The sequence below is a fragment of the Sorex araneus genome, chromosome 4, assembly GCF_027595985.1.
Source record: "Sorex araneus isolate mSorAra2 chromosome 4, mSorAra2.pri, whole genome shotgun sequence".
Lineage (NCBI taxonomy): Eukaryota > Metazoa > Chordata > Mammalia > Eulipotyphla > Soricidae > Sorex > Sorex araneus.
The window spans coordinates 48,119,417-48,235,059 of record NC_073305.1 but is presented as its reverse complement, the minus strand read 5'-3'; the positions used below and the strand labels follow the sequence as shown (position 1 = coordinate 48,235,059).

Below are 115,643 nucleotides of genomic sequence, written 5' to 3'. Positions count from 1 at the left end.
AAAAGATGAGCCCCCTAGAGTCAGGACTGAGAGGGGAGAGTGAATGGTTCTACAGATGCCCCTAATTCTTTTAGTACTTACTATCCCTCCACCGAGAGAGAGACAGAGACAGAGACAGAGACAGAGACAGAGAGACAGAGAGAGAAAGACAGAGTGCTAAAACTAGGTTTCTCACAAGGAGAGAGGAGAGAGGAGAAGGGCCCTGTATGGTTGTCCGCCCCCCCCCCCTCAATTACTTTCAGCCACAAGCAGCTGGGGAGCCCTGAGCTCAGCGTGGCCTCTGCCACCCTGGGGTGGGAGTCCTCGCGGAGACCTGAGAGGGACCTCTGGGTGCCTTCTTCTGTGGGCTCTGCTGGGACATACCCCCCTGCCAGCCCACTCAAAGGCAGCAGGTCCGCCCCATGCAGACACCCTTTGCCCGAACCAAAGTAGCTCTCCTTGGCATTCCACGGCTGCTCTCGCTGGTGAGGCGGCCAAACGTATCCTAGGCCATGTAAGGGGTGGAGACCGGAGGGAAGCTGGGGTGTCCCCTTGGAGCTGGGATTGGGACTCTCAAAGGCTTGCTCTCGGGTGATTTTGTTCACAGACACAGCAGAAGCCTGTGGGTTTGCAGCCACAACGAGCTGAGGCCCAGTGGGCCTGGGGCCCTGCAGGGAACTCTGGGAGGCGCTGGGGACAGGTCAGAACAGTGGACACTTTTCAGCACAGGTTCTTGGAGGCAGCCAGCCACAGGGGGTGCATCGGGGAGCAGAGTCTTCAGGTTAGAAGGAATCAAGCTGGTAGAAGCTGGCTGGCCTTTGGGCTGGGCTGGGGGCTTCTTGCCAGAACCCCATCTGCCCTTTGTGGTCCTTCAAGCAGTCGGGTCACTGGTCCCCCCTTTTCAGAAATGGGCTCGGCAGCCATAGGCTACTGCAGCATTGCTGGGGAACTTTGCTCCAGGCATCCCTGCCCCCATCCTCTCTTCCGGCCAGTACAGCAAGATGCCCAGAGGACCCCCACACCAGCAGCCCCACAGGGACGGCAACAGTGATAAGCACACCGTGCCCAGCCACAGTGACCAGTGCTGCAAGCGCCTGGCTGCGTGGTCCTGGCAGGGACGGGGAGGCGGTACTGCTTGGTCCAGGTCCTGATTTCCTTTTGTCAAGACACCCCCTTTCCAGCTGAAATGTTCAGTGATAGTTGTTGCCCCTCCCCATCACCTTTTTTGGTACCAGATTCATCTGAAAAGCTCTTCTTCCCCAGAACCTTGGTCAATTTCTTGTAATGCTTCCCTGACCCAAGATTTCCCTGGTGATTTATTTTGAGGTCGTCAAAAGCCACAGTGGCTTGGCCAGGGCTTGCTCATCCACAATAAAAAAAAGAAACACTCTGCAAATGGGGCTGGAGCCATAATACAGCGGGCAGAGCACTTGCTTTGCACGCAGTCGGCCCAGTTTTGATCCCCGGTCTCCCATAAGGTGCCCTGAGTGCTGCCAGAAATGATTCCTGGAAAGCCCTGAGCACCCACTGGGTGTGGCTCCAAAACAAAACAAAATAAACCAAAAAAGAAACTTTGCAAACTCTTGTCCTCAGAGAGGTGGGCAGTGTGCATACTGCCCACAGCCACAACTGCTGTTTCCCTGTGGGTCAGGAGGGTCCGTGCATACCTCACGACCTGGACTGACCCCAAGAATCAAGCGGAGAATATCATTCTGTAGCTGGAGATGGGATCTGTGGGCAAAGGGAGGTTTCAGGTCCCTCTGGGCAGTGTCTTTGGTTCTCTGGCTCCTGGGGCATGGTGAGGGGTGGGCACAGGGCAGGTGAGGCAGGGTCTGGCCCTGTGGCAGAGAGAGGCATCTGTCTTCTGTCCAAGCCCCTGGATGATGGTGAACTCTGTATCAGAATGAGTTTGGCTGACTAGAGAGACAATGTTTCCAATAGAATGTCTGCCAGTCACTCTGGGCACTCCCTTAAGGTGGGACTCAGGGGTGGGATTTGTATCAGATAGCAGGATGACCCTAGCAAGCACAGGGTGGGAAAGGGTGAGTGTTACTGGGAGCCGAAGTAAAGCTCAGGCATCGTAAAAGTAAAACTGCTTCTTGTTTTTGATTCCGGGTCCCACTCGGTGATGCTCAGGGTTCACTCCTGGCTCTGCACTCAGGAATGATTCCTGGTGATGCTTGGGAGACGATCTGAAATACCAGGGATCGAACCCAGGTTGGCCACATGAAAGGCAAAGGCCATACCCCCTGTACTATTGCTCTGGTCCACAGTAAAACCTTTGAGGTGGGAACTGAGCCTGTCCTCATTTCTCAAAGGCTGGGAAAATGGGGCTCGGAGAGGTTAAGTGACTTGCACAAGGTCAATAGATCAAGGAATTTGGACTCTAATTACTCCTTCTGCCCTGTCAGATCACCTAGGATTCCTGTTAACTTAAGCTAGAGGAAATTTCACATTGACACAGATGAAGAAAGGTGTTTGATCCTGATAACAGATACTATTATCACCAGCCCATAAATAAGAAAATTAAAATCCAAAGAAGTCAAGGGTTTTGTAAAAGATACACAGCCAAGAATTAGCAGAATCAGAACAGAAACAGAGGTCTTTACTGCTGGTCAACCCCAAATCCATGTCCCTAGCCTGTTATCATAGGTTCTCTGGCTGTGCCCTGAGATTCTGCCAAGCAAACACCGGTGGGGGAAGAGGTGCTAAGCAGGAGAATTCTAAGCCACTCATCCTGATCCAGCAGGATTCTGTGTGAGATCTTGTTTGACAAATGGATCTGTGGCTTAGGAACTAGGGAAGTCTCTGCTTTTGTAGTCTAACTTGCAAACTGTACTGTAAGTGGGTAATCACTCCTCCCCCACTGCAGTTCTTCCCATCATTTTAGAGTGCCCCTGAAAACACACACACACACACACACACACACACACACACACACACACACACACCATGTTCCCATATCTATCTGAGGTTTCTCTCGTCAGTAAATAGCTTTATTTTCAATTGGTCGCCCTTGCCAAGTGGGCATGAGGGCTGAAAAGGCTGGAAATTTCCAGAAACACTGATCTTTGGAGCACCAGCACTTAGGCCCTGGCTTAGCAGATAGCTGATACTCGGAAAGTGCAGATGACTGAGGTGAGTAAAGGCATTCATCTCTGTGACAGCAGCGTGCAGAGGACAGAGGGGACCCTGACGACTCTGTCCAGAGCAGGGCAGAATCTAAGCTCCTTCCTAAGACACAGCGGGGGGCGGGGTGGGGGGTGGACACAGCGACGCCCACGAGAGGAGGAGGAGCCACAATCTCAGCGCGGGCCCGGGGACCCCCAAGTCCGCCTGGTAAGTAAGGTCAGGCACTTAGGCCAACGTGTGTCCACTGCTTTCCCACCACCCTAAGCTCGGGCTCCAGACTCCTCTGGAAGCAGGAATACGGAGCCTGGGCTTGAGATAGTCCTCTTTCCTGTCCATTTGCTCTCTCAGTGTCATTGAGGGATCCTGACTGTCTTTGCCCCATCGTCCCTCTGTCCCAACGACCTACCTACCTGGCTCCGGGGAGTGGTGTGGGGTCAGGCGGCGTCTCTAAGCAGCGACGCTGGGCTCGTTGCTAAGGGGCGGGACTTTCCGCCCACGGGGCAGCAGCTTCCTCCCGCGCCCCTCCCGGGTCAGCACGCCGGCCCCGCCTCCCAATACACACACACACACACACACACACACACACACACACACACATACTCACGCGCACACACAAGCACACTCACACACACACACAGAAATACACACGCACACGTACACACACACACTCCTGCTCCTCTGCACGCCCCCCACCTAGCCCCCCCAACACACACGCGCTCACACACACACACACACACACACACACATACGCACACACACTCCACCCTGTGGATCCCTGGCCCTGGGTGCTCCTGGCGCCATCCCTCCCAACTCCCCACCCCCACCCCCCCTTCTTCCAGAGCAAGGGATGGAAGAGCCAAATGCTAAGAGAACTTGGACTGAATGAATGCATCCCAGCGCCCCGCATGGGCTCCAGCCAAGAGTGATCTCTGAGTACAGAGCCAGGAGTAATCACTGAGCATAGCAGAGTGAACGCCCAGCCCCTCCGCCCCCAAAACAAGAACATGAGGGTTGGGAGGGAGCTATATAGCACAGCGGGTAGAGTACTTGCCTTGCACTTGGTGGACCTGGATTTGATCCCCGGCATCCCATATGGTCCCCAGAGCACTGCCAGGAGTGATTCCTGAGTGCAAAGCCAGGAGTAACCCCTGAGCATTGCCAGGTGTGGGCCAGAAAAAAAGAACATGGGGCATCATTGGGGCAATCAGCTGCAAGAGGTGGCATGGTCACAGCGGGAAGGGTCACTTCTAGTACTTCCACAGCCAAACCCCTCACTGCTGCCAGCCGCCAGCCCCACGCCGGCCTCCTGCCCTCCAGCCTCCAGGTGTTGCCTGCTCCAGGCTCCTCCCTCCAGTCCTGGACAGGGTTCACTCTTTTCTTTTATTTTGTTCAGCAAGATTTTACTGAAACTTAGAATGCTGTGAGGGGAGAGAGGAGGAGAAGTACAAGTTCGACAGAGAACACAGGCTTCTCTAGAGTGGAAATAGGCAAGCAAGGAAACCTCGAGCCAAGCAAGCGAGAGGCATGTTCAAGGGGGAACACGGGCTGGAAGAGCAAGCCGGGGTCATTCTTTTCTTGATGTGATATCAGTGATAAGGTTCTGTCCTAGGACCTGGAGCCCCCCTGATGTGGCCCAGGAATCTCAGAAGCAATTTCACATGGCGTGACTGCTCTGTGATTTCCTCTGGAGCGATTCCACAAAATGTGTGTGTAGAGAAGTATCAGGAGTTGCAAAGCAGGGGAGAGCCAAGAGCCGGGGACGTGGCTCAGTGGTACAGTACATGCCTTGAACCTGAGGCCCTGGGTCTCTGCATTCCTCCCTCCAGCCCCCCAAAAAGGGGGTGTGAAATCAGGAGGGATTTTTTTATTCTCTTGTTTGGAGGGGCGTTCCCAGTAGTTCTCAGAGGCTACTCCCCGCTGCATGGACCACGTGGTGCCAGGGATGGAATGCGGGCCTCTTGCCTGCAAGCATGCGTTCAGCCCTTTGAGCTTTATCTCCAGCCTGGAATCGGAGGGTGTTTGTAGGGGAGAGAGCTGGGTTACAAACAGAACAAAAGTTAAAATCACCCCCACCTCCACCCGAGAACCCCTGTCTGGGTCCCTTTCCGTGACGGGCCCCATTTCATAGGAAGGAGAACTTGGCTTGGGGAGACGCGTCAGTGCTGGGGGATGGTCGCAGGACCTGATGCTCATTACACAGATACCCGGGTTCACTTAGTTCACTTGGCATCTGAATAATGCCGGCTTGGTGCCAGGTGTGTACTGGGCACTTAGCAGCCAGATCTGAGCTAGACCCCACCCCTGTTGTAAGGTGTAAAGGAGGAGGGTCAGCGAGGCCAGGCTATATGGTTCCCGGAGGTGGGGTGTCGGCTGAGACCTGACACTGAGTCAGCCTTTGCCCAGGGGTAGGCTTCCTCATCCAGAACATTTCCGTCCACCAACTCCTATTTCTGGCCAGCTGCCATTCATCCTTCAAGAACTGATGCCATGGAAGCGTTTCCACTCCCACCCTGGCATCACACAGCGGCTTGCAATGATCATGCAGAAGGAAGAGCAGAGGCGAGGCTGGCCCCAGGTTCGTAAGAGAGAAAAAGACCCCCCCCAACACCCGTGCAGGGCAGCCTGGCCCCTCTGTGGGCTCCAGGACAGGCTGTGTACCCCACTTGGCCTTTGAAGAAACACCTGCTTTCCGATTTTGCTTGGCACTTCCCACACTGGGTACAGCTGTCCAAAAAGCTGCTGTCCCTGTCCCGGTTGCCAGGGCAACATCAGCCCATGGTGGGGCGTCGGAAAGGAGAGGGGTAGTGCGCTCATCCTGGAAGGTTGCCAGGCAACACCGTGGTGGGGGACATCACGGGCGCCGATGGCTGGCCTGTCCGCTTGCAGGAGGCCCAGTCCACACAGCCTCGCTCCACCACTCCTGCTCGTGGCTGTGCGCCTCAGCTGGGGCCAGGGGGGTTTCTACCAGCTGCTCTGCCAGCTCCCCATGCCTCCATATGGTAGAGCAGCTATGGGCCGCTCCCACTCTCCCTGGCAGGGGCTGTTGGTCAGTGCCTGCACTCCTGGGGTCTCGGGTGCTTATCCCCCTGCCAATGTCCCCAGAGGCTGGAGGCCTGGGCATGGCTTTAGGTTCAGGTCCCCCTGCTTTACCCGGAGGCCGCTGGGCTACCCGCTCCTGAGAGAGATCCAGCAGCTAGCCGTGGGGAGCGGAGCTGCTCATCCCTTTTCCTAATCTTGTTTCCTTCCTGTGCCCCCCATCTACTGTTACCATTATCACTATTTTCACCTGTGGCCCCCTTGGGATATCCTGGGGACCCTGGAGGAATCGCTGCTATAGAGGCTGCAAGGGCAGCCAAGCACCCTTTTGTTTGAGACAGGAGAGACTGTGCGGTTCCTCACAGATTTGGGGGGAATCCCTGAGCGTATCAGTGACCTGGAAGCTTGGGCCTGGACAGACACGCTGCTGGGGGCTCTGCAGACACGGGGTCTCGCATCCGGAGGACTGTCCTCCTCCCCCCCCACCTCCTGCTTCCTGCTGCCAGCACTGAGGTCCAGAGCAATGCTTCTCTGGCTGCAGAAATGAAAGCCCATGTGAATGGGCCTTCACCGACTGCCCATCTGGAACGAGGAGCCACAGGCATCCAGAGGGGGTGTCTAGAGCTCCCCACTCCCCACCTGCACCTGGTCAGCCTCCTGAGACCCCAGGACCTTTCTCTGCTTTCCCAGGCTGGGGTTCTGGTGTGAGTGGCAGGCTAGGGGGAGGGGGAGTTGTCAGAGAGGTCTGGGCAGCACCTGGGTTTCACCCTCCTGGGTGTCCTTTACCTTCCCTTTTCTGCCACTGGCCAGCTGGCCTCCTCCTTTTGTTTTATTTACTGTTTGAGCCACTCCCAAGGGTTACTCCTGGCTCTGCACTCAATAACTACTCCTGGCAGTGCTCAAGGGGCCATATGGGATGACAGGGATCAAGCCCGGCTTGGCCAAGTGCAGGGCAAGTGCCCTACCTACTATACTATCTCTTCAGCCCCTCTCTTTTTTTTTCTTTTTTTTAACTTAGGTATCATAATTTACAATAATATTGACATCATTATCAGTGTTTCCTTTGTCATTTGTGTTCAGTTTGATTTGGGAACCACACCTGGCAGTGCCTAGGGCTGACGCCCAGCTCTGTGCTCAGGGATCAGTCCTAACCATGCTCAGGGGATTGTATATAATGCCAAGAATCGGCCATGTCCCAGGCAAGCACCTCTCCCACTGTATTATCTCTCTGTCCCTATCGGCATCTTCTCTAAACTTTATTTTCCTTTGACCCCTGTGTCAGCTCCACACACGAGACTCTGAGCACCTAGGGAGGGTGGGTGAGAGTTTCAGGGGGCCAGGCTGAGCCCACTCCCTCCTGCACTCCTGGTGCTTCCCAGCTGGCAGCTCTGGCCTCAATTGCTTCCCTCTGGTGTCAGGAAGCCCACTCTGACCACCTCCCTCCATAGCTCAGGGGACCACGGCCCGGGCCGCTTGACGGGCAGGACATGGAGTGAGCACCGTCTGGGTCCCCACCCCTGAACACGGTGGCCTCTTCCCCAGCCAGCATCAGAAGCAGGGATCCAGGAGCTCCAGGTGACAGGACAGACTGACAGCGCCCCCTCGGCTGCAGACACTGTACTCCCTGGCTCCCCTCAGGTGCCCTCCATGGCCCTTGGGCCCTAAGGTGGTCTGGGAGCGGCCGCTGAGCAAACCAAGTGAGTGAGTGGCTGAGTTCATCTTGAGACACATCCCATCCCCACCCTGTATCCTGTCCACCCCTTCAGGTCTATTAAATGGGACCAGGCTGCCCTCTGACCTTTGGTCCCTCCTGGAAATGTCTGTGAACCCTGGGCTCTGGACAGGCCTCCTCCCTGCCTCAGCACATTGGGGACCACAAACCTCGCCCGGAAACTTCAGAGGACACCCATGCCGAGTGGGTGGAATACCAGGGCTTCTCCTGCCCCCAAGCCTGTATCCTCAGTGGAAGAAAGCCCCTGCCAGGGGGCAGTCTGGCCTGTCAGAGCAAGACAACCTGTGGGGAGGGCTGGGTGATGCGCCCCCACATTCCAGGAGAGTAAGCTGAGGCAGCAAGGAGAAAAGGCCTCACTCGCAGAACAGCTACTGCAAGGTGTACCCCGAGACAGACCACAGCCCTGGGAATCTTCTTCCCTTTCCTGGAGGGGCCACTTGCTGCCCCCCCACTGATCCCTCTGGGCCATGACCACCTGCCACACACACACACACACACACACACACACACACACACACACACACACACCCATCAGTGACTCAGCAGCAGCCAGGATGTGCTCAGCCCTAGAGAGTACATGCATGCTGCATTCACATGTGGGGAGCCCTGGGTCCCGTGCCTGGCACCACCAACCAGATACTCCCCTGTGAAGGGGCCTTGCCTTCCTGGATACTCTAGACAGACCCCAAGAACCTAGTGCTGATGGTCACCCAAGAACCTAGTGCTGACGGCTCCAGGGACCCTAGAAAGGCCTCTGGGGTATCATTCTCTCCCCAGCCAGGCTCCTCAGTGTAAAGAGTAGCAAGGTTTAAGAGAGGTGGTCCAGGGGTGGGCTGCAGACAGTCCCTCCCTGCAACCCTTCCCCAACCTGCTGCCTGCCCTAATGCGGCTCTGGGGACAGTCTGGCCTCTGCTTTCCTCTGGAACAGAAGGAAACTGGTTCTTGGAGGCTCCACAGGCAGGAGAGGCTGCCCCCATTCTACAGGTGAGAAGGCCCTGACGTGAAGCCTTGTCGGGTCAGGCAGAGCCAGCGCAGCAGCTGAACCCTGGCTCAAGACCTCTCTGCCTCCTCCTGGCTTCTTGGTCCTTCTGGTTGGCCCTGAGAGCAGGCAGCTGAGTACAGATATGGGCAGGAAGTGCCCTGGGGAGGGTGGAGGGATCTTGGATTGGCGAGCAGGTGGGGGGCAGCAGGTGCAGGACAATGCGGCCACCCAGGGAGGCCCAGGCAGCAGGTGCTGCGAGGAGGGGTTAGGCTGTCATTGTGTACCCGACTCTGGTGGGCCCCGAGCAGGAGGAGGTGACTATGAGCTTCTGGGCCACCCTGGCTCCTGCCCAGAGGTCATCCGGATGCCAGGGCGCAGGCACACAGCCAAGTCCCTCCCCTGGGTCTCAGCAACCCGCCAGGTTGCCATGACAACCAGCACTTTCATCCTTGTCCCTTTGTCTGGTTATGGTCCAGCTTTTGTGACCAGCCATAATTGAGGGGTGGGAAGAAGGGGCCTTGCCTCGGGACACACTCTGCTGAGCTGAGGCTGTGGGCCAGGTTAGGGAAATGCTGGGAATGCAGGAAGTGATGTTGGAGCAGCTGCGACCCTCCCACGCCCTCCCTGCCTCTCATTTACCACCCTGCGAACAGAGTGCAAACACCCGCATTTTCCTGGTGTCTTAGGCTGAAGCAGGCAAAGGAGCATGAACTGAACCAGAATTTATTAACTGCCTTATGTGTCTGGGAAAGCTTAGGCACAGAGACAACGCCGGGCCTGGCCTAAATCACACCACAGTGAGCAAGAGGCAGAACCAGGCCGACGAGGACCCTGGGACCTCAAGGCCTCAGGCCCCCAAACCAAACAGGAAGTTGAGCCCCACTTTTGTGGGTTATGGAGGAATCTGCACGTGGGCTGAGGTTTATGCACTTCCTGTCATTTAGTCCTCAGGCCAGCCCCAGGAGACAGAGACTCCAGTTGTTCCCCTGTGACAGGTGAGGATGCTAAAGTGCAGTGAGGAGAAGGAATGTCTTGCGGGACTAGCTCAGGGGCTTCTAGCCACCTGCCTTGCTGGTATATGCACATGAGTTTAAATGCCCACTGTCCCACATGCACCAAGCAACATCCTGGCAGCTCTGGTGTCTGTGATCTCTGTGTCACAAGGATCCCCATCTCCCCACAGCCACATGTGTCCTGGCAAAGGGGTGCCACCCCCAGCAGCACCAATAGAAAGACACATCTTAGGTGGCAATGTGAGCAATAACACGAATGTCCGGAGTGCAAAGATTCAAACCTGTAAAAACCATGCTACCTCCAATTTTTTACATTTAAGTATTTTTAATTTTAGGGTTTTTTTAATTAAATAACTGAGATACACAGTTACAAGGTTGTTCATGATTGGGTTTCAATCACACAATGTTCTAACACCCATCCCTGCATCACTGTACATTTCCCACCACCAATGTCCCCTGTCCCTCCTTGCACCCCTCACCCACAGTCTGTCCTTACGGCAAGCACTTTTCTTCTCCCTCTCTCTCTCTCTCTTTTGCTCTCTTTCCTTTTGGGTATTATGATTTGCAGTACAGGTACTGAAAGGTTATCAACTTTCAGCATTCCTATCCAGAGTGATCATTTCCAACCATCGTTGTCATAGCAGTCCCTTCTCTATCCTAAAATATAGGTAGTTAGGGCCTCCAGTTTTCTTTTTTTTTTTTTTTTTTGCTTTTTGGGTCACACCCAGCGATGCTCAGGGGTTACTCCTGGCTTTGCACTCAGGAATTACTCCTGGCGGTGCTTGGGGGACCATATGGGATGCCGGGGATCGAACCCAGGTCGGCCGCGTGCAAGGCAAACGCCCTACCCGCTGTGCTATCGCTCCGGCCCCTCCAGTTTTCTTTAAACGTCTGAGCACCAGGGCCATGAAGTGAGGCCTTAAAAAGCACATGTGTCAATGCTACAGTGACCCCAGGGAGCGGCACCATCACCGCTCATGTGCCTCAAGGAGAGTGGGCACAGCAGTGAGCGTGTGGACAAGTGCGAATGTCCACAGTGCCAGAGCCAAGTGTGTGAGTGCCACCCCCCCGATGCACAAGCCCAGCCAGCACCACAGCAGGTGAGCGTGCCACCCTGCCCAAGGCAAAACATCAATGACATACAGCAGGGAAGACACTTGCCTTGCACATGGTCAACTTGGGTTTGAAACCTGTCATCCCCTATAGTTCCCCGAGCCCCACCAGGAGTGAGCCCTGAGCTCAGAGGCAGGAATAAGCCCTGGGCACAGCCAGGGGTGGTCCAAAAACAAACGACAGCAGCAACAACAAAAAGCATCAACTATTGCACAGAAGGGAAGGGGGAATTAAATAATAATAAAAACAATACATGATCTATTTTGGGGGAAAAAAGGAATTTTTTTTGTCTTGCATTTTTTTCAAAATGCAATTTTGGAAATAAAAATTGCCTTGCATGCAGCAGACCTGGGTTTGATCCCCAACACCACATATGGTCCCTGAGTCCTGCCAGGAGTGATTCCTAAGTGCAAAGCCAGGAGTAACCCCTGAGCATTGCTAGGTGTGACTACAAAACAAACAAAACTTTTTTTTTTTTTTTATGAATCACCGTGAGAAAAGTTACAAAGCTTTCAGGTTTAAGTCTCAGTCATATAATGATCAAACCCCCATCCCTCCACCAGCGCACATGTTCCCCCCACCAAGAACCCAAATATACCCCTCTCCCACAACCACCCCCACCTGAGTGGCTAATGATCTTCACTTTATTCTCTCTATACTTTGAATACTTTCAATATTTCAACAGAGAGCTCACTATTATTATTCAAAACTTTTAAAGGAATGTCTTGGGTAGGAGATGAGCATGCTCATGCAAGGGTGGGGTAGGGGCGGAACTGCAAACTCTGTGAAGTGAGGAGAGAGGGCAAGACAGCGTGGTGCTTCTGGAAGACACTCTGTATTAAGACCCAGCCAAGAGCCCGGGCTGCTCCGGGGCGAGGAGGACCCATCCCAGCAGCAAGGAGAAGCCAGAGGGGATGCCTTCATCCAGACACGGGAATGGACGTGCAGGATCCGTCCAGAGCTTGTGAGATGCTCGGGGTCAATCCCAGCTCCTCCTCACCCCTGGCGGGTTCAGAGAAGACAGTGTGCCCTGCACACTGCTGATGCAGAGTGGGGAAAACCCCTGCCCAGAGCTCTCCCCTGCCCCCTTTCCTCTGGGTAGCCGACATGCTCTGAGATGCATCTACTTTAGGCAGGAACAGGGGGTAGGCGACGGTGCATACCCCCACATACACATTTCCCTCTCTCACTTTAGCCCCAGCCCTGTGGGCACGTCTGGGAGCCTGAGCCCACTCCAGGACCCACCCCAAGGCGTTGCAGATGCTGTCCCCCTCCAGTGCTCCAAGGCCCCCAGCTCTGCCCCTCACCGCCTCTAGTTCCAACAGTGCTAGGGCTGGGGACCGAGTCCAGCGCCTCACACTTGCAGATGTGTGCTCTGCCACTGAGCAGCCCCCAGCCCTTTCTCCCAGCAGCCCCCAGAGACCCCCCAACAGCCCCCCTTGCTCTTCTCGGGCATGTTCACCTCCCACTGTTCTCAGGCTGTGCAATCCCGTGGAGCTCATTGGCTCCTGGCACCCAGAGGTGCCCTTCTCACTGCCCAGGTTTGGGAGAGGCCCCTGTGAGCTTATATGACAGAGCCATGTCGCCTAGGCCATCTATCCTCTCTGTCCTTGGAGAGACCCCAAAGTGGGCCTGCACCAGCCTGTGTCCCCAACCTTCCTGCATGGCATAGGGAGACGCTCAGTAACAATGGCTGAGGCAGGATGGGAGCACAGCAGAAGCTGGGAGGGCTGTGTCCACAGGCAGCTGGGCAGAGAAGCTCAGTAGAAAGAAGGTTAGGGAGGGTCGTAATGACAGTACAGCAGGTAGGGAGCTTGCTTTGCACGTGGCCAACCCAGGTTCAATCCCCAGCATTCCTTACGGTCCCCCAAGCATTGCCAGGAGTGATTCCTGAGTGCAGAGCCAAGAGTAACCCCTGAGCACCACCAGGGGTGATTCCTGAGTGTAAAGCCAGGAGCGTCTTCCAGTCCTTTCTCCCAGCAACCCCCCAGAAATTCCTCCACAGTCCCCCTTGCTCACCTCTGAGCACCCCTAAATGTGCCTCAAAATAACAAGCTAAAAAAAAAGTTTTAGGGAGATGTTGGGACCAGCACTAATAGACAAGTGTGACCTCACCCCTCCCTGCACCTGCAAACAGGAGCCCAACCCCTGCCAGGAAGGGGCGGCATCTAAGGGGCATGTCCCTTGGAGCAGGTCCATGGAAACTTTAGTGGTCTCCCACTGCCTCTTAGTCACATTCCCTTGGCAGCAATCACTCCTGGTCACGCATGGTCAAACACAATGCCAAGGACTCAGACCATGGTCAGCTGCACGCCAGCCCTTGACACTCGTAGCCTCTCCAGCTCTGCATTCCCTTCCAACGAAGTCATAGCAATAGCTTTCCTGGGGATTTCTGAATAACGCGGGGGGACCTGGAGGCCCACCCCCAGCGCACCCACCTGCTGGTGCCTCTGTTGCCTTGCACACACACCCTCCCCATGTGAGAGCAGCAAGCTTGCAGGTGCAGGTGCAGAAAGAAGTGGGGCTGGGAGTTCTTGAAACTGCAGCTCCAGCTTCTCCGTGTGTGATCTCGGGGCTGACCCGGCTGGCCACTCCCCTCTGCATTTAGTGGCTGCCTTCCCAGCTCCTGGCAGGCTCCCAGACCTCTGCCATGGCCTCCCGCCACCCTCACCTCGCCAGCCCCACCACTGCAAACCTGCTGCACCACCAGCAGCCTCCTCCTCGGAGCACCCCCTCCACACCTGGAACTAATTAACTCAATGAGGCTGTAATGAGCTCCGTGGTCGGGAGGCCCGTTTCCCTTAATTACCCTAATCTGCTCAGAGGAAAGCAAGTGGAACCCGGGAGAGGGCCCCGTGAGGGTGGCAGTCACCGCCTCTCCCTGCAGAGGGGACGCCCAGCAGTGAGTGATGCCTGTCTGCCAGGCCTGGGGGGAGCAGCCCCGGGCAGGCTGAGCCTGACTCTAGCCTGTAGCAGTCACAGACCACAGAGGCTGTTCGTCCTCCTGCTGCTCTTGAGAGATACCCAGGTCCAGAGAGGTGTATGGCGTGCTGGAGGTCACACAGCTTACTAATTCATGGGGGTCAGGAGAGGCCGCCCCCAGACCCTCCAAAGGAGGCAGTTAAGCCAGGATGGGGTTCTATCAGGTGGAGCAAGCTCCTCCCACGTGGGCTGGGCTGTGGTGGACAGGGGATCACTGAACACTGGCCGCCCAAGTGGCCTGGGCAGTATTCTCCATCCCCAGTTGGGGCTTGGCTCCGAAAGCCAGCACTGCGGGGCTGAAGAGATGGTCCAACAGGTAAGGTTGGACCTTGCAAGCCGCCAACCCAGGTTTCATCCCCAGCACCCTGTCTGGTCCCCCAAGCACTGCCAGGAGCGAGTGCAGAGCCAGGGGTAAGCCCTGAGCACTGCTGAGTGTGACCCCAAGACAAAAACCAAAAAGCCAACATTGTCTCATCGACTTCTCTAAACCTGGGGCGTGGCGGGCTCACCTGGCCGCTGCCTTGGCCCCATGGAGGTCTCCCATGATTCACATACTGGAAACACTGGGCCCCACAGCTGGAGGGGCATCCACGCCTTTTGCAAAAGGAAACACATTTCTATGCTCAAGTTTCCTCCCTCTCCTCTTGGTAGTTCCCTCCCTGGATGACAGATTCGACCTCGCAACTCTTCCCACGCTGGTGCTGAGGCCACTCTCCACTCGGTGCTAAGGAGTGCACCATGTGATGCTTGGGACCAAATCCAGGGCTCCTGCATACAAAAAAAAAAAAAAAAAAAAAAAAAAACAGAAAAAAACACCAGCTCTTTGAGCTCTCTCCCCAGCTGCATCAGCTATTTCCTTGCTGCCTCCAGCCCTTTTTTGTTTTTATTTTAGGGTTACAACCCAGGGTGCTCAGGGTTTACTCCTAGCTCTGCACTCAAGGATCACTCCTGGCAGGCTCGAGAGACCTATGAGGAGCCAGGGATCAAACCTGGGTTGGCCACATACAAGGCAAATGCACTACCCATTATACTTTCGCTCCAACCCCCTGCCTCCAGATTTTCTGAGAAATAGACAATAGAATTGTTTCTCTCTCACCAGCCAGCCCATCCCAGCAACCCCCTCCCGTGAAAAGGCCACCACATTTGCTCATGTGCTCAAAAAGGAGCTGGGGTTTTTTTTATGTTGTTTTGGTTTTGGGTCATAGCTGGTGATGCTCAGGTGTTACTCCTGGCTCTGGACTCAGGAATCACTCCTGGCAGTGCTCAGGGGACTATATGGGATGCCAGGGATCAAACCTGGGTCAGCTGCATGAAAGGCAAATACCTTACCCACAGTACTATCACTCTGTCTCCTCAAGCAGGTGTTGAAAAACCGCCCTGACCACCCTCCCTCATGCCCCATGGTCAGCTCATCAGGGATCCCCACTTCCACCACATCCCCAACACCCGCCAACCCGCCACGTGCTCCAAATAGGCTTCCACCGTCTCCCAACAGGACATCCCTGCTCCCATCTTCCGGTCTCCAAATCTGGCTCCACAAAGTGACACCATGATTTTTTCTTCTTTTTGGGTCACACCCAGCGATGCACAGGCGTTACTCCTGGCTCTGCACTGAGGAATCACCCCTGGCAGTGCTCAGGGGACCATATGGGATGCTGGGAATCGAACCTGGGTCAGCCGCGTGCAAGGCAAACGCCCTACCCGCTGTGCTATTGCTCCAGCCCCATACACCATGATTTTTAAAAGTGAATTCCCACAGACTTTCTGTTGTACAAGATCGAGTCCAGGGGTCAGGGACCCCACCTGGGCCTCTGGTCTCCTCCGTGCTCTTTCTGCTCCTCACCTGGCCCGGATCCCGGGACCGACCCTTCCATGCAGCTCACATTCCAACACATTTCATCCCCCTGGTGCCTGCTGAATCCAGTCCAGCAGCAGCCCATGTGCCTGGGACAAGGGGCTGGGGTGTCTTCTGGGAGCCACGAAGAGGAAAAACCTAGGCCTTCCCACGAACATCTAAGGCTGTTTGTCTCCAGAACAGCCTCCTGGTCTCCTGGTCCCCACACAGATGGTTGACCCTGAGCACGTTGCCCCACATCTACCGCTCCTGCCACCCTGCACATCCTCTGAGGACCGCAGCCCTCGTCCCTGCAAGGCCCCAAAGCAGCCACACCTCCAATCTGGAGAGAGCGAGGAAGCGGCCTGGCCTGCTGCAGCCTGTATACTCGGCCTGGCCTCGGCCTGGCCTCTGCCCAGTTGGAAGATGCTCCCTGAGCCCGCGTCTGGCCGAAGCCGTGAGGTCAGGAGGTGTCAGTGGGGGGAGGCCCTTGTTCCCCAGCCAAGCAGTCAGGCCCACAGTGTTGAGCCCTAGTCAGGTCCAAGAAAATGAGCCCTGGAGAGGGACAAGATGAAAGCAGGGTCCCCCCAGCTGGAGGTACTGCCAATGGGGGGAGCTGGGCCCCAAACCCAGCCCCCCTAGGCAGGCTAAAGGGACTCCCCAGTTCAGAAGGGCAGAGGACCCTTTTGGAACTATCAGAGCTGTCTCCGCAGAGGTCCTGACCCCCTGGGCTGAGCACAGTGGGACCAGGCAACCCAGAAAGGGGCAGCACTGAGGGGAGGACAGCTGCGATGACCTCACTTCCAGGGAGTAAGGACAGATGTCAGGTTCTTGGGTTTGAGGGAGAGGGGACCCCCCAGGCTGGAGCCTCACTTCTGTCCTCACTGCCCCTGTTGGGAGGTGCTGGAGGCCCAGTTCCTGTGTCTGCAATGGCGGCCGCACCCATAGCCCCTGTCTCCTGACCCCGTGGGTGGGAAGGTCGCTGAGTGAGACTCTGGAAGATTCTGAGGGGAAGACTGGATGGATGGTGGAACTAGGCACAGGCGGGAGACTGGACAGGTCTGAGGGGACAGGAGTCTGGGGACACCCCCACTTTGAGAAGTCACAAAGGCATCCCTGAGCGGTCCCCAGGGAAGAACCCCAAGCCTCCTGGTTGCTGCTGGCCTGGGCCCGAGGAGTCTCCTGCCACCTTGAGCTGCCTCTTAGGGTCACCCTGCCATGTGGGCCCTACCCACTTCCTGCCCTGAGCCTCAGCTTTCCCACTGGCACAGTGAGGAAAATAATCACCCAGGCCAGAAAGATAGCACAGGGGCCAAAGCACTTGCCTTGTGTGCGACTGACACCATTTCCATGCCTGACACTGTATGGACCCCCGTGGCCCCTGGACACAGAATTGGGAGTAAGCTGCTAAGCATCGCTGGGTGTGACCTGGAAACGTCTCCCCCCGTGCCAAAATCTATAGTCATTGTCCAGTCTGGGGCGTCCCAGTGTTGCCGTGAAGGAGCAACAGACTCCTGAGAGGGCCACATGGCTGCTGTGAGCAGCAAAGTCCTGCAGAGAGAGAACCCAAGGGCTGGGGGCACTTCAGACAGAGACCTGTGGGGGTGGGGGGCGCAGAGGGACCCAAATGCTCTCAGGCTCCAGTCTCACTTGCGCTGGGGCCCCGCCTGCCCTGTGTGGTGGGGGGGACACATGAGCAGAAAGACTTGGTCAGGGGCCTCACCAGCCCTGGAACCTGCCTTTCTGTCCCCACAGACCCTCCTGTCCTGGACAGTGTGTCACCATCCCCCGGCCCCCACCACCACCCTCCCTGCCTTCCCCTCCACACCCCCAGCCTCCTCCAAGCAGAGGCAGCTGCTCTGGCCTCCAGGCTGGAAGCAGAATTGAATGAGCGTTTCCACCATGTCGACTCCCGCTGCTGGGCCCCTAATTGCATGTTGCAGCCATGTGATGGAGCCCAAGTTACGCCAATTATGTCATTACCCTAATTAAGTAAATACTGTATGTGCTAATTGGCTGAAATCTCTTCAGGAGATGGGCAGGGGGAGAAGAGCCCGTGTCCTGGCTCTCACACGGATGGGGGTGGGGGCACATTTCTCCCCCGTTCACTGGGTTCTGCTTACCCACATGAGGCTTAGAGAGGCCCTGGGCCTGGAGAGGACTGTCCACAGAAACCAGGCAGTGCTCACTGGGTCAGTGACCCCCCGTGCAGACCCACTTTTATGCTGGCAGGGTGAGGCTTTGAACAAACCTGCTTCCTCTCTCCAGCGGCACAGCCCCCACCCCCTCAAGATGCACTCAGTGTCAGACCAACCAAGCCCACTGGCACCCGGCAATCAGGCCCCAGTCCCATGGCCGCCCAGAGGCAGCAGGAGAGAGACAGGTTGACTGTGGAGCCACGCCTCAGGCCCTGAGGTCAGTGTCAGTGTAACCAGCAAAGGAACAGACAGGGCAGGCGTCCCCCAGAGCCTTGTGAGGTGGGATGCTCATGGGGGCTGGAGGGAGAGAGGCAGGGAACCAAGGCTTCAGTGCTCAGATTCTTTTTCAGGGTTGGGGGGCACCCCCGGTGACACTCAGGGCTTACTCCTGCCCTGCGCTCAGGGATCCATCCTGGCAGGACCTGGGAAACCAGATGCGGTGCTGGGAATTGCACCCAGGTCAGCCCTGTGCAAAGCAAGCATCTTCCCTGCTGTCCTAGGGCTCCGGCCGGCTCTCTTGACTTTCCAGGCCACACCTGGGTGGTGCTGGGCACTCCTTCTGATGCAGTGCTCAAGGGGTTGCTCCTCTCCCCATGCCCAGGGGGCCCACATGCAAAGCATGTACTCAGGACTTTGAGCATCTCCCCTCGCTGAAGGTGTGATTTTCAAATGTCAGGCTCCTCAGCAGGCCCTCGGGCTGGCTCTGGGCCCAGAGGGTGAGTAGAGGCAGCTGGAGGCCGTCTTCAGACTGGGTGTGCTCGGGCGCAGGAGAAACGCCCACAACGTCACAGAAGCACCGCACTGGGAACCCCGCTTTCCTGCTCCAAACCTCCTGGTGGGGTTGGCCATGCATCAAGCAGCCTCAGGGGGGTGCCGGGAGGCAAGAGTTCAAGACCTCAGCCTGGAGCTGGGGCTTCCAGGATGTGAATCTTCACGTGCCCATTTGAGGCCAGTGGCTGGGCCCGCCTGTGTGCCCAGGTGCTGCGGCTTGGGTATCCCGACTCTGCCAGCTCCCCCGCCTGCTGCCATCAGCCACAGACATATGCTGCCACTCCGCGCCCGCCAAACACCACCTGCTCGTTTGGGTGGGCAATCCCCGCCTCCCAGGCTGGAGGAGAGAGAGAGCCACTCGGGCCTAAACGACAGCCTGGGCCAAGCTCCCCGGGCCTCAGGCCCCATGGACAGGGGCCCCACTCGCTCATGGCCGTACTGGGCCTTCACTCGTTCCCCATCACGGCCTGCTTGCCCTGCGCTGCAGGAGACAGAACCAGAAAAATCTTTTCTTTCAGCACGGATATCTGCGACTCACAATGGAACGGGTCCAAATGAAATGATGTGTAACTCCACACACAGACAGCAAATGGGCAAAATATTAATGGTAGCTGAATATGGTCAAAGAATATGCCAGTGTCTGAATACTATTCTTGTTTTGTTTTTTTGTGGGGAGGAGCCCACCCCTTGCTCAGGGGTCACTTGTGGCAGTGCTCAGGGGACCTAACGCAGTGTGAGGTAAGTGCTTTAACCTCTGTATTGTCTCTCGTGGGCCAGAACAATAGTACAGCAGGTAAGGCACTTGCCTTGCACCCGGCCAACCCGGGTTCAATTCCCAGCATCCCATATGGTACCCTGAGCACTGCCAGGAGTGATTCCTGAGTGCAGAGCCTGGAGGAAATACGGAGCATCTCCAGGTGTGGCCTCAAAACAAACAAACAAAAAAAATCTGTTCTGTTCTCTCAGCCCTTAACACTATTCTTTTTTTTTTTTTCGGTTTTTTTTTTTTTTTTTTTTTGGTTTTTGGGTCACACCCAGCAATGCACCAGGGGTCACTCCTGGCTCATGCACTCAGGAACTACTCCTGGCGATGCTCAGGGGACCATATGGGATGCTGGGGATGGAACCTGGGTCGGCTGCGTGCAAGGCAAACGCCCTACCCGCTGTGCTATCACTCCAGCCCAACACTATTCTTATTCTGATAACTTTTCTGATAATTTTTCAAAGTTTGAAATTATTTCTAAAAGAACGTGCAAAAAGGAAGTGAGTAGCAGGAGGAAGGGAGAGAGGGAGGGAGGGAAGGAGGGAGGCAGGCACTTCCCTTGCTCCTGGCTCAGGTCACTAGACAAGGGTGGGATGGGCAGCTGGGCTGCTGTGGCCACGTCCAGAGGGTCCAGGAGGCATCCCTGCCAGGAGGAGTCAGGGAGCTGGCCTAGCAGTCCCGACTGGTGTGGGACTGAGGCTAACTCTTACCCCTCCTCTTGTCACAGACACTCTCCTGTTCTCCAGAGAATATCTGCGAGGGACAGAGAGGAAACTTTCCTTGCTCAAAATGTTTCAGGGTTTTGGGGGGTTTTTTTTGGGAGAGAGAGTGGGGAGTGGTGAAGGGGTGGTGTTTAATTAAGAGAGCACCTGGGACTCCCAGGCCTCTGAGGTCGAGAGACTAGCCCAGCGAGAGGCAGGGTGCCCAGGGCAAGAGGGATGGGCAGACTCTGGTGAGGGGCTCAGTCCCCGCGGGGCAGCGGAGGTCCAGGAGAGAAGTGGGTCATGTCCCCCTCTCACCAGTCTGCACTGGGCAGCCTACCCCTGGGGCAGTGGGGATGGGAGGAGGGGAACTATGATGCCTGTTAGGGGCCTCAGCTCTGGGCCCCCCAAGACTCCCCGCTCATCCCAGTCTCTGATCTGCTTCCCCCTAGGGCCCTCCCCCCTGCGCCCTGCTCCCTCCCGCACCCCCAGTCCCAGTCCAGTATTTGGACCCCAAATCACCTTGTCCCCCGAAGAGCTTCCTGTCTGCAGACTCCCAGGCTCCCCTCTCCCCGCCTCCCCGCTGCCTCCTGTGAACCTGGCCCTGCCCCTGCCCTCCCTCTGGGAGCCTCTGCCCAGCCAGGGTGGGCACTCAGAGTCCAGCACTCTGTCCTCACACCTTTGTTCCTCTCCGCCTTTGTCCCGCCGTTGCCCCTCCCCACCGCCTGGCGGGGCTGTGCCACTCAAGTCTGGGGCTGCCCCTGAGAAGCCTGGCATGGGACAGGGGGGCCTCTGCTGGCCACTGCCCCCCGCCCCGCGCCTGCCTCTCACCCCCGTCTCTGCTGAGTGCCCCTCCATCAGTCCCACTCTCGTCACCCCTCACCTCCGCCCCCTCCCCGTTTCCTCTCCCCTCTCCCCGTGGCCCTTCGTGCTGGGGTGTCAGGCTTTCTCTCTGGCGCTGTCTTCTCCCGCCCCTCTTCTCTCTCATCCTCTCCCTTCTCTCTTCCCCCTCCACTCCTTCGCTGCTGCTCACTCACCCTCTCCCTCTCCCGCTGCCCCCCTCTCTCTCCCCCACCTCTTTGTTTCAGCGGAGAACGGGCTCCTCGGGACAGTTCCCACACTGCAGAGCCTCTGCCGAGGAGACGGCGCCGTGGAGGTGAGCAGGGGGGACCAGGATCGGGACCGCCAGGCGCGGCAGCGGAGCTGGGGGGCACCTGGGGGTGGGGGGTGCAGAGGGAAGCAGCCAGTGCTCTGGCCAGGGCATGGGGCACTGCGGTCAGGGACCCGCTCAGATGCCCCCATGGAGCAGGGACCCCATGCAGAGGAGCAGGCGGCAGGCTGGGGGGCACAGCTGGAGGGGTGCTGGCGGGCTCTGACCCTGCCCCGATGCCAAGCTTCCACTGGAGACCCTCAGAGGACCAGCTGCATGGACAGGGGGGTACCCTGCTGGGGAGCGCTGTCCTGAGTGCCGGCCGAGGCTGGGGTCCAGGGCTGCGCGGGAACCGGCCTCTCGCTGGGCTGGGGCTGGGAGGTGGGCTGTCCCTGAGGACGTGACCCTACAAGCGCCTGTCCCTGGAGGTGGCTTGGTGACTGGCCAGGTGGCAGCTGAGGAGAGTCCCGTCACTGAGGTGGGGGGTGTGGTCACAGGAGAGGCTGGCCCGGGTCACCCCAGGCAACTGACCCCCAGATCCCAGAGCCACGTGGGGGGAGGGGCACTTCCTCCTGCAGGAGTCCCTAACCAGTGGTCCCCAGACAGGGTCCCCAGGAAACAGGTACCCCAAGTTACCAAAAAAGATTCAGGGCAGGACAGAGGGTGTCCTGTGATCTGCTTCCTGGGGTAACCTGAGCTGCTTGGGATAAATGCACGGAGAGGCTGTAGAGACAGATCAGGGGCCACAAGTGTGTCTGTGGGGCAGAGAGGGCGAGGACCCCTAAGCTGGGCAGCTGAACAGAAGCGGAAGTGGCCGGCCCAGGGTAGCCCTTCCCTCTCCCAGCTGAAGGGCTTGTGTGGCAGGAATTGTGGCTCTACTGGAGGCCTGGAGAATGGGATGGCAGGGAGCAGGGGGGACTTTCCCAGTGGGATACCTGGGCAGGCTGGTCAGCTCCTGACCACCTGAGCCCTCTAGCACCAGGATTTTCAGCTCCCTCAAGCTGCCTTGGAGCCAGCAGGTGTCCCTTCTCTCTCGCCAGGACTGGGCTAGCAGGGCCCCTGTTTGGGGCCAGCTCTCCTATCTCCCCTCTTCTCTGGCCAAGCCATCCCCTCGCATCTGGTCATCAACCTCAGAAGGAGCAGCTTGGGCGGAGGCAGCAGTGGAGAGCAGGATCAGAGCAGTGAGTGTCAAGGCCAAGGTGGTCCCCAAGCCCGCTCCCCGCCCAGCCCAGCCCAGCCATCCGCTTCAGGTCCAGAAGCAGCCTGTTCTGGGGGCACAGCTCGGGGCGGGGTGGGGGGTTAAGCTGGCTCTAACCTTGCCCTGATGCCAAGTTTCTACTGTGTGTGGGATCATGAGGGCTCCCCAGAAAGGGGGGACCTGAGACTCCCGTTCCGGTGAGAAGGCCATCACCCACCCAGACACCGTCCGTGCCTCCACGGCTCTATCTCTCAGGGTGTAGCTGCCCAGGTCCCTAGTTTCCCGTTCCTTCAAGGGATGACACTTTCGCCCAGCCCTAGGCAAGTCCCACCCCCCAGCATGCCCAGAGTCCTGTCACCCCTAGACGTGCCAGGTTGGGTACCATAGCTCTCCCCAGATCCCTCCCACCGGATCCAGACCCAGAGGGCAGCAGGCTGTGGGGCCATCTGTTCTGCAAGAGAAGGAGACTCTCTTCCTGGGGGGGCTGGTGGCCCCAGCTCAGCAGACCCCAAGGCTATGACCTTCGGGCACTGCCAGCCCCTCAAAGGCTCAGAGGCCGCTGCCAGGGCCAACAGTTCCAGAGGGCAGAGCCCCGTCCCCTCTTCAATCAGCACCAAGGCCGCACTGCTTGGAAGAAGATGTCCCTGAGCCAAGAGCTTCCTGAACTTTCCCTTGGAGAGGCCACTATGCCTCTCCTTCCCCTGCTTCCCTGAGCCTCCCCCTCGATTCTCACACCGGCCCCCATGCAGCTGCTGGGCACCTCTCCGGAGAGAGAAGCCAGGCCCTGTCCCCTGTGGACAGCGGGAGCCTGGAAAAGGGAGGGGGCAAGGCTAGAGAAGGACCCAGGACACACCGCAGGCTCCAGGGAGGTGCCCTACTGGCCACCCTGGTGAGAACCCACAGGGCGCTCTACTCATCAGAGATGGCCCCGCAGCCCAGTGACCCTGCCCGGCAACGCGTCCCCAGGAGCAGGGCAGCTGAGCTCCCAGCCCTGTTCCACTGTGGACCTGGAGAGAGTTGGCCAAGCTGTGGGGAGGGTGCTGCAGAGGGAAGGGGAGGAGGGTTTAAGCTTAGTGACACCCTTATCTCCCAACATGACACTCCTTTCCTCCTTGCATGCCTCCACCCCACACCCCTGCAATCAGGAAGTCCCCAGAGAGCTTCCTGCTCACGCTCCTTGCCCAAATCCTACCTTTCTGCCGAGCAAAGGGAAGTGTGCCCCACTGCTGGCACCCCTTTGCCAGTGGGCCTACCGACCTGGTTTGCTGCCCTTTTACTCAACAACCTTTTGGTTTCTTTTGTTTCATGGCCACAATGGCTCTGCTCAGGGCTTACTCTTGAGAGGGGCTCGGGGACCACATATGGTGCTGAGGTTCAAAGACTGTGTGCAAGGCAAGAACCTTCCCCACTGTACTGTCTCTCTGGCCCTTCCCAACACTCTGAGTGTACCCCACCGTGTGGGCCAGCCCTGGGCAGGAGCAGAGCCCTCCTGGAGGCTCACTCAGACTGGGAGTAGGATGAACTGGTACACACATGCCCACCTTGAAGCAAAAGCCCACCACGCAACTGCTCGCAGCTTCTCACACACAAAGAACCTGAAGGCCGGCACCCTGCATTAGGGGCTCTGAGAGGGGCCGTGTATGCTGTGTCCAACCCCCAAGTCCTTGAAATGGGTAGCAGAAAAGCTAGAGTGGCTTCCCCAGCTCCGGCTGAGCCCTCCATGGCCAGAGTTTACCAGGCTCCAGGGTGTGATCCGAGGGCCCCGTGGGCCTCTAGCAGGTGGGCACCCTGGTCCCAGGCCCAACCTGCATTGCAGACTGAGAAGCCTCCTCCAGCCTGGAGTCAGAGGGATCTGGCTGACCCCTGGGGGCTGTCCAGGTTCGTTGCCCAGCTGCTTTCTGCTCATATCAAGTGCAGAGGATGGAGGAACCTGTGAGAACAGAAAAGCAGCCTGGGGACCGGGCCTCCGCAGGGTGAGAGCCTCCAGCTGGACCAGGAAAACGCCCAGGGGTAGAGCAGATGTGAGCACAGGGGCCACGGGAGACTGAGCCAGGAGCCACAGGAGCCAAGCACTGTTCATGACTGAACACTGGTCACGGGCCACACTCGACACAAAGGGAGCAAACACGGAACCACATTAAATACACATCGCAGCTAGGCCCGTCCCATCTCCCTCTGAGGTACCTAAGGGTCATGTCAGGGTCAGGCTGATCCGGCCCCTAGTCTCCCCCACATACATAGGCACAGGGCTGGGCCAAGGTGGCAGGCATAGGGGCCCTCCCACCAGACCCTTGTCACTCCCAAGCCCCAGCCCATCATGGGTGTGTGAGCTGCCCCTCTGGGTGCTGACCTCATGGTGTTTATTATGCTCACCTTCCCTGCACACGCACGGTTCCCCATCCCGCACCATTTCCAACCCTCTCACCTGCTCATGCCTCGAACTTGACCCCTGGGGCCGACACTCATGCTCCCATGGGCAACGACTGAGGCAAGGGTAGTACAGAGCCAAAGGATGGCAGATGAGGCGAAATCATAACACAGACACGGCCAGGCAGGGGCACTCTTTCCTAGCATTAGGGCCCTGCTGGGCAAACTTGCCAGGACAAGAGAAGAGAGGGCAGAGCTCAGAGGGGTGCAACTCCCCCCAACACACACACACACACACACACACACACACACACACACACACACACACTCCCTGGCCTGAGAGTCCAGCTCCCTTGCTTGCTTCCCTTCCAATTCCCAGACAGCCAGTGTGAGCACATCTACTGGCCACTGCAAGGAGACCTGTCCAGAGTCCAAACAGAAGGGGAGGGTAAGCCAGCCCTGGCCTAGAGTCCCTTAGCGTCCTCAGAGAGGAGGGGATGGCTGGGGACGCGGGGGGCCAGCAGGAGCAGCCCCAGGCCTCGCTGTTCTCTATGGCTTTTTATTCCTATGTGATTCTACTGCTCACTCATATAGGGATTGGAGCCGTGGCGCACGGTGGGGGCGGCCAGCAGCGGGCTCGGACACTGAGCGCGGGGGCTGAGGACAGAAGCACGCGGCTGGCCCCCTGCAGGCAGGCTAGAAGCCTGGTCAAGGAAGCCACTCCTTCTTGGCTCTCCTCTATTATCCTCTCCCTGGCCAGCTGCATGATGGGGAGGGGGAGGGGGAGGGGAGAGGGCGTTGGGGTCCCCCAGCTCTGACCCACCACCCCAGCATGGAGACCATATCTGCTGGCACTAAACAGGCAGGGCTGAATGGGGCTGTCAGGACTGGGAAAGTGGGGTTGGCAGGAGGAGGAAAGGTTCCGTGTCCTGAGCAGTGAGCAGGGGGAAGCCCCAGAAAAGCAGATGGCAGCTCAGCCGGGGCAGGTACAGTCTATGGCTAAGGCCATCCCGCAACAGGGCCGACATCCTGGGGGGACCCTGGCTGGAGACACACATGGTTAGGTGTATCATAGACAGGGTCAGGGCTGAAGGGTGTCAGAGCCGCATACTCTGCGTTCCAGGTGTCCTCCCACCCCTGCCCGGGAGCCAGGCTCAACCCTCCCCAGTCCTGGTTACGTGACACAAGGAGAGAGTGGGCCCCTCAGAGGGCTGGGCCCCTTCCGGGTCTGGCACCGGGGATGCAGTCCACTGCACTCGTGCGCGGACACACACACGCACACGCAGGCATGTGCACAAGAACAGACACAGTCTTTGCTCCATGGAACCATGCACTGTGGACACACACACACAAACACACACACAGAGTCTTTGCTCCAAGGAACGATGCACCGAGAACCTAGAAAAGCGCATGGCCCTTTTTATTTTCAGTCCTTGTCTTACCCCTCAGGAAAAACAAGCTCAATAGCACAGCTGCCCAGGGGAAGATACGGTCAAGAGCAAAGGTCCTCAGGCACAGCCCTGCCAGGACAGCAGGAGAGGAAGAGCTGGGCCTACCAGTCGGCCTGAGGTGGTGAATACAGAATAGCGGCCCTGGGTGGGATGCGTGAGGGCCAAGTGGAGAAGGGGCTCTAGGTGGCTGATGCCCTTGGCGGCCCCAGGACCTGAGCCTCAGAAAGACCAAAGGCTTCACCGTGGCCGCAGGAGTAGGATGTGGGTGTCCATGACATTGGTGCCGGTCATCCCTGTGCACAGCAGGTGTGTGCCGCCCTGGAAGCGGCAGAAGAAGGTGTAGGAGTCATTGCGAGCCAGGAAGGCGGTCACGTCCAGGCCCTCTGCATCAGCCTGGCTGGCCAGCTCTGGCGTAGCCCACGCGCCAGCAGCCTCTGTGGGGCCATCCCGCCCATCGGTGCCCCCACTCAGAAACAACACATCGACAGGCCCCAGGGGTCGTCCCCCCAGCTCTGCTCCCACCCGCAGGGCCAGTTCCTGGTTCCGGCCACCCTTGCCTGAGCCCTGCACCTGGACTGTGGGCTCGCCACCAGCCAGCAAGCAGACGGGCCCCCGAGCCTCAGCCACAGCCTCCAGGGCGTCCCTCAGCTGCAGGTCCGGCAGCCGGAGCTCAGCCCCCAGCTCCTGGAGCTCCGTTTCCTCCTCCACAGAGGCTCCTGCCCTGTCCCCTGTGGAGAGACGGGCCCCAGCCACGCAGGCCAGCAGCCTGTAGAACCGGGCCACACACTTCACGTCACCCTGCATGGCTGTGGTCAGCACCACAGCCCGGTACCCCAGCGCCTCGGCCTGCCGCTGGGTCTCGGCCAGAGCCAGAGAGTTGGAACCAATGATCACATTGAGGACGTGGCCACAGGAGTGTGGGCCCCGGGGGTCGGAGTCAGCCCGAGCCAGCACCGTCTTCACTGAACGCGGCAGGGAAGCACGCAGGCCGTAGCGGTTGAGGATGTGCAGGCAATCCTGCACATTGTGGGCGCTGGCCACAGTGGGGCCACTGGCGATCACCTCCAAAGGGTCCCCTATCACGTCGGACAGAATCAGGCTCACCACCTGGAGAGGGGTCACAGAGGCCTGGCTCAGTTCCTCCTAGCCCTGACCAGAGATCCCCTGGGGATAAATTACCCCCCCACCCCCAAACAGCCACACACCCTCCCGCCACCTCTTTCTAAGGCCTCTTTAGGGGGTTCATAGAGCGCCCCACTGTGTGCTGCCCTCACCCTCTCTGAGGCTCCTCTAGCCAGCCCTGGGGACTTCCCTCCTGGGCCCTGCCGAGCTGAAGGCTGTGCTAGGTCCTCAGCTCCTGCCTCACGGGCCTGGCTCCACCCGCTCAGAGGCACCCGGGTACCTGGGCAGGGTAGGCGGCTTGTGCCAGTCCCCCGCCCTTGAGCTGGGACAGGGCCTTCCGGATGGTGTTCAGCTCCTGGATGGTGGCTCCGCGGGCTGCCAGCAGCTTGGTGAGTGTCTGCTTCTCCTCTAGGGTGACGGGCGGGATGGGTGCGGGCAGCAGGGCTGAGCCACCGCCTGAAGACAGTGAAGAAATCAGGCAAAGGGACTTCCCCACTTAGAGACTGGAAAGATGGGGCTGGGGTGCCCCCGTGTGGACATACAGTGACAACCTGCAGACACCAGATCCTGAGATTGTGCCCAGCCCTGGGGTCACCCAGATTTTCCCAGCAGAATTACTCCTAAGGAATTTGGAAAAAGGGGGAGTCCAAGGTGGAAGGAGAGGGGCCACTGGCGATCACCTCCAAAGGGTCCCCTACCACATCAGACAGAATCAGGTTCACCACCTGGAGAGGGGTCACAGAGGCCTGGCTCAGTTCCCCCTGGCCTTGACCACAGAGCCCCTGAGGATAAATTATCCCCCCACCCCAAACAGCCACATACCCTCCCACCACCTCTAAGGCTCCATATAATCATTGTCTCCATAATCGTCACGCCCAGTTTTTTAAAGCTCCACATAATGGTTACTCCCTACTTTTCTGCAAAAGAAAATCTGGTGGGCCAGAGAGAGCACAGGGGTTAAGGCACTTGCCTTGCGTGTGACTCACCCTAGTTCAGCCGAAGAGTCTGGGGAACACTGCCAGGAATGATCCCTGAGCAGTGCCAGGTGTTAACCTAAACCTTCCCTGGACCCCAAATACTTTGGTATAAGATCTGTGACGACTCTGTGGTGAGAGGTCACCTCTGACACTGGTATGGACAGTAGCAACAATGATGGCATTTGCCTCATGAGGTCCCAAGTTCAACACTCCCTAAGTGCCCAACAATGGTCACCCCAATGCTGACAGTTGGGGAGAGGACCCCACAGTTCAGGGAGGCCATGGAGCAGCCAGGGGCCATCGAGGAGTCAGTGCTGAGACTCCTCACCGCCTCACTTGCTCTGTGATCCTGGGAGCTGACCCAGTGGCCTCTGAGATTTGGGATCTCCCCCCCACACCTGGCACCCACACCTGAGATAAGCACAAGCAGCAGGTCATCGGCTGTGCGGTCCTCAGCAAGCTGCCGGATGGCCAGTGCAGCCCGCAGAGCATCACGGTCCGGCAGGTTGTCCTCTGCACCCTCAAATACCTGGATCCGGCTGTTCGGCTTCAGCAGCATCTCCCTGAGGGAGAAGACAGAGAGCAAGAGGTGGGATTCCCCCCAAAACAAATAATAATAAATCCCCATATGCAGGTGAGAGGGCACTAATAGAAAGCCCAATAAAAGGAAGCTAGTGAGGGAGGGAGGCCCCGATCTAGCAGATCCCCCTCCATACCGACCTCCAGAGAGGGAGTGGCCCCCCACGGCTCCTTACTGTTTGCCAGCGTTCTCCAGGGCAGCGCGGATCCCCTTGGGCACGCTGATCACACCCTGCACGAGATGCTGGCCCAGCAGCTCTTCGGCTGCAGCCGCCATGCCCAGCACCGCCTTGCCGAAGCCCACCAGGTAGAGGTTTTGCCGCAGCTGAAAGCTCCGGTCCCGCACCTTCAGCTGCCCACCAGCAGGGTCGAAGGACAGTGCCCGGTGCAGCATGGGGCCTGGCAGCACGGCACCCACAGAGCTTGCAAACAGCAGTTGCGCCTGTTCCGCCAGAGCCATGCTGCTGGCTAATCGGACTGCTGGGGCCCCCCAGAACTGCCGGCATAAGAGGGTTCGAGCCAAGCAAGGCAGGACCTGCAGGGCTGCAGCCATGCCCCACTGCACTCAGCACCTCTCGGCACCCATGGCAGCCTAAGGGAAGAAAGCGCTGGTGAGGCTGCAGCCAGGCCACGGACAGGAGCCCTCCACAGAGCCAAACCTCAAGTGCTCAGGACTGGGGAATCCCACAGCTGCTGCAAGGACAGGCCATCTGCTGGCCCCTACAGATCTCTTGAGGCCCACAGCTGCCAGATATGGCTTCGGTCGTTGGAGCCGTGTCCTGCTCCCTCTCCATGTCCTCCTCCTCTGCAGACTATGCACAGGCTGCTGGACACTCGGCTCCAAGTCCAAAGGTCCTATTAGCTGGCCCTCCTCTTGGTCACTCTCTTTGGCTGAAAGCTAATCATTCACAGAGGGAACAATTCCTATCAGAGGCCTCCTGCCCGCCCACTTACACCTCTGTACTTCTGAGCCCTCACCCAGGGGTAACACGCCTCTCTGGCACGCCTGCCTTGCCTTTTTGGCTGGAAGCAGCAGGCTGTCCCAGCAGCTGACCCCGAGCCTGCTGACTTCCAGTCTACTTAATGACATTAGTTCCTGGCGCTGGGCTGGAGAGTCAGGGGAGGGCGAGGTGCCTGCGGGAAGGCCGGAGGCCCCATGGGGCACACTGGGCAAGAGCACATCCTCAGCACAAAGGCTTGAAGAGTCTCAGTGCTTCAGGCCTGCTCGGCTCATGACCTCAGGCACTCAAGACTAAAAGCAGGAGATAAGGAGAAAAGATGGCGGGTTCAGTAGGAACTTGGAGGAAAGTAATGGGAAGGGCAGAAAAGCCAGGGCATGGGATTTCCTGAAGCAGGATGCCTAGGAAAGGTGAAAAACCTCCTTTTATATCTTCTTAATTAGAGGGACAATAAGTACTCTGCATTGGGCTTCAGGGAGGCAAAGGTAAAACAAAGGGGTGGGAGAAGAGCAGGATGTTTAAAGGGACTTGTCTGCACATACTATTTTTCCCTGAACAATTTATTTTTCCTCTTTTCCTTCCCCTCCCCTCTATCACCCATTAGCATGCAGGGCCAGTCCAGCAAGAGGCTTAGCCCCGCCAAGAACATGACTTCTGGCTCAAACTTATGTCTTGGGTCATACCATTACCCCCGGGACAGTCATGTGACTGGTACAAGAAAAGCCAGGCTCCCACGGTTGAGCCCAAATAATCATTTCACCCACTGGGCAGAGGAAAAGCTAAAAGAACGCTTAGGGCAAAGGTCAGAGGCTGTAGAGAAGGTTAGGGACAACAGAAAGAGCTCTTCTCTCAAAAGCTCTTAAAAGTTATCTTATTAGGTGCCCACCTGCCTGCTGCCAGCTGGTTAACATTAGCAAGGAAGGACAGAACAGGCTGTCAAAATCAGCTATCTTCCTCGGTCTCGTGTGCAAACCAGAGGTGGAGGAGGTTGCCTGATGCTCTTTCCTTGACTCCTTGGGCTCCATGGTCACCACAGAAAATGTGAACCCAAAGCACCTTGTTTATCTGACACTCAAAAATTTGGCAGTTTCCAGCTTCAGTCAGCTAACCTACATGTTTTGCCCCTAGAGACCAACCCTGCTCCATACTGCTTGTGAAAGGGTGAGTGCCCTCGGGTCTCTGAAAATGGCCTTGCTCTTGCCAGAGGGGCCCTGGAACTGCTCTCAAAGTCTCCCGGCATCTAGCAATAGCTGATTTTCACAGGCTGGGCGAACTTTATATGCATTTATTTCTCAGGGGGATAAAACCCTAGAGGTGCCCAAGGCTTGCTCCTGGAAACCAAAGTCCAGGATCAAGGCTGTTCAATGTCCAAGCTGCCAAGTAAGATACAGGGCAAGGCTTTCTGTAAAATCTGATTGCTGATAAATATCTCAATTTTTATGTAAGTATCAATTTCTAGATTAAAAAATAATTGGCGAAAAAAAATAAAATAAATAATTGGCGAGTATATTCCACTGTATGAAGCATACCTCTACGAAAAGGAAATTTTTAAATCCCGCTCTCGGGGCTGGAACTATAGCACAGCGGGTAGGGCATTTGCCTTGCAAGCAGTCGACTTGGGTTCGATCCCCGGCATCCCATATACTCCCACAGCCAGGAGTAATTTCTGAGTGCAGAGCCAGGATAACCCCTGAGCATCTCTGGGTGTGACTCAAAAAACCAAAAAACATAAATAATAATAAATTTTAAAATAAATCTCGCTCTCAAGGCAGCCCCTAACTTCCCTATGTGTTCCAGAGACTCGCCCAACCACCAAGTAGGGCTGAAGCTACTTCCGGCCTTCACCTGACCTCATATGCCCCGGAAGTGACGTCTCTTGGCTCGGGCCGTCAACCTTCATAAGGGAAACGACTGCCGCGCAATATCAGGTGATGACCCAAGATATAAAGGCCCGCGGCTGCCCGGGTCCCACTGTCCTCGGCTCAAAGACGGCTTCCATGCGCCTCGCGGCGCTGACCCAGAGCCCCGCAGTCCGGCCCGGCTTCCTGCGCTAGAAACCGGAAGTGGCTGTGGCTGGGCGGGGCGAAATGCGGAAATGCAGGGGCGGCGCGGGGCGAGCTGCGGTGGGAGGGGCGGGAGCGCAATCCGCGTGCAATGCCTTCTGGCCGGGGTTTCTGCATCTCCACGGTCAACTTAGCAGTAGTACAGCGGGTGAGGCGCTTGCCCTGCACGCGGCCACCCCAGGTTTGATGTCGCATGCTTATGGTTCCCCCAAGCACAGCCAGTAGTAATTCCTGAGTACAGAGCGTGGAGTAACTGCTGAGCACCGCCGCGTGTGGTTCAAAACCTAATAATAATAATAATAAGCCTTGGGTTAGCAGAATCTGTCCCCTCCGCTGTCCTCTAAGCCCAAGACTGAGCAATGCGGAGTCCTTAATGCCTCACAGTCGACCTCTTCTGGCTGCAGATTGTCATCTTTGGCCTTCAGTGCACCTGTAGTCCCGGAGTTGATGTGTACCCCTCCTCATGGGGTCACCAAAGACCATGATTGATTGGATCAGCAAAACTTCTTGAATAAGAACAAAACTGTTCTTTTTTATGACCTATATTTTATGATCTGTATATCCGCAAATCCCAGGACTCCCTTATTGCCTGGGCCTTACTCCCTCACCCCCTGCTATGGATATTAGTATTTGAATTCCTGACATAATATTGCCTTTATATTGTCTGCCATAAAGGCAGGGTGAGGACTGGGATGGGGGGGATACTGGGGACATTGGTGTTGGAAAATGTGCACTGGTGGAAGGATGAGTGTTTGATCATTGTATGGCTGAATCTCAAACATGAAGACTTTGTAACTATCTCACAGTGATTCCATTTAAAAAAGAAAGAGAGGGGCTGGAGAGATAGCACATCGGGTAGGGCGTTTGCCTTGCACGCGGCCGACCCGGGTTCAAATCCCAGCATCCCATATGGTCCCCTGAGCACGGCCAGGGGTAATTCCTGAGTGCAAAGCCAGGAGTAACCCCTGTGCATCGCCAGGTGTGACCCAAAAAGGAAAAAAAAAAAAAGAGAGAGAGAGAAAAAATTGCCTTCATATTGCACTAATGAAAATAAACCCCAATTCCAGAAAGATCTTCTAGGACCTAGGAGTCAGATGGTCCCTAGGGTGCCAACTAGTGGGAAGGGGGCGCTGGAGGTGCACATGAAGGAAACAGGTCGGAGGGGGCCCTGGTAGGAAAAAGGTTAAGAAACACTAGTTAGGGAAAGGAAAGGAAAGTAGAAACCAAGGACAATGGCCAGTGCAAGTGTGATGTAGAAATTATCTGAGTAATAGTTATATCAAAAGTCACCTTCTCATAAAAGAATAATCTCTTACGCAGAGATAACCACCACTTCTTTGAAATGGCACCTCTTTTGTGTATGACCCACTGTGTTGTTAACTCTGGGAAGAGTTAATATGTTAAGCTCCTTAAGAGGTGAAAACAGGAGTGATAGTCCAGCAGAAAGGGCATTTGCTTGCACACAGCCAACCCTAGTTTGATCGCCAGCACCTTATATGGTCCTGTGAGCCCATCAGCATGATTCCTGAGCACAGAACCAGGAGTAAGCTTGAAGTACTACCACCAGGTATGACCCCAAACAGGAAAAAAAAGAGAAAGAGGTGAAAACAATGCAGACCAACCCAAGACTCCTGGTACACTTTCTTTTTTTTTTTTTTGCTTTTTGCTTTTTGGGTCACACTAGGTGATGCACAGGGGTTACTCCTGGCTCTGCATTCAGAAATTACTCCTGGGGGCTGGAGTGATAGCACAGCGGGTAGGGCGTTTGCCTTGCACGAAGCCAACCCGGGTTCGATTCCCAGCATCCCATATGGTTCCCCCGAGCACAGCCAGGAGTAACTCCTGAGTGCATGAGCCAGGAGTAACCCCTGTGCATCACTGGGTGTGACCCAAGAAGCAAAAAAAGAAAGAAAAATTACTCCTGGCGGTGCTGGGGGACCATATGGGATGCTGAAGATCGAGCCTGGGTTGGCCACATGCAAGGCAAATGCCCTACCCGCTGTACTATCGCCCCAACCCCACTTTTCTATATTTCTGACTCATGCTTGGATTCTATTTGTTGTTTGTTTTGCTTTTTGGGGGGCCACACCCAGTGGTGCCAGGGCTTACTCCTGGCCCTCTGGTCAGGACTCACTCCTGGTAGGGCTCAGAGGACCCCGTGGGGTGCAGAGATCGAACCCAGGTCAACAGCATGCTTACTGTATTATGTCTCCAGGCCCTCATTCTTGAATTTTTTCCTCTGCAGGTCAGATGAACCTAGTACCCAGACAGGGACTAAGGAATATGGTCCTGATTAGCAATTCCTGATTAGCTACAAAGAAACATCACTACAAAGAAGATTGCTAGCAAATCATCCAAATTTTTTTTGTGACATGTATAATTAATGCCTTTGGGCTGGTTTAGATTACAGGCCATGTTACCAGGTTCCCCTCTTTTTTTCTTTGGAGAAGGAGAGGGAAGGAAGGATTGCAGGCTGAAAATTAGGGCAGCACAGGTAATATCCTTGTAGGAAATAATAAAAGTTAAGAAGAGGGTCAGAGAGGGGTTTGGAGAGGCAAGTGGGTAGGATGCTTGCCTTGAATGTGACAAAAGATTCCATAGGGTTCCCCAAGCACTGCCAGGAGTGATTCCTGAGTGCAGAGTCAGTAGTAAGACCTGAGCATTGCTGAGTGTGGCCCAAAAGAAAAAAAAAAAAAAAGAGGACCCGGGACCTAGGGTCTGAGTACAGCAGATTGGGTGTTTTTGCCATCCATCCACATGGCTGACCCAGGTTTGATCCCCTGCAGCATCCCAGATGGTCTCCTGAGCACTGCCAGAAGTAATTCCTGAGCTCAGAGCCAGAAGCAATCCCCAGGCAATGCTGGGTGTGACCCCAAAACAAAAGTTTTAGAAGGGGGTTAGAGAGATCATACAGGATGAAGGCATTTAAATTGCACCAAACCTGGTTCATTATCTGATATCCGATATGGTCCACCTTATGAGCCCCATCAGGAGTGATTCCTGATTGTAGAGAAGAGTAAGCCCTGAGCACTCCAGTGTGGCCCAGGAGTCAGAATAAAACAATAAAAGGGATGGAGAAAGGAAACACACCCCAGAAGAATGAGCATCTTCAGAGAGGAGAAATCCTTTTCCTAGGAGTTCCCTTGGCCTGGAGTTCTCTGTGCAGATAAGAGCTGTCCCTGGGGTGTTGTCCAGAGGGAAGTGGGGGGGGCAGAATGACAGCATAGCAGGTAGGGCATTTGCCTTCCAACCCAATTTGATTCCTGAAACCCCATATGGTCCCCCCAGCCCCTCCAGGAGTACTGCCAAGTGTGCTCTCCCCCCACCCCCCCCCCACTCTCACCCCTCCTGCAAAAAAAAGGAGGGTAAGGCTTTGGCCTCCAGGAGGTCTTCTTTCAGGTTATCATAGCCTTTGTTCCTGAGGGGTGACCAGCCTTCTCCATTTGGGGCCGGAAATCCTGGCTGTCCTTTAGTCTTATCAGGCCTTATTCCTGCTGAGTCATTTCACAGGGGAGCTGGTGCCAGATCTTATCTCAGTTTTATTACTTCCCTAAACTCTGTCATAGGGTCTCCAGCTACCTCTCCACTGATATTCAGGGGAGTTGCAGTACCTCCACTGAGAGCCTATGAAGAGTTCTGCTTTCTGCTCATGGAAACTAGCAGGGCCCGGGACTGCTGCGCCCCTGCAGCCACGTCCAGCCAAGAGAAGCAAGAGAAGCTCTAACCTCTCGTACGAGAGGCTCTGGATTCCAGTCCCAATACCACACATCCTGTCCCTAATGTCTCAGAGAATTTGCACCAGTTTGTCCCACACCTGCTACCCAGAGCTTCCAAGCACCTAGATGTGGAAGATTTTCCTCTGAGCTGATCCTGCGTCAGCTCTGCACCACGCTTGCAGGAGGTCCCTCTCATGCTTCTACCTCCTCCAACCTCACACTCAGTACTGAGGACACATCTCCAGGGCAGGCCCAAGGCTGGCTGTTCTGGAAACTCAGGTGGGGCTTTTTTATTGGTTTCAGGCCACACCTGGCTGTACACAGTGCTTATTTCAGCTTTGAAGGGTTCCTGGGTGGTAGGGAGTCAGGACATGCTGGGGGTTGCTTAGTTGGGAGGTATCTTTTGTCTGTTTGGTTTTTTGTTTGGGGGCCACAGCCAGTGATGCTCAGGGGTTACTCCAGGCTTTGCACTCAGCAATCATTCCTGGTGGTGCTTGGGAGGCCAAATGGAATGTCAGGGATTGAACCCAGGTTGGCTGTGTGCAAGGCAAGCACTATGCTGCTTTGCTGTCTCTTCAGTCTTCAGGCAGGATGTCAAACACTGCATTGGTATTTTTCTTAGAAGAAGGGTAGGGGGAAGAATACAAACAACTCAAAAGTTGAGCTATTGTTCAGCTCTGACTGGTGAATAATGGAGGATGAGAGTCTGCAAACACAGCAGGTTGGATTGATCAAAGGGATCTTGAACCTTTTGAAAGAGCTCTGTAGTTTTAGATATGGGTTTAGATACAGGCTGGGGGCAGGGAGTATGTGTGGGTGGAGGTGTCTCTCGAATTCTTCCTGACTCAGTATAGGTGTCTCTGAAAGGACTCTGTCATTCTCGTCCCCAAACCAGAAGGCATTGTTTATCAACAGTGGACTTTGTAAAGTGTAAATAATTACCTGCCCTCTGCCCCGGAAACAGAACTGGAGCTTTTGAGTCCAGAAGCAGAGCCTGAATCTGGAATCTAGATCAGGGTGATCTTAGGAAAAGAATTATTAAGATCTCAGAACAGCCATGGTCTTATCTAACTAAATGGAATTGAGAGCATGAATTTAAAGTGCATGTAGAAAACATGAAAGTTCATAAGTTTGTAACTGTACCTCATGGTCATTCACTAATAAAAATTTTAAAAGGAAAAGAAAAAAAAGAAAGTGCCTGTAGAGCAGCCAAGGATGTGATTTAGAGCACTTGTCTTGCATGTACGAAGCCCGGGTTCCATTCTTGGCTCTGAAAAGATTAATAAGTAAAGTGTGGGGCTGGAGAGATAGCACATCGGGTAGGGCGTTTGCCTTGCATGAGGCCGACCCGGGTTCAAATCCCAGCATCCCATATGGTCCCCTGAGCACGGCCAGGGGTAATTCCTGAGTGCAGAGCCAGGAGTAACCCCTGTGCATCACCAGGTGTGACTCAAAAAAGCAAAAAAAAAAAAAAAAAGTAAAGTGTATATAGAAAGGCTCAAAGTTGTGGCTAGACTATTCCTGTGCTGGCCCTTAATTGCTTTTAGCTCAAAATAATCCATACAACAGAGTGGCATGTTTTGGGTCATGCATTCTGTACTCCCTAGAGATCTAGAAACCCTCAGGTCACGCATTAGCTGAGGACCACTCTGTGTCCGCCACAGATCGATTCCTTGGGGAAATTAAACACAGCATGTAAGGTGGAAAAGATACACATCACATGATTGTATGAAGTCAGCCATAAGTTCCTTGCAGAAAGGAAGAAAACCAGATAATGCTTTTAAGCACCTATTCCTTTGATCATCAGAGTACAAAAAAAAAAAAAAAGAAATCAGGAAACCAATGGAAAATATGTTTCTATGAATAGAGCCATTGCAGGGGTTGGCAGCACAAAGGAGGTTTGTAAGTTTCATTTGCTGAAAAATGTTACCTCTGCTCACAGCCATTCTATTAGTGTAACTCTTTTTTTTTTTTTTAGCTTTTTTTGGGTCACACCTGGCGATGCACAGGGGTTACTCCTGGCTCTGCACTCAGGAATTACTCCTGGCGGTACTCAGGGGACCATATGGGATGCTGGGATTTGAACCCGGGTCGACCACGTGCAAGGCAAATGCCCTACCCGCTGTGCTGCCGCTCCAGCCCCATATTAGTGTAACTCTTGATGTATTTATTGTTTGTCAGTGCGAGAGCTCTCTTCATTGTCTTCGAGTGACAATTTAAGCACACCACTGCACCAAACTACTTAAGCCACAAATCACTTGTATCGCTTGTCATCCATTGATCTTCTATTTGCTCCAGTGGGCACCAGTAATAAATAAGGGGAAAAAAATAAAAGATCCTTTTCTGAATCCTGCTTAATTCTTCTTCCATGTGGGAATGAGGGATTGAACAGTAATTTTAAATCTTAACAGTTCTAGCCATCTTCCCCAACTCACCCGATGGGACCAGGCAGTAGACCTGAGGTCTGATGTCACCACCTGGACACACCCCAAGCTGGGAAGTAATAGAAACCAGTGTGGAAACAACTATTTTGAGGACAAGAAGGAAAGATCACTGGGATGAGCACATGTTTAGCATGCAGGAGGCCCAGGTTCACACACTGCAGAAAATCACTGGGTCTGGAAAGATAGAGAATTGGAAAATATGCTTAGCATGTAAGAAGCCCAGCATGGTCCCCAGAACACTGAAGGAAGGGAAGGAGGGAGGGGAAATGGTACAGGAAGTAAGGCCTAGCATGTGGCACTTGGACTACAACTCTTATTCAGTGTCTGAGCACCTTGTTTAATATCTGAGCGCTGCCAGGACTGACCCCTGAGAACCTCTGAGTGTGGTGAAAAAGGAGGAGAGGAGAGGGAAGGGGAGGAGAGAAGAGGAAAGGGGAGTAAGAGGACAGGAGAGAAAGGGAGGAGAGGGAAAGAAATGGCATTTTGAGGACCCGTCTCACCATCTGATCTGACTATCTGGGTTTTTTTCCCCTCCTGGTACATTTGGATCCCCTTGACCGGAGAAATAAACACCAACTTTCAAAGTTCAGCTTAGTTGTAGAATTTTCCATGTCAAGAGCAAGAATTTGCTAACAGCAGGTAGGGCACCTGCTTTGCACACAGCTCACCCAGGTTTGATCTCTGGCACCACATATGGTTTCCACCAGCACTTCAAAGAGGGATCCCTAAGTGTAGAGCCAGGACTAACAGCCATGAGCACCACAGAGTATGGCCCCCAAAACAAAACAAAGTAACAACAGCAATAAAGGGAATCCACCTAAAACATCTATTTCCTCTTAGTAAATTGAATGAAGCATTCATTTAACAATGTCAGGGAAGAAATAGATATATGTGAATTGTATTTGACAGTTGAAACATGCTATACAAAGTTACCACAGGCTGCAATTGCATTACTGCTTCACACCTTTGAGAATTTCATTCATGCAGGAGCACACATACACACAGAGCACTCCCAACAAAAAAAGAATCACTTTATTACTGTGAAGTATTAATCAAACTTCAGGGAAGGCTCACTAGCTTCTCTAGCTCAGACTTTTTTTTTTTTTTTGCTTTTATGGGTCACACCCGGCAATGCACAGGGGTTACTCCTGGTTCTGCACTCAGGAATCAATCCTGGCGATGCTCAGGGGACCATATGGGATGCTGGGAATCGAACCTGGGTTGGCCGCGTGCAAGGCAAACGCCCTACCCGCTGTGCTATTGCTCCAGTTCTTAGCTCAGACATTTTTTAAAAATGGAGGGGCTGGAGCAGAGCAGGTAGGGCGTTTGCCTTGCACGCAGCCAACCGGGGTTCAAATCCCAGCATCCCATATGGTCCCCTGAGCACCGCCAGGAGTAATTCCTGAGTGTAGAGCCAGGAATAACCCCTGTGCATCGCCAGGTGTGACCCAAAAAGCTAAAAAAATAGTAATAATAAAAAAATAAATAAAAATGGAACTAGGAACCTGGAAAGATAGTACAGAGGGTAGGGCTCTTGCCTTGCACGTGCCCAACCCAAGCTTGATCCCCAATGCCAACATATGGTTCCCTGAGCATCACCAAGAATTCTCCCTGAGTGCTGAGCCAGAACTAAGCCCTAAGTACTGCCATGTATAACCCCAAAACCAATCAATCAATCAATCAATCAATGTTGAAAAATGAAACTAGGGGCGGGGGCCGGAGCGATAGCACAGCGGGTAGGGCGTTCGCCTTGCACGCGCCCGACCCGGGTTCGATCCCCGGCATCCCATATGGTCCTCCAAGCACCGCCAGGAGTAATTCCTGAGTGCAAAGCCAGGAGTAACCCCTGAGCATCGCTGGGTGTGACCCAAAAAGCAACAAAAAAAAAAAAAAGAAAAGAAACTAGGGGCCTGAGAGATAGTACAACGTGTAGGAGGGTTGCCTTGCACATGGCTTATCTGGATTCAATTCCCCCATACCCCATATGGTTCCCCGAGCCTGCGGGGGTAATCCCTGAGCATAGAACCAGGAAGTACTGCCGGTTGTGGGTTGTGGCCTAAACACCCCCCCCCCAATGGAACTAGGACAAAAAAGCTAGCTTAAAGGGTTGCAGCTATGCTTTGCATATGGAAGCCCAAGTTTGATCCCAGCACTCACAGTCTCTGGGATACCACCAAGTAGCCCCCAAGAACTTTCAGGTGTGACTCTACAAATCTGGACCCAAGTAAGATACTCTCAGTTTTGAAAAGAACATATATGGCTTAGGACATTCCATTTGAAACTACCAAACGTATGGTATAGGGCTGGAGTGGTCATACAGTGGGTAAGATGCTTGCCTTGCACTGCAGACCCAAGTTCGATCCCTGGTACCCCATGGTGGTCCCCCAAGCCCACCAAGAGTGATCCCTGAGCACAGAGCCAGGAGTAAGTCCTGAGAACCACTAGATGTGGCCCCAAAGCCAAGAAAGAAGCAAATGATCAGGAAAATTATTTTACCTACAAAGAGATCTCAGACTGTAGGGATGCCTGGTTTCTACCATAAGAATCCTGTAGGAGGTTCCCTTCCTAGACCCCCAGAACAGTTATATAAGTTGGGTGGCTTCAAAAGGTAGAACACCATTGTTTCATAGCGGTGGCGGCTAGTTGCCCAGACAAGCTTGTGCAGGGCCATACTGCCTCTGAAACCAGTAGGAAATGGCATTCTCTGTCTCTCTCTTCTCAGACAGTCATAGGGGACTTAGTCCCCTTCTCCTCCAGTAGGGCTTAAACAAATGACACAGGAAACTATTCTTTTGTTTTTTTAATTAATTATTATTTTTTTTAATCACCATGTGGAAAGTCACAAAGCTTTCGGGCTTAAGTCTCAGTTACACAATGCTCAAACACCCATCCCTTCACCAGTGCACAGACACAGAAAACTATTCTGTTGTTTGGGATCAACAGAAAGGGATCTTTCCCAGGTAATACCACAGGGGAAGTAAGGACTTTAACACACTCTACTTTTCTTTCTGTTGCCTGTGGCTCAATAAAGTGGGGAGTGAGGGAGGTAGACTCAAGAAAGAGTGCTGCCTCCTCTTGGCTCGGCCCTCGTTGGCCCTCAGTGCTGGGGAAATGCCTGCTGTGGGTCAGGACCGGCATAATCTAGTCTAGTTTTGGCACAGGTGTCCTGGGTCTGTGGCCTTTCTCTCACAGAAAATAATTTCAGGAGGAGGCAAAATAGTGAAACAAGGGGCTGGAGCAATAGACAGCGGGTGGGTGTTTGCCTTGCACGTGGTCAACCCGGGTTTGATTCCCAGCATCCCATATGGTTCCCTGAGCCAGGAGTAATTCCTGAGTGCAGAGCCAGGGTTAACCCCTGAGCATAGCAGTGTATGGTCAAAAAAAAAAAAAAAAGTGAAACAAGGGTTTTTTACGGAATGAAATTTACTTAGAACGATGTGAGAGGAGAGAAAGGGGAAATGTGTTCAAAAGAGAATCCATACTGTCCAGAGTGGAAATTACCAAACAAACACAGAGATAAGCAAGATACCTGTTCAAAGCAGAACATGACCCAGGTTTGATCCCTTGAATCCCATATGGTCCCCTGAGCATCGCCAGAAGTAATTTCTAAGTGCAGAGCCAGGAGTAAGCCCTGAGCACCGCCAGATGTGGCCCCAAAACTAAAACAAAATAACTTAAAAACTTTAAAAAAATGTAGAAACAGGTAATACTACTTGCCACAGCATAGTGGTTCAATAAGTAAAAAAGAAGCAGACCTCTTTACCTATAAACTCATAGAACAGAAACCTCATTAGGGTTTTGAATGCCACTGCCATTGGGAACTTTTCTTTCTAATTAACCTTTTCCTTGCTAAACTTTGGGTTCAGTGTTCATTCTTCAGAGAATTGGAAAACCTGACTTGGTCAATGCAAATACAAATACCTGCAGTATCCCTGCATCAGTGGGCTCACTCCTGGTGATGCTCAGGGACCACGGGGTCAGAGATCAAAACTGAGGGGGCTGGGGCTGGAGCGATAGCACAGCGGGTAGGGCATTTGCCTTGCACGCGGCCGACCCGGGTTCGAATACCAGCATCCCATATGGTCCCCTGAGCACCGCCAGGAGTAATTCCTGAGTGTAGAACCAGGAGTAACCCCTGTGCATCGCCGGGTGTGACCAAAAAAAAACCAAAAAACTGAGGGGGCTGGAGCGATAGTACAGTGGGTAAGACATTTGCCTTGCATGGCCAACCTGGGTTTGATCCCCGGCATCCCATATGGTCCCCCAAGCAAGGCCATGAGTAATTCCTTAATTCCTGAGTACAGAGCCTAAAAAAGCTGAGAGAGAGAGATCAAGCTGGGCCTCCCACATGCAAAACATGTGCTGTAGCCATTAAGCTGTTCCTCTAGTCCAAGGAAATAACTTAAGCCAGGGAGCCGTGGCGAACCAGGAAGCACAACTAACTAGGAAGCCTGGCTAACCAGCAAAGTCTGTAAGCAAGCTTCAAAGAGAAGGGATGGGAGTCAGCTTTAAGATGGACAGAGTTAGAGTGATATAACAGTCTGCATATATTTAGTAATTTTCCAGAAAAACTCAGGCATATTTATGAGGGGGGGAAAGTGGGTACACACAGTTCAGGAACACATAGGAGACACGCATCACATATAGAGAAAAATCACAGAAATGTTACGGATTTTAACAAGGTAATAAAGACAAAGGTGCTTGGAGGTTAAGGATGACTGCCCAGCACGATCTCCACTACTCAAAACTGTCCAGCCAGAACCAGGATCCTTATCAGAGCACAGGTATGATAAGACTCTATCTTCAAAGCTAAACGAATGTAACAAGGTGGCTTCTCCCAGAGAGGGCTCATGGCTTCCTCCAAAGGACAGGCCTAAACCAGTATTGCTTTCTTAACTCCAGAAAATCCTGTGAAGGTGTTTTGTTGTTGGAGGAAGGTACAAGGTTGCAAAATTATATACTGAGCTACATTCCCTGGCCCCTGAGAACTTTTTTATTTGTTTTTTTTTTGCTTTTTTTTTAGGGGGGTCACACCTGGCAATGCACAGGGGTTATTCCTGGCTCTGCACCCAGGAATCACCCCTGGCGGTGCTCAGGGGACTATATGGGATGCTGGGAATCGAACCCGGGTCGGCCTCTTGCAAGGCAAACGCCTTACCCGCTGTGCTACCGCTCCAGCCCCAGAACTTTTTAATTATTTTTTTTCTTTTTGGGTCACACCCGGCAATGCACAGGGGTCATTCCTGGCTCATGCACCCAGGAATCACCCCTGGCGGTGCTCAGGGGACTATATGGGATGCTGGGAATCGAACCCGGGTCGGCCTCTTGCAAGGCAAATGCCCTACCCGCTGTGCTATCACTCCAGCCCCAGAACTTTTTAATTTTTAAGTAAAGTAAAATAGTTTTATTGGCAGGGGGAGGGCAGATAGGAATGCTAACTCTAAAGAGAATATGAGGTTATCCAGAGAGAAAAGTCGGGGCCTGAGCAATAATACAGCAGATAGGGCACTTTACTTGCATGCAGCACACCCAGGTTCCATCCTGGGCATCCCATATGGTCCCCGAGCATCACCAGGAGTAATTCCTGAGTGCAGAGTCAGGAGTAACCCCTGAGCATCTCTGGGTGTGACCAAAAAGCAGAAAGAAAAAAAAAGAGAGAGGAAAGTCAAAGGGCAAAGTCATGCCCTAGAGGACACCAGCATCCCTAGAATGTAATGTTGAGAATTTGCAATTTTAATTATTCGATTTTAGATCTTGGGCCACACCTGGTAATGTCTGATTTGTTTTTTGGGGGTTTTGTGTGTGTGTGTGTGTGTGTGTGTGTGTGTGTGTTTGTTGTTTGTTTTTTGCTTTTTGGGTCACACCCGGGGATGCACAGGGGTCAGTCCTAGCTCTGCGCTCAGGAATTACTCCTGGCAGTGCTCAGGGGACCATAAGGGATGCTTCGAATGGAATCAAACTGGGTCCGCCATGTGCGAGGCAAACCCCTGTGCTATGGCTCCAGCCCCCTGTCAGTGTTTGAGAGACCATATTCTGCTAGGGATCAAATCCATAGCTCCAGCAGGCAAAACATGGCCTCTAGCCTTAAGCTTTCTCTCTGTTTACGGGGGGTACACGGGGGTTCTTGGTGGTGGAACATGTGCACTGGTGAAGGGATGGGTGTATGATCAGTGTATGACTGAGATTTAAACCTGAAAGCTTTGTAACTGTTCTCACAGTAATTCAATTTTAAAAAATTAATTAAAAAAAAAGAATTTAAGTATTGCTTTTTGACACATCTACTTCGAGAATGAAGACCATTCTCAGCACCCAGACTGTCGACTTTCCCAAAAATGTCATCTCCCTCAAGGGACACACGGTTATCTTGAAGGACCTCCGAGGCACCCTGCAGAGAGATTTCAACCACATCAATGTGGAGCTCAGCATCTCCCTGGGCAAGAAGAGGAGGCTCCGGTTGACAAATAGTGGGGGAATTGAAAGGAAATGCCTACAGTCATGCTCGGAGCATGATCAAGGGGATTACACTGGGCTTCCGTGACAAGATGAGATCTGTGTATGTCTACTTCCCCATCAACATGCTTATTCAGGAGAATGGGTCACTTGATGAAATTCATAATTTATTGGGTGAAAATTATATCCGCAGGGCTCGTAGGAAGTCAGGTGTTGCTTGTTCTGGGTATCTCAACCCAGAAAGATGAGTTAATTCTTGAAGGAAATGGCATTGAACTTGTATCAAATTCAGCTGCTTTGATTCAGCAAGCCACAACAGTAAAAATCAAGGCTACATGAAAGTTTTTGGATGGTATCCATGTTTCTGAAAAAGGAACTGTACAGCAGGCTGATGAGTCAGATCTAAGTTTTCTGGCTACAGAAAGCAGGATACACAGGATGATTCTTCACACCTATTTGTGATAATGAGACGCGACAAAACTATATGAGTACTATCTTTAAGGAAAAAAAAGAATGTAAGTATTTTGGGGTGCCTCCCATGTGGTCCTCAGGAGGCTCAGCGCCTACTCCTAGCAATTCTTGGCCTAACAAGCCAATGGTTCAATGCAAGGGCTTAAAAATGTGTTGCTGCTCAGGCTCTGTGGTGCCAGGGATATCTGGGCCATTCTGGCAGTGTTCTGAGCGTTCAATGTGACGATCAGGTAGCTCCAATAGCTATGTAGTACTGGGGTTGGGACCAGAATTGCCCAAGTGCAAGGAGTGCACCTTCACCACTGTACTGTCTCTCCAAAGAGAGGATTGGAATTTAATGAGTTTGGGTTTTGTTTTTGTTTTATTTTGTTTTGTTTTGGGCGGTCACACTCAGCAATACTCAGGGGTTACTGTTAGCTCTGCACTCAGGAAGTATTACTTCTCGCAGTGCTTGGAGGACCATATGGGATGCCAGTGATTTAACCTAGGTTTGTCCCATGCAAGGCAAACATCCTACGCACTGTACTATGGCTCAGACCTATTTGTTTAGTTTTGGTACCAAACTCAGCAATATTCAGGGGTTACTCCTGGCTCTGTACACAAGAATCACTCCTAGCAGTGTCCAGGGTACCATATAGGATGCCAGAATTTGAACCTGGGTTGACTGCATGCAAGGCAAGTGCCCTACTCAATGTACTATCGATCAGGTTCCTGTAATTGAATGAGTTTTTAGGTGAGGGTAATGATGCTGAGTAATGAGATTTTGTCACTTGCAATGGTGCTAAGGAGACCGCGTAGTGCCAGGGACCTGAGCACCACTAGATGTGGCCCCAAAACAAAACAAAAAAATACTTACAATCATATATATAGATATATAATGTGTGTATATATACACACACATATATATGGTTATATATGATATATATGTATATTGTAGGATAACATAGCCTCAGGTAGTTTAGGTTTGTTGGGTTACTCCCGTTACAGTGCTCCTATTCCTCTTTGTTTATTTGTAGCTTCTTTCTTAGTGTTCTGTTGACTTGTAAATAATGTTTTTCTCTTCTTCTTGAGTCCTTTGCATAGTTTATTCAGAGCAAGTCCTTTTTGTATGGACACAGGAAGACTTAACAAAAGTTATGCTTTTGTAACCTGGGAGTCATTTGACTCTACATGATATTTTCCTCCAAGGCATCTGTTCTCTTGACCTAAGCCTCAGCTGCCCTTACTTCCTAGCACCCCCAAAAGCAGGGTCCGGACAAGGGACGAGATGGACCCAGGGCAAGTGGTAAGTTGTGTGCTACCCTGGCATCGAGATGGACCTGGCCAAAGTGCCTAATGCTTAACTATATGATCAAGAGCTTGATCATGGACAAATGTTGTCATGATCCAAACAGTGATAACTAGATTTGGACCCTGCTAGGGTGAGGAATGATTAATATGGCCTGAGTGCTGTGGTCTGAGCTTGTGGCAAGCTGTTGCCAGGAGAACTGCCTTGCAAACCTCAATGTATCTCTTGCTATGTCCATGCAAAAATAACTAGTATTAAGATGTTAATGAGTGTTTGGAATGGGGAGAGGAGAAAAAACCCTTAAGAAGTATTTTGCCTACAGGGCAGTCAGGAAGGGCTTTGAAACGCCCCTAGGTTGTGTTCCCTTTAAACCTGACAGCCCTCAGGAAGGGCTTTATTATGTTGATTTTGCTACCTGGCGATGTGTAACCTGGGGGCAAGAGGGAGAGAGGAAAAAGGGAGGAGAGAGATGGAGAGGGGCGGCAGGAGATCCAGAGAGAGGACGGAACCTGGAGTGCGGGAGATGAGAAAGATGCAAGATTGAATAAACGTAACTAATCAGCAACCAGCTTCGTCCTCGTTCTTACTTCGCCTGTCCTTGGCCAACGGCTGTCCCGATCCAGCCCATACACAGCGGTTCCAGAGCACCGAACATGGGCAGTGAGACACAGCCGCCCGGAGAGCCCACGAGTGCACGCGCCCCTCGGCGTGCACTAGTTTTTTACAGTATATGGCTGTGTATGTTACTAATTTTTTCTTATTTGGAGCCAAGAAGATGAGTCAAAGGACTGAAACACGCTTTGTATTCAGGAACCTCAGGTTTAATCACTAACACCACATTTCCCCTCCCTCTAAGTGCTCCAGGGAGAGACCTTGCTTCTAGCACCTAGCCATCAGTACCCCTGATGCAGATGAGGGTAGCACTGTAGCACTGTCTTCCCGTTGTTCATCGATTTGCTCGAGCGGGCACCAGTAACATCTCATTGTGAGACTTGCTGTTACTGTTTTTGGCATATCGAATATGCCATAGGTAGCTTGCCAGGCTCTGCCGGGCGGGTGGGATACTCTCGGCAGATGAGGGTACAAAATTACTTATTTGTATTTTTTAGCTTTTCTAAAATAATTACTCGTGTGAAACTGAAATAAATAAAAGGAATAATGATTTAAAAGGAAACAATTCAGTTGAATGCTCTTTAAGGCAAACTGATTTTTTCTCTTTTTTTGAGGAGTGGGGGCAGGGTTTGGACCACACTCTGCAGTGCTTAGGGCTTACCCCTAGCTCTATGCTCAGGGACCACTCTCGGCAGGCTAGGGGACCATATGAGATGCTGAGAGTATTGAACCCATGCCAGCCACATGAAAGACAAGCACCCTTCCTTCTACACAATAACTCCAAACTGTTTAAAAAGTTTTGTTGTTTTTGGGCCACATTCAGTGGTGCTATATTCCTAGCTGTATACACAGGGATCACTACTGGTGGTGCTTAGGGAACCACATGCGGTGCTGTCCATCAACTAGGTGTTGATCACATGCAAGGCAAATACCTTATCCCCGGACTATCTCTCTGATCCCTGATTTAGTGTGGTGGTGGTTTGAAGTCACACCTCACAGTGCTCAAGGCTTACTCCTGGCTCTGTGCTTAGGGATCACTTCTAACAGGCCTGCTGGGGGTAACTATATGCGGTGCCAGTACTTGAACCCAAGTCTCATGGAAGGCAAGAGCCATTTTTTAGAAAAAGTACATTGCTGCCTTGCATGTGACTGATCTGTATTGGATCCCCAGCATCCCATATCTCCTGAGCCCCCAGGAGAGATCCCTGAGAACAGAGCCAGAAGTAAACCCTGAGCACCACCAGGTGTGACCTCCCCCTCCCCCCCCAAAAAAGTATTTTATTGGGACTGGAGAGATAGTACAGCAGGTAAGGTGCTTATTTCGCATGCTGCCAAACTGGGTTTGATCCTTGACATCTCATATGGTCCCGTGAGCACTGCCAGGAGTGATTCCTGAGTGCAGAGCCAGGAATAACCCCTGAGCATTGCCAGGTGTGGCCTAAACTCCCCCCACCCCTCCCACCGAACCCATGATACTTTTTTTTGAGGGGGAAGGCTATACTTAGAACCGCTCAATGATCATTCCTTGCACAAGGGCTTGGAGAACCATATGTGGTGCTAGGGATCGAATCTGGGTCAGCTGTGTGCAAAGTAAGCTCCTTACCCATTATATTACTGCTCAGGCTTCAGCACCTTACTGTGGGGATCTAGCCCAGGACAGACCACAGGAATCTATTTAGCTTTCTTAAGACTCTTTTTACAGGAGCCCGCATTCTAGAATAACTTGATTTTCTGCCCCTGAGCAAGGAATTCAGATAAAGGCACCCCGGTTCGCAAGAAGGGTGGTGGTCAGACCAGATAACCAGACCCATATCACATGACCCGTATCACAAGACCCAGAACTGCCCCCAGAACCGGGACATTCCTGAATATTGGCGAGAATACTGGTCTCTAAAACCATAGGCTAAGGAGTGATGTCCTTTTAAATGGATTGGTTAAGAAAGTTTGCAATATTACAAATCTATTGGCTATGAAATGCGCGGGCTCTGCTGTAACGGCCGGGGAAGGCCTATATAAGATCTCCTTTGGAGAAGCTCAGGGTCTTTGGCCCAACCTGCTGGACCTGCGTGTCCGTGTAGGTGGCTGGACCCTGGCTAGCCAGTCTTACAATAAACCCTGCTTGCTGTTTGCAGTCTCTGGAGTCTCTTTGTCGTTATAGGGAGATCTTGATCCGCGCCCTAACACTTACCAGTTGTACTATCTGTCTGGACCCCACTGACTCATTTTTTTTTTTTTTCTATGTCTTTTTTTCATATAAATTATTTATTTTATTGAATCACCATGTGGAAAGTTACAAAGTTCTCAGGCTTATGTCTCAGTTATAAAATGCTCAAAAACCCATCCCTTCACCAGTGCCCATATTCCACCACCAAAAACCTTAGTATACCTCCCACCCCCACATCCCCCAGCCCCAAGCATGTAACTGATAAATTTCACTTCATTTTCTCTTTACCTTGATTACATTCCAATTTCAACACAAAACTCACTATTGTTGGAGTTTACCCCCTCCCCCCCAAAAAAAACAGCCTTACTGACATGGAAGCATTTGATAATTAGATTTCCATTGCTGAGAATGAAGAGATATGCAGCACTGACTCATTTTTGATGTCAGTTTTCTGATTTGTCCATGCCACTCCCCAGTGTAGACTGTCTTTCTGGGCACTGTTGAACTGGTAGCCAGAAGAGTTTCACTCTACACTTGATCTAGCCAAAAGGCCGAGAAGAGATAGTTTCTTTTTTTTTTTTTTTTTTTTTTGCTTTTTGGGTCACACCTGGCGATGCATAGGGGTCACTACTCCTGGCTCATGCACTCAGGAATCACCCCTGGCGGTGCTCAGGGGACCATATGGGATGCTGGGATTCGAACCCGGGTCGGCCGCGTGCAAGGCAAACGCCCTACCCGCTGTGCTATCACTCCAGCCTGATAGTTTCATTCTAACAAGACAAGAAGCCAGGTTAGAAATGTGAAAGTGAATTGAGCTCCATTTTGACCCTGCAATACTACTTCTGGGAATATATCTTGGAGATGCAAAAAAATACAGTAGAAATGACATCTGCACTTGTATGTTTATTGCAGCACTGTTTACAATAACCAGAATCTGGAAAAAAAACAAGTGCCCGAGAACAGACGACTGGTTAAAGAAACTTTGGTACAGCTACACAGTGGAATACTATACTATAGCTGTTAGAAAAGATTAAATCATAAAATTTGCATATAAGTGGATGAACATAGAGAGTATCACACGCTAAGTGAAATGAGTCAGAAAGAGAGGGACAGACATAGAATGACTGCACTAATTTGTAGAATATGAAGTAACATAATAGGAGACTAACATCTAAGCCAGTAGAGATAAGAGCCAGGAGGATCGCACCACGGCTTAGAAGCTGGCATCACATGCTGGGGAAAAGGCAGCTGGGATAGAGAGGGGACCATTAAGTAAATGATGGTTGGAGGATCTCTCGGGATAGGAGATGTGTACTGAAAGTAGACTATGGACCAAATATGATGGTCTCTTAGTACCTGTATTGCAAACCATAACACCCAAAAGGAGAGAGAGTAAGAGGGAATGTGCCCGCCACAGAGGCAGGGGGTGGGAAGGGATGGGGGGTGGCGGCAGGGATACTGGGAACATTGGAAGTGGAGAATGGGCACTGGTGGATTGATGGGTGAAACAAAATCATGAAACTTTGTAAATCTGTAACTGTATCTCAGGGTGATTTAATAAAAAAAAAAAAGAAATGTGAAAGTGAAAAGGTGAAATAGGCTGCACTCCTTTAGGACATTTTTTTTAAATGTAGGAGTACTGCAATTATTCAGCCATTGATGATCAAGGTGATTGAATTGGGCATGAACTCCACATTATATATATATATATATATATATATTATATATACACACTTTTTTTTTTTTTTTTTTTGCTTTTTGGGTCACACCCATCGATGCACAGGGGTTACTCCTGGCTCATGCACTTAGGAATCACTCCTAGTGGTGCGCAGAGGACCACATGGGATGCTGGGAATCAAACTCGGGTCAGCCACGTGCAAGGTAAACGCCCTACCTGCTGTGCTATTGTTCCAGCCCCGGAACTGTTTATCTTTGAGCTTGTTCCTGAGGCCTGTGTGCCCAGGATGGCTATATAAACCCTTGGCTGTAAGCCCTCAGGGTCAAGCTCTGACCTGCTTCATCAGGACAGCTCCGGCCCCAGCTAGCTGGAATAATAAAGTTTTGGTGTGTGTTTTGCAATCTGCTGGACTCTTTGTCTCTCTGAATACTGAGGGGTGGTCTCGATCCAAACAGTGTTTGTTCAGGGCACTGGTATTTTTATCAGGATAAGGCTGGACTAGCTTTTCAATAGGGTGGTCGCTTTGGGGTGTGAATGTGACTGCTGAGGCTTCCGGAAGTACAGGGAAGTGGGGTAGGTAGCTCATTCTGGCCCCGAGAAAGCCTGGAGATTTCATACCCGAATTTTCAGAAGATTATATCTTGGTGAGGTTCGTCCTGAGACAGTGGAGTCAGGCAGTGATTTTGGATTGTGGAAGTAAGCGGCTGCCAAGGGTTCTGCTTGGGCTGGCCCCTGGACAACCCACACCCCTGCGATTTACCCTCTGTTCAGCCATGCCTGGGTCTGAGATTAACTGTGGCTTTTGATCTCTTTTGAGATTTATTTATGGGTCTCTGAAATAAGGCCATTAAGTGAGCTTATATAGCTGAGCTGGAGGTGGTTGGTGGGCATGGCTCCCACATACCTAACTTTGGGCCGTTTAATTTCTTGATAAACTTGGCCCTAAGTTGTTGGGGTCCGGCCAAAGGCACAGCAGCAATTTTGGGGTGTCAGGAAGCTTGGAGACACCATCAGGTTGTTGATGCACTCACCCCGCAGGTACAGGTTGACCTGCTGGTGGCACCATACCCCCATGAACATTCTTAAAATATAGGGAAAAAATTACTTTTACGATCCAAAAATAACTCAGAAAATTAAGTCTTTTGAGACACTTCAGTTAAAACTAAGCAAAATCTGGAAAAGGTAAAGAAAATACAAAACTTGAAAGTTATTCTGCAAAACATTTCTTCTGGTTGACAATATGGAAAAATTACTTTGTTTCTGTGGTTGTTTTTGCAGGTTAGTTCAGCCTAAAATGGTGTCTTCCAGGGTAGATTCACTTCCCAGCTACTCAGGATGTGGCCCCAGCATTGTCCTTGTAGCCATTTAGCCATTCAAAGAGAAATCTACATTAGTCTTTCTAGCCTGAAGCAAGAAGAGCAGGGTGGGGGTAGGGAGTACTCTGGGGCACCGGGTGCTTTTCTTCCACTGCTTTGCAGTTTGGAAAGTTGCCATCCATCTGGACTACACTCAGCCTTTTTCCAGACCCCAGAAAAAATTATAGCCAGAAGCTCTGCTTTTTGTCAGGAGCAACTACAGCCAAGATTTAGCCAGGCTCTAGTTCTCTTGCCTCAGACAGTTCTTCTCTAAGTAGGAATTGTAGCTTTTCTTTTCTTGTTCTGCTTTTTTTTGGGGGGGCCACACCTGGTGGTGCTCAGGGGTTATTTCAGGCTCTGCACTCTGGTGGGTCTTGGGGGACAATATGGGATGCCAATGGATCGAGCCTGGTCAGCCCTGTGCAAGGCAATTGCCTTATCCACTGTACTATTATTCTGGCCCCACGGCATGAATTTAAAACTGTATTTTGGGCCCAGAGTTCATTCTTTGCTGGCAGGAGGTTCCAGATCCCAGTAACATAAATGGTCCCCTGAGCACCACCAGGAACTGCTAAGCACAGAAGGGTCTTTGAGACTGTGGGTGGGGCGCAACTAGCCGGAATTAAGAAACAAACACAGAAGGATTGTCTTGCGTGTTTGATGTACTAGATTTGATCTCCAACACCAAATAAGTCATTTATTTATTTTTTTCAGGTATTTTTTTTTGGGGGGGTGCCTTAAAAAAAAAACTAATAGGGGCTGGAGCTATAGTAAAATGGGTGGGCCATTTGCCTTGCATGTGGCTGACTGGGTTCTGATCCTCCAAACCCCCCTCCCCCCACTGCTGGGAGTAATTCCTGAGTGCAGAGCCAGGAGTAACCCCTGAGCATCACCAGGTGTGGTCCCAGAACCCCCCCCCCCAGTTGTTTAGGGGGAGCATAAATAGCTGGGCTCAGGGGTTATTCTTGTCTCTGTGCTCAGGGATCGTTCCTAGTGGGGCTTGGGGAACCACATGTGATGCCAGGGATCAAACCTGTGTCAGCCACATGCAAAGCAAGAGCCTTACCTGCTGAACCAATTCTCCTGCCCCAATTCTTTGTTTTTGGACCACACCAGCGATGCTCAGGGCTTACTCCTGGCTCTGAGCTCAGGGATCAATCCTGATGGTGCTCAGGAGACCATATGGGGTGCCAGGGATCGAACTCTAGTCAGTCACATGCAAGGCCAGTGCCCTACTGGCTGTATTATCACATCGGGTCCCCCCAGAAAAGTTATTTAAAATAACTTTGTCTCAACAAGCTTTCAAAACATGAACTTGCAATCCAAACAAGTCAGGACAGAACAAGCGCCGTGATTCAACTAAACAGTGAACCTATTGTGGTAATCATTTCACGGTTTGATTTGTAAATCAGATCATCAGGCTGCCAGTTTAATAGATACAGGGGCGCATATCAGCTGTTTCTCAATAAAACTGGAAAAAAAAACCCCAAAAAACCCAACCCGAGACATGCTGAAACTCTTTGCAGTCTCTGGGAGGTGGACAAGCAGCCGAGAGCCCGCCAGTCAGGAATCCATGGACTCACCGCCTGGGACACAGGGGACCTCAACACCTGCGTGCCTGCAGAGGGCGGTCAGAGGGGCTGTCGGGGGCGGGTTGCTGAAGCCCACTACGGCCCACCGGTTCGCAAACGCCCTCGGCCTTTCAGCCCCCCCAAGGCCGATGGCAGCCGCAAGGCGTTTCTCTGGGCTGGGGGACGACCGCCAGCTGGGTAACGACCGCCGTGGGCTCCCCAGCCGCGCCGCTGGCGGCCGCCGCGGTGACGTCATCGCCCTCCCGCCGCCTCTGCCGCCCCACCTCCTTCCCGGCATGCGCCGCGAGAGCCCCTCCCCCGCCCCCCGCCCGCAGCCGCTGCCAGTCGCCCCAAGATGGCGGACACAATGAGCAGCCGCCGCGCCGGTTGGGCGTGAGGCGACCGTGCAGAGAAGCGGAGCGCCGGGCCCCACAGCCCCCGTCAGAGGAGCGTCGCGCTAGGCGGACGAGGCCGTGGTGGCGGCTGCCCGGCTGTCGGCCGCTCCCTCGCTGGCCCCCGCCCCGCCCGGCTCGGCCCCTCAGCCGCCTGCGCGCCCGCCGGGCCCCGCCCCGGCCCTGCGTCGCCGCCGCCGCCGCCGCCGCCATGAAGCTGACCGACAGCGTGCTGCGGAGTTTTCGCGTCGCCAAGGTGTTCCGCGAGAACTCGGACAAGATTAACTGCTTCGACTTTAGCCCCAACGGGGAGACAGTCATCTCGAGTAGCGACGACGACTCCATCGTGCTCTATGACTGCCAGGAGGGCAAGTGAGTGCGGCGGCGGGCGGCCCGCTCCCCGGGCCCTCCCTCCCTCCGGGCCCGCCCTCCGGCCCGCGCCGGCCGGGCGTCCGGTTCTGGTGCTAAAATACGCCCGGGACGAGTAAGGCTGGCCCGCGTGTCTTCGGCCTGCGAGCGCCTCGGCATCGCTGGAAGCCCCGCCTTGACCTTGACCTTTAGGCGCCCCTGCTTGCCCCGGCCCGCCGCGTGCAGGGGGGCGGGGGGCTGGCCGGGGGCGGCGGCGGCGGCGGCTCCGGCTCCCGCGCCCGCCGCCCTCAGGGGCCGCGCGCCGCCCGCCGCTCCCCGGTGACCTCGATTCGGCCCTGGCAGCTCGCCTGGCCCCTGCCCCCGGAAGGCCGCCGGGGCCACCCTCTGAGCCGGCAGGGCTGGCCGGGGAGCCCGGGCAGGGGGCACGGCCCCGGGCGTCCCCGGACCGGCCCCCTCGCCTACTGTCCCCGGCCCGATGCCCGCGTTCGCCGTCAACTTTTTCACAGCGACCGAAACTTCCTTTTCGCCAGGCGAAACGAACTTGGCCGCCCCCGCCTGACCTACAGTGAACCCCCCTCACTGTGGCCCCCCCACCCCGTAGAACAAAGACAGCACCGTGGAACAATTTCATATATGTGTCCTCTCACACGTTAACGAAGTAAACTCTGTGGTCCACTTAGAGTGATCAGAATTCCGACTCTGAAATTTTTATGTTTATTCCATGGCCTTGGGAGACCGCCACACCAGTTTCTGAAATCTCACAGACCCAGTTTTTTTTTTTTCTTTTTTTGCGTTCACTCCCTCCCCCCACCGCCACCTTTCCCCCACTCCGACCTTGGCACAGGCCTCATCTGAGTTCCTTTAGAGCTGAAGCCCCTTTCTGCAGAATTTGGTTTCCCAGCCACCTTCCCAAGCCGACTTGCCAGTGTTTGGCGAAATTAGGAATTCGGTGGCTGCTGATGTTGTCCACTTCAGTAGTTTGTTATCTGTAATATTCAGAGTTTTCTTTCTTGAAGTCTTGGGGTTTTCTTCAGCTGTTCTTTTTTGCTGTTCATTTTGTGAAACCGATGTCTTCTGTAATCTTATTTTGGAAGTTGTCTTGTTATTTGGTTGCCTACACTAGTGGAGTTTTTGTTCTGAGCTTTAACGTGCTCTCCAGTTTTTCCAGTGGGGATGTGAAAAAGTATTATGTAACTGACTCTAGGCCGCCCACAGTTAAGTGGAAGTGTGCCTATAGTGGTGGGGTTGGAGGGCAGGGAAGCATTCTTATCTGGACGATGCTGAGTTAATTTAAGTCAGCGTTACTCATTTAGTAAATTTCAGACCAGATCTGGCCACTGAATAACTTGAAGAAATAGATTATAAGAAACTGCTCTGATGGGGGGGGAGGGTTGGTCCTAGGTTGTGGGGTCCCAGTTCTAGTTTGAAAAGTAATTTCAAACTGACCTTGAGTACTTAGTACTTGTACTCAGATTAAAACTTCTGTCTGGAACCTGAGGATGGAGATGTGTAAACAATACCCATTCAAAGCAAATGAATATTGTGATAGTATTTTTTCTTTACAGTCTGTGTTCAAAAGGGACATGATTTTGACTGTTGGAAAAGAAAGCTGGCAGTGTCTTCCCTCTACTCTCCCAGCGTACTAGGGATTGAACTTCACCCTGCAAGCCACGCTCTGTTATTGAGCCACATCCTGGAGCATGGATGACAATTTTAAAACAAAGTTCTAGCTTTATAACAATGCAGTTTATTCACATATGTAGCTTTTTTTTTTTTTGGAGGGGTTCTGGGTGTTGGTTGGGCCACACCTGACAATACTCCGGGATTGTTTCTGGCTCTACACTCAGGACTTACTCCTTGTGGTGCTCAGGACCTATGGGATGCTGGGATCCAACCTGGGTATGGCAGCTTGCAGGCAAGTGCCCTACCCGCTATGCTATTTCTCCAGATGGTAATGTAGTATTTTTACAGAATTACAAACCTAAAAAAAATTTTTTTTACCTTTTTCCAAAACTCCCAAAGGATTCAAAATTGGTTACATTTTGCCTAGCTTGCATTTTCTTTTCAGAGTGTGTGTGTTAGGTTTAAATTTGTAAGTTGGAGTTGTCAGTCCTTTTTCCTAAATACTGTCACTGTCATCCCATTGCTCATCGATTTGTTCGAGTGGGCACCAGTAACGTCTCTCACTGAGAGACTTAGTGTTACTGTTTTTGGCATATCCAATACGCACAGGTAGTTTGCTGGGCTCTCCGAGAGGGGCGGAGGAATCAAACACGCGGTGGCTGAGTGAAAGGCCAACGCCCAAACGCTGTGCTATCACTCCAGCCCTTTCTTAAATACATACTGTAGATTTCCTAAGCACAGGATATTCTTTCTTGCAGGGATAGCGTTGGGGATGCCCCTGTGGTGCTCAGTCCTTACTCCTGATACTGAATTCTGTTCACTTTGGGAACCAAATGCAGGACAAACCCTGGTCAGCTGCCACTGCAAGCTTTTAGTGTTTGTTGTGGGAGTCATACCTGGTGACTATTCTGACTCTTGCTCAGGAGTGACCCCTGGCCATGCTTGGCACCTAGTATGTTGGAAACTAAGAGGGATCAGCTGCTGGAAGGCAAAACATTTTAAAAACCCTGTGTTAACTCTCTGACCCCCAAGGATATTCTCTTGATTAGAGCACAGTAGTCCACTTTCCGAAATGTATTCATTTAGTATTGATAGAAGACTATAGGGCATGTTCTTTTAAATTTCCTGTTTTTTTTTTTTTTTGGGTCACACCCGGCGATGCACAGGGGTCACTACTGGCTCATGCACTCAGGAATCACCCCTGGCGGTGCTCAGGGGACCATATGGGATGCTGGGATTCGAACCCAGGTTGGCCGAGTGCAAGGCAAACGCCCTACCCGCTGTGCTATCGCTCCAGCCCCTAATTTCCTCAGTTTTTGACTTTGATTTGTTATGGGAGAATAGCCTGGTAGAGACCTGGGTTCTAGTTTGGCATTGTGACGCATTAATGTGAATTGGTTAAATCTCTTTTAGATACTAGCTTACTAATCCATGAATCAGAAATTTTGGGGGGGCAGGGGGAGCTCAGAGGTTTCTCCTGGCGGTGCTCAGAAGACCATATTGGATAGCAGGGATCAAACCTATGTCGGCTGTGTGCAAGACTAGCACCCACTGTACTGTTGTTCTGGCCCAGATTTAGAAATTGTAACATAAAAATTTTGCTGCGTTTGTAGATGAACATAGGGAGAAAAGTAATACTTATTTGTGAGGCATGGAATCTTTATTAGCATATTCTGTTAGAATTGGAGGGGGGTTAAAAATGTCTAAAGATTTGTTTTTAGTTCACAGCCTCCTCTGCTCAGGGATCACCTGGTGGTGCTTGATGGACCATATGTGGTACCAGGGATTGAGGATTGAATCGGAGTCTTTTTTTTTTTTTTGGTCACACCCAGCGATGCTTAGGGGTTACTCCTGGCTTTGCACTCAGGAATTACTCCTGGCGGTGCTTGGGGGACCATATGGGATGCCGGGGATCGAACCCGGGTCGGCCGCGTGCAAGGCAAACGCCCTACCCGCTGTGCTATCGCTCCGGCCCCAAATCGGGGTCATTTTTATGCATGACAAGCACATTAGTCCTGTACTATCTTTTTAGCCCTTAAAAAAAGATTCTTTTAAAAACTTTTTTTTCAGTTTGCTGTTCCTTTATTTTTTTTCAATGGAGTTAATTCATTTAATGATTTTCCAACTTGAATGTATGTATGTTTTGAAGTCGCAGAAGTCAGTTCTCAGGGCTTACTTCCTGGCTCTAAGCTCAGGATCACTCTTGGTGTGGCAAAGGGACTATATTTGAAGTGAATCTCAAGTTAGTGTTACTGGTAAGTTTGAGATAAATAGGTTGTGTATAAGTACTGAGTTTTTGACATATTACATCCTGAGATAAGGGCTTTTCTGGTTTCAGCATATTAGGGAGGCACCCATTGATACTCAGGGCTTATTTCTAGCAGGCTTGGGAAACCATATGGGGTGCTGGGAATCAAACCTGCATTATCTTCAAATAGGCAAGGCAAGAGCTCTACCTGCTCTATGCTCCTTCCTCTCTGTCTTCACTACTATAGAATACTGAAATACCAAGCTCAAAAAGCTGCTCATGGGGCCAGAAAGACACAGCAGGTAGGGCACTTGTATGCGGCTGACCCAGGTTTGTCCATCTCCAGCCCCATACAAGGCCTGCTAAGTACTCTGAATCACTGAGCACAGACTGAAGCCAGAGAAAGCCCTGAGCATGGCTGGGTGTGGCTCAGCCCAGTCCCCCTAAGGGAAAATAGGAAGAGGCTTTGTTTTTTGTTTTTAAGCCACACCCATTGGTGCCCAGGACTACTCCTGGTTCTGCCCTCAGGAATTATTCCTGGTGGTGCCAAGATTAAACCTGGATCAGCCTTTTGCAAAGTAAGAGACCTAGTCACTGTTCTGTCTCTCCAGACCCCAAGAAAGTTGGTTTTCATGGATTTAAAATAAAATAAAAAAAAAGAGTCAGTTCTAGTAAAAGCAAGCATGAATTCATTGCACCCTCGTTCCCTCAGTCTCTGGTATAACACTCTAGTGTTATGGCAAAACCTAGGATAGTGGGTCACACCCAATGGTGCTCAGGGCTTACTCCTGGCTTACTCCTGGTTCAGGGATCATTCTTGGTAGGGCTCTGGGGACCATGTGAGGTTCTTGGGATAAACCTAGGCTGGTTACTTACAAGGAAGCGCCCTACCTGCTACAGTGACACTCCAGCCTGCCCAGGATAGTCTTTAAACTAACCATTTTAGCTAATCTTTCAGTGGTGTGGAAAGTTAACAACATTTGGAGTTAAAAATCTTTTTTTTTTCTTCTTTTGCTTTTTGGGTCACACCTGGCAATGTGCAGGGATTACTCCTGGCTTTGCACTCAGGGATCATTCCTGGCAGCGCTCAGGGAACCCTATGGGATACTGGGAATTGAACCCAGGTTGCCCGTGTGCTAGGCAAATGCTTACCTTCTGTGCTATCGCTCCAGCCCCTGGAGTTAAAAATCTTGACAGGAAATAGGTTTTATGTTGGATGGAAGCTCTTCACCTGACATTGTCAAAGACTGGAAGTGCCAGTGACTAACTTTTTCTTTCTTTTTTTCCTTTTTGGTTTTGGGGCCACACTCAGTGGTGCTGATAGTTCTCCCCCAGCTCAGTGCTCGGAGTTGCCCCTGGAGATGCTGAGGTCTGATGCATACAAAGCATGGGCTAGCATGTTAAGCTCTTTTTCCAGCCCATGATTAACCTACTTGGGGATACTGTCTAGGTTGTGCTCAGGAGACCTGGGGCTCCACAGTGGATAACTGAGCTATACCGATCTGGTTGTTCCTGAGAATGTGGTGATGTTCAGGTTCTCTGTAACTGGAGACTTACCCGGGTCACCCTGGCATGCTTGGGGGCCTCGGCTAGCTTGGAAATAAATCTGTTTTTATGTGAAAGTTGAGAAAAGAGGCAATGACTCATTTTGGTAGGGAGAGTTTTAGACTTGTTTCCTGAAATTTTTAGCAAGTGTGCTTTTTCCCCCCCATTTTGGGTCACACTCAGCGATGCTCAGGGGATACTCCCGGATTTGCACTCAGGAATTACTCCTGGTGGTGCTTGAGGGATGGGATGTTGGATATCAAATCTGGGTCAGTCATGTGTAGGGCAATTACCCTACCTACTGTACTATTGCTCTGGCCCCTTTTGGCACATGTTTTGGACTTGTAGGCTAGAGAAGAGGATTCTTACTCAAGCATAGGTAGCATTTTAGAAAGTCAGGCAGGGGCGCCAGAGTCACAGTACAGTGGGTAGGACATTTGTCTTGCACATGACCAACTCTGGGTTGGATCCCCCATACTCCATATGATCTCCTGAATTCCTCCAAGGTGATCCCTGAGTATAGCCAAGCGTGCCCCCTATTGCAAATGGGCAGTTTTATAACTGGTTTCAGTTTGATAAATTGATTTTTGAAGTTTATTTCTAAGTTAGTGGCTTAATTTCCGCCCTCATTTCATATTTGATACATTCCTGTGTCCTTGTTTATTATATTATGACTTGTATTATTCTGCGTGCCTTCTTCCCAAATAGATGTACTTTTTTAAAATTTTGTTTTGTTTGGGGAGGCCAGCCTGGTGGTGCTTAGGGGTTATTCCTACCAGTGCTGGGGGGATCTTTGCTCCAGCCCTGAAACAGATGTGCTTTTTTTCTCAAAGTATACTTTCAAAAATTGTAGTTGAATAAAGTACTTTTGGGGGCCAGAGAGATAATACAGTGAGTTAAGTGCTTGCCTTGTACATGGACTACCCAGGTTCGATTGCCAGCATCCCATAGGATCCCCTAGGCAGCACCAGGAGTGATTCCTGAGTGCAGAACCAAGAGTAACTCCTGAGAAATGCCAATTGTGGCTCAATACCAATTGAAAAAAAAAGTAGTTTCAGCCCTCAGGTTTATTTATCTAAGTTTGGCATTTGGTATTCAGAGGTGAAAGGCTTCTTAGAACAATTGTATTTGAATAATTTCAGTTTTTTTCCTTCACTTTAGAAAGAAATTGTTTTCTTCCAGTGTTACAGTTTGCCAAGAATCTTTACTCTTGTGGGGATATAGGAAGGGAATAAAGGTCTCTAAATTGTCATTGGTACTTTGATGGTGGTGAGTGCAGTAGCTTTGCACAATATCATAAATTTTATTTATTTATTTTTTGTTTGTTTGTGTTTTTTTGGGTCACACCTGGCGCGATGCACAGGGGTTACTCCTGGCTCTTCACTCAGGAATTACCCCTGGCGGTGCTCAGGGGACCATATGGGATGCTGGGATTCGAACCCGGGTCGGCCGCGTGCAAGGCAAATACCCTACCTGTTGTGCTATCACTCCAGCCCCAATATCATAAACTTTTAAACACTGTTGTAACCATAGTACCTAAGTTATAATTTTTGGAAAAAGAATCCTCACTTAGCCACATCTATTTATTTGTTTATTTATTTATTTATGCTTTTTGGGTCACACCTGGCGATGCACAGGGGTTATTCCTGGCTCTGCACTCAGGAATTTCTCCTGGCGGTGCTCAGGGGACCATATGGGATGCTGGGAATCGAACCCGGATCGGCCACGTTCAAGGCAAATGCCCTACCTGCTGTGCTATCACTCCAGCCCCACTTAGCCACCTTTAAGTTCTCTTTATATGAAGATTCCAGATTTTGGTCATGAGAATTATCTTATTTTTTTTTTTAATCCATTTTCTTGTTAGGCCAAAGAGAACCCTGTACAGTAAGAAATATGGCGTGGACCTCATCAGATATACTCATGCAGCAAACACCGTTGTTTACAGCTCTAACAAAATAGATGGTAAGCATGCCTTTTAAGTTTTTTCTGTATTTATTTAATGGTGTTGGGGATTAAACCCATGTCTCCTGCATGGAAGGCATGCACTTTATCACTGAGCCACATCCCTGGCCTTAGCAAGTTGCTGTCTTCAGGTGTTACGGTCATGCTTTATTTTGTTGCATAGTTTATGGGATCTTTTAAGTACTGCTTTGATTATAGTAACTTTAAATATTTTCCTATATTGTTGGTAATGCTAGTTACATCATATGACTGGAAAAGCTGAACACAAACTACCAATATTTTTGAAGGTCTTGAAGCTGATTATGAAAGATCTCTAGTTTAGAGTGGAGATTTAGAATAGGAAGCAACAAGTTGTGCTTATGGTTTGTCATCATGAAACTTAAAAGACTACTTTTAGATCAAAGGAAAGAATACTTGACACAAATGATAGACAGTGGAACGTTCCTATTCAAAATACATAGATTTGAGAGATTTTTTCATAAATATATCAGCTATTATAATTCAGGAGGACTGAGAAGAACCTTTGGTGTATGTTGAACTTTTTATGATCTCTTGGTCATAAGGGACAGTGTACTGTCCTTATCATTGACTCAGGAAACATCTGAAGTTTTGGGGCCAGGGAGATAGTACAGCAGGTAGGGCTCTTGCCTTGCATATGTGTCCAACTCCGGTTTGATCTTGGCACCTCATATGGTTCTCTGAGCCTCACCAGGAATGATTCCTGAGTGCAGCTGGGTTTGGCCCAGAAGCCAGAAAATCTGAATTTGATTCCTTTTTTGCTTTTTAATAAAAATTAATATCTCTGAAAGATAGTTGTTTATAGAAATTAAATTTGTGGATTCCTTTCTCTAATAAATGATTTGTTTTTAACCTGCATTTTCCCTGAGGGAATTCATTTTCACTTGATGGATGGTCTAAGTAATTGACCTTGCATGTTAGGACTCTATATGCTTATCTCACTGATTTATTGACGGTTGCATTTTTTTTGCAGCAAGATTTTTCTAATATTCAACAAGAAATGTTTAGACTGCTATTTTGGTTATGTGTATGTCAAAGCATATGAGAAAAAGTCTCCTTGAATGAGTGAGACTTTTCTGCGGGTGCATAATTTTTAGTAAGTGTGTCAGTTCTACTTTTCATACCTCTAATACAGAAGTAGTTTTCTAAGTGATAGTGCAGTTACTGCTTTTAGACAAGAATATAAAATATTGAAATTCTGAGGAAGCACATCTATGTGATCATCGAATGATTGATATATTGTGTTGGGCTTTTTGGGGGGTGATTAAATGAGGATTCTCCAAATATAGTGCAAGATGAGCAGATTTGTGGCATTTGCAGCTTTGCTGCCATGCCACCACTATGAGGATGTTGCCTTTCCTGTCTCAAGTACATCCTGAAGAGTTCCTCCAACGCTCCGTTTCCTTTTGCCTGATTCCAGGCTGAGGTAGTAGTTTGTACAGTTTGAGGGTCTATGATACCACCCGGTATAGGAGATAACTGTACAGGCCACTGCCTTGCCAGGAACAGCGCGCCAGCTACCAAGTGGGGCGGAGAGGATGGCGATTCTCTGCTCATCGCTGGGAAATCAGGTAATGGGGAGGAATTCTTTTCTGCTTAGGGCAGGTGAGTAGTTCTAGCAGTGGAATAATGAAGACATTGCATTTGTTATTTGAGCAATTTGAAGATGTTTTCAAGAAAAACAATGTAGAATTCACACACATAATGGAACCCAACAAAGAGTGCCATTTTTTCCGTTTTCTGATTAAATGCCTTTCTATTAGAAAGTTTACCTCTGGGGGAACTGGAATGGTAATCCAGTAGGTAGGGCATTTACCTTGCATGTGGCTGACCTGGGTTCAATCCCTGACACTCCATATGGTCCCCTGAGCACTGCCAGGAGTGATCCCAAGTACAGAGCCAGGAGTAAGTAAGCCCTGAGCACTTCTGGATGTGGGCCCGAACTCCACAGACCCGAAGAAAGTGCCTCTGAACCGTTGGACTTAGTGCTATTCAGTCTCTATTCCTGTGCTCTGTTTGTCATAAAAATGTTTTTTCTATGCTTTCCTTTCTGAATTTTGGCAGCATTTTCTGTTGCCTCTTTCTCAGTAATTGTTTCCAATTGCTACATTTTTATGGGCATACTATTTTCCAGTTCATTTCCCCCCCCCCATTTTTGTTATTTTTCTTTACCTTTTTCAGATGCATCTTTTTTGGGGGGGTGAGTTATTTTGATTTTAGGCAGGATTACTTCTAGCTCAGTGCCCATGTAGTGGGGACCATTTAGTACTGGGGATTGAACCTGGCCTTGCATGCAGAACATGTATTCCAGTTTGTGAGCCCTCTTTCTGGCCCAGAATTATTTTGTTTTTCTTTGTTTTTGGGCCACACCATGTGGTACTCAGGAGTTACTCTTGGCTCTGCACTCTGGAATCACTCCAGGAACCATATGGGATGTTAGAGATTGAACCCAGGTTGGCTGTGTACAAGGCAAGAACTCTAACTGTTGTTTTATCTCTCTGACCCCTTGGCCTAGAATTTTTTTGAGTATTTATTTCTTCCAACACAGATCTAGATTGTTCCTTTCTTTGATAATTGTCGAAATCTTACAGTTATGATTTGTTACAGTTTGAGTTTTAAATGTCTTAAGAGCTTTATAACTGAAAAATTCTTGCTTATTTTAGCGTGTTTTTCTTTTTCTTTTTGGGTCACGCCCAGCAATGCTCAGGGGTTACTCCTGGCTCTGAACTCAGGAATTACTCCATGCAGTGCTTGAGGGACCGTATGGGGTGCCGGGGATCGAACCCGGGTTGGCTGCATGCAAGGCAAACGCCCTACCTGCTGTGCTATCGCTCCGGCCCCTATTTTAGTGTTTTTAACTCACTTATAATGCATATGGCTCTGATGAATGATTTGGCTAATTTGAAAAGTATTAGTAGGGGCTGAAGCTATGATAGTGTGGTAGGTAGGGTGCTTGTCTTGCACATGGTGGACTTCGGTTTGATTCTGGCACCCCATAATGCCATCACCAGTGTGACCCAAAACCAAAAAAAAAAAGAAAAGTAGTAGTAGATTACTTCTTTTTCTGTTCTGTTTATTTATTTATTTTTTAATTTGGTGGGTAGAAGGTGCTTTCAGGTATGTTCCCAGGACTCCCAGCCCGGAGTCCTTTCTCAGTGACTGTAGTCCAGTAAGCTGATGATGTGAGGTTGCTTGGTCCTGCTGCATTGCTGGGCACCACACCTGTTACCATTCAGAGGACTACATGGGGGTCAGAACAACTGTACAGCAGGCCTGAGTTTCGATCCCTGGCATCCCATATGGTTCCCTAAGCACTGCCAGGAAAATCCTGAGTGCAGAGCCAAGAGTAACCCCCGAGCATTGCCAGGTGTGGCCCACAAACCAAATCACAAAAAACACAAAGGACTACATGGTGCTAGGGTTCCAGGGTCAGTCACACTCCAGCAAGTACCATAATCCCCCTGTGGTTCATTTTGCTGTTTTTTTTTTGTTTGTTTGTTTGTTTTGTTTTTCATTATTTAATTTGGGGGTGAGTTGGGGGACTGGGTACAGGGAATCAAACCCAAGTCTGCCTCATGCAAGGCAAGTGACCTGCTGCACTATTACTCAGGCTTTTTTGTTTTGCTTTTGATAAAAACATTTTAATATTCAAATGAGATTAAGAATGGTTGGCATGTTACTGAAATAGCTAGACAAATATTTTATGCCAGAGCCCAGCCTAATCCTTGGCTTATCACATCTTCTTTGGACTTGTTTCTACTGCAGCCAACTATTTTTCTTTCCATTCTTTGAACACTAAAAACTGTTTTAGGGGGTGGTTGGTTTGTTTTTTGGCCTGGATATATTTGCAGAACAAGTTAAATTGTAACTATTCAGAATCCACAGATTGGTAGTGAAACAATGACATATCATTTATTTTTGTTGGTTTTTTTTGTTTGTTTGAGGCTTTGGGCTACACCTGGGCCAGGGGTTACTTCTGGCTCTGCACTCAGGAATTACTCCTGGTTGGCCCTGGGGAACCATATGGGATGCTGGAGATTGAACCCAGGTCAGGCACATGCAAGGCAAGCTCATTCCCCACTATATTATCTCTCTTGCCCCAATAATGACATTGTAAAATAGTCTATGGCCTGTCAGTTTAAGAAATCCACTTTTGTATTTTGTGAAGTCTGTATGTACCCATTCTTCAGCTGTGGAGAGGAGTATTCACCGTTGCTTATTCACACCTTGCTTGGGTAATGAGGGAAAATGAATCCTTTGATCTTGTCTTTTCTAGATGAAAATGCAAGTAAAATCACTTTTTAATGGTAGGATATCTTCATACCTTATCTTCTTGCAGATACTATTCGCTACTTGTCCTTACATGACAACAAATACATTCGATACTTTCCTGGACATAGCAAAAGGTAAGATTCAGTGTGCAGAAGTAGTTTTTTTGTTTTTTAATACCCAAGGCTATTCATAGAAAGAGATTTTATTAGTGAACTGATACTAGTTTCTCACTGTATTGTTATTTAGCATTCTTCTTATTTTCCTCTGTGTTTATTTTTGTTGTTGTTGTAGGCCCCCCTCTAGCTGTAATCAGGGAGCCATGCAGTGTGGTATGGGGGGGTAGGGTGTCTAGGACCTATGCTCTTCCACTTCCATTCATATCCTTTGAACTCCATTTAACTTTCCCTAAACAGCCAGCTCTTGATTAACTGAGATTGTGGAGGCAGTGTTCGGATGGATGGTGTGAAATCTCAGATAAAACCTAATTAGAAAAAAAATGCAAATTAAGTATACTGAGTGAGAACTAAATAGTAAAAGTTGGATCTGTCATTAAGGATCCCAAAATTTCAGATCCTTGGACTTTGTCTTGTACTAAGTTCCTACCTGGCTGGCTGGGGAGTTTCTTTTCCTATCCCTATAATAAATTCAGAACCTTAATAAATGGGTCAAGGTCAGCGAGAGTAGAACCCTAGCTTTCCTTGCATGCAGCTGACCTCGGTTCAATCCCTGGTGCCCCATATGGTCCTTGAGTCTATCAGGAGTGATCCTTGAGCACTGACACACTTGTGGCCCAACCAAAAGGGAAAAAGAAAAAAAAGGTTTTTGGTTTTTTTTAAATATACACAATGTTTTTTTTTTTTTTCTTTTTGGGTCACACCCAGCAATGCACAGGGGTCACTCCTGGCTCATGCACTCAGGAATTACCCCTGGCGGTGCTCAGGGGACCATATGGGATGCTGGAATTTGAACCTGGGTCAGCCACATGCAAGGCAAACGCCCTACCTGCTGTGCTATCACTCCAACCCCTACACAATGGTGTTTTGAGCCATACCTGGCAGTGTTCAGGGCTTATTCCTGTGTGTTTGTTTTTTTTTCTTTGCTCAGGAGTCACTCACTCCTGGTGGGGCTGGAGGGATAGCACAGCAGGTAGGGCGTTAGTCTTGCACGCAGCAGACCTGGGTTTGATTCCCAGCATCCCATGTGGTCCTCTGCGCATCACCAGGAGTAATTCCTGAGTGCATGACCCAGGAATAACCCCTGTGCATTTCCGGGTGTGACCCAAAAAGCAAAAGAGACAGAGAGAGAGAGAGAGAGAGAAAGAGAGAAAGAGAGAAATCCTGGAGGGCTCAGGGAAACAAACATGAGGTGTCCAGGGATTGAACCTAGGTCAGCCACATGTAAGGTAAGCGTCCTACCCATTGTATTATAGCTCTGGCCTCAAAAAGAGTCGTTTTTGAAGGGCTGGAGCCATAGTACAATGGGTAAAGTGCTTGCTTTGCATATGGCCAACCCAGGTTTGGTCCTTGGCATCCCATATAAGTCCCCTGAGCACTGTCAGAAATAATTCCTGAGTAGAGAGCCAAGAAGTTGTTCCTGAGTGTCAGTGGGCCTGGCCCAAAACCAAAAAACAGCAAGCAAAAAAAACAAATTAAAGAGTGGGTCATTCTTGTGAATGAAAACTTCTAGTATAGGTGGGCCCCTGTTACAGTAGGCCTCTGCTCTGCATAAACATGTTCCACATAAAGATCTTAATGAGAATACAGAAAATGAAATAAAATAGTCTTTTGTTTTGAAAGTTGAACTTTTCTTTTCTTTTTTTTTTTTTTTGCTTTTTGGGTCACACCCAGCGATGCTCAGGGGTTACTCCTGGCTCTGCACTCAGGAATTACTCCTGGCGGTGCTTGGGGGACCATATGGGATGCCGGGGATCGAACCCGGGTCGGCCGCATGCAAGGCAAACGCCCTACCCGCTGTGCTATCGCTCCGGCCCCGAAAGTTGAACTTTTCTAACTCTGCTTTGTAATCTATCTTCTACCTCAACTCCCCCATTTTTTTAATGCAATTTTTTGAGTTTGGCTGTATGTTAAGTACATTTCCCTGTAGATGGTAATTTAATCATTTGTTATATCCCTTGCTTTTATTTGTAAATGTAAATACCCCTTGAAAAGTTACAAAACCTTAAGAAAAGGTTGGTGGAAAGTATCACTTCTTATTGATTGAGCAGGATTTTTGTTTGTTTGTTTTGTTTTTGATCACTCCTGGGAATGCTCAGGGGTTACTCCAGATCCTGGCTTTAGAGTGAGGAATCACACCTGGCGGTGCTCCAGGGACCAAATGGGATACCAGTGTCAAATGTAGGTTGGCCACAATATTCCAATTATTGCAAGTACTATCTAGCCATAGGATAAGAAGTGCTTACATTGCTGAAGATAAGAGGTAGCAATCAGGAGTGGATAGTACTTCGGGTAGGGTGTTTGCCTTGCACACCCAGGTTTGATTCCTGGCACCCCGTATGGTCCACTGAGCATACCAGGAGTAATTGAGCACCACCAGGTATAGCTCCCCCCAATTGTTTTTTAACTTTTTGAGGGTTTTGTTTGTTTGTTTTGCTTTTTGGGTCACACTCAGCGATGCTCAGGGGTTGCTCCTGGCTCTGCACTCAGGAATTACTCCTGACGGTGCTCGGGGGGTAATATGGGATGCTGGGGATCGAACCCGGGTCGGCCGCATGCAAGGCAAGCACCCTACCCAATGTACTATTGCCCTGGCTCCCCCCACCCCAATTTTTTTAAAGGCAGCTGATGTAGCTTCAGGCAAAGCTTCATGGTTCTAGAAAAAGCATAGCTTTATGAAAAATATCTTTACTATTTGTGGATTAATACTTGTATGTGTGCAGTTTGTACATTTATTGTTAAGAAATATGCAGTTTAGGGGCTGGAGAGATAGCACAGCGGGTAGGGCGTTTGCCTTGCACGCGGCTGACCCGGGTTCAAATCCCAGCATCCCATATGGTCCCCTAAGCACGGCCAGGGGTAATTCCTGAGTGCAGAGCCAGGAGTAACCCCTGTGCATCGACAGGTGTGACCCAAAAAAAAGCAAAAAAAAAAAAAAGAAATATGCAGTTTATTATATTTCAGAATTCTTTCCAGTATTCCAATTATCCAACTTCTTGACCTCCTGATTTTTAGTAGTGATTTGTCATTTTTTATTTTATTGATTAATTTATTTTTTTAGAACCTCAGGGTTATCTAAATTGAACTTGGCTCTGTGCTCAGGGATCACTCTTTGCTTTTTGGGTCACACCTGGCAATGCACAGGGATTACTCCTGGTGGTGCTCAGGGGACCATATGGGATGCTGGGAATCGAACCCGGGTCAGGCGCGTGCAAGGCAAACGCCCTACCCGCTGTGCTATCGCTCCAGCCCCAGGGATCACTCTTAATGGGGCTGGGGAACCTTATGATATCTCAGGGATGGAGCCCCAGTTGGTCTCTTGAAAGGCCAAGCACTAGCACTTTGCCCACTGTATTATCTCTCTAATCCCAAGATCCCAAATGACTTCTTAATTTCCTTTCTTCTTTGGAATGCTTTTTTTTTTCTTTTAATTTTTTATCCTTGACAATATCACCTCCCTCTTTTTTCCTATCTCTCTTTTTTTAAATTGTTTTTGGGCCACACCCAGCAATGCTGCGGAGTTACTCCTGGCTCTACACTCAGGAATTTCTTGGCATGCTTGGTGAACAATTTGGGATGCTGAAGAACAAACTCGGATCAGCTGTGTGCAAAGTACTGTCTTTTTGGCCACTATTTTTGAGCACATCACCCACTTCTTTTTTCGTCAAGCAACAATGAATAATCTGCATACACCTACCTCCTCATTAACTGTTTACATCACTTTTCTTCTAGTCCAGAATCAGAGACTTTTTTCAAACATTTTTACTTTCTTAGTTGCCTTTAGTTATACTATTTTTGGGTGTTGATTCTCTCAGTAAAAAATTTATCCCCTGTGGCAGCTTTTTGCTGATGGTCTTTCTCCTTTTTTGCCATTGGTCTTTCTCCCTTTTTCCTTTCATTTTTAGGCTATATCTACTGTTGCTTAGAGGCTATTTCTAGCTTGGTGCTTCTCCAAGCACTCCTGACTGGGCTGTCCTGTGTTTTATTAGGTCATGTGGTACCAGGTTTCCTATATGCAAAGCATATGCTTCTGCTTGCTGAGCCATCTCTTTGGCTTTCTTTGACCTTTTTTTTTTTTTTCCAAACCCAGTGATGCTTAGGGCTTACTCCTGGCTCTGCACACAGTAAGTACTCCTGGCGGTGCTGGGGGAACTATATGGGATGCTGGGGATCGAACCCAGGTTGACCGCATGCAAGGCAAACATCCTACCTGCTGTACTATGGCTCTAGCCCCCTTCTTTGACCTTTTAATGGTTAAATAAACAAGGATCTATTCTAGCTTTTCTCCTCAGTATTTACTCAAGTGTCTCTATCAGTCTCCATTTCATCACCTCAAGTGGCTTCTTAAATCAGTATTTTTTTTGGGGGGGGTGTTGGGGGCCATACCCAGCAGTGCTCTGGGATAACTCCTGGCTCTGCACTCAGATTAGTGTGCATTCTGGCATTTTTCAGAGGACCATATGGACTGTTGGGGATCAATTCTGGATTAGCTGCACTCAAAACAAGTGGCCTACCAGCTGACTATTGCTCCAGTCCCTAAATCAGTATTTGTTGCTTGTGTCTATCATTTTAAGACCTAGCTTTTCCACCCCCCTGTCTTATGAGTATATATGTAGATGTCTCTCCAATGCTGCTACCTGATAGGTCCAACACTCCCATCATTCAATTCCTTGGGCCAGTTCCTCTCAATATGCCTCGTCTTTCTTCATCTTTGGGCAATTCCTTAGAATCAAAGTTTCTATTGTCTGTTAACTATCTTTCCCTTACTGTCATATCCAATGTGTTGCCATGTTTTAGTGATTCTGAGTTGAATAACTTGTATTCCTTTCCTCCATACTCATTCTCCTCTGCTTCTGTCTAATGCTCTAAGATGAATTACTATCAAAATCTAATTAACCATCCAGCTTTATTTAGGACCCTATAATACAGTTCTGCTCACTTCAGTCCTTCTTCAGAAAGTCCTCCATATTCCTAATCCTTCTCCATGGATTGAGACTCAACCTACTGTGAATATGACCTATTTCCTAGTGGCATCACTCCAGTTCAGGTGATTTGTGGACTTGCTGAACACAGTTCTCGTATTTTCCTACCTGGCACCTTCCAGAAAGGCATCTTCCATCAAAACTGTCGACTTTCTCTGACCCTTTATTAGAGTTATAGACTTAAGGTTCCTTAGAGTTGACAATAGTTTTCTCTTTCTAGTCTCTGTACCTCAAAGCTTTAATAACTTTGCATGACACCAAGGTAAACCTTTTGTGAGAAAGGGTATTTGTTTACTTGTTTTAGGCCACACCTGAGTCTGCTCAGGGCTTACTCTTGGCTCTGTACTCAAGGATCACTCCTGGCAGGCTCTGGGGACCATAAGGGGTGGCAGGAATTGAAACTAGGTTGGTCATGTGTGAGGCAAGCACCCTGTTCTCTGTACACTCTCTCCAGTCCCCCAGAAAAAAAAAAAAATATATATATATATATATATATATATATATTTTTTTTTTTTTTTTCTTTTCAGATCTCACTTGGTTATACCCAGGTGCTATTCCTGGCTCAGTGCTGGGGGACATTGCTGGCAGTGTTTAGGAGGCCCGGTGGTGCTGGGGACTGAACCCAGACTTCTGCATGCAAAGCAGGCATATCCGCCTGTTGAGCTAGCTCTCTCGCCTTGGAGACATAGTTTGATTTGGTAGCTTTAGTTGTCTTTTTTTCTTCTTCTTCTTTTTCTTTTTTGGGTCACACCTGGCGATGCTCAGAGGTTACTCCTGGCTCTGCACTCAGGAATTCCTCCTGGCAGTGCTCAGGGGACCATATGGGATGCTGGGAATCGAACCCGGGTTAGCCACGTGCAAGGCAAATGCCCTACTCGCTGTGCTACGGCTCCAGCCCCGGTCTTTTTCTTTACAGTTGTTGTCTTTGATTATTTCTGATTGCTTGTGTGTATTTATAAAGATGGGGTTTGGAATAATAGATGGGAGTGGTTTGGCGCTCGTCTCAAATTTTTAAAAATATTTTAATTCAACTCTAATTTATCTTGATGCATTGCAGAGTGGTGGCCTTGTCCATGTCACCTGTGGATGACACTTTCATTTCTGGGTCTCTTGATAAGACCATTCGACTCTGGGATCTCCGGTCTCCTAACTGCCAGGTAATGATTCCTCACACTTAAACTTCAAGTACTTTGTATAGGAAGCACTGCCATCAGTCTCTCTCTCAAAGAAGGGTAAAACAGTTGTTCTATCCTGGGATCCCGAAGTCTTTTTAGACTTGGAGGGGGACTCTATCTGGTAGATACCTGATAATTTAGCAAACACAATTACATATTGTATATTGCATCCTGTGCTGTGTTTGGTTTTAAAAATTTTACCTGAAAACATGCGTTTTAATTTTAATTAAATGGTTATAAAATTACTTATAATCAGTTTGTACAATGATCTCTTTTTTAAAAGTCTCATTTTGTTGATACTTGCTTTTTCTGTTGTTGATACATTATCTACAGTTGTTGTAGATAATTCTGTTATAAAATATTATAAATTATTTTAAAATAATTGTTATTATTTTGTGCCCCTTAGCTTTCATTGGAAGAAGTAAATTATTTATTTGCTCACTAATTTTTTTTCCTTAATTCTTCTTAGGGTCTCATGCATCTACAGGGCAAACCAGTTTGTTCTTTTGATCCAGAAGGGTTAATTTTTGCTGCAGGTGTCAATTCTGAAATGGTCAAACTTTATGACCTTCGCTCTTTTGATAAGGTAAATCTTTGAATCTTTGAGCTGTCTTGATTATTTTGGAAGATTTGAAGGTTGAGATGGACAGTTAAAAGCCTTATCTATAATAGAAGTTTGTGCTACATACTAGAAAGCATAGGAACAGTGATTTGTCCTCTGGTTCCTCAAGTTAAAACTATGAAATGTAAAGGGATAGAAGGCTTGGCTCTGGTAAAATGACATTTCTTTGCTGTGGACTAGGAGTGCTACTTTTATATTTTTGCAGGGGCCATTTGCAACTTTTAAGATGCAGTATGATCGGACCTGTGAGTGGACAGGACTTAAGTTCAGCAATGATGGCAAACTCATCCTCATTTCTACCAATGGCAGCTTTATCCGGCTTATTGATGCTTTCAAGGGAGTAGTGATGCACACATTTGGGGTGAGCTGACAGTCTGAGTATCACTGTTTCCATTTGGCTGAGAATTGTACTGTAATTAAATGGTGGAGATCTAAGACAAAACTTTTTCCAGAGCAGTAACCCTTGAATGCTGACGCATTTCTTATCCAGTGTCCTGAATTTGGGGTTTAGATTTTTTTTAAAATGAATTTTCTAGCAGTAAGGCGTTTGCCTTGCACGTGGCTGACCCGAATTTGATTCCTCCGCCCCTCTCAGAGAGCCTGGTAAGCTACCGAGAGTATTCCGCCTGCACGGCAGAGGCGGCAAGCTGCCCGTGGCATATTTGATATGCCAGAAAAAAACAGTAACAACAAGTCTTATAATGGAGACTTACTGGTGCCTGCTTAAGCAAATCGATGAACAACAGCATGATAGTGCTACAGTGCAGGGTTTTTGTTTGTTTGTTTGTTTGTTTGTTTTTGGGTCACACCTGGCAATGCACAGGGGTTACTCCTGGCTCTTCACTCAGGAATCACCCCTCAGTGGACCATATGGGATGCTGGGATTAGAACCCGGGTCGGCCGTGTGCAAGGCAAACGCCCTACCCGCTGTGCTATTGCTCCAGCCCCTGCAGTGCAGGGTTTTTTAGCTACATCTAACATTGCTGAGGGGCTTCTACTAGCTCTACTTGAGTGTCAGGTCTAGCAGTCCTCAGAGGGTCATATTGCAATGTGTAGGATCAAATGAGGGTTGGCTTCAAGCAAAGCAAAGCACCTTAAAATCTGTACTATCTCTCAGGCCCTTGATGTAATAAAATTTTTGTGTGCTTACTCTTTTTTTTTTTGGGTCACACCCGGCGATGCACAGGGGTTACTCCTGGCTCATGCACTCTGGTGATGCGCTCGGGGGACCACATGGCATGCTGGGAATCGAACCCGGGTCGGCCGCGTGCAAGGCAAACGCCCTACCCACTGTGCTATCACTGCAGCCCCAGATATAAAACTCTTAACCATAGCATTTTCATATCCCCATGACTGTGGACTCTGCAACAGGGGATGAATTTTGGAAGGATGGTGACTGAATTTGCAACCATGGTGGCACTGTATGAGTTCAAATTTTTATGAAAAGGAAGATGCTATAGATGCTGAGACAGTGGTCTGGGCACCTAAATTTTTCTGTGGATGACTCTTAACAAACGCTTTTTTTTCTTTTTAGGGTTATGCCAACAGCAAAGCTGTCACCCTGGAGGCCTCTTTTACTCCAGACTCCCAGTTTATTATGATTGGTAAGCTTCCTTTATCATCACTGGCACTTTTTCTTTATATTATTGTGGGGGGACTGTAGCAACAGCACAGAAAGTTTGCTGCTTTCTTTGTGTCTAACACAGGTTTGATCCCTGGCATACTGCATGGTTCCCTGAGTACCACCAGGACTAATTCTTAAGTACAGAGCCAGGAGTATGATCCAAAAACATATACATACTTTATTTATAACATGTATAATTTTTTTTACTATTTTTATTTTTTACAAGTTGCTGTTTACACAACTATATTACATTTGTTCAGGTTTTTATTTTTACTAATTCTATTTTTTTAAAGTTAGTATTTACATAACTTTATTTTTCCTTTAAAATTTTCCCCTTCCTTTTTAGTATGTGTCCCACATTTAGTTGTGGTGCTCACTGGAGGTTATACAGTTCATTGTGATGCCAGGGATCAGGCTTGAGGCCTCATACCCACAAAGCAGGTACTCTAATTCTGAGCCATAACCCTGAGTCCTATTTATTATTTTGGTAGATGTTCTCAGTGTTAGTGTTCTGTTAGAGAATGTTATGCCAAGTCTGGGTTTGATCTCCAGCACCACAAAAAAATGGAAAAATATAAAGAACTTTCCGTGATGTATATTTTTTTTGTCTTGGGGTGGATACCTAGTGGTGCTCAAGGATCACTCCTGGCCACTGCCAGGGGATTATATACGGTGCTGGGATCAAATCTGTGTGTGTTATTTGTAAGGCAAACACCTTACCTGCTGTACTAGCACTCAGGCCCCTTACCTTTTGTACTATCTTGATTTTACAGTTTTTTACTGGGAAATGTTAATAATATTGATTTCCTTAGCCAGGGCAGCAATAGAGTTTATACAGTTACTGTCTTATTAATAATACTAACATAATTGTACATTCAGTTGGTCTGTCTTAGTGGCTAACTGTTGGTAGAATAATTGTGATCCCCATCCCTCTTTAAATGACAAAACTAAGTGATTAAGAGGAAGTTGATTTACAAAGTTAACAAAGAAATCAATTCCCAAAGTGACGTTTTTCACTGCTGTTTCTTTCTCTCTTTCTACTGAGGTCTGTATCCTGGTTTGGTCTCAATGCTTGTCCTTTCCACTTGTCTTTGTATTGTGTCTTGAGTTGTATTTTCCTTGACTGTTTTCTTTAGGTTCAGAGGATGGCAAGATCCATGTTTGGAATGGAGAGAGCGGTATAAAAGTAGCTGTGTTAGATGGCAAACACACAGGCCCCATTACCTGTTTGCAGTTCAACCCCAAGTTCATGACCTTTGCCAGCGCATGTTCCAACATGGTATGTGAACAGTGAGGAATGTCCTCTACATAGAGACCCTTTCCTTTTGGGGTGGTGGGTGCTTCTACAAGCACAGCAAGCTGGTTTTTAAGTAGGTCTATCACAAGTTCCCAAATACATGTTCTTCAACTGGTGGTGACTTCCTTGTTTTCACCTCCTGTTATCTCTGATTGAGCTAGTCATTTATTTTTTCCACATTTTAAAAATTTAAAGCATTATGATTTCAAAGCTTTTTATACTTGAATTTTAGGCATACAATATTGCAGCATCAATCCTACTACCTGTGTCAACTTCCCTCCACCAGTGTTCCCAGGTTCCCTCCCATATCCACCCACGCCCCTCATTTAATTTTACTGTTCTTCCTGTGACTTGGGATAACTTCTAAACTCCCTGGGGGCTGGAGTGATAGCACATCAGTTAGGCATTTGCCTTGCACGCGGCCGACCCGGGTTCGGTTCCCAGCATCTCATATGGTACCCCTAAGCATCACCAAAAGTAATTTCTGAGTGTATGAGCCAGGAGTAACCCCTGTGCAACACTGGGTGTGACCCAAAAAAAGCAAAAAATAAAATAAAATAAACTCCCTGGGAAATCTCACGCCATTTTTTGTTGTTCTGGCTTCTAGCTTGTGGGTGGCTTTTTATTTTTTTTTTTACTTTAATGGTATGGGGGCTAGGAAATGTAGGCCACACTGAGCAGTGCTCAGTGCTAGGTGACATCTAGTTTTGTGCCCACATTACCTGGGACGATGCTTCACTGCTTTTTGCATGAGCGGTGAGAGGGGAGAGGGACCATACCTGGTGATGTTCAGGACTTATTCCTGACTCTGTGCTCAAGTATCGATCCCAGGTGAGCTGCATGCTAGGTCCATGCCCTACCTGCTCTACTACATCTCCAGCCCCACTTTTTTGCCTCTTAAAATACTTTGAACCAGGACTAGAGATATTAGTATAGGGGTTAAGATGCTTGCATGAGGCTAACTCCAGTTAGGTCAAAACTCTGAAGTATAAAGACAAGATAGGCCCTAAGCAGTGCCATATATGACTCTAAAAAACAAAGTAAGTCTAAAACTCTGAACCAGCCCTTTTTTTTGAGGGGCATGCCCATTGATGCCAAGGGGTTACTCCTGACTCTGTTCTGAGGAATTACTCTTGGCAGTGCTCAGGGGACCATGTGGGATGCTGGGTGCAAGGCAAGCACTTTACCTGATGTACTATCTCTCTGGTCTTCCTTGTTTTGGATTTTATTTGTATTTGAGGGCAACACCTCATAGTGCTCAGGGCTTACTCCTGGTCTGCACTCAGGGAACATATGGGATGCAGGGGATCAAACCTGCGTCAGCCGTGTGCAAGGCAAATTCCCTATCTGCTAGCCTATGATTCCAGCCCATGAACCAGCCTTTTAGGCTGCAACTTTCCTATTTTTCATTCCTTTCTCTTGATACCAGATTCCTCAGAAAATTTTATAGTTGGTCATAACTCACTAGGATTTGCTTGGGGCAAATAGATAATAAAGTGGGTAGGGCACTTGCCTTGCTCATGGCTCTCCTGGGTTCAATATTTTGTATCCCATATGGTCCCCCGACCTATCCAAGAGTGATCCCTGAATGCAGATCCAGGATAAGTCCTGAGCATAGCCAACATGTCCAAAACCTTTTTTTTTTCCCTCTTCAGTAAAATAAAGTTTCAGGGAGTCTCTTCAGCTTCTTTATCGTTCTCTTAAACTTTTCTACCTTTTCAGAATGAGGTATTTTACTACCAACCTGTGCAGTCATGTTGCCCCCTCTTTAATTTGAATGGGAGAATATCTGATGGTGCTCAGGATATACTTCAGCTCTGTCTGTTGTAGTTGCTCCCAGCTGACTGGGGGAGCATGTGGTGCCAGGGATTGAACCAGATTTTTCACATGCAAGGGATCCACTCATCGTGTTGAGTTGTCTCCAGTGCCACTTCTTTAAGAAAAACAAGAAATTTGTCAACAAAAATTTCAGCAAACATATAATTCTGGGCCAGAGAGATAACTATGGCTAGTATACATGCTTTGCATGCGGAAGACCTAGGTTTGATCCCTGGTACCACCTCGTATACTGAGCACAGAGCCACAGGTACCTTCTGAGCACTGGTGGGTGGGTTTCGTACTGCTGCCGTGCCTCCCCCCCAAAAAAAAAATCGGTCACTCATTTTTAATAACTCAGGAAGGAAGGAGCCCATGTGAGCCCATGTAATTCACCCCATCTGGTGAATTAGCAGTGAGATCATGTTACCCTGATAATAGATTGAGCATCCCTTCCTTATTGGATCACTGTAGAAGGCAGATAGTCGTGGAGGAAAATGTTCATTTTCAAGGATAGGCATGTTTACTTCACAGATTGCCACTTAGTTGGACCTTGAAAGGGGGCCACCAGTGATCATTCCTCCTCCACATTTGGGGCTAGACATCTTCATGCTCTGGAGAGAAGGGTAAAAAATATGACTTAGCAGTGAGGAGAGAAACCAAGCCTTTTAAAGTTGATTTATGTTCTCCTTCCAGGCCTTCTGGTTGCCCACCATTGATGACTGACTCTGATGCTACTCAGCTGTTTCTGTGCAGTGAGGGTGGCCAGCTGGAAAAGACTCAGAGGGGACTGAGATGATATTGGGACAGGATTGTTTGCCTGGGCCGGAGAGCATCCTTCCACGTGGCCTTCCCATGGATATGCTGTACATCTGCTCAGAAGAAAAAATCACTTTGCCAAGCTACTTCAGAAGGACTCTTGGTGCGGCAGATGTGGTCGGGACACAGATTTTCCAGTTATTGTTGCACCAAGTTTCTCCAGAGAAGTGACCAAATTCATTATTAGGCTATAGTGGGGCCCTCAAGATGCCTTCAATTTTGAATGTATTTGCTGCTGAGGAGCCGGTTAATTCTGCACATCCCTTCCCCACCCCCATAATGCATGGGAAGCCACAGTTCTGGTTTTGAGATGCTAGGGCAGCTTAGTGCCCCTTGCCCTAACCCTGCATGTCTTGTTACTGGGTTTCCCTGTGTCATTGTGGCATTATTCCACAGACATCATGTTACTTAGGTGCCAAACATTTATAGAAAATAAGTTTTTATGTATCTTGGGATCATAAAAGAACCTACAGATGGATCTTAATTGGCAGAAAGCCTTTCAAATAAGTCATAAGGGTGGGTGATCTGGGCATGCTTTGGGTGTTGGGTGTTGAGTGGGAAAAGGCCCACAAGCCTAAGGAGGGTGGGGAGAGCAAATAAGATCCAAAGATTGAAGGCTACCAGTAGTTTGGTGTGGTCCCCCATTACCAAGGCAAACGCATTGTCCTCCAGGGTGCCTGCTGAGCTTGGTCATGTGCTAAGGCAAGGTGGGAATTGTTTTGTACATGAGAAACATCATGCTTTTTTGTGGGCCAGTTTTGTGGAGTAAGTCTGAGTTGTTTACACTGATGCCTTCCATGCCCACCACAAATTGTGTACATAATCAATCTTTTCCCCCAGCTCTCAACTAAGAGCTGGCTCTAGGCCTGTGTTATATGTTATATTTAGCCTTTTTATATATGACCTGGGATTTCTGTTTGTAATTTAGTGTGTGGACCTTCATTTAACTCTTATGAGTGTATGTGCATACATACATATGTATATGTGCATATACATACATATATTTATATATATATATATATATAATACTTGTTCTCAGAGTTCAGCTGAAGAAGATAGGGTTCTACAGCCCAGGAGAAAGACTGCATCCTTGCTAATAGTGTTTGCCACAGTGTTAGCCTTCCCTATTATCTTCTTCCCTTTGGGAGACTGGATGAAGCAAAGCTTCAAGTGTTTGCTGTTCCCGTGGCAGCTAATTGAGGGTCTGAAGAATGACTTCCTTGTATTCAAGCCGCACTTTGGGGTCCTCACTGCAGTATTAGCCTCCCTTTTGCCCAGTGATGCTCTATCTGCTCCTGTATATGTGAGTTACTTTTGCATGCCTTTTGTATCTGGCTTACAGCATTTGGAGACAAGATACTAGATCCAAGCATTTTCACTTTGCCAATTACAGGTCATTCCTGTCCACCTGGTATATCTGCATTCTTCTTTTCCTTGCTGCTTTTTGGGAGAGGGAACATTCCTGATCAAGGTTTATTTGGTCTCCTGCTGGCTCATGGCTTTTTTGAGCAGGACAAGTGGCCTGTTACTTCAGTAAGTTCCAAACATTTAAGCAGCTAACACATTTCCTGCAGATCTCAGAAACAGGCTGTACAAGGTTAGGACTTCCCCAAGAGTACATAGCTTCTGGAGAAAACAAACTATTACTGTCACTCTTCAGCTATAGGGATAGACTGAATTGCTAGCAGTTCACTTTTTTGTATCATTTTGGATTTTTTCCAAGTGACTCCTAGAAACTTGTAAAGGTTAGGAAATTGCACAGGAGCCAGGTCTCCCTGCCCAGATTAACAGAGAGCCTTGAGGTATGGGAAAAGTGCATCCTCATGTGTTCCTTTAGTTCTCTGCATCAAGAAACACCTTGATCTGTGAAGCCACTCCCAGAAGGAAAACTCCCCTTGACAAGCCTTCATTGTTAAATGACTACATGGTGAGATAGGGTGTCATCTCTGTGTAGGAAGAAATTAATTTCACTTGAGCTAGAAAGGCTCTTCCAGTAAGTCCAAATGTCTCATGAACCTCTGCATTTAGCAACACATTAAGTATTGTAATGTCAAGACCCTTCCATGATGACCATGATGCTGCTGCTTTGAAGCCAGTAGCAGTGTCTTAAGTCTACAGCTGGCAGCTGTAGTGCTTACATCTTCTAATTGGAGGCATTGGTTTTGTTGCTGATCATAATACTCAGTAACTAATGTTCCCTAACAGTGCTGTTAACATCTGGCCCAGGTTTGAGTAAAGCTGGGGTCCAGGGCCGAGGTTGCCCCTGAGCATTGGGTAACCCATATCCCTCTGTCTCGTTTGATAAATTGGTCAAAGGGCTTTCCTGCTGTGTTCCTGTTGTGGGAGCACCAGTAGATGGAAGCTTACAGCAACAGAACTGCTTGCTACCTCCTGTTAGCGGGGTAAATGAGCTAGGTTTCTTTAGATCAGCAGCTGATAGACCTACATTTTTGCTAGAAAGCAAAAATAGTTTTGTCCTCTAGATCTATCTCCAGGGTAAGTGCCATTTTGTCACATTTTGGATTTTTGACCATTCCTTTGACTTCTTCAAACTTAGAGAGCAGGTACATACACCTTTCCCAGACTAGATTCTGCTGCTTCTGCAATACCATTCACAATGTGGTTGGCTCTGCTTTCTCAAGAGAGGAGAAAATTTAAGGAACCAAAGAGTATAAAAGTTCTGGTAGGAGTAACTGTTAAGAGCGAGTGCTTAGAAACTGTGGGCTAACAAGAAAGGATGCTTAGTAACTTATCTGCAACCAGAGCAGCTACCAATCATGACTTGCTTAACAACAAAGACCTGAGTTTTCTTGTACAATGCTCAGACCCTATGACATTGAAAAATAGCCACTGTCAGGCCTTTATTTGTGGTACCTATGACTGCAGAGCTGACACCTGAGTTGGGAATAAAAGGGAAAAAAATTACAATGGGAAGTGACCAAAAACAATGTAAATAGGACACAGTCAAGTGAAAAGAGAGTCCGCAGGGGACTCACCAGGAACCAGAGATGCCTCCTCAGCGAGAAGGGGCTGCTTACCTTAAGAGTCAGGGTCAAAGCCACTGATTCATATGTGACGCTGTACTACTCAATCACCAGCCAGTGGGGTATTTAAAAAAATGTACCAGTTGCACTCATAATGCTTATTAAGAAAAATTTAGGAATTTTAAGAATAATTGGTTTGCCACCCAAATGCTACCACTGTTTATCTTTTGGTGTTAAATGTTCTAGACATTTCTGTGCATAGATTTTTGCTGTGTTTACATAGTTGTTATTCTGTATATACAATTTTGTCCTTTTTGTACTTATAAACATTTTTTCCATGTTGCCAATCTTAATCAGTTTTTAGGTTATAACCTCTCCCATTGGGTTTCTGTAGTTTTTGTTGACTTTTTATCATAGAGTTGGGGGAGGGATAGGGGTTTCTCCTATTAGTGTTTTGGCTCACACTGGCTCACACTGGTAATGTTGTAGGGGTGGATTGTTGGGTTCCCTGGGACTGCCTCTGATTGTTTCTAGTAAGCCCTGGACCCAGCCCTCAGAATACAGCAGCCCGAGTCTGCTCAACACCTGGCTCTAATAAACCACTTACAGGACCAGCCAGAGTATAGTTGAGCAGGTAGGGTACTTGCCTTGCATGTGGCTGACCCAAATTTAATCCCCAGCATCCCATGTGATCACCTAAGTACCATCAGGGGTAATTTGTGAGTGCAGAACCAGGAGTAACCCTGAGCATTGCTGGGTGTGTGCAAGGGACAGTTCTACCCCTCAAAAAGAAATGAGTGTCTGTACTTCAAAGACTACATATCTGCCACCAATCAAGGTTTCCTTGCATCCCTGTGCCTTTTATCTTTGGTCAAATTGGTAGCCTCTAGCTGGATTAAGGTTTGTTCTGTTTAATCCTGGTTGGGGGGAAGGGGGGCAAGATAATGGTGCCTCTTGTTTTTGAGACTCTTGCAACAGATCTGGTAGAAGGCTTGACCAACTGGTAGGTAACCCATTGTTAGTCTGTTGAGTTGCTAACTAGAGCTGCAGGGTCTGCTTTTTGTTCCTGGGTTGTGCCTGGCAGTTTAGAAAAATCACATCTTGCTCGTACAGTGCACAGGGATCAAGCCTGGTACACTGAGCTCTCTCCAGCTGTCAGTCTCTTGCCAGGTCCTTTCTGAACCAGAGAAGATAACCTTGGGTGTTCCATTTTGCCCCAGTTCTTGGAGGTCTGCCCAGGGCTCTCTGCCTTCTGCACAGCAGTGGAGGGGAAACCCAGTTCTTGAGTGGCAAGCTAATCATAGGTTCTCTTGACAAGACTGCTGGGGGAGGAGAAACCCTCTCGGCTCACCACACGGTAGGAGCGCCTGCTGCAGCAGACACGGGTCCATATGCCTGCTGTGCGGCTGAACTCCTATTATGGCTTGCTTGTTGCTAACAGACCCACTGTGCCCACTCCCAGGCTTCTGTCTGTGAGGAATAAGCAGTTACTGGGCTGGGTCAGAAACAAAGCAAGTATGCTGTGGAGGCAAGCTGTTTCCGCAGTTGACGGGGGAGTGTGAAGAGGCATACATAGGATGCTGCCGCACAGGATGTGCCCACACTTGGCGGGTGGGGGAGAAGAGATTACTGCTGAGAAAAGAGGAAGTGAAGCCCCTGTAGGCATTTACCAGCTGCCTAACTAGACCTGGAAAAGCTGCCCAGGCTCCTGGAATCAACCAACAATTTGCCAGAATCTGAAGGGGCACAGAATTGGACTGATTAGGACTCTTAAAAGTAAGAAATTAAGGGGATGGAACGGTAGCACAGCGAGTAGGGCATTTGCCTTGCACGCACCGACCCGGGTTTGATTCCCAGCATTCTATATGGTCCCCTGAGCACCGCTAGGAGTAATTCCTGAGTGCATGAGCCAGGAGTGACCCCTGTGCATGGCCGGGTGTGACCCCCCCCAAAAAAAAAACCCAGGAATTTAAGAAGGTTTCCCCATTTCTACCCTGGAAAACAGAAAATGAGAGTATAAAATGGGTTGGAGGGGCAGGGATAAAGCTTAATTTAGTGGAGCACATGCCTGGCATATGTGAGCCCTGACCTGTACCCCCAACCTCCAGTGGGGATAGCCCTGGTATATAGCCTGGTAGCCAGCACCATCAGGCCACTCATTAACCATAAGACCACACTGATAGGCAGAGGATTACCAGGAGTAGACCCTATGAAAGTTAAATGGGGCAGGGCTGAAACAATAGTACATCAGGTAGGATGTTTGTCTTGCATGTGGCCAACTCGGGTTTGGTTCCTGGCACCACAGAAGGTCCCTCACCTGCCAGAAGTGATCCCTAGGCGCAAAGCCCGGAATAAGCCCTGAGCACAACCATGTATGGCAAAAACCACAAAATCAAAATGGACAGGAAAGAGCTTCTCTAAGCTTCCCCCAAGAGTTAAATATGCAGATTTCACTACTTCTTGGCCTTTTCCTTCTAGGCTGCATGCAATACTGGGTTTTGAGCGGCCTTAAAAGATTTCATCTAGTTCATCTCAGGCCAAAGAGAAAGTACAAAGGCTGAGCATTTATCTTACATATAGGTGACCCAAGTTTGATCCCCCATACCACATATGGTCCCCTGAGCACCACCAGGTGAGCCCCTGACCAAAGGAAAAAAATTAAAAACTTATCTCACTTGAAAACTATAGTAGTATTCGGGGAAGCTGTGCCTTGCAATTCAACAAGACAGCTTCCTAAGCAGCCTTGACAAGTGCTAGATGATAAAAGTTTTGTAGAGATGAAATTGCAAAGCCAAAGCCCCAGCTAAGTCTAACAACAAAATTTAATTAAGAAACTAGGGCTGGAGTTCAGAGACTCAGTGTGGGTGAGAGGCCCAGGTTTGATCCCTGGCACCACACTCTCTCCAGATCATTGTCATTGTGAACCCCTCCATTCCCTAAAACACTAAGCCAGTCCTGGTATCTTAAGTCTAGAGCTCATGGGATAGTAATCGCCGTCTGTACCCTGGACAAAGGTTCTCACTGGAGTTCATCCCACACTGGGAATTTAGGGAGACCACTAAGAAAATAGTCCTGTGTATAGGAGACCTGCTAAGGTGGTGCCAACTGATCTTGGAAGATAAGAGCAAAAAGAACTGTAGGGATCACGGGGCCAGAGCAATAGTGGAGCGGGGTAGAACTGTCCCTTGCACACAGCCAACCTAGGTATAATCTCTGGCATCCCATCTGGTCCCCAAACACTGCCAGGAGTATATTCCTGAGTGCAGAGCCAGAAGTAAACCCTGAGCACTGTTGGGTGTGGCCCAAAGAACAAAAGGGAAAAGTAGAGAGTAGACAGACATTACATGCCTCGCATCCCACAGACCCTGGCTGAATCACCTGTATCCCTTAGGGTCTCTCAAGCACCTCCAGGGCTGTTCCTGGGTACAAAGCCAGGAATAATCCCTGAGCACCACTGAGTGTGCCCCCCCCCAACCAGTGTATTGTAACAGTAAACTGTATAGGAACTCACTGCCTTGCATGCAGCCTACCCAGTTTTGATCCCCGCGCCCCATATGGTCTGCTGAGCCCGCCAGGCATGATCCCTGAGCACCACTGGGTGTGACCCAAAACCCAAACCAAAGGACTCACAAGGGCTCTTCTACACACAGATTTAATAATAGGGAAGTGATGAGGAAGCAAAACAAAGGCACAGTTTGTGTATCACCCTAGAGCAGGGCGGGACCAGGAAGCAGTTATAAGGGAATCCCCATTCTGCCACCTCCTCTTGCCCCTCTTTGTTCTCCCCCAACTTGAGCCCCCACAGTGCCTCTCCTGCAGAGTGGGGAAGAGCAGGAGATGAGGTGGTCCTCGCTGATGAAGGTGGCCTCTCGGCCCGTGGGAGGCTCCAACAGCTTCCCAAGGCACCTCGCCCGGTTCTGAGGGCCGGGGAGGAAAAACCCTGATAATCCATTGACTGGAGACCTCCAAACACCTCTGCCCCTCCTTGGTCAGTACTCTTAGACTGGGAGGGTTCCCATTTGAGTGGGTTGTTAAGGATTCTGAGGGCCTTAAAATCAAAATGAGGGGGCTGGAGTGATAGCACCAAAGGTAGGGCGTTTGCCTTGCACGAGGCCAACCCAGGTTCCATTCCCAGCATCCAATATGGTCCCCTGAGCACCGCCTGGAGTAATTCCTGAATGTAGAGCCAGGAGTAACCCTTGTGCATTGCTGGGTGTGACCCGAAAAGCAAAAAAAAAAATAAATAAAAATGAATGCTATGGACATCACTCTGTCCAAGCTGGGAGCTGGGCTGGTCTCTCCATAGTTCCTGCTCATCAATTCTCTTGGAACGGGGGTATGGGGGTGGTAACATGAGAACCCTATGCTGTCTGGGAGCAGGACCAGCAGGCTCTGCTTATGTGTCTGTGTGTGTGTGTGCGTGTGGGGGGGTTTCCTGTTGGTCAGGGTAGAGGGATGTCCACTGTGCAGCTGGCCCTGGAGTGCTGCTGGGAAGCGTTGTCCAGATCTTCAGTGGCCAAGGCTCCCATGGCCCTGGCTGTGCAAGGGAATCACGAACACAGAGACATCGTCGTAGGACACCTGGCCTTCCCCTGTGAGACCGTCATCCTTCCCCTGTGTCTTGTATATCAGCATTTGGGCCAACTCTGAGAACCTGTTGAAACATCCCTCAGCTGGGGCAGTGCAGAAGCAAGGCCAGCCCTTAGGGAGAGCTCACGACGCAGGGCTGGATACTTAGGGGAATAGGCAATACCGTCTGAGGGGCCAGGCAAGCCACAAGCCTCGAAGGACCATATACGTTGGACCACGGGAGTCTAGACCCAGAGACTTTAGGACCGACAGTCACTCCAGGAAGTTTGAGCCCACCCAGATTCTGGCCACCTTCCAAGCCACACTCACTCCAAGTCTACTACTTAGTGTGCCCAGGCCGGTTCCCAGCAGCAAAGTACCTGTGCGGGTCCTCTTGGTTGCCAGGGAGAAAGTTCCGTACCAACTGTGCCACCTGCTCATTGGACAGGACATCCCAGAGTCCATCAGTTGCCATGATGACCACGTCGTCCTCCTGCAGCTCCAGCTGGTCCACATCCAGCACAGTCACCTACAAGTCAAGCCTGAGGATTCTCAGCGCTCCCACCAGCTTCACTTGCCCAATGGGGCAGATGGAAGCTGAGTGGGCTACTGCCCTTTTACCTGTGGGACAGACAGCAAGAAGGGCTTCAGCCGGATGTTTGTGTCCAGGACTCTGAGTTGATGGTCTCCCAGGCCCCGGGAGACTGCCAGTGTTCCCAGTAACCGAGACTGGGGATGAGGGAGGTATGAGGTGACAGCAGTGTAGCAAATGAATAAACAAAGAACACAGGTCAGCTTGGGAGGCATGGGTTAAGGAAGAACCATCGTTTGGTCTTGGAGCAAACCCCGGGGCCCAGCCACAGACCCCCAATAAGGAACAAAGGGATTCCCACTTCTCTGAGGGGTAACTGGAGAGGGACTCTTGGAGGGGGGACATTCACTGACCTGCCTCCCCTGTCCTTGAATTAGTGGGTACTTGAGATCCGACTTCTCCACACACTTGTAGCTCCTACCAGGGGCAAAGTCCATGTCAACCCAGGCCCTACCCGCCACCTCAACTCTCCTGACATATTACCCACCCTACCCAGGTTAGAGAGAACTGTCCTTGGCCACACAGCGGGGCTAGACCCTAGCATTCTCCCTCCCACTGGAACAGGCAGTGCTCACCAGCCACTCATGTAGTAGTCCCGGAACAAAACCTTCTGCCCCAAATCATCTGCCTTCAGCCTCCGAGGGAACTCCAGTCGAGTGAACTCGCCAGCCAAAAGCTCGGGGTAGACAAAGGCCTGGGGTGGGGAGATGATGCTCAGATCAAGCGTCCTCTGGTGGCCCTCAGACCCAGGAGTTGGAGTCACACCTTCCCTATGCCCAGGTGCCTACCAGGTGCTGGATACGCTGTCGCTCAGTTTCAGGGGTGAACTCTGAGCTCAGAGGCCGTACCTCCTCTCTCCGCACCAGGATGGCCCTGGATGGGGTTGGGGAGGAGGGAGAGATCTGTGGCGCAGTCTCCACCCTCGCCCCTAGCCCGCCAATCCCTCCACCCATCAGGAACGTGCTCTGCCCAAGCTTATCCCGTGTCCAGGGCCAGCAGTAGGGGGCCTTCAGACTCAGCCCTTCCTGGCATCTGATGTCCACCCTTAGATTCAAAACACTGACTCAGGGGCTAGAGCGGTAGCACAGCGGGTGAGGCGTTTGCCTTGCAAGTGGCCGACCCGGTTCGATTCCCAGCATCCCATATGGTCCCCTGAGCACCGCCAGGGGTGATTCCTGGGTGCAGAGGCAGGAGTAACCCCTGTGCATTGCCAGGTGTGACTCAAAAAGCAAAAAAAATCAAAACACTGACTCAGGCAGTCAGTCCTACCCATTCCCATCCCTCCCTTTCCAGTCCCATCTGGGGCCTGTGCAGCAGCACTACCCCATCGCCACCCATACCCCACACCCCCTTCCGGCCGGGGCTCACTCACCTGCTATCCCCGGCATTGGCCACGTAGAGCTTTCCCTGCAGGAACACAGCCACCAGGGCTGTGCAGCCGCCCACCTGGCCTGATGCTTCCAGCTCCCGCCCGATCACCTCATCCTGGGGCAAACCGAGGCTGCCTTAGCTGCTGCTTCCTTGCCACCCAACCGTCCTCCCAAATCCCCACCTACAGTTCACTTCCCACCAGCAAACCTGGCAGTCCCACCCCAAATCTAGCCATGACCCCAGAAGCCCTGTCATCAGGAGTCTACATAGGTAATTCTTGCAAAGAGGGAAGTTTTACTCAGAATGTTGCGGAAGGGAAACCCAGCTCCTTGTACCCTGGACAACGTAGGCGCTAGGGAAGTGGAGAAGGTGTGAGTAGGACAATGACTCAATCTTGTCCTCGCAGTCTAAAGAGCAGGTGAGCTCCACTGTGTGCGGGAGTACCCCACCACCCAGAGCTCTTGAGGCCCCCCCAGCCAGAATCCACACTCACGCATTCCTGGAAGGCGCTCTCCAGAGCCCCGATCACCAAGTCTTCTGCCCTAATGCCCTTTTCCTCCACAAACTGGGGATCACTCGGGCAGACACAGCGGCCACTGAGGTGCATGGGGGGTTGAGTGGCCACCAGACCGTCTACTATGGCCTCCAGCTGCCGGCGCAGGCAGGAATGCAGCGTGTTGGCAGCCAGGATGGCTGCAGCCGGACCACCATGCCCATCAAACAGGGCCCAGTAACAGCCGTTCAGGAACTGGATGGGAAGGACGGAGCATCAGGCTCCACCAGGCTTCCCCAACTGTCCCTGCACAAAGCAGGAACAGCAGGACAAGACCCTCAGCCTGGCCTCTGGACAGACCCTCACCCCCTCCAAGGGCTCGGGCCTGGCTGTGCTCACCTCCTCTGGGCACAAGGTCTGCCACTCCTGGTCCTCATCAGTCCCAAATTCACATCTTCGTATGCACAGCTTCCCACAGGAAGCCTGATCTTCATTGAACTCGGATTTCTCTGCATTGATGATCCTGAGGGTAGAGTCAGGGCTGGGTTCCCCATATCATCCCTAACACACATCAGGATAAAGACCTGATAAGGGGCCAAACAATAGTACAATTGTGGGAAGGACATTTGCCTTGCAGGCAGGCAACCAACCCAGGTTCAATCCCTGGCATCCCATGTGGTCCCCCCAAGCAGGAATATGGAGTAATGACCAGGTGCAGATCCAGGTAATCTCTGATCCAGGTTACCTCAACAGGTAAGGCCAGTTGAGGCCCCAAAACAAAAGACCTGTTAAGTTTCCTGAGGCTTGAGCAAAACTCTGCCCAGCCCCTGCTACCTGCCGGACGGGAAGGTAAGGGCAGGCAAGCTGAAGAGATCTAACTCTTGCCAGTCCCCCCCCCCCATCTTAATCACAGTTCCTGCCCCGACAGCGGCCAACAGCACGGTGCATAGGGTGGTGAGGGCACGGAGCACTGCCCAGACCCAGTCCCTGCTTTCCGGGGAGGCTGGAGAGCACGTGCTTCCCGACCCCATGCCCTCGGGGAGGCGGTTGGAGACCCCAAGAAAAAGCACCGGGGAAAAGGTAGGAAAAAAGAAGTGAGGGCAACCGTGGTGCGTCCCACGGCTGGGGGCGGGGGCGGCAGCTGCAAGGCCGGCTGACCCGGGGCCCGGGGCGGGATCTCCGGGGCCCGCTGTGCGGAGGGGCGCGGGGGGCTCGCCCCGGTGGGCACTCACTCGGCGTAGCCTGCGTTCCAGGGCAGCGCGCGGCCCCGCGCCGGGCTGTGCACCGGCCGGGCGCCCGGGCCGAGGGCGGCGTCGGCGCCGCGCAGGAAGCGGGGCCGCCGATAGGGCACCGGGCTGGCGCGCGGCCTCGGCGGGCGCGGCGCGGGCACCGGACCCCCCGGCAGGAAGCGGCGCCGGAACCAGCAGGCGGACATGGCGCGGCTGCCCCGGCCCGGACCATCACCGCGCGGCCGTCCGGGCCGGAGGAAGGGGCCGGGGGCGGGCGGGGCCGCAGGCAGGGGCGGGGGCTCCTAAGCCCCACCCCCGAACTCGGCGTGGCCGGGGCGAACGCCACCCAAACTCAGCAACCCGCAGACCTTGTCCTCACCCCCACTTTACAGGTAAGAGCATAGAGGTTTTCCCGAGAAAGCAAGACAGACAGACAGGCAGACAGACAGACAGACAGAGAAAGAGAAAGCAAGAAAGGAAAAGAACGAGAAGGAGAAAGAAAGAAAAAGAAGAAAGAAAGAAAGAAAGAAAGAAAGAAAGAAAGAAAGAAAGAAAGAAAGAAAGAAAGAAAGAAAGAAAGAAAGAAAGAAAGAAAGAAAGACAAAATATAAAAGAAAAGAAATAAGATAGTGGCCTAAAGTGATGAGGTCGCTTGCCCGGGTCACGCAGGCAGGCTTGTCCCCATTGGTGTGCAGCACTGGCCTTTGGCAGGGAAATTCTGCCTTCTCCCCACCCAAAAGAGGCGTGTCTGTCCCAGCGCCGCCCCTCCTCCAGCCTCTGGCTGGGGCGGGACATTACAAAAGGGAAAATGAGAAGCAGGTGTACTCAGTGGGGCCATATAATGAGCCCCTGTGCACCCTCTCCACCCTCGCTCAGCGCCCCAGGGGGTTCCTTTGTCCCCTGTCTTATTTTCCTGCTCCAGAAATGCAGCTCTGCCCTCTGGGTGGGCTCCACCAATTCAGACCTGGACTAAGGGAAGTAAAAGACTAATCTGGGCCACAGCACAATGGCGCAGCCCATCAGGTCCGCAGTGAACTTTGTTTTGTTTTTGCTTTGTTTTGCTTTTGTTTTTCACATCCAGCCATGCTCAGGGGTTACTCCTGACTCTGCACTCAGGAATTACTTTGGGGGACCATATGAAATGCTGGTGGTTGAACGGCACGCGGGGGTCAGCTGTGTGCAAGGCAAATGCCCTACCTGCTGTACCATGGCTCTGGCTTCTCAGCAGCAGAGAACTTTGGCATCCTTTGGTTACCAAAACCCAGCCCAGCCCCCTCGGCAGGACTGCTGCCCCCCTTCCTCCCAGAGGACTTGGAGCCCAGAAGAGAAGGGAAGTGGCCCAAAGCCTGGGGTGTGCTGGTTCCATTCTGAGGGTGCAGCTGACTCAGACCCACAGCCCAGCCTGGGTTTCTCTCTTCCCCTTTCACCCCCCAGGAAGGACAGGGCGGGGCCAAGCTTCCTCCTGGGCACCAGCCCTGCCCTGAGGGGGCTCCCCTTTCCCCTAAGAGGAAGGTTTTGGGGCAGGGAGCTGAGCCTAATCCCCTCCCACAGAGAATCTATTTCACAGCTGCTGGCCAGCTTCCTGCACCCACTGTGGGTGGCAGGCGAGGTGCCCAAAGAGACAGGTTACCTGCAGGGCAGGCGGGAGGAAAGGCAGGCAGAGGGCAGAGGGCACCAGAGCTGTAACTCACCACTGGGACAGAAATGGCACAAGGACCCAGCACGGAGCTGGGTTCATTCAGTAGGGGGTGGGATGGGGTTACTTGCTTCTCCCCACCAGCCAATGGCTCAGAGGCCTCTAAAGCCTAGAAGCTGCCTGTTTTCCCAAACCCGTTCCCTGGGGTGGGGTGCAGGGAGGGCTGGGCTCCCCAAGTCAGGGCTCCTGTCCTCGAAGATGCACCCTCTGCGCTGGCCCCCCCCAGCTGTGATGTGCTCCCAGCCTGTGCAGCCCCATGGCGGTGTTCTCTGCCCTGTTCCAAGGTGGCCTGAGCATGTCCTTAAGTGTCCCACCTCCCCCCACCCCCTGCCCCCCCCCCACAACCCCTGGCTGCACGCAGTCCCTGCCTGGGACTCCAGACCTCTCCCCGGGTCACTCCCTCACAGCTTCCCGTGGTCAGAATCTTATTTCCTGGGGCCCCGACAATTTGATAGAGTTTGTATTCTGCCTTTTCTGTTTACATATCTTGGTTTAGATCTCTGTTTTGTTCAATGTCTTTGGACTGTCACCGTTGCTGAAATTCAGCATCTCTCGCATTCCCAGACCTTCAGAGTGGCCTGTGTGTGCCTTTTCCTCTCCCCAGAAGCTTCTGATTCTCATCTCCGGTGTCCGATGCTATGCTGGGGTTCCTTGGAGTGGGTCCAAAACCTCCTGGGGGTCTTGAAGCTCCTTCCTCCCCAGGGACACTCTGACACCCTACTCCCAGCTGCTGGAGTGAGTGCAAGCCTGTCTCCTCCTGGCAGGACAGAGAGAACAGGGCAAAGTAAGCCTAGAGAAAATGGAAATATCTTGATGACATCTTTTTTCCATTCACAATGCACATAGTTTTCATTGAGTCTCATTACTGTTCTTTTATTATTATTACTTTGTCTTTTGGCTTTTTTTGTCATACCAGGTGATGTTCAGGGATTACTCCTGGCTTTGCATTCAGGAATTATTAGTCCTGGTGGTGCTCAGGAGACCATATGGGAGGCCAGAGATTGAACCTGGGTTGGCTGAGTGCAAGGCAAATGTCCTACCTGCTGTACTATTGCTCCAGTCCTCATTACTGTTCTTAATTACATTTATTTTGCTTATTTTCTTGAAAGATAGTACAGCCAGAAAGGTACTTGCCTTGCACATGGCCAACCTGAATCCAATTCCCAGCGTTCCATATGGTCCCCTAAGCACCACTATTTTCCCCACCTGCACCAGGAGTGATTTCTGAGCACAGAGCCAGGAGAAAGTCCCAAACATAGCAAGGTGTGCCCCCTGTATACACACACACACACACACACACACACACACACCTAGATCCCCCTCCCACATACACACACGCACACACATACACACAAAATAAAAGGAAAAGAGAATCACTATCTTAGAAAAAATAACCACAATACCATGTTCACTGCTGCATTATTTACAGTAGACAAATATTATAGATACACACAAGTGAATATTATACAATCATAGAAAGGACAACCATGACAGTTGTGACTACACAATTGGGCCTCAAAGGCATCACACTGAAATAAGTCCAATACAGAACGATGAAGATTGAAGATGTCCTTACATGTGAAATCTAAAAGAAAGAAATCTTAAATTCATACAGAAAAGGGGGACGGGGTGCGGGTGGGTAAAATGGATGAAGGTGGCCAAAAGCTACAAATCTGCAGGTATAAGATAAAGAAGTCAGGGGAAGTGAAGTGCAGGAGAATGAAGATCCTTCACAACACTGAACATTGAAAAATTGCTGAAACAAGAAACAAAATTGCAACATATGAGGTTTAGGAGGGGGATTTACTGTCTCAGTATTGGGCTTTTTTCATCTGTCCCATCATTAAGTTGTATCCTTGAGGGAACACAGGGTTATTTGCCACTTATATTTCATTTCAGTGGTTGTCCTTGTAGAGTCAAGGAGGGGGGGCCAGACACTCCCCAGGACTCATTTGCAGAGCTCTGCACAGCTCTCTCATCTTTCTGCCTGAAACTGGATCTCAGCAGAAGGGGCCGTCTGGGTGCTCACTAGCCCTTGGGCGTCTTGCCCACATCCCAGAATCTGAAGTTGATCTGGATCAGGCTCCAAATGGTCTCTCAGGAAGTTCCCTTCTCTGGCTATGTCCTCACCACTGAGGTGTAAAATACGGATAAAAGCACCACTGAGGGCCATTGCCCAATAGAACTTCTTATCCTGTGGCTGTTAGAACCTCTTGAGCAAAGTAAACAAAGATTCTCAGGTACGCTCATGCCATATGACCTTGGCAAATCACTTTGTGGCTCCCAACTTCAGCGTCTGAAAATACTAAGCACACCTAAATGGTAGAGGATGCAACAGACATACGTGGCATTGATAAATGTGAAGAAAGTATACGAGGGTCAATAGTACAGCAGGTAAGGTGCTTGCCTTGCACACAGCCAACCTGAGTTCCATATGGTCCCCCAACACCCCCCCAGGAGTAATCTCTGAGCAAAGAGCCTGTGGCCCGTAAACCAAAAAAAAAAAAAAAAAAGATTCTCTCTAGTGATGGGTATCTTTAGCATTGTTTACCATGAATCTGTTTTCCTGTCCAGTTCCTAATTTCAGCTGCTAAAATGGGTTTTTGTTCCATGGACCTGCCCAGTTCTCCCATGGAGGTGCTCAGGTCTGAGAACAGCATCACCTCTGTGATGCTGACCCCATTTGGAGTGTGGCAGGATTGGGCCAGGCTCCAGCAGGTGTCCTAATGAGCGGATCCTCCCAGCCAGCCTGCAGGACCACGTATGGTGTGTTTCGTGGTGATGCTGGTGCCCGGGGTTGCACAGGCACTATCAGTTCTCCTTCAAATGTGTGTGCCTGGCACCTGGCAGAGGAGACACTCAGGCTCTGCGGCCAACAGAGACACATCAGCGCTGCCCAGTCAGGGTAAGTAGTGTAATAGTGAGCTGGGAGCATAAGCTGGTGCCAGACTTGGGGCAGGCCCCCTTACTCCATCACCATCAAGCCCCAACCCCTCACAGCAGCTTCCCTTCCAACCTGCCTGGCCCATCCCAGGACTGGATTAGATTGGACAAACTTGGGTCATATTTCCGACCCCTCTGCCCCCCACTGCACACAAACACAATCACAGTGGCCGTTATTGGCTAGCAGAGAGCAAGGCTGCTGGCAGTGGGGCCAAGGCTTCTTTAGGAGTTGGGACGCTCCCCACTCACTAAATTCTAGATCTCCAATTCTGGGGCATTTGCAGCTCCCTCTTTTGGCAAAGCGTTTTCCCCTCTTTTTGCCGCATTTCCACTCAAATTTCGCCTCATTTGCTTGCTCTATGGTATGTCAGTCTGGGCCCCAAGCAAGAGGTAAGAATCTGTAGGCCAGGTCGGCCTAGAGAAGCACCGGAGGTGCTCAGGAAATGTCCCCTTGGACGTGCCACACTACCCAGATGCAGACTCCCCCTCTTTCCATTCCCCAAAGGGGACAGAGGCGAGTCCCCATACATTGACAAATGGTCTGGGGTGCATAAAGTTGCGTGTGTTTCACACAGGCCAACAGAATTAGAGTGCGTGCGCACACACATACACGCGCACACGGGGGCGTGCATCTACGCACGCTCGGCCACACGTGGTCTTTGCCACGAAGCCTGGCGCAGGCGCAGGGACGCGTGGACGAGGCCCCCTCCGAAGCCCCAAGCCTAGGATGGATGCGCCCCCTGCGCGCACGCGCAGCCCCAGGCCCCGCCTCCCCCGGCCTCGCCCATCGGGGGCGGGGCGCGCTGGGGGCGGGTCCTGCGGCACCGCCCGGGAAGCAGCGCGAGGCTGCCGGCCGCCGCCACATCCTCCTCCTCCGGGTCCGAGCGAGCAGAGCTGGGGCAGGGCCGAGCCGAGGCTCCGAGGGCGCGGGCGGAGCAGGGCACGGAGCCATGGCGCACCAGACGGGCATCCACGGTGAGGGCGGATGCAGAGCGGGCAGGGGGCTGAGGGTCTCCGCTGGCGGCTGCTCCTCCTCCTTCCCGGCTCTCGGCCCCTATTTCCTCCCGGCTCAAACGGGGAAGCTTCCTGTTCTCTTTTGCAGCCGCGGCTCGCCTGTGGTGGGCGCATCTGGGGTGGGCCGACTTGAGTGTGCATAGCCGGGAGTGGGTGTATATGTACGTACCCTGCTGGAGTGCAAGCATCTGCGTACCCATCTGGGCACGGATCTTACCGTGCATGCCCATCTGTATATTTTTGCCCCTTTCTGGAGGTGGGTGTACCCGGATGTGCACAGCTGGGAAGTGTGCACACATCTGGATTGTGCGTGCCCAGGGTCAGTCATGCATATGCTCTAAAGGCCAGTGGGATGGACCCCATCGCATGCAACCATCTTTGGATATCCGTGTTTCGTGACTGTGTACACACGTCTGTGGGTGTCTGTTAGTGCGCACTCAGGGTGCATCTCAGTGTGCATTTGTTGCCATGGATGCATGTACCGGATGTGCCTATGTTCGACTTATATGGGTTTGTAGCTGAGTGAGGATGGGACCTTAGCTCCTCCCGGGCTCTTGCATAGTCCCCCAGACTACAAAGTGGGATGAAGAGTTGCCCATCTGACCTTGACCTCCCATCTGTCTCCTTTGTCTCCCTCCCCCACCCCCACCCTCCTCTCCTGAGTCAGCCCCAGGCAGGGCTGAAAGTCCAGCTCCAGGAGATGCTGAGAAGAGAATTCATATAGAGGGCTCGTGGGTGGGGGTCCCACCCTCCATGCCAGATGTGCTTTCCACCCTTGGGCTGGGAGGGAAGCCAGTCCCCAGGAACCCAGGGTGTCTTAGCTTTACCTGGCCTGCGAGGGCTGCCGGGCCTGTGGGGGGAAGCCCAGGCGACGTGCCCAGAAAGTGAGGCGGTTTGGCCCTCAGCCACTCCTCACACCACACCCGGATCCCCGCCCGGGGCCACCTCCATCGACCCTGCTGACCGCCTGGAGCTCGCTTGCGGTTGTGGCATTGTGGCTTGGTGGCTGGACTGCCTTGGTCGGTGCTGGCCCCGCAGGCTGGAGAAAACTGGGCCCCAGCAGGAGCTGGAGGGGTGGCTTCCTGACTCAGCCCCCCAGGAGGGAGCAGCCTGGCCTGCCCCTTCCTGCCCCTTCCTTCCGCTTTGTCCGGCCAGTGCAGCTGCCTCTAACAGGGACCTGAGAAAAGCAGGCTTGCTCCCCCTGCTCCGTGCACACCTCGCCCCCCACCACCCATTTCCGTGAAGAGAGGCAGGCCTGCCCCGGAGAGTCCCTGCACCCCTCCTGCCTTTGAGCAGCCCCTTCCCATTTCTGGTCCAGGGAGGTGGCAGGAGAGCTCCCCGGATGCCCAGATGCCACCTGCCCTGACCACAGGTGTGAGCCTGCTGACCTCCCGCAGGGCAGACCAGGGGACCTGTAACCTGAGGCTCCTGGGGGGGGCATGAATTTTTGATGTTCAAGGCTCCGGTGTCCCAGGCCTGGCCTCTGGATTATTGATGGGGGGGAGGAGGCATGGGTGTGGGGGCCAGGAGGGCAACTCTCTCCCCTGCCAGGTGTCACTTTGCCCTGGTAACCCTAGAAGGGGCGCATAGCCTCTCCCTTGGGGCTGGCATCTCGGTCTTCCCCTCCTGAATGTCTGAGCAGCTCAGCACAGGGACAGAATCGAGGTTGCAGCGAGCGGAGGTCCCCAGCTCCCCCTGTTTTCTCACCCCCCCACCACGCTGTCACCCACATTGGCTCCGCCCTGTGGAAGAGCTCTAAGTGCAGTGGGGTCAGGGGTCACGCGCAGTGGGAGAAGGTGGAGCCCCAGAGCCCAGGCCGTGGGGACCACCGGCTAGGGGTCTGCACACTGACAGTTTTCACCCAGATGCCTTAGGGTGGCAGGCAGTATGAGGGGGTCCGGCTCAGGGTCACCCAACACCAGGGGCCCCTGAGGACATGACCCCATTGGGTTTGACTAAAGCCCCCCCTCATCCCCAAGATGCCCAGTCTGAATCCTATAATTAGTTTCTGACCTCATCCCTCCATCTGTGTTCCCACAGAATTGCCCTGGCCCCTGGACCGCTGCAAGGTCATACTGGCCTGGCCCTTGAGGCACCCAGAGACCCAAGTAGGGCCCAGCCTTGGTTTCTGCACCTGAACACGGGGATCACTGGCTCCCTGTAGCTCCAGGTTTTACCATGAACCTCCCTTCATCATTTGGGTCCCTTGATCATTGGCTGTTGCTTTCCAGCTCCTTGACAAGGACCCAGACAGGTCTGTTTAGGGCTAGTTACTGAAGCCCACTTCTCCAGGAAGCCCTCCAGGCTAGCACTTCCTGGCTAGTAGACTGGGGCTGGCTGTGCGTGCAGGTGTGCCAGCATAGACTTCGTATCACCTCTTGGCTGTTATGCCCTTGGCTGTTACACCCTTTCTCCCAACTCTGCATTTGCTTGTGTGTTGGCTAGCACTGTGGACTCTGTGTGTGTATTTGCATATCTAAACGTGTGTGTCCATTTATGTTTGACCAGCTGTGTGTTTGTGTTTGAATGTATTTGTTTTGGTTTGGGAGACACACCCAGTGATGCTCAGGGACTACTCCAGGCAGTGCTTGGGGGACCGTGAGGCGCTGGGGATTGGACTAGGGGTGCCAGCATGCAGAGCCTGCACCCCAGCCCTCACAGCATATCCACAAGCTTCTGATATTCTGCCTTCTCCATCCCACACAGATGCCAGACTGGGTCGGGTCCTGTTGGCCCATCTGCCGTGTGGCGTGTGTGTGTGTGTGTGTGTGTGTGTGTGCACACGCGCGCGTGTGTGCAAGTGCACTGCACATGAGAAGCATTGGTTCATATGTCTCAGCATCTGTGGGTATGACAGTCCTAGGAGTACCCCAGACCAGCCCAGTCCTGGGGGTAGGTCGAGGACAGTGGTAGCAGTGCGGGGCCTGGCCAGAGCCCGCCCTCTCTTTGGGGGTCTCCCTAAACCCTGGCCGACTGTCACCAGAGCCTCCATAGCCAGCTGCCCGCCTGCCTGCCACCTCTGCTGACTAAATTTGGGACATGTGTTCATCGGCGTCTCAGGTTCCGGGTCACATGGGGGACCGTATTTAACTCTCGCACGGCCCCCAGCCCCTGCAGGACGCCACCGGCCCTAGTGTGTCCCCACACTGTGCTCACTCCACCATGTTTCTTGTTCTCGTAGCCACTGAGGAGCTGAAGGAATTCTTTGCCAAGGCCCGGGCTGGCTCTGTTCGGCTCATCAAAGTTGTCATTGAGGACGGTGAGTGCCCTGTCAGGCGCGGGCTCAGGCGGGGGCTTGTTCTGCCTCTCAGAATCAGGGAGCCGTGGAAGGGGGCATGGTCTTTACCCCATTACACAGAGCAGGGAACGGGAGTGGTGTGGGTGCCGTGCCCCACAGCTGTGAGCTGTCAGAGGGGCAGAGTGGGGGTGGGATGGGGGCAGGACACTGCCCGCTGGACCGGGTGCCTCTTCCTGGCCTCGCTGCTGACCAGAGGAAGCCCCAGAGACTGGGGTCATGCCCTTGGGAGGTGCCCACTCACCTCAGGAAGAAGGGGCTCCTGTCCAGCTTGTTTGAGGGCAGGCTGGGAGGATTCTGGTGTGGCTGGGCCTTGATCCTGGCCTGTAGCGTAGGGAATTACACAAGGAGAGGTTCTGGGGTATAGGACGTGGGGACTGGGTGAACGTGAGCTGCCAGGGCCAGGTTGAGGAGGGAAGGATGGGTAGGGGAAGAGGACTGTGCGAAGGCAGGTAGCTGCGAGACGGGATGGGATCGGTCCCCCGGGAGGTCTTTAGCTCCTCTTGGGAGCCAGGCAGAAGTGGGTCCTTTGAGGGCCCCCCACTGAATTGGTGCCCTGCCGACCTTTCACATGTTGAAATGGCGCAAAGCAGGGTGTACCCAGACCAGGGTTTACCCCAGGTCTCAGGATCAGAGCTGTGCTCTGTCCAGGGCCCCCAAGTTCAGTTGCTCTCAGAGGTTGCGTCAGGGTCATGGTAGGGGGTGATGAGTGAGGCTTCCTGGGACAGCAGGCCTCCCTGCCCCCCTTAAAGAGCAGGAGGCCCCTACGGCCGGGATTCTCTCCCCATCTACAGTAGGGTCCTTTGGGCCCCAGGAGTGCCTGGAGGTTCCAGCCCCTCCCAGACCCCCCAGCCAGCCCCTGCACTCTTTTCTGACTGTGGCTTTAGCTCTGGGTTTTTCTTACAGAAGCCATCAATTTTACTGGGTTTTTCTGTGTTTGTGTTTGTGTTTGTGGGGGGGGGGGGGGCCGGGGGAGGCACACCCCTGGTGCTCAGGGGTTACTCCTGCTTCTGCTCTCAAGGATTGCTCCTGGTGGGGCTTGGGGAACTATATGGGGATTGAGCCCGGGTCAGCTGTGTGCAAGGCAAGCACCCTACCCACTGTACTGCCTCCGCCTCCTTGAATTATACTTTTTAAAGTATTTTGATTCATTAATTTATTTTGGGTTTTGGAGTCACACCCAGTGGTGCTCAGGGGCTATTCCTGGCTCTGTGCTCAGAGATCACTCCTGGCAGTGTCCACGGGACCATGTGTGCTACTAGGGACCAAGCCTGCTCTTTCTCTGGATTGAAAATTACCTTTTTATCGTGACCTCCACACTCCAGGGGTGCTAGGGGGCCCAGGGCAATGCCTGGACCCGGCAGTGCCCTGCTCCGCCGAGGGGGCTCCATCTGGTGGTGCTGGTGGGGAGGTGTCCTGGCGTGTCGGGCTCAGTCTCGTGCTTGTCACGCACCCAGTGCTGCGTGCTCCTCATGTGCTCGATCCTTGAGCTCGCTGCCTGGCGCCAGAATTCAACTTCTTTGTAAACCCAACCAGTTTGAAAATGCTGGCAGTGTGGGGCTGGAGCGATAGCACAGCGGGTAGGGCGTTTGCCTTGCACACGGCCGACCCGGGTTCGAATCCCAGCATCCCATATGGTCCCCTGAACACCGCCAGGAGTAATTCCTGAGTGCAGAACCAGGAGTAACCCCTGTGCATTCCTGGGTGTGACCCAAAAAGAAAAGAAAATGCTGGCAGTGAATTAAACAGGGTTTCTAGTCTTTGGAGTCTTCTCAGACTGATTGCTGAGCCCACAAGCCCTGAATTCGTCCCAATTCTGGGAAGGTAGATGGGGCTGGAGCCTGCAGAGAGGAGGTGGGCTTGGCTCACTGGGACGCCAGACAGCTGGACCCCATGTTCACTGCAGAGGGCCTAGTGGTACGGGGTGAGGAGCCCTGGCCGGGCAGCGGCTCTTCCCTTCACCCGGTCTCCCTCAGGCCAGGGCCTCTGCATTAGGGTGGGGGTGGTGCATGGCCAAGGCCGAGTCTCCAGGCAGGGGCCGAGAACCCTGCACAGCCTGGGAAGCAGCCCGCGTGGGGCAGTGTGAGGGCTTTGGATGGTCCCTGTGGAGGGCCGGACAGCCTGCACCCCCGGCCTCTCCAGGGCCCGGTGGTGGCAGTCTCCTTGTCCTGCTACTTCTGCTTCTGGAGCAGGAAGTGACATGCCCTGGGCTGGGGTGAGGTCCAAGTGACATGCCCTGGGCTGGGGTGAGGTCCAAGTGAGCACCCTGGAGTGTGGTGTCCCTGAGAGGGACAAGTGGTGGTGGCTGTGGGTGCGAGTAGTCTGTGTTGGATCCTTCATGGATGTTCTCAAAGCCCCTCTGTGCATGGATGTGCATGTTTGTCTATGATGGTGTGCATGTCTGCGATGGCATGTGTGTCTGTGAGGCCATGCATGTCTGTGAGGGCGTGCATGTCTACGATGGTGTGCGTATATGTATGATGGTGTATATTCGTGCGTGTGTGAGGGCATGCATAAGTGTGATGGTGTACGTTTCTGTGAAGTTGTACATGTGTGTGATGCATGTGTGTGATGATGATGTGCATATGTGTGTGTGATGGCATGCATGTCTGAGGCCATGCATGTCTATGAGGGTGTGCATGTCTGATGGTGTGCGTGTATGTATGACGGTGTGTGTGCATGCATATCTGTGAGGTCATGCATGTCTGAGGGCATGTATGTCTGCTGTGGTGTGTGTGTAGGTGTGATGGTGTGTGTGTGTATCTGTGAGACATGCATGTGTATGATGACTTATGTTTCATGAAGCTGTACGTGTGTGATACATGTGTGTGTGTCTGCGATGGTGTGCATGTGTATGATCGTGTGCATGTGTGTGATGGCATGTGTGTGTGTGATGGTATGTGTGTCTGCGATGGCGTGCATATGCTGTGCATGTGTGTGATGGCATGCATGTGTGTATGATGGTGTGCATGTCTGCGATGGCGTGCATGTGTGGGGTGGGGTTTCTGTGTGTGTGATGGCATGTGTGTGTGTGATGGTATGTGTGTCTGCGATGGCGTGCATGTGTGATATGCTGTGCATGTGTGTGATGGCATGCATGCGTGTATGATGGTGTGCATGTCTGCGATGGCGTGCATGTGTGGGGTGGGGTTTCTGTGTGTGTGATGGCATGTGTATGTGTGTGATGGTGTGTCTGATGACATGCATGTGTGTGATGGTGTGCGTGTGCGATGGTGTGTGTGTGATGGGTATGTGTATGTGATGGCGTGCATGTATGTGTGATGGCGTGTGTGACTGCGATAGCATACATGTGTGTGATGGTGTGCGTGTGTGCGTGCACTCCTGGGCTGGGCTGTCTGACTCAGCCTGGGGTGGAGGCGGGGCAGTGGCTGAGACTGGGCTCAGCTGTGGAGTCGGGCTGCCTGGGAAGTGGCTGCACCTCAGCTCACCCTAACTCTGTCCCCAGAGCAGCTTGTGCTGGGGGCCTCGCGGGAGCCCGTGGGCAGCTGGGACAGAGACTATGACCGGGCTGTGCTGCCATTGCTGGACCCCCAGCAGCCCTGCTACCTGCTCTTCCGCCTGGACTCCAGGAATGCCCAGGGCTTCGAGTGGCTCTTCCTCGCTTGGTCGCCTGATAACTCCCCTGTGAGTCTTGGGGACCCGGACCCAGCCCCAGGAACAGGGAGTGGGGGCAGCTGGCTTTGAGCAGGATGTCAAGCCTGCCCAGAGCTGGAGAGGGACCAGGGATCTGGGCTTTGGGCTGTGTGAGGGCGCCCCCTGCTGTCTGCACCACCACACTGCAGCCTCCCCTCCACATGGTGCTCTGCAGACCTGGAGGCTTTGTAAGCTGCGGGAGGGGCAGCCCGGCCTCTGGGGCCCATGGTGCCTCTGCCCTCCAGGTGCGACTGAAGATGCTGTATGCGGCCACACGGGCCACGGTGAAGAAGGAGTTTGGGGGCGGCCACATCAAGGATGAGCTCTTCGGGACTGTGAAGGTAGCCCCTGGCCCAGGGTGGGATGCCGGGCCTCCCACCCGAGGGTTTGGTCTTAGGCAGGGTCCCTGGGCAAGTGGGTGCCTGGCTCGGGGGGAGAGGGAAGGCCTGGGGAAGTGCAGGGCCTCGAGCCTGGCAGTGCCCGCTCACAGCCGTGTGCCCGCCCGCCAGGACGACCTCTCCTTTGCTGGCTACCAGAAGCACCTGTCGTCCTGCGCGGCGCCCGCCCCGCTCACCTCCGCCGAGCGAGAGCTGCAGCAGATCCGCATCAACGAGGTGGGCCCTGCGGGCAGGCCCGGGCTTCCAGGCGGGACCCCCGGCGAGGCAGGCCAGGGGTCTTGCTCACTGCCACCACCCCCAGGTGAAGACGGAGATCAGCGTGGAGAGCAAACAGCAGACCCTGCAGGGCCTCGCCTTCCCGCTGCAGCCCGCGGCCCAGCGCGCCCTGCAGCAGCTGCAGCAGAGAGCCGTCAACTACATCCAGCTGGTGGGGCCCTGCCTGCTCTTCCCCTGCCCCCTGCCCAGCCCTGCCCACCCCCGAAACACTGCGTGTCCACATGCCACCCTGGTTCCCTCCAACCCCTCACCCCGAATCCTGGACTTCCTCCGGGAGGGTCCCTATGCAGTAGAGTGATGCCTGCTTCCAAGGGGCCTCACTGGCGGCCTCCCACTGAAGAGGGGTCAGTCCAGTGGACATCTCTCTCTGAGGTCGCGGGTGGGGGGTGGGCACTGCCTCGGACATGAGAATTCTTCCTGCTGGAGTTTCCCGGGCTCAGAGTTCCCACTGGGTGAGGGGTGGACTTTTCCTTGAGAAGGCCTGGGAGGATGGTCCAGGGTGGGGGCTTCTGAGCAGGCTCGTCCCTGCCCGCTGCTGTTTCCCGACGTGTTTGGCCGCCAGGCTTCCCTCACCACCCCGTGCCCCTCGGCAGAAACTGGACCTGGAGCGGGAGACGATTGAGCTGGTGCACACGGAGCCCACAGAAGTGGCCCAGCTGCCCTCGCGGGTCCCCCGAGATGCTGCCCGTTACCACTTCTTCCTCTACAAGCACACGCACGAGGGTGACCCCCTTGAGTCTGTGGGTGAGTGGTCACAGCAGGAGCCCCCGATGTGCCAGGGCGGGTCTGCGGGTGCCCAGGTCCGCCCAGGCTCACGCCGCCGCCCCCACAGTGTTCATCTACTCCATGCCCGGCTACAAGTGCAGCATCCGGGAGCGCATGCTCTACTCCAGCTGCAAGAGCCGCCTCCTCGACTCCGTGGAGCAGGACTTCCGGCTGGAGATCTCTAAGAAGGTGGGTGTCAGGCGCCCACCTCCTCCCACGGGGACGCAGGAGGCCTGAGACCGCCCAGGGCGGGGATGTCCACGGGACTGGGGTGATCCCGAGCTGGGTGTTGTCCCTGTGCAGATTGAGATCGACGACGGGGCGGAGCTGACGGCCGACTTCCTGTACGACGAGGTGCACCCCAAGCAGCACGCCTTCAAGCAGGCCTTTGCCAAGCCGAAGGGCCCGGGGGGCAAGCGGGGCCACAAACGCCTCATCCGCGGCCCTGGAGAAAACGGGGACGACAGCTAAGGGGCCGGACTGAGCCATGCAGCGTGTGGACAGCGGGCTGCCCCCCCCTCGCCCACCTCTACTCAGCCCTGTCCCAGGGTGGGGCTGCTGGGGGGGGCAGCTCCCCAGGCCCCCCTGGGCCACCTCTGTGACCTCCCCCGGCCTCCTCACCCACTTCTCTGTGCCCGGGGCACCTCGGGGCCCTGCCCAGCTGGCTCAGGGGAGCTGGTGGGGGACTGAGGGTGAGCCTGGGCTCCAGGACACAGATGAGGGGCCCAGTACAGACCAGAAGCCTGTGGCCACTGGGCAGGGCTGGAGAGTCACTGCAGGATGAGATGATTGAATGCTGTATTTTTTAAAGAATAAAATATTTTTAAATCAACACCTGAATTTGACCTGAGGGATCACCTCTGTCTGCGACTTGGACGGCTGTGGCTGTGCATGGAGCTGCCCCTTGAAGCTCAGAAGGGGCTGTCGGACTCCATGTGGATATGAGAAGGGGGCATCTGGGCACACTGTGGATGCTGACACAAAGGATCTGAACGTGAGACCCTAAGACAGCACCAGTTAAAATATAGGAATAAAATGCTTGGGCCGGAGAGATAGCACCACAGGTGGGGCGCTTGCCTTGCACACAACCAGCCTGGGTTCAATGCCCGGCACCCCACATGGTTCCCCAAGAGTGATCCCTGAGCACAGCCAGTCCCCTCCTCCCCACCAAAAAAAGCTTATTCTTAGTATCTTGGTCAATTTTACAGGGCTAGTATCAAGGCACGGACAGAGCTGGTTCCTTCTGGAGACTTGGGAGAACCCATTTTCTTGCCATTTGCAGCTTCTAGAAGCCGCCTGCTCTCCTTGGCTTGCAGCCCCATCCCCATCTTCCCCATCAGAGGTGTAGCCAGCCTCTGCACTCTGCTCAGAAGTCATCCCCCTCCATCCTGGTGTGGTAGGGACACAGGATGACCTCCGGGAGTCCCGATGTGCCCCCCTTAACCACACTACAAAGCCGTTCTCGTGGGCAGGGAACCTGGCCACCAGCTTCAGGGGTAGGACGTGGACCTCCTTGGTGAGTCCCCCAGCCTGCTGCTGTCTTAGCTCTGCTCACTGGGTTTCCCCAGCCTTTCTGAGGTCAGAGGCAAGTGTCTGGACAGTTGCCTGCTGTGTCCAGCCTGGGGACATGCACATAGCGACGGCTCTAGGCACTCATCAGTGCTCAGGCACCATGCCCTTGGTCACAGGGACTAGGGGAGACCAAGATGCCTTCCTTGGACCCACACTGGGCAGGCCCAGAACTTCAGTCTCTGCCTCGGGGCTTGGGGTTGGTAGGCAGGGCTGGGGGTCAGCGGGGATGTTTGTGGGATTCAGCTGCTGAGTGGCCACTGTCCTTACTTTGGTGAGCACATCTTATTTTCTATTTGGGGGGTTTGAGGTCACACCTGGCTACTCTCGGGGGCTACTCAAGGCTCATTGCTCCCAGAGTTAGGGGACCTTCCAGTGCTGCGAACTGAACCTGGGCCTCCCACATGAAGAAGCACATGCTCAGACCATTGAGCCATCTCTCTGGCCCCCGGGAGCATGTTTGACCCCGGGTCTCAGGGCAGTGTCCCTTCGCTGGGGTCCTGGGATGTAGAGAGGAGAGCCAGAGCCCTCACAGGAAGGCAGAAAATGTCAGCCCTGAGAGTCAGTGCTGGCTGGGCAGGGAGGCTGCCACTTTCCCTGCAAGGTCTTTGGAGCCTGACTGCTCTCACCCCACGCAGGTGTCTGTGGAGAAGTCGGTGTGGCACCTGTGTGTCCCACCAGAAGCCGGCACTCACTCTCGCAGCCTGGCCGGAGCTGGAGATGCGAGGTCAGCCAGCCCTGGGCTCTGCTGCCAGGGCCTGTGGAAGCCGCCCACATCAGGGACAAGGCAGGGGGCCAAGGACCCCGAGAACTCAGGGCCTGGGGGTGTCGGCAGGGCCGGGGTGGCAGGCACAGAAAGGTCGGGCGGGTCTCAAGGAAAGGGTCCTGAGCAGGGACTTCAGGGGCCCAGGGAGGCATGTGTGAGGACGGGGGCGGGCCCGGCCAGGCCAGGGGACAGTCCCCTTAGAGGCAGTGGGCGGCGGGTGTGCAGCCAAGTGGGGCAGGAAGTGGTCAGGGACGCCCGAGGCTGTGTTCTCAGCAGCAGCCCTGAGGCAGTAAGGGGCCACAGAGCTCTGCAGGGGGACCCTCAAGCGAGCGAGGGCTGCGGGGCATGAGACAGGGTGAGAGCAGAAGCCCCCACAGGCTGAGTCTTGGGGGCCGGCAGGGATGGTGGCTTGGCCGTGGGGCAGGGACTGGTTTTGCGCGAATTCTGAGGGGCCCCGGGGGACTGGCTGAGGGTTTCTGGGTCATGAAGTTTGGGGCCTGAGTAATCTCAGCTCCAGCACCTGGAAGCGACCAGGGCAGGCTTGGGGGAGGTTTGTGCTGGGACATCAATGCAGGTGCCCGGAAGGGCTGGCGTGGAAGCAGGTGCCCCCCACCCCCAACCCCCGATGGGGCTGCAGGGCTGGAGTGGGGCCTGGGCTGAAGGTGGTGCACGGTGAGGAGTGAGGTGAAGGGTCCTCCTGGCACAGAAAAGACTGGCGGGTTGACCCAGCCCTGCCTGAGTTAGCCCTCACAGCCCTAACTGGGCTCTGGGCCTCTGCCTCTCCCTGGACATCCCGGAGGACAGGTGTGCATCTGCGGGGAATAGGGCGAGACTCAGCTGCGGGCACTGGAAAGAGGAAGGAGTGAACGCCTGCCGTCTGGCTATGTAAATAGTTTCTGAATCATTGCAGCCCTCCCCCGGCCCCCGCAGCCCGACCCGGGAGGGTTGGGAGTGGGCTTCCTTGGGGACTGAGAAATTCTCACTTCCTCTGTTCTCATTGCTGCAGAGGGAAGGGACCCGGGTTAGGGACATCTTTCCTGCGGCTGCTGCTGGCTTGGCAGCTGGACCCCCTGGAGAAGCTCCGCTTGCTGTCATGGTAGGAGCCGGGACGGGGCAGGCTGTGCCGTGGCGGGAGTGGAGTGGGGGCTCGAGACTGGTGGGAAGCAGCGCCCGCAGACAGCAGGGACCAGCCCCTGTCTGGTGTGCTCAGTCCTGCACACAGCCTGGCCAGCCGCTGTGTGCTGGGCGGGGGGTGGGCTGGGCGTGAGTCCCCCCACTGTGCCCCAGCTGACCCCCGGCTGCTGCCCCTCCTTAACTCCCAGCCCCTCAGCAAGGCGGATGCACTGGGGGGGCTGAGGTGGCGGAGCCCGCACTGGTCTGTTTGGGCTGGGGGGAGGCTAGCCTGGCTGCCCGCAGGAGACCCTCCTTCCGGCCTGGGTCTTGGCTGGAGTGGGCAGGTGGCTGCAGGAAGGGGGGCCAGGCGCTGCCTTTCTAGAATGGAAAGTGAAATGGCGACAAGGAAGAGAAGAGAGAAGTAGGGCAGGACGGCAGCGGGGCCGGCGGGCACAGATGGGGTTGCTGTAGCCCCCTGCCTGGCTCTCCTGCCCCAGTGGGGTTCGGTTATGAGAGAAGGTTCTAGATCCTGAGTCTGGGTTGCAGCTCTCAGGGCCAGGTCTGACTCTCATTCTGGGGCGAATGCTGGCACTGAGACCTCAGTCCAGGTTTGCTGAGGGGGTGGTCTTGGGAGACCCTGTGAGGTGGGCTGGCCAGTTGGTCACTGGGCCTCGCGCTCACTCTCCACCCCTGGCCCCTGCAGGGTCCCCGCCGGAGCGCCCGGCACCCCTTATCTCTCCTGGTCCAGGTGGTGACCCTGGCCGAGGCCCTGGCCCTGGGCACACTGCCCGCCTTCCTGCCCTGTGAGCTGCAGGCCCCAGGCAGAGTCAACTGTGACTGGCTCTTCCTGACGTCGGTGCCCCACTTCTCAGTGGTGGCCCGGGCCAACGTCACCAGCCTGTCCCTGCGTTCCAACCGGATCCACCACCTCCACGACTCTGACTTCGCCCACCTGTCCAGCCTGCGGCGCCTGGACCTCAAGTGGAACTGCCCGCCGGTGGGCCTCAGCCCCCTGCACTTCCCCTGCCGCATGACCGTCGAGCCCCATACCTTCCTGCGCGTGCCCACGCTGGAGGAGCTGAACCTGAGTTACAACGGCCTCACCCATGTGCCCCCCCTGCCCCGCTCGCTCGTGACCCTGTCCCTGAGCCGCACCAACATCCTGGTGCTCGACCCCATGCGCCTCACGGGCCTGCCCGCCCTGCGCTCCCTCTACATGGACGGCAACTGCTACTACAAGAACCCCTGCCAGCGGGCAGTGGAGGTGCCCCCGGGCGCCCTCTTGGGCCTGGGCAACCTCACCTACCTGTCCCTCAAATACAACAACCTCACCAGGGTGCCCCGTGACCTGCCCCCCAGCCTGGAGTCTCTGCTGCTGTCCTACAACCACATTGTGGCCCTGGGGCCCGACGACCTGGCCAACCTGACCGCCCTGCAGGTGCTGGACATGGGGGGCAACTGCCGTCGATGTGACCATGCCCGCAACCCCTGCACCGAGTGCCCCAAGGGCTTCCCGCGCCTGCACCCCGACGCTTTCGTCCACCTGCGCAACCTCCGCGGGCTGGTGCTGAAGGACAGTTCTCTCTTCAGCCTGGACGGGCGCTGGTTCCGGAGCCTGCGCCGCCTGGCCGTGCTGGACCTGAGCGAGAACTTCCTGTATGACTGCATCACCAACACCACGGCCTTCGACAGCCTGCGCCAGCTGCGCAAGCTCAACCTGTCCTTCAACTACCACAAGAAGGTGTCCTTCGCCCGCCTGCAGCTGGCCCCGTCCTTCGGGAAGCTGGTGGCCCTGCGGGAGCTCGACATGCACGGCATCTTCTTCCGCTTGCTCAGCCGCGAGACGCTGTGGCCGCTCAGGAGCCTGCCCCAGCTCCAGCGCCTGCACCTGCAGATGAACTTCATCAACCAGGCCCAGCTCCCCGTCTTCGGTACCTTCCGGGGCCTGCGCTTCGTGGACCTCTCCGACAACCGCATCAGCGGAGCAGCGGCCCCAACTGGCAACTCCGAGGGCCGGGAGAGGCTCCGGCTGCCCCCCAGGGCCCTGGCGCCGGGCCACCAGCCCCTGCTTGGCGCTAGGCAGCAGTTCATGCCCAGCTGCCAAACCTTCAACTTCACTCTGGACCTGTCCCGCAACAACCTGGTGAGCATCCAGCCCGAGATGTTCGCGCAGCTCTCGCGCCTGCAGTGCCTGCACCTGAGCAGCAACAGCATCGCGCAGGCCGTCAACGGCTCACAGTTCACCCCGCTGAGCCACCTGCGGGTGCTCGACTTGTCTCACAACAAGCTGGACCTGTACCACGGGCGCTCGTTCACGGAGCTGCCGCTGCTGGAGGCGCTCGACCTCAGCTACAACAGCCAGCCCTTCAGCATGCAGGGCGTTGGCCACAACCTCAGCTTCGTGGCCCAGCTGACCACCCTGCGCCACCTCAGCCTGGCGCATAACAACATCGACAGCCGCGTGTCCCAGCAGCTCTGCAGTGGCTCGCTCCTGGCCCTGGACTTCAGCGGCAATGACCTCAACCGCATGTGGGCCGAGGGAGATCTCTACCTCCGGTTTTTCCAGGGCCTGAAGGTCCTGCAGGTGCTGGACCTGTCCCAGAACCGCCTGCACACCCTTCTGCCACGCAGCCTGGACAACCTCCCCAAGAGCCTGCGGGTCCTGCACCTCCGGGACAACTTCCTGGCCTTCTTCAACTGGAGCAGCCTGGCCTTCCTCCCCGAGCTGGTCGCGCTGGACCTGGCGGGAAACCAGCTGAAGGGCCTGGCCAACGGCAGCCTGCCCAACGGCACCCGGCTGCAGGCGCTGGACCTGAGCAGCAACAGCATTACCTTCGTGACCCCCGGCTTCTTCGCTCCGGCCTTGGGGCTGCGCGAGCTCAACCTCAGCGACAATGCCCTCAAGACGGTGGAGCCCTCGTGGTTCGGCGCCGTGGCCGTCAGCCTGGAAAGCCTGGACGTGAGTGCCAACCCCCTGCACTGCGCCTGCGGCGTGGCCTTCGTGGACTTCCTGCTGGAGGTGCAGGCTGCCGTGCCCGGCCTGCCCAGCCGGGTCCGGTGTGGCAGTCCCCGGCAGCTGCAGGGACGCAGCATCTTCACGCAGGACCTGCGCCTCTGTCTGGACGAGACCCTCTCCTGGGACTGTTTCGGCCTCTCGCTGCTGGCCCTGGTGCTGGGCCTGGCCTTGCCCCTGCTGCACCACCTCTGCGGCTGGGACCTCTGGTACTGCTTCCACCTGGCCCTGGCCTGGCTGCCCTGGCGGGGGTGGCGGCGGGGCGCGGGGGCCCTGCCCTACGACGCCTTTGTGGTCTTTGACAAAGCACAGCCCGCCGTGGCCGACTGGGTGTACAACGAGCTGCGCGTGCAGCTGGAGGAGCGGCGGGGGCGCCGGGCGCTGCGCCTGTGTCTGGAGGAGCGTGACTGGCTCCCGGGCAAGTCCCTCTTCGAGAACATGTGGGACTCGGTCTACAGAAGCCGCAAGACGGTGTTTGTGCTGGCGCACACCGACCAGGTCAGCGGCCTGGTGCGGGCCAGCTTCCTGCTGGCCCAGCAGCGCCTGCTGGACGACCGCAAGGACGTGGTGGTGCTGGTGGTCCTCAGCCCCGACGGCTACCGCTCCCGCTACGTGCGGCTGCGCCAGCGCCTCTGCCGCCAGAGCGTCCTCCTCTGGCCCCACCAGCCCAGCGGCCAGGTCAGCTTCTGGACCCAGCTGGCTGTGGCCCTGACCAGGGACAATCGCCACTTCTACAACCGGAACTTCTGCAGGGGCCCCACCACACCCTGAGGTCCCAGGGCTGGGCGGGCGAGCCCTTCCCCCACGCCCCGCCCCCCGCTGTTCCTCCTGCTGCCTCCCCCCCCCCACCCAGTTACTGCACAGGATCAATAAAGGCCACATAGGGCCTCTCGAATGACCCGCAGCCCCCACAGAAGAGGGCACTGAAGGAAGGAGGAGTGCTCAGGCTTTTTTTGTTGTTGTTTTTCAATCTGGAGGGAATAAACCCACTTCCCATGTGTGTGAGCCACACACTTTACCACATCCCTGGTCTTTTCATTTTTTAAAAAAATAGGAATGGGAGCGGGGCGGGGGGTGAGGGGGTGGGGGTTGGGGAGGGGCTGGGGGCAGAGCTGTAGTACAAAGGTTAGGGCATTTGCCTAGCATGTGGTTGTGGCCACCATAACCCTAGTTCAGTGGCCAGGTCCACATATGATTAGTCCCTCAAGCCTTGCCAATAGTGGTCCCTGAGCACTGAGCCAGGAGGAGGCCCCAAGCATAGCTGGGGGTAACCCCAATACTTTAAAAATACACTTAAATAAATGTATTTACTTAAAAATAAATAACTATTTTACTTATTTTTTAGGGGGACAAGGGCCACAGCCAGTGACACTCAATCTGGCATTTCAGGCCTGGCAGTGCTGGGGGCCTTCGATGTGCAGGGGCTGTGCAGGCCAGGGACCAAAAGGGTAGGCATGCTTCCTTCCCACCCCTTGAACCAGCTCCAACCCTTCCCTCTCCAGGCCTCTTCCTCTTAGTTTGGGCTTAGATGGACTTTTATCTGGTTCTGGAGGATCAGGGCCAGGGCCCAGATACTAAGGCCAGTGCCACGAGGAGCCAGTTCCTCCAGGCCCTCTGAAAGTGACGGGGACAAAAGGTGATTGGAAGGGAATTGTCAGGGAGCCCAAGCAAGAGCCACAGCATGTGCAGCCGCCTGGGCGGGGGATGCCAAGGGCAGCTGTGTCCGTGGAAATCTCCAGGGCACCCGAGTCAGGGGTAAATGAGGGCTTGGTCCTTCTTCCCCCAGAGCAGGCTGCATCTGCTGCCTTTATTTTCTTAGTTGTTTGTTTTGGGGTCACACCCAGCCGTGTTCAGGGCTTCATCCTGGCTCTGGGCTCAGGGATCACTCCTGGTGGGGCTCGGGGAGTCACAGATAGTGCCAGGGAGCAAACCCAGCCTGGCTTCGTGCAAGGCGAGCGGCCTCTCTGCGGTACGACTCTCCAGTCGCTCTCTCCTGCCTTGAGCCCCTCCCAGCGTGCTCTGCCCTAGGGACCCAGGCTAGCTCAGCGTCCCTCTCTCGGCCTTAGGATCTGACTTCCTTGTATGCTGGACTGAAAATACCTGGGGAGCAGGCAGGAAAGCTGCTATCTTGGGGAATGTTCCTGACAAATTGATCCAGTGTTGCGCCCGAGAGCCAGTTGCGCCCTCTGGTGGCCAGGCCTGGTGCCCTGCAAGGAGACTGGCCCGGGTCAGGGAGACCGTGTGTGGGAGTATCATCCAGCAGCAGGGAACTTGGAGCCATAGAAGATTCTAGAGGGAGCCAATAATCCATCCATTTCTTGCAAGGCAAGAATGCCCTACCCGCTGTGCGATCGCTCCAGCCCCCATCCGTTTCTATTTCTACCTTGAGTTCATGCTGGGTCTCTGTTCTGACACCAAAAGGCCACCTAGGTGAGGTGCCACACTTGGTACAAAGACGGGGCCCCCCTTCCCTGCCAGCTTTAGGGCTTCGCCCGGAACCAGCAGCCTCCTCCATCGCATAGTGGCACCTGCCCTCTGAGGAGCCAGGGAGACACAAGCATCCAGAGTGTGGGGCAGCAGGAGAACAAAACGCCTGGCTAGCCAGGCCTGCTCTGGGCCTCTGCAAGGAAGCTTGGGACAGATATAGACTTGGCTAATCTTGCGGCCGGAGTGCGGGAAGCCCTGGGCCCTCCTTCCAGGGCTCAGCTGGAGAGAGGCACAGCTGCCTTCCTCTTTCGAAGGGGCACAGAGGCTCCTCCTGCGGTCTCCTGGCTCCTATGAGCTGTTTTCCTGAAAGAAAGCTAAAAGGAGCATCCCTGCACCCCCCTCCCTCCCTTCCCACCCCCACGGGGAGTCGTGTATGCCCTGGACTGCTGGGAGAGGCCTACCTGTCTTCTGAGGGAGCAGGTAGGACCTGACCCTGCTACTTCCTCGGCTGGTGAGTGGGAAGAAGAAAACAAGAACTGCTCTTCCCCCGGCAGGAGACGTGTAGAGGCTCCTTCTGAGCAGCGCTGAGCTGGTCCGGGCACAGCAGGAACCCAGACAGGAAGCAGGGCCCTATCTGGGTTTCTTGTCTGTCATGTGGGAAGTTTTCCTGTCTCAGAACAACTGGACCTGCTCCCAGGCCATGCCCAAGACACCCACAGTGCTCAGAACCTGTCAGGGAGCCCGCAGGGAGGAGGGTTCTGCTTGGGTGAATCTGGGGCCCAGGTCTAATGTTTGGCTGTGATGCAGAGGACAGGAGGGAGGTGGAGCTCCCCTGGGACTCTGGCCCGCTGGGAGGGGCAGAAACTGGGCCCCGGGGCAGGAACTGGGCCCCGGGGCAGGAACTGGGCCCCGGTGCAGGTGGGGACGAGGCAGCTTCTGCTGCATGGGGTCAAAAACAAGTACCCAGGAGGCCTGAGAGAGAATACAGAGGTTAAAGCGCTCCCTGACATGTGGTGGGCACCAGCCAGGGTCCCCTGTGCTCTTCCAGAGCTGACCCCCAGGGCCAGAGTGATAGTACCCTGCCTTGCATGTAGCTGACCCAGGTTTGATCCTTAGCACCTCCTGAGCCTGCCAGGAGTGATCCCCATGCATAGAGCCTGGACCACTGACTGGGATTTCAAAGAGAGAGAAAGAGACAGAGATAGAGAGAGATACAGACAGAGACAGAGAGACAGAGACAGAGAGAGATAGAGAGCCAGAGACAGAGATATAGAAAGCAAGAGAAAGAAGAGAGATGGAGCGGGAGGGAGGGAGCGCGAGAGAGTGCTCAGGACTGGCCCCAGGGCTTTGCTCCACCCCAGGACATGTGGATGGTGAAGCTATGTCGGGTGAGCTGGGGAAAAGGCAGACGTCAGGGCACAGACCTGGGGTGAGCACCAGCACTGCCACTGGGATATGGGCAGAGTCTTCCCCTTCAGAGCCTCCGTCTGCTCATCTGTAAATGGGGGTGGCTGGGGCAGCTCTGCAGACTGTTCAAAGGCTTTGTGGTGACATGTGTTAAGAGCTGACACACCGGGCACTGGCTGTCACTGTGCAGTAGGGCCACCTTGCTAAGGGAACGTCCATAGTTGTCTGTCTCTAGCCAGGGGCCCAGAGAACACAGAGAACCAGGCTCAGAAGTGGGTGTGGGGGCTGGAGCGATAGCACAGCGGGTAGGACATTTGCCTTGCACAAGGTCTACCCAGGTTTGATTCCCAGCATCCCATATGGTCCCTCGAACACCGCCAGGAGGAATTCCTGAGTGCAGAGCCAGGAGTAAGCCCTGTGCATCGCCGGGTGTGACTCAAAAAAGCCAAAAAAAAAACCCAAGAAGTGGATGTGGTCAAATCAGAAGCCTGGGAATCGGGGAGCAAGAGTCCTGTGGTACTCCTTGTCCTTCTTGCTTTGGGGGACCAGTGAGTTTTACGAGACAAACAGCTCAGAAAAAGCTGATGGGAGGAAAACCTAAATGTGAGGCAACCCGCTGCTCAGATTGCCCACTGTCCCCTCCAGGACACCTTGTCATGCTCCCCTAGGTTTCGAGATCTCTCAGGGAGCTCCCACACATGCTGCATCTCCTACCAGATGCCACGACAATGTGCCTGGCAAATACGCTCACTGTGAGTTCAAAGTGTGGGGGCGCGATGCGTGAGTTTGGTGCCGAGAGTCGCCTCCCTGGCCCCCTCAGCAGAGGGGCAAAGAGACGGGGAACCACAGACTGGTGGTCGAAATGCGAGCTGCTAGCATACTTATGGGACATCCGGGGGGGTTGAGGTATAGGACTGCGTGTAGATGTGGGTGATCATTCACAGAGGTAAAGCATTTCGGCAGAGGCAATTCTCTTGGGGGCATTAACTCAAGGAGACACTCTGTCTCCATCTCTATTGCTTTCCCCCCCCCTTTAGTTGTACGCATTAAACAATTCAGTTTACTTCTTATTAATACTTGCGGTTATTTGGGTAAAAAAAGTCAGACATATAGATTCCAAAACTTAGTTCTCTGGGCTCTGAGTGCAAGGCTGCTGGCTTTCTCCTATAAATCCCAGACTATGTCCTCAGGCCGGTTCAGCTTGTTCTTCCCCATGGGAGTTCAAGGCCCACGGTGGGACGCCCCTTTTTGGGGTGTTAGGAACTACAGCAGCTGAAGCTTG

At 52.4% G+C, this 115,643-nt stretch overlaps 4 protein-coding genes and 1 pseudogene across 8 annotated transcripts; 3 read left to right on the top strand and 2 right to left on the bottom strand.

The window, feature by feature from the left end:
• Positions 1-26,352: 26,352 nt before the first annotated feature.
• Positions 26,353-32,101, bottom strand: GLYCTK (glycerate kinase). 3 transcript variants are annotated; one of them, XM_055135763.1, is made up of 5 exons: positions 31,890-32,101; positions 29,257-29,672; positions 28,913-29,064; positions 27,805-27,980; positions 26,353-27,509 (listed from the first exon to the last, which is right to left on the bottom strand). In XM_055135763.1, the coding sequence occupies exons 2-5, from the start codon at positions 29,631-29,633 to the stop codon at positions 26,640-26,642; spliced, it is 1,575 nt and encodes a 524-aa protein (XP_054991738.1). In that variant the 5' UTR covers positions 29,634-29,672; positions 31,890-32,101; the 3' UTR covers positions 26,353-26,639. The 3 variants fall into 3 exon arrangements, with proteins under 3 accessions (XP_054991738.1, XP_054991739.1, XP_004615244.2); XM_055135764.1 differs by lacking the exon at positions 31,890-32,101 and adding an exon at positions 31,569-31,875; XM_004615187.2 differs by lacking the exon at positions 31,890-32,101 and having other exon boundaries at positions 29,257-31,558.
• Positions 32,102-44,551: 12,450 nt separating this feature from the next.
• LOC101539228 (60S ribosomal protein L9-like) lies at positions 44,552-45,051 on the top strand (annotated as a pseudogene).
• Positions 45,052-54,182: 9,131 nt separating this feature from the next.
• On the top strand, positions 54,183-82,113 carry WDR82 (WD repeat domain 82). Its single transcript, XM_055134395.1, has 9 exons — positions 54,183-54,615; positions 61,893-61,990; positions 66,348-66,414; positions 72,493-72,592; positions 73,080-73,196; positions 73,438-73,593; positions 74,767-74,836; positions 75,993-76,135; positions 78,665-82,113. Exons 1-9 carry the CDS (start codon positions 54,455-54,457, stop codon positions 78,692-78,694), a joined length of 942 nt encoding a protein of 313 aa, XP_054990370.1. The 5' UTR covers positions 54,183-54,454; the 3' UTR covers positions 78,695-82,113.
• A 3,294-nt stretch (positions 82,114-85,407) lies between these two features.
• PPM1M (protein phosphatase, Mg2+/Mn2+ dependent 1M) lies at positions 85,408-90,381 on the bottom strand. 2 transcript variants are annotated; one of them, XM_055134394.1, is made up of 10 exons: positions 90,029-90,381; positions 89,196-89,305; positions 88,797-89,051; positions 88,305-88,417; positions 87,721-87,805; positions 87,508-87,626; positions 87,286-87,349; positions 86,962-87,069; positions 86,721-86,869; positions 85,408-86,425 (listed from the first exon to the last, which is right to left on the bottom strand). In XM_055134394.1, the coding sequence occupies exons 1-10, from the start codon at positions 90,255-90,257 to the stop codon at positions 86,281-86,283; spliced, it is 1,377 nt and encodes a 458-aa protein (XP_054990369.1). In that variant the 5' UTR covers positions 90,258-90,381; the 3' UTR covers positions 85,408-86,280. The 2 variants fall into 2 exon arrangements, with proteins under 2 accessions (XP_054990369.1, XP_004615247.1); XM_004615190.2 differs by having other exon boundaries at positions 89,196-89,319; positions 90,029-90,317.
• A 5,056-nt stretch (positions 90,382-95,437) lies between these two features.
• Positions 95,438-111,313, top strand: LOC101552566 (twinfilin-2). 2 transcript variants are annotated; one of them, XM_055137113.1, is made up of 9 exons: positions 95,438-95,639; positions 98,860-98,937; positions 102,440-102,618; positions 102,873-102,968; positions 103,137-103,241; positions 103,327-103,452; positions 103,895-104,045; positions 104,134-104,255; positions 108,218-111,313. In XM_055137113.1, exons 1-9 carry the CDS (start codon positions 95,615-95,617, stop codon positions 111,296-111,298), a joined length of 3,963 nt encoding a protein of 1,320 aa, XP_054993088.1. In that variant the 5' UTR covers positions 95,438-95,614; the 3' UTR covers positions 111,299-111,313. The 2 variants fall into 2 exon arrangements, with proteins under 2 accessions (XP_054993088.1, XP_004615248.1); XM_004615191.2 differs by lacking the exon at positions 108,218-111,313 and adding an exon at positions 104,370-104,898 and having other exon boundaries at positions 95,465-95,639.
• The last annotated feature ends 4,330 nt before the right edge of the window (positions 111,314-115,643 follow it).

Coding starts and splice junctions, on each gene's coding strand:
- GLYCTK (XM_055135763.1), bottom strand. CDS start 29,633: ATGGCTGCAGCCCTGCAGGTCCTGCCTTGCTTGGCTCGAACCCTCTTA. Junction 29,065..29,256: donor CTGGAGAACGCTGGCAAACA/GTAAGGAGCCGT, acceptor CTTCTCCCTCAG/GGAGATGCTGCTGAAGCCGA. Junction 27,510..27,804: donor AAGCCGCCTACCCTGCCCAG/GTACCCGGGTGC, acceptor ACCCCTCTCCAG/GTGGTGAGCCTGATTCTGTC.
- WDR82 (XM_055134395.1), top strand. CDS start 54,455: ATGAAGCTGACCGACAGCGTGCTGCGGAGTTTTCGCGTCGCCAAGGTG. Junction 61,991..66,347: donor CAGCTCTAACAAAATAGATG/GTAAGCATGCCT, acceptor ATCTTCTTGCAG/ATACTATTCGCTACTTGTCC. Junction 76,136..78,664: donor CCAGCGCATGTTCCAACATG/GTATGTGAACAG, acceptor TTCTCCTTCCAG/GCCTTCTGGTTGCCCACCAT.
- PPM1M (XM_055134394.1), bottom strand. CDS start 90,257: ATGGTCCGGGCCGGGGCAGCCGCGCCATGTCCGCCTGCTGGTTCCGGC. Junction 87,070..87,285: donor TTCAAGGACAGGGGAGGCAG/GTCAGTGAATGT, acceptor CCTCATCCCCAG/TCTCGGTTACTGGGAACACT. Junction 86,870..86,961: donor TCTTGCTGTCTGTCCCACAG/GTAAAAGGGCAG, acceptor CTTGACTTGTAG/GTGACTGTGCTGGATGTGGA.
- LOC101552566 (XM_055137113.1), top strand. CDS start 95,615: ATGGCGCACCAGACGGGCATCCACG. Junction 102,619..102,872: donor GGTCGCCTGATAACTCCCCT/GTGAGTCTTGGG, acceptor TCTGCCCTCCAG/GTGCGACTGAAGATGCTGTA. Junction 102,969..103,136: donor AGCTCTTCGGGACTGTGAAG/GTAGCCCCTGGC, acceptor CCCGCCCGCCAG/GACGACCTCTCCTTTGCTGG.